General features: G+C 39.0%; 7 protein-coding genes across 10 annotated transcripts; 6 read left to right on the forward strand and 1 right to left on the reverse strand.

Annotated features, from left to right (window-relative positions):
* Nucleotides 1-887: 887 nt before the first annotated feature.
* rnf130 (ring finger protein 130) lies at nucleotides 888-51,653 on the reverse strand. 3 transcript variants are annotated; one of them, XM_073854333.1, is made up of 10 exons: nucleotides 51,494-51,653; nucleotides 50,699-51,119; nucleotides 35,545-35,736; nucleotides 26,614-26,864; nucleotides 23,139-23,210; nucleotides 19,083-19,165; nucleotides 11,465-11,561; nucleotides 10,568-10,772; nucleotides 6,199-6,292; nucleotides 5,440-5,807 (listed from the first exon to the last, which is right to left on the reverse strand). In XM_073854333.1, exons 2-10 carry the CDS (start codon nucleotides 50,970-50,972, stop codon nucleotides 5,792-5,794), a joined length of 1,284 nt encoding a protein of 427 aa, XP_073710434.1. In that variant the 5' UTR covers nucleotides 50,973-51,119; nucleotides 51,494-51,653; the 3' UTR covers nucleotides 5,440-5,791. The 3 variants fall into 3 exon arrangements, with proteins under 3 accessions (XP_073710433.1, XP_073710435.1, XP_073710434.1); XM_073854332.1 differs by lacking the exons at nucleotides 5,440-5,807; nucleotides 6,199-6,292 and adding an exon at nucleotides 888-2,088; XM_073854334.1 differs by lacking the exons at nucleotides 5,440-5,807; nucleotides 6,199-6,292 and adding an exon at nucleotides 888-2,088 and having other exon boundaries at nucleotides 51,498-51,638.
* Nucleotides 51,654-60,408: 8,755 nt separating this feature from the next.
* On the forward strand, nucleotides 60,409-62,000 carry LOC141350096 (proteinase-activated receptor 4-like). The gene has a single exon (XM_073854584.1). The coding sequence runs from the start codon at nucleotides 60,409-60,411 to the stop codon at nucleotides 61,339-61,341; it is 933 nt and encodes a 310-aa protein (XP_073710685.1). The 3' UTR covers nucleotides 61,342-62,000.
* Nucleotides 62,001-64,966: 2,966 nt separating this feature from the next.
* LOC129422515 (proteinase-activated receptor 4-like) lies at nucleotides 64,967-69,077 on the forward strand. Its single transcript, XM_055178494.2, has 3 exons — nucleotides 64,967-65,033; nucleotides 65,227-65,336; nucleotides 67,499-69,077. Exons 2-3 carry the CDS (start codon nucleotides 65,237-65,239, stop codon nucleotides 68,407-68,409), a joined length of 1,011 nt encoding a protein of 336 aa, XP_055034469.2. The 5' UTR covers nucleotides 64,967-65,033; nucleotides 65,227-65,236; the 3' UTR covers nucleotides 68,410-69,077.
* A 10,720-nt stretch (nucleotides 69,078-79,797) lies between these two features.
* LOC129422564 (proteinase-activated receptor 4-like) lies at nucleotides 79,798-81,003 on the forward strand. Its single transcript, XM_055178559.2, has one exon. It carries the CDS (start codon nucleotides 79,891-79,893, stop codon nucleotides 80,785-80,787), a length of 897 nt encoding a protein of 298 aa, XP_055034534.2. The 5' UTR covers nucleotides 79,798-79,890; the 3' UTR covers nucleotides 80,788-81,003.
* A 12,196-nt stretch (nucleotides 81,004-93,199) lies between these two features.
* On the forward strand, nucleotides 93,200-96,783 carry LOC129422668 (proteinase-activated receptor 4). Its single transcript, XM_073854335.1, has 2 exons — nucleotides 93,200-93,596; nucleotides 95,284-96,783. The coding sequence occupies exons 1-2, from the start codon at nucleotides 93,485-93,487 to the stop codon at nucleotides 96,288-96,290; spliced, it is 1,119 nt and encodes a 372-aa protein (XP_073710436.1). The 5' UTR covers nucleotides 93,200-93,484; the 3' UTR covers nucleotides 96,291-96,783.
* Nucleotides 96,784-101,044: 4,261 nt separating this feature from the next.
* On the forward strand, nucleotides 101,045-103,898 carry LOC129422669 (leukocyte cell-derived chemotaxin-2). The gene is made up of 5 exons (XM_055178712.2): nucleotides 101,045-101,192; nucleotides 102,022-102,057; nucleotides 102,937-103,033; nucleotides 103,231-103,382; nucleotides 103,529-103,898. Exons 1-5 carry the CDS (start codon nucleotides 101,153-101,155, stop codon nucleotides 103,696-103,698), a joined length of 495 nt encoding a protein of 164 aa, XP_055034687.1. The 5' UTR covers nucleotides 101,045-101,152; the 3' UTR covers nucleotides 103,699-103,898.
* Nucleotides 103,899-106,645: 2,747 nt separating this feature from the next.
* LOC129422397 (leukocyte cell-derived chemotaxin-2) lies at nucleotides 106,646-108,284 on the forward strand. 2 transcript variants are annotated; one of them, XM_073854336.1, is made up of 5 exons: nucleotides 106,646-106,797; nucleotides 107,305-107,340; nucleotides 107,417-107,519; nucleotides 107,637-107,788; nucleotides 107,910-108,284. In XM_073854336.1, the coding sequence occupies exons 1-5, from the start codon at nucleotides 106,758-106,760 to the stop codon at nucleotides 108,077-108,079; spliced, it is 501 nt and encodes a 166-aa protein (XP_073710437.1). In that variant the 5' UTR covers nucleotides 106,646-106,757; the 3' UTR covers nucleotides 108,080-108,284. The 2 variants fall into 2 exon arrangements, with proteins under 2 accessions (XP_073710437.1, XP_055034278.1); XM_055178303.2 differs by having other exon boundaries at nucleotides 106,648-106,797; nucleotides 107,423-107,519.
* The last annotated feature ends 35,895 nt before the right edge of the window (nucleotides 108,285-144,179 follow it).

Below are 144,179 nucleotides of genomic sequence, written 5' to 3' on the forward strand. Positions count from 1 at the left end.
TCTTGCATCAAAATTGTATTGTATTTAACATAATTGTATGCATTTAATTAATTAGAGATGGGTTCTGTTTTAATGTACCAAAGTGTACCTAAAATAAAAAAGTGTAATGTACAGGTTGGTGGCTCTTAAGTTCTTGTAAACTTATGTTCACTGTTTTTTATATATATATATATATATATATATATATATATATATATATATATATATATATATATATATATATATATATATATATTTAATTGTTCAGAAATCTCGTTTTTTGTTCGTGCATTCCAATTAATTTCAATTCAACTGCAGTTGGTTTGTTTTGATTTAAACCATCATAACTTAAAAAATACAGCTAAGTAGCACCATAAAACAAAATAATAAACATGTTTTGACAAAAATGTTAAAAAATGGATTTATCTCGTTTTGCAACGAAACTCTTCATATAAAGTATTTGTATTAAGTCTATATTCATTGAGTTGAATCGAGCATCGAGTATAAAAATCGGTCCGAGAATAGAAATCGAATCAATCCGACAACTTATGAATCGAAACCGAATCGATCCGGAACATCTGAATCAATACCCAGCCCTATAAATAATTCATATTTAATTAATAATAAGCTACATATCATTTTTGTTATGTTTTTAGGAAGCTGCTTGTATTGACACATGATCATTGTTACTACTACAGAAACCATTTAATTTACTTAATTGTTACCAACCCTAAACTATGGTGGCCCAACATCCAGAAACAAACCACTTAAAACATGAGCCATAAATAGTGGCCTTTTCTGGACCTCACATGATCATAATCCATCCTTAAACCCAAATCCATCATCTGGCCATCCATTCATCCATCTTAGTTTGGTTTACACTTCACACAAAGAAAAAAAGCAGTATAGGCAATTATGACAAGTTTAATGCTGAGGCAGTATGTAACATATGTAATTCACTACCATGACCCACATAAAGCATACCCCTTTACTCACTGTGACTCAAAGTATGGGTTCTTACCCAGGATCAGGTTATCCTGCCCTGTCCTGTTTGTAACAATGGCAAAACAACATAACTGGTACAGAATCAGCACTCCAGCTCTGAGATTCTGTGTGAGTGCAGTCCAGTATGGTCTCAATGCCATACAAAAAAAAAAAAAAAACATCTGATAGGAAAACTAGAACAAACAGACAGACACTCTTGTGCACGGACAAGATCCAGGAAAGACAAATTGTGCTAAGAGGCCACTTGAGAGGGATATATGAATTGTTATATGCAAATACTGTATATATTCATATATATATTAGGTCCCCTTGCATGGAACTGATTAGTGTTCGCTGTAGGTATTCCATAGGATTTTCTTTAAATACATGTTTAAAACATTTGAATCTATGTACAGAGAAATACTGTATATTTCTATGAGGAAGTAACGCTGAACTGTAGAGGATTTTGATTGCTAACTGGCCAGCACTAAATGTGAAGCTGTAGCATTTAAGCGTATGAAGGACGAGTTCATTGTGTAGCTACAAAAGCAGGAGATACAAAGCAGACAGCTGTCTTATAAAGGCTCAGTTTGGATCCTTTAACCACTGTCTAAGAGAGTTTTCCCACCTAGCACAATAAGAAGCATTGGAACGTAAAAACAAATCAAACCGGCAAATTACATAAATGAGACGACTTCAGTCCACAGACGACATTTGTAGTTAACCGAGAATAACAGAGAAACAAACCGAGAGGTACTTTCCACAGCCATCTGTGTACGATGTCTTTTGAAATAGTCTTCCACAAATAGTTTTATAAAGAAAGATAGAGACATTAAGTTTAAAAGTGTAAGGAGGCAGATGATGGCGCTGGCGTATATAACAGCAGTCCAGTCACTTCTGCTTGATGTGGTTGATCTCTATGAAGATCCTTCTACAGTGGTAGAGTTCATCGCCATAGTCGTCAATACTCCATTTCACACTCATAACGGGATTAAGGTAGAGCGGGTGCGTGTCCTCAAGACTTGTTGTCGTCGTACATGTCCAGCGATGCCTGGATGTCTGGAAGCTCCATCTCACAGACCACACTGCGTGGAGACACAGAATTCCGGTTGAAGAAATGACCACCTGAAAGAATAAAGATCGGGTTAAAAAACTATTTGTGTATTTGTGATTGCACAAGTTGAAATGCACAACATGGGGATAGAAATGAAAGAAGAAATTAGTCTGCTAAAGGTCAATAAAATATCAAAGATAAGCTTAACTTTCAAAAGGTTTCTGCTCCTGTAGACTTAAAAGACTTGTTTATCTCCTCCTTACAGGTTTCACTCATATGATAGTTTAGTATAAATCATGTAATCAAGTCTTCTTACGGTATTGCCATCAGACCAAGTAATAACATCACTACAATAAAACATTTTGAGCACATATATTTTATAGATGTCCAAATTTTTTTCACAGTGCGTGTATGTGGCAATCTGAGTTCATCTGCAGAGTATTTAGGGTAACCAAAAACAAAAAGTGTCAAAAAACCCATCACAACCCAAACTGATTTACTTGTAATGTTCAATATAATGTATATTACCCTATACCAGTGGTTCCCAAACAGAGTGCGGCCCCCCTTGTGTACGGTGCACTCCTTCGTGGCCCCCCAAAGAAAATTTGTGACAAAAAACCGTTATTAAACTCAACATTTTAATAATAATAAAAAAAAACCATTAAATTATACAAAAAAGTAGTGCTTTTGGTAAGTAGCCTTCATGATAAATTATTAATGTATTTCATAAAATGTCGTAAAACTTGGGCCCCCCTGCCACCATCTCGCGGCCCCCAGTTTGAAAACCACTGCCCTATACTGCGATTCAGCAAGTCGACATTGGAAGTGGATCAATAAAGTTTATAAAAGTTGTCCTAAGACAAGAATGGGTATTGTTCAAAATTTTAAGACAACTTTTATGAAAGGTTTTGATCCACTTCAAATGTTGACTAGTGTATATGAACAAATATTACAGTGGCTATATCCTTGACTTTCTATGATAGTGACATAATCCCTTGCTCCTTATAGTCGTGTGCTATTTTGAGGACTCCTGACTTGACATAAATACTGTTAACTCATTCCCCGCCAGCCTTTTTTTTAAAAAGTTGCCCGCCAGGTTTTTTTTGTTTTTAACAAAAGTTTCACAAAATGCCTTCCAGGAACATTTTCTTCTATAAATGTAAACATACAAATATATCAAATGAAAGAACAGACCCTCTGTTTTCAAACAAACAAAATGGGGAAAAAAAGTTTCATCCTATCTTCATTTATAACCTCTTAAATATGAGTAGGTTTCTAAAAAAAGAAAACATTTTGAGCAAAAAGCTTAAATAATTGCATTTTTGTAAAGAAATTTTGTTACAGATCAGATTGTTTAAAATTGGAGTTTAAAATTAACAAAATTTGTTTTTGTTTTTTATAAAAGGGGTAAAGCGCCATCCGGTGGATAATAGCGGAATTACAGATTACCATAAAACCGGCAGGAAATGTTTTCTCTTAATTGACGAGATAACTCATCAATGGCGAGGAAAGAGTTAAATACCGATCACTGTTAATTGCTCCTTAACCCCTTCAAACCTAATATTTCAGCTGTTTAATCAGTGTGCCTTATTTTTATTGGTTGATCAGCATTTTTATTGGTTTGAACCACAAAACATGTGATGTCCATTCCAGTGGACACAGAGTCTGAAGGGGTTAAGCAGGAATATAGACCATTTCTACATGACATTAAACAAGTTGCATGAATGTTTGTCATGCACAACACTGTACAGATCTTCAGGGTAACTACAGGATGTGCCCAACTATTGTCTGAATTCCTCCAAAAACAAGCAAAATAAGAGTGCAGGGGCAAGAAAAAAAACATCTGTTATCTTCTCTCTGATAACCCTGATAACATTTGCATCCCAAACTATGGCAGCATCTTAGACACACAACCCTTGACAGAGCTGACAAATATCGCGTTATTTACTCACCTTTTTTTGTAGATCCAGACAGGTGTTTTCAACCATAATAAGTAAATTCCTAAAGCGGTAATTTTTCTTATAACACGTTGTGTTTTAGGTTTAATTACATTACTGATCAATCTACAGGTTATTTAGTGCTGTAACACATCTTGAAGTTTGACTTCTCAGAGTTTTTCAAAATAAAAGTAAATCGGGTTTAAATGTGAAGAGTCGGGACAAAAGTAACACTTGTTGCTGCTAATACTGTTGTATATGTTGAAATTGATATTATTCTTATTTGATTTAATTTCATTTTCATAGTGTTCAAACTGAATTTTTTTTAATTCTCAACAATTTAAGTTTGTACTGTCTGTTGCTTTTGAAACATTTGATAAAACTGAAATTTAAAATGAAAACGTAATTTCATTATTTTTAACAAAGAAAAATTACAAAATATGTTTGCAGTTACATATAAACAAGCTCATAGTCAGGTATATTTACTAAAAATAAGTGTAACACAAAAAACTATCTTGTTTTGTTGTGTTACTTTTGACCTACCTGCACTCTAAGAAAGGATGTGTTAATTTTAACACACTGTTTTGTGTTAAACTATTTAACACATTATGTGTCATTTCGTGTTGATTTTGAGTTCAAATAAATGAAATGGACAACCAAAGATGTGTTAAAACAACACAAAGTGTGTTATTCCAAAAATAACACAGAGATGTGTTAAGGACAACACATCTAATGTGTTGTCCTTAACTAGACACAAGATGTGTTAATTTAACACATTCATTTTAAGTGTGTGTGTGTTACTTTCGTCCCTGCTGACATGGTCAAAAGTAACAATGCGCTACCTATGTTCAAAGTGAAATTATACTGAAGTCGTTTTACATTTGTTCAAAATTTCAAATGGTATTGAAAGACCTCACCTGTGAGTTATTGACCACAGCAAAAAATATCTCTGTCTATAACATTATCTTTTACAATTAAGTTTTTCTGAAAAATGGTACTTTCGCCCCTGCTCTCCCCTACTTCCAGCTAATATGGCTGTGACCAAAATAGCTCCGTATACCCTTAAATAGTGCACTATTTGAGGGGACAGCCATTTGTAGTGGTGTCTGAAATTATAGTGAACATTATCGAGTGCACTTATTCAATCCCATAATGCACTGCAATAATGAGTGTACAACCAATGTTTACACCTTCACTGTGAGAACCGTGTCAAATTAACTCCTGCGTCTCTCGACACAAAATGGCACCCACTGTGCTTCTGCTGCTTAGTGTCTGAATTCACCAACTAGTTTTCATTCACTCATTCATGTGGACAATATTTGGAAACTAATGTAGGGAATAAGAATATACAGGTTATTTCGGATACAGTCTATGTTAATTAATTCTGCAGAATTCCTACATAAGAGAGACAAAAAAATAAAAAAAGTTGTCCGTCTGCTGCTCATAAGTCACGCATCAAACAAACTTACCATTTACCACAAGAAAGACTTTTTCATAAACCATTTTTAATACGCACACAATCCAATGTGTTTCAAAATGTTATTCACAGCATGGTTAAAAAAACATGTTAATAAATTTGTAATTCACAATACAGCTATTTAAGTAAAATACGTTATGCATCTAAACAAACAAGTTGCTATATTTAATAAACACATTTTAAACTGTTTCTCAGTAAAACAGCAAGATCATTCAGTGTAAAGCTGTGAGTTGCCTAAAAAAACAGTCTAAAAACAGAAATCTCTACTAATAATACAAATAAATGTTCAAGAAGTGAGCCTGCACAAGTGAGATTTAAGGATGTGTTTTCATTTAGGCACTTAGGACTCCAGGAAACCTCTTATTCTGACATCAGGCTGTAAAAGATAAGATATACAATTGGTTAAGCAAGTAAAGCACATTGTAATTACAAAATAAAATCATTACACTATATAAAAGTCACTTAGATGAGCCTGTAAATTCCTGTTTATAAGAAACATGAAACTGTAGCTACATAAGTATTCATAAATTCTGATTATAAAACAGCAAGATGACCTACAGTATGTGAGCCTTATTTCAATGCTACATAGTACTATTAGACATATATTTACTTGCGGTAGCTTTAAACACACTTTTGAGACAAATCTTGCTGTGCAGCAGTCAGTGGCTCACTGTTAATGCATTTAGCAACGCTATATTAGTCTGTAGTACTGAGGTAACTGGTTGTATTACATATCAATTTTAGACAGCTAGCTAACCCATACTCACTCGTAGGTGGTGGCGCTGGCGGTGGCTCTGATGATCATGTAACAAAGTGTGAGAGCAGAGAGCACGGCAAAGCTGGCAACAATAAACCACTCTTCTGTTAACAGAGTAAAAGGGGAGGGTCATTTTCGATTGTAGGCGGGCCAGGTATCATCATGACACAGAAAGCCGAAGAGAAGTGGAAGCTGGGACAGGTGAAGTTGCGAAGAAACAGCGACCCGTCTCTTATCCACATAACAGGAGAGGAAACCGCCGGAGAGCAATGATCCAGATAGCACAAACAAGATGGGTAAAAATAAGAAAGCCAGACTGAATGTAACAGTCAGAGAACATGACACTTAGTGCTGGTTTAGCAAGCTGTTTTTAACAAAGCAACATCTCGCGTCTGACGGACATCAACTCGACAGGAAGCAGAAGCAGCAGAGTACCTGACATTTCTTAGAAGTGATGTTGGAATACATAACGAAATAGATGTTTAAGTGAAATATTTGATGATAATCTGCAAAAGAGACCTCAAGGGATTCAGAAACAACTACAAGCCTTTTGAAAAACATATATTGCAGAGGTAGTAAAGCACATACACCCGCATAATCACTGTAATGAACTCAGGTCCAGAAGAGGGCTTACAACTGCCAAACAGAATAGTTTAAGCACACGGTATCAGAACAAATATTCTGTAAATAATAAAAGACATTTAATAAATGCATCTGTTTCTACAATAAAAGTCTTAATAAACTCAAAAAATGTGAGTGTGTTTACAGTCAAACAAAATGTATTCAGATCTTCAACATTTCTCACATTATGTTTTGCTATAGTTTGGAAAATGGTAATAAAATATGACAAGAATTCAAAAGTAAAAGTATTGACAAAAAGTTAAAGTATTTGATTTTTCAATGGTTTTGACCATCCTTCTGTTAGATTGTCTCACAAATGAATTACAGTGGGTTGAATAGCTGTCAGCTGTTAAATGGAAGTACACAATTAGATTATACCAGTTTAAGTCAACCAATTACCAAGCAATGCTTACTTTTGTTTTGTCTGTGGTTTAAAAGGGCCACATTAGCAATTAACCTGGTCAGGTTAAAGTGCCTGAATAATTTTGGGTCCCACATTTTTATTAATTATACTGGTAGTCCACTGTATGAATTTTTAGTTATAATATGTCACAGTTTACTTAATTTTGCTATTCTTAATTGATTTTAGTGCCCTGCACCCACTATTAAAAATATACAAAATTATATCTGGTGTCTGAATATTTTTTTGTTTGACTGTATATACGGTAAATCAGGGCTGTCAATGGATTAAAATATTTATTCTAGATTAATCGCATGATTTCATGAGTTAACTCGCGATTAATCGCAAATTAATCGCACATTTTTATCTGTTCTAAATTTACCTTTATTTAACACTTTTTAAGTTTATAATACTCTAATCAACATGGGTTTGGACAAATATAGATGCTTTATGCAAATGTATGTTTACACCAGCCTGTTAAAGGTGACATAGAATGATTGAACGGAGTATTTATCCTTGTTCTGTGATGTGACATGTAGACAAAAATCTTTTTGTTTGGGTCTGTAATCCCTTAGAAGCTTCCTAAAAACCTCTCTTAGATAGCTCTATTAGGGAGGGGGATTTTAAACAAGCGGTTTTGCACCTATTTGGCTCCTCCTACTGGCTTAACTTGCAATCTCATTACTGATTGGCTGACTTTGCTGCCACTCAAAAAATGTAGCCTATTATTTTAAAGTGGAGGGGCAGTTAGATGCCTGTGATGTCATAAGCATCAGTTTCTCAGATTGGACTGTTTTCTGGCTGACATTTCTAAAAGAGGAATTTCTATGAGACTGAGATGTTTAGCATGTGTAACACTTTTTGTATGTTTGTGAATGCGGGTAGACTACCATTATTCAACAAAGACAAGGTAAAAATGTTTTTTCATTCTCTGTCCCCTTTAACATGTTCAACAGAAAATTAGTCATTGTTTTGTATAGTAATTTTCCTTTCAGAAGACCCTTTTCTTTCACCATTTCTGTTTACTGCTGCATTTGTGATCCTTGCTGGCAAATTGAGTTGGAATGAGCAAATATTCAAAATGTGTTATTTATATTTTGACATTCTCTATTAAAACTTCAAAACAATGCATGATTTGTTGGAATCTGACAGAACTACATCTGTTTGAAGTTGACAAAGTCAGCAAAGTTAATTTTGAGAAAAATCCAAGATTTTTTAAGGGTCAAAAGCAAAATTACAAATTATGTGTGCTAAATCTATTCGTTTTACCAAAGTCAAAACAATATCAATATGTTGAACCTGTTTTTTCTTTTATTGTTTGATCAACATTAAGACATACAGATTACAAGTCAGATATTTTAACAGTTGTTCAAACATTCACTTAAGACATAACAGATTATATCTGCGTGAATTCTTGTCAAAACAGATATTTTTAAAATTTTAATTCTGTGTAGATGTCAGAGTTGTGTGCACGCGCTTCAGATGTGTCAGTCAGCGCGAGGAAGATAATTTTTTGCTCTTAATAACTCTTTTAACATTAACCAGGTCACGAAACTTTATCTCTCTTAATAAGTATTTATCAAGCAAGTCCTGCACTTTATATTCTTATTTCTGCATGTTTTAAAACTGAAACCAAAATCTCAGACGCGCAAGTGGATGGAAAACCATCCTTCGTGTATTAGTTAAGCATTTAGGATGGTACACCTCTTAGAAATCATACGAAAAAGAAAATTTTAGATCCAACAGCCATTTAGACAAGGGCTTAATGTTTTTTAATCAAAACTTCTGACCCCCGTTTCATATATATATGTATATATATATATATATATATATATATATATATATATATATATATATATATATATATATATATATATATATATATATGTATATGCTGGTATTTAAAAACTATATCACATCTAACCCAAAGTGAGAGAGAACATCAAATTACTAAAATACAGCAATGCACTGAGCAAATAATTTCAGAAATAAATATATATATATCAGCACCAGTGATTATCAGTATCATCTAATTCCAATGTACATTATTGTATGAAACAATGTTTATGATGGTTTAATAAATTATTTTAATGTAAAAGGAATTAATTATTTTCAGTAGTTTATTAACCCCAACATGCACATAGGGTTGCAAAGCTTGGGAATTTTGTAAATATTCCAAGTTGGAGACTTAAGCAATTAAAGGATATTTTTTGTACATTTTGGGTTATTAATACAAACTGTATCACATACCAACATTAGCTTCCTTGACATCCAACCGACCTTTATTTGTGTGCCATAATTCCATAAATTTCCAATGTAATTTCGAACACAGAAATGTTTTTACGCTCATATGAGGTGGTTTTATTATAAATAAATATAAAAAAAATATATATATATATATATACACACACACACACACACACACACACACACACACACACACACACACACACACACACACACACACACACACACTCCCAGAAACACCACATATGTACATATGTGACCGCTCCCAATTATTAACACACCTGAGTCTCATTTGATAAAAAATAATAGCTAAGGGAGGTGAGGTGACTGAGATATACACTACCATGAGAGGAAATTTAGTTTTAGTCACATAACATCTATTAATGAAAACTCCATTTCACAAAAGTTTTTGTGCAAATCTGTAATGCAAAACAAGCTAGTGACTTGAGAAAACTATATATAGCAGTGAAAGGGCAGAAGAAAGTGCTTTCAGTACTGTGTCTTAGCAGCGCATGAGTCACAGCACACAGATGTCCCTGAACAACAGGTGGAGTGAAGCTGTCATTGCACACAGGTAAAGTACATTTACCCCCCCACACACCCACACGCCGCTAAGGAAGAAATGAGGGACAAAAAGAACTGTAAAGTAGGTGATAAACTTAAAGGTGAAGTGTGTCATTTCTTTTCCTATATTACAATACTGTCTCCAATGCCAACTTAAATTGGCAGTTCAACCACAAATCCTAACATTGATACCCTGACGTATTTATTTTTGGGTGAACCATCATTTTAATAAGCAGGCATGCCTTCACTGGATCACACGTGATGCACAGCATTTATTAATCCATTTTATTTTTATACTTAAATTTAAAAATTTACAAGCTATTAAAATTTTAAATTATGAAATTAACAGAATTTTAACGACCCTGTACATCAATGAAAAAGTCTAACGCAACTTCTGGAGAAAACTGTAAATGAATGTTTGGGGGAGAGCATTAAAGAAGCATGCCTGAAAACAGTGTTTATGTTTCTGTTTGGTGATATTAGTAGTGCAGAAATTACACACTTCAGCTTTATAAAAATAAATAAATAAATAAAGCTCTGTCCTTACTAGTAACAGAAATGTTGATCTCTCCTGTACGAGGGATGAGCTCTTCATCGGAGGGGAGCTGGGAGGAACTGGAGTGCCGTAGGGGCTCCAGACTGATGCTGGTCTCAGAGGACAGATCCATCAGCGCCATCCTCTGACTGGACGTTTGACTACGGGACATCCTCTCCATGTCAAAAGCCATGTTGTCCACACAGGGCAGGTTAGGCTGCAAATACATACATTTCTCAGTGCAACTTAACACAAATATCTAATTAAAATATACATGTTTTATCACACCCCAAGATCTCATGACATCAGAAACTATATTGAATGTGTAATATCTTGGTAAGATGGAATAAATAATTTTATCTATGATGTCAGAAACTAGTGTGAAATAATAAATATAATCAGCAGAGGGCAGTATTAGATAACAAATCACAACCCCTGACGCACACAAAACTGCAAGCCAAATGACACGACATAAAAATTGCTGTGCTCTGTTGCATCCAGCAAAACATCTATTTTATTTTCTATGGTAATATCTATACATAGATCTCAGTCATTCAATCATAGCATGCTGCTATTTTAAAGATCATATAAACAAAATCTTGTTAACCTCCTGCTGCCCACTGACTTTCATGTTCTTGTTGTTTTTGTGCTACATTTAAATGTGTTTGGTATTACTCAGCTGTACTTTGGGTACAAAACTGTTCCCAGAAGTCAGTTAAATATGACAACACCTCCCTATGGGGGCATTCCCAAAGGTAAACATGATTCAAACTAACCATAAGAATAGTTGATTTTTTTCTCCTGGAAATTTTACAAAATTTTTGAGATTCTGGTTATAATTTGGGTCTTTGAAAAGTATGCATTTTTGCAAAAAACAATGTAAATGTGTATGTCTGTGTGTGATCTCACCATAACCCCCAGGGCTTTTAGGATGTTGAGTTTACACATAGGACAGGTGCAGTGCTCATTTAGCCATGGATCCACACACATTTTATGAAAGACATGCCTGAAAAGAGACATAATGACATTTAATCATAAAACGAGGAACTTATTTGTTAACATGAATCCCGATTAAAACAACATCTTATACAGCAAATTTGGTTAAAACAAGATTAAATTTCTGTGAATATTCTGAAAGACAATGCCAAATTAAGAAATGCAGAATAACTCCTTTCATTTCACTATACTTCTCCTCAGCAACAATGAAGATTTGAAACCACTCTTAAAACATTGCTTTACGATGGACATTACACATCAAAATGCATTACACATGTACATTACGACTAGAGTAGGTGAGCAAGGCAAATTAAAAGCATGAAGCCGATGGACTTCAAATGGAGCAACGTGAGCTTTCACAGAAAGCTTTTGAGTCTCGTCTCCATCTCCTCATATCCGGCTGCCACACAATCTGAGCTGTGTTCACTTCAGGAAAGACCCTGGATTCGCAACAGCGGAAACCCTCTTTATAACAGAGCTCCTCTGCACAAGACATCCACTGTGGCTCATGCTAAAGACAAGACGGCCATTGAAGCACTGAAGATTGGGTAGAATTATTTATCACTACTTTAGGTCAGTGTTGGGCTTTTATTAATCTGAGCACCATCAAACACGCCAAAAGGTTTCATGCCAACAGCGCAAGAGCAATGCTGCGTCTAAAATAGCCTCATATACACTCAATCACCATTCCTTACATTAGTTAACTTATATAGTTCTTGAGTGAATGTAAATGTGTGAGTGAATTTGAAAACTAAGCGTTGCGGGCGCCATCTTGTGTCGAGATTCAGGAGCGCCTCACAGTGAATGAGTCCCGGCTAGCCATTGAGTGTTCATCAGTTGTAAACACGTTATTCCACAGCATAATGGGGTTGAATGCACTTGATAATGTCCACTATAATTACGGACACCACTACAAGATGGCTGTCCCCTGAAATAGTGCACTACTTAAGGGCATAGGGGCTATTTCGGACACAGCCCAACAGTAATTCCTTAACTATTAGGTGTTTCAGGAATGTTTTAAAGGGATAGTTCACCCAAAAATGAAAACAATGCCATCAATGACTCACCCCCATGTCGTTCCAAACTCGTAAGACCTCCGTTCATCTTCGGACCACAGTTTAAGAAGTTTTATATTTAGTCCGAGAGCTTGTTGACCCTTCATTGAAAATCTATGTACGGTATACTAACCATGTTCAGAAAGGTGATAAAACATCATCAAAGTAGTCCATGTGACATCAGTGGGTCAGTTAGAATGTGTTGAAGCATCAAAAATACATTTTGGTCCAAAAATAACAGAAATTACAACTTTATTTAGGATTGTCTTCTCTTCCGTTTCTGTTGGGAAGCGCATGCACAAGACTAAAGTCACGTGACTGCAGTGACGCGGCTGACATGTTATCTGGTGCGCCCCAGCTGTTTTTTTTGCACCCCGGCTTCGTTTACAGTCTGAGGGAGATGCACGCTGTAAGTTTGAAAAAAAAAAACATTCGCAACATGTCTGAGGATAACACATCATCCGCGTCACTGCATCTCACGCTGCACAACAGCCGCGGAAGAGAAGACAATGCTGAATAAAGTCGTCATTTTTGTTATTTTTGGACCAAAATGTATTTTCGATGCATCAACACATTTTAACTGACCCATTGATGTCACATGGACTACTTTGATTATGTTTTTATTATCTTTCTGGACATGGACAGTATACCATACGTAGATTTTCAATGAAGGGTCAACAAGCTCTCGGACTAAATCTAAAACATCTTAAACTGTGTTCTGAAGATGAACAGAGGCCTTACGAGTTTTGAACGACATGAAGGTGAGTCATTAATGTCATTATTTTCATTTTTGGGTGAACTATCCCTTTAATAGGGGAGAGAAGGGATCATTTTAATACCCACATGTAACATTGTTAATAAAGTAATGCACAATGCCAGGTAGATGCACACATCTCAAAAATCCAACATGTCTTAAAGACAGACAGTTTGAGTAACAACAAAACAGTGATGTTTAAACAGCAACCTACAGTATCCCCAGAAAGTATGCTTGCTTTTTGTTTGTTTTAGACCTCATAGGCCAAAAAGTATACATTGTTCATGTAACAGCTTCCTTAAACACAGATAGATGAAGGACAGTTCACTTATGTTTTGATAAGAGCATATTTAAGGTTTATTAATAATATAATACGCCTGTTTAACCAATTCGCTTATCTCACCAACAATACAAACACATCCACTAGACAGGAGAGTTGCACAGCAGCAACAATGCATTTAAGAGAGGTTATCTAAGGATGTCATATAATGCTAAGTGCCTCTGGCACACTGTGATTTGTGGGTAGTGAGTGGTGGATAGTATGAAATGATCATATAGCAGGCAAGCGTGCAGACAAACTCCAACAAAGCTTGATTTGTTTTGATGGAGAACACGCAAACAAGGGTCAAATGAATTAATGATGAGGGTACTTGCAACACAATGGGTACTAAAGAGATGCGTGCCATCAAAGCTCTGCATGTGGGCCTAATATCTGTATTATTTTGCAGTTACTATGTGGTTAAGATCCGTGTCGCCTGTATGAAGACATTTCAGTACACACTGACATACAACGGTTAGATAGAGCCATAAAGTGAGGGTCACACCCCATAGAAAAGACATGGGAGAAACAGGGAAGATAATATGCTGGGACGTAAATTGAATGGTAAAGGCTAGGTCAAGTGTGCTACCATTACTTATGCTATGAGTTATTGATTGTGGCCGAGGAGCCTCTCATGCTTAGAGAGCATAGATACTTACATAGGTAAAGAGCAATGAGATAAAGAGAGATGCTGGTTCGGATGTACAGTATATATATCACATTAACATACTTTCCATTCATAAAGAGCATGAGACCAGAACTTCATATAAAGGCACAATATGTAAGATTGCAGCAGTAAAATACCCTAAAGTCACTAGCACAGTGTTATAAATGTGTTTATTGGTGAACTTACATTTCGCAATTTTAACTAGTACAGCATCCTTCCTTCTTCCCTGTCAATGGTGTGTCAACATCGATTTCTGCTTTTACTACTGTAGAAATTACAGGTGTGTTTCATGCAGCACAGTGCAGACTGATCTGCGTTTCAGAGCAAAGTATAACAATAGCAAATATGATACTTCAATGCCATTTGTTTATCAATCTGTTCTTACGTTATAACATACTGGTTTTAAAACTACATGATCTGTGATTCCCTTTGGATTGATTTACATTAGGAGTGGAAGAAACGACTACAACTCTCATCATTACATGCTCCTTCAAACCATCAATCATGTTTTTCCACCTCTAGCAGCGAAAATTACATATTGTGCATTTAATAAGAAAACATGTTTGCATGTCTTTAGCATCATCAAAACAGATCCACAAATAAGTTTCCTGAACACTTCCCCATCTCCTATTGGTCAGTCTAAAAATACTGGTCACGTCATTGAGCCAACATACCCGGGTGATTCTCACGAAACCATTGAAACACCGCGGCACTAATGATTTTAGCTTTAAAATGTGTAATATAGTAACATTAAAAAGCATCAGAATTAACACAATACTGTGTTCTACCTTGCACAATGTGTGATTTCAACATAAGAATTTATAATTGGAAATTTTATCTCATTTTCTGCTGAAATTCTCATTACCGCAATGTGTCCGGCTGTGTTTGAACATGCGTTATGTTGTAATTTAATCAAATTAACACAAAAATATTAAGAAAAAAATGGATGTTTTGCTAGACTACTTTAGATGACAGAAAAAATATTTACTAAATATTCATGTATAATAATAATGAAGAAAAATTAGGAAAATGATGTGTCCATGCCTGATGTTCTCATCCTCCGCAACACTTTTTGAGAACAGTTTAAGCACACATACAGAATTTTAATAAAGTTTGATTTTGAGTGACCAAGCACATGGACCAGTTACTTCAAGATGGCTACCAGGTAAGATCATTTTTTTACAGTTAATTTGAAATATTGTCTTGTCAGAATGCTTACACGACATTTTGATTATCATTACCGCAACAGATGCTTATTAAATGTTAATTTAATTAATAGAAGCATAATACTTTGATTTTAAATGCATGTGCAGAATCTCCAAATTATGTTCTTTCAGGTTTGTCATGTCATTTTGAAAATATGTCAGTGTTGATGTTTTCTGACTGTTGCGGTAATGAGATTTTTTAGGACTAATTTTTTAAATTATGTTACAAAAAGTGTTAAATGATAAGTACAATTTTTTAAATAAATGTTCCCATTTACTCAAGACTTTGTTTTTCAATGTCTGGTGGGAAAAAAGTAAATTTAAGCAATTTTTAAATTTTCATGCTTGACATTTTTAAAACCAAGTTTTCGTGAGAATCACCCACCCCACAATGCACAGTACATCTTCTTTAATGACCAGTACTGCACATGAATCAGTATGCATGCACTAAACAAGCTGTGAATATTCAATGCAAAATATTCACTCATATTGCATGACTACCGTATACTGCACACAGGGTTGCGCTGGTATCCAAACAACCCCATGAATCATCAGATGAGTACCCGCATTCTTTCTCGTGTGATGTATTTCCTATTGATACAGTACTTGAAGTTAGGGCATAACTTTTTTGTTGTGATTTATGTCAGCCTTGAACTATTTTTTGCTATGGTTATAGGTAGAGATGATTTTCACACTGGAGATAGGACAGACCCATGACTCATAATTCATCAGTATAATAGTTTTTGTCTGATTCCCCACAAGAGAAAGGCTGTATTCTAAATGCAAAAACATTGATACACTAGAATACAGAAGTAAACAGAAAGGACACTACATAAACACTAAAAGCTGCGCTTCTTTAAAGCTTTGTAGGATTACGCACGTCACCCAAGCCCTTATCATCACGGCTAAGAGCTTGAGAGTGGCGAGATGCTGAATGCCAGCAGTTGTCTGAGGCAATGCAGGCAGGAACTGGATCATGAGTGTGTTATTTGATCCGACTCAAGTGAGGCAGCGATTCAGCCGTACAAAGAGAACCGCAGAGAGAACAATGCAATTAACCAGCCTCGGGATTACCGTTTTACTGCTACTTTAGAGAGATGTAGAGATGAGAGAGAGAGAGAGAGAGAGAGAGCAAGAGCATGAGAGAGAGAGAGAGGATATCAATATAGAGTGGAGGCAGGATGAATAAAGAATATTGTTGCTGTGGCAGATTTTAAGAAGATTTTATAAAAAAATAACAGATAAAACTACTCGATAATACAGAAAAACCCTGCTGTGTGACGTTGCAGATCTCTATGTATCTATGTTTCCAGTAACACTACTGGAGAAAGCAAAAAATTATGCTTTACATAATTGTGAATTGAAGAATAATGTATGACTTCATACAAAAGGACTACCGTTTATTTAAAGGCAGGATAGGCAGGAATTATCTAAAAAACTTTTTTACAAATTTGCTTAAACTGTCTTTATATACCAATACATAATTAAAATGTAAGTACTCTGAAAAAAAAAGTATAAAACTTGAGTGTCTGTAGACCTCTCACCACTGTTTTAAACACAGTTACTTATTTCCATTCGGGACGAAACAAATGATTGGCTTGCGCGACTATCACTCTCTCTCTCGCGACCATGGCACCACCCCTGTTGCTATGGGATCTGCCCACACGTGCGCACACCCGATTGATTTGAACGTGCACGAGGCACTCTAGGAAGAGCAAAAGTATGGCAGAGAAAGAGCATTCAGAACTCACAGTACCTGCATATGCAGTCAGCGAAGGCAAACAAGGCAAAAAAATAATAAACGAAGAAATCAAACGAGAGTAAATATCGCGTGGCTTTTCCTCAAGTCGACGATGCAGTAGCGGTATTGTCTCCCGAGTGTAGTCCTCATCAGAGTCAACAATGCTTTCATCACGGAAACTCTTCCATGCAAAACACTGCCTTAATAGTGAGTACTTAAAGCTATTGTATTTGTTTATATTCATAGTGATAAAGTTAATTGTATTATTACATGTTATTGCGACATGATGTTACTACATGCACCGCGCTCCTTCCTCTCCGCTCGTCTGGTAAATGCTTCTCCTAGCAGAGCCGGTCAGCGTCGTGCGTTCATGTGTTTTGGGGGCGTGGCTTTAGAAGAGACCCAGAAGGGAGGGGATGGAGTGAATGGAAAAATGAGCTGTGTCCAAAACAGTCGCGAGAGGTCTACAGACACTCGACTTTTCAGAGTACTTACATTTTACTTATGTATTGGAATATAGAGACAGTTTAAACAAATTTGTAAAAAGTTATTTTAGATAATTCCTGCCTATCCTGCCTTTAAAGGTGCACTGTGTAACTTTAAGAAGGATCTCTTTACAGAAATGCAATATAATATACATAACTATATAATCAGTGGTGTATAAAGACCTTACATAATAAACCGTATTGTTTTTATTACCTTAGAATGCGCCGTTTTTATCTATTTTTATCTTTTATCATTGGTAGTCGCTGTCATGTTTCTATTGTAGCCTTAAACAGACAAACTACTCTACAAAGCACGTTTTGTCCCTACGTTGTCTCAGGCTATGTCCTGTTTGTCCTGTGGCGGCAACCATACGCGTTGAAATTGAGGGGTGAACTGTTGGTTGCAATTCGACATCTCACCACTACATGTCGCTAAAATTGATACAAACTATGTTTATTTTAATTATAAATAAAATAATAATAATAATATTTTGTTGAGAATTTAATTAAGACAAACTTATAGGGGGCTACATAAGCACAAATCCATAGGAAGCACTAATGTACAGCATATGTGTTTTAAATTGTGTGTTTAAGATGATCAAGAGATTTAGCAGGCAGACTTCCAGCTGTGTGACCGGGACAGAGCCAGCAGATGGTGTCTGAAGCTGTCGGAAAGGGCATGTTTGTGTATATGTCTGTGTACATATGTCTTATCCCTTCAATACGTTGTGTATGTCTGTGTTTGCAAGTATGATTGTGTATATGTGTCCGCTGCCTAGAGGTCACTGGAAGATGAAGCTGCTAAAAATAAGTCTTGCAGGACCTGTGATTCACAGTCACAGCAGTACCATATTTCCTCAACAAAGTCATATCTCTCAACAGCACAAACCTCAGATATCTCTCTCTCTCTCTCTAGCTCTCCACAAATGCCATTTGACCATTTATTTAAAATTTGTGGGTAGAGAACCAAATCATAGTGGGCAATGGATATGGATAGATAGTTGGCCTATCTTCTCTGTTGCTGGAAATCAAGCTACATTAGGACAGAAATATATTCAGCATTATTTAGCCTTAAAAAGATCATTAATAAACATAAGAATCGTATTCTAAAAATAAAAACAATGGGTTTCTGCCTATTAATTTTAAATGAGGTTTGATATTTTTGGCAACCCTGTTACCAAAAAAATCTCTCTAGCAATAAACAAAAAAGTTTAAAATTTAAGTTGACCATATTTGAAACAATGACATATTGGTTTGCAAACACATACAAACATATAAACATTTTACAATTTACACACAACTTACTTGCAAGGTAGGATGCGAACTACATCATTTAGTTGATAACCTTCGATGCACACTGCACAATGATTAAAATCCGGCTCTGTTTCCTGCAAAAATAAGAACACAAACATACAAATGACCCTTCTAAAAATAACTAAAACTGAATGATGGTGGGCAGCTTTAGGATACAGTATCTGCTGGAACTCTCTCTAAAGACCACAGATGCCAAAGCAAAAGCAATCCAACTCCCTTTAGGACCGTGGGTCCTGGATACTCTTCCTACGTAAGCATCACTGACCCATTTTTATTAAATATGAATGCTGGCCTTATGACACATATCTGTGAGAAAAGGTTATAAAGCAGGTGTGACTTTCTCTTTAAATGCACCTATATGCTTTGAGTACCTGCATTTCACTCCATATTGATCTGATCTCTTGACCTCGCCCTTTTATTCATCTCGTCCAGCAATTCTCAAGTGTACCATTTACGTTTCAGTTAAGAAGGTTGTGCGCTTGCTTTGAAACTACACAGTCGACTAAATTCTGCAAACAAGAATGTTAAAGTGATCTAACCGATAATCGGTGAACTAATCAAACAGGCATAATAGAGGCTTCAGTAAAACATGCTAACCTTATTGGGTTTTACTGTAAACAGACTAAGGCTTACTATAGAATTGTATCTGTGCTGTATCTGCAGTATGTATATTGCACTCCCAGGATCTTTGCTTATTTGCATTTGATGGACCAATCAAATACACCACAAATGATGTTAGAATCACCGTTGGTATCGCTTAACTTCTGGTTCAAGAGCTTATACAGTGTACTCTGGCTGTATGCTCCATGCATACAAACACTGTCATACTCTTGAGTGTGCATACTGCATACTTTTGGTATAAGTAGTATGGCATGCCATTCCATACATACCGACTGTATTTTGTATCAAATGATTTCCTAACATGGATTCCAAATATACTCTTGAGTATTAATAGAGGGTAAAGTTCTATAAACTCACATGAACTCTCCAAACTATGTGAAGTTGCTCTGATAACAGTGTCATCTGTGTAGTTACTGCATAGTGCTTTGCAGTTGAGAGCAATCCTTCAGCAGATTTAGTAGATGTGTGTCAAAGATGTTGAGACTGCTTTCAGCTCATCTGTCACTCGAGTGACCTGTGAGGTCAGTCGGAATCAAATCTCGGCACCGCAGAGGAAACGCTGCCTACTGGTAGAAGTGATTAGTGACCATCATCTGTATTTCTACCCATTTTATGACAACACATCAAACTTGATTAAAAATAAAACGCTGAAAATGAGGTGTCAAGCGGTAAAGTTTTATTTATTTGTGTTAATATCTGGTTTGTTGTTTGTATAGTGCAAAGTCCTTTTGTATGGTATCTGTATGATATTCTAGTGTTATGCATGTTACTAAAAATAAAGAATGTGAATAAATAAGATTTTATATAAAAAAAATATAATACAATATCAAATACTATTTATATGTTAACATAAATTATTACACAGCTATTTGAAATATTTCTGATTTCTTTATGGCCTAATAGCATTTTTAACTGAATATTTTTGTATTAATAATGTCACTAAAAATAAAGAATGTAAATAAATACAATTTTATTAAACAAAAGCTATAATACAATATCAAATACTATTTATATGTTAACATAAATTATTACACAGCTATTTGAAATATTTCTGATTTCTTTATGGCCTGAATGGCAGTTTTAAATGGACAAATATTTTTGTATTAATAATGTCACTAAAAATAAAGAATGTAAATAAATACAATTTTATTAAACAAAAGCTATAATACAATATCAAATACTATTTATATGTTAACATAAATTATTACACAGCTATTTGAAATATTTCTGATTTCTTTATGGCCTGAATGGCAGTTTTATATTCATATTTTTGTATTAATAATGTCACTAAAAATAAAGAATGCAAATAAATACGATTTTATTAAACAAAAGCTATAATACAATATCAAATACTATTTATATGTTAACATAAATTATTACACAGCTATTTAAAATATTTCTGATTTCTTTATGGCCTAATAGCAGTTTAAAATGAATATTTTTGTATTAATAATGTCACTAAAAATAAAGAATGTAAATAAATACAATTTTATTAAACAAAAGCTATAATACCATATCAAATACTATTTATATGTTAACGTAAATTATTACACAGCTATTTGAAATATTTCTGATTTCTTTATGGCCTGAATGGCAGTTTTAAATGAATATTTTTGAATTAATAATGTCACTAAAAATAAAGAATGCAAATAAATACGATTTTATTAAACAAGAGCTATAATACAATATCAAATACTATTTATATGTTAACATAAATTATTACACAGCTATTTTTAAATGAACAAATATTTTTGTATAAATATTTTCAAATTATGACCACAAAACTGTATATGTTAGTAGTCTTGAAGGACTTCAGTGTTAATTTTAATACAACCAATTTAATATGGTCAGCATAAAACGTAATATATTTGGTTAAAGCTTAGAAAAAAGAAATTGATGTCTATTTTCATATTACAGTAATTTCTATGACTTGTATCACGATTTTATTATAGTATTGTATTGAATATTTACTGTTAATCTAAATTAATACGTTTTAATTACGTTTTAAAATATATATCATATTTTTAAAAAATTAAATAAAATTTTAAATAAATCTACAAATGAATTATGATCTATACTTGAATCATTTAAATAATTTATAAGGTTTTGCATTTCATGACATGACATTTACTGATACAATATAAGTTATGAATGGAATGGGTGAATGATAGTCATCTTTAAATTAAGCTTGATAATTAAATTACCCCCTATATGGCATTTATTGTATGCTTCTTTAAAATAAACTATAAAATAGGCTATATTTGTAACAATTTATGATATTCTAAAAGTGATACTTCATTAATTGGTCAAGATAATGTATAGTCAGTTATGATTTATAACATGCTGCTGTACACTGATACCGTACATTATCCATTACATAAATATCTTCCGGTGGCAGGCAGCACATCATTCAGTCACCTAAGCAGACCCTTCCACCTCGCTGGGCCATTTAGTATGTGACAAATCCCCTCCTAGGTTTTATATCACACTCGGTGCTGTTCTTCCTGGAAGTACCTTCACTACTCTATGCTATTTCCGGCACCTGGCAGTGTCCTGTCTCTGCATGCAAGGTCATGTTGTGGTGAGTGGTGTACGGTTTCTAATGGGCCCCTTTCAGCGCAAGAGTCATCGACTGTGGTCCAGCCAGTCCCTGCAGAGGGACAACGGCCAATATTCTAGAGGCTGAAAGGTATCGGCAGTGAAAATTAGAGGTGTATGAAGGATGCTTCACTGTCTGTGAACACACACCTGACCAAACCCAATAACATTATTCAACTAAATAATTATGAGAGACAGATAGAGGCAGATGGACAGAGGATGCTTTCACTTAATCTCCGCTCTATGTGACCTCTCTCAAATGAAAGGTTTCAATTTCTTGCAGCACTTCTGTAAGGCCAGTGATGTTTTATTCATGGATGATGGCGGGCTGACCTTGAGTGGGCTATGATATGGACTGACTGGCATGACTCCACCCCTTCTCCAAATCCAACAGCTGTGAAGACTCACGATCCTCTTTACCTTATCACTTACCTGTCAGTCATCCATCCTTAAAGAGGTCAGAGCTTTCTCTTGAACTGTTTTTGGTTTGGTACTAAAAGCTAATGCATCAGCCACTGCTATGTGTGTTTGTTTTTTTAAAACATCTGAATCTAAATCCTCCTTTGTCTTTCAAATTGGTGCACCTATATTTATTTTATGACACAAAGCAGATTTCTTTATTTCTTTTCATAGCTGCAAACTGCTTTTTATAACAGAAACGGTACGCTGTTATACAAGCATGATGCAAAAGTGAGTATACATGCATTATGAATGGAGAAAAACAAACCGTTCCATAAGAGGAAACTGTCCTGCTTACTATACCCTAATGATCATGACATACATAGACTCTAAGAAAAGTAAACAAGACGTGACGTCAAAAGACCTTACCTTGTCCCCTCTTTTTACTGTCCTGGTTGTCAGCTTGCTAATGGCCTTTTTGGCAGCATCTCCCAGCCGTCGCTATAGTAACAAAAGAGGAGAGAGGAGAAAGCAATTTATATCGTTTTAGATCTGCGACTTGAATTAATGAAACAGGAAATTAAATTCACTAAACAAAGTTGGGAAATAAAAGAATAAGTAATACATAATTTGAAATTTGATTTTGAGGAACAAGGTGGAGGGGAAACATTATTGATATGACTGTGCTTCAGATATAGGACCATATCAGGATGTCTATCAGGAGTGTACAGTATAAAGAAAATGAGACAGAGGCAGTAGAAAGGGCCATAAATAAAAGACTCTGAGTGCAGTCAGTGATGAGCAGTTCATTGTCTCTGTGTGTGTGTATGTGTGTGTGTGTGTGCATGTTCTAAGATGTCCCCTGTCTTCATGATGCCTGTTTATTGCTTAATAAACAGCAAAGTGATTTACTGCCAGCAGTTCGTAGAGAAAACCAAATGGCCAACAGGGGCCAAAGGATTTGCATTAGCTGAAGGGTGTGTAAAGCTGTGCACTTGTTCCACTGTATTTGTAAGGGCTTTAAAATGTCCCCCTTGTAAACTGACAAATAAATGACAAATAAAGTTTTTATTAAAACCTTGACATGCCAACATGACTTTGTGCAAGAGTCTAGGTAGGGTTAGCCTTTAGTAATTAAAGTAAGCCTAAAGACTGTTTCAGTAGCATCCAAAAGCCAGGTAGTACAGTAGTTTAAAGTGAGACTCCACTTTTTTTGAAAATATGCTCATTCTCCAGCTCATCTAGAGTTAAACATTTCATTTTTACCTTTTTGGAATCCATTCAGCTGATGTCCGGGTCTGGCGATACCACTTTTCCAAGGACTTTGCTGCAGTAACATAGCTGCACAGAGGCGCAATAATATTACGCAGTAGGGCTGTCACTTTTGAGAAAAATCAAATTCGAACGGATATCGAATATCATGCAATGTATCTGAATATATTCGAATATCTAGGTGCCCCCAGCGCGCATAATTACTTTTTTCCGGGGATTTAATCCTTGTCATTGACAAGCACACATACCCTGCGATTGAGCGTGTTTGTGAGAAGTAATCTCATTGACAACAAGCACACATACATAGCCTATCCCGAGCGTTTGTGAGCCGTCATTGACAAGTACATTATCTTTGCGTGTGTTGTTTGCTTGACCGTTTTTAAGGATAGAGAGCACAAACCATTCGATATTTGAGATGAAATTAAACTTATCGCTAAGTTAAGCAGATCTCACTTGACTCTGTCGTCTATGTGACGCGCAACAGTCAGCACATGATCATTTCAAATCCATTTACAAGACAAATGCTGTTGTTGTTTAATATAAAGTTTACATTGCGTTGTAAAAATGATGAAATTATCTTCATACATGCTAATTTCATAATGCGAACGTATTAATACAAGCTTTTTTATTCTGCTATAATATTTAACACTATAAACAATATGTCATTTTATATACAAACTATAATTCTATCTTGACATGCACATTAAGTACATGTTGGTCCAATTTGATTCTCTCTCTTGCACACAGTTGCCGTCGTCGGTCTCACTCTCAGCCTCCTTCCTATTACGAGGTGTTACTGTAAAAAATGCGCTACCCATGGCATTTTAAAAACCGGATGGTTTATTTATAGTTCGAATACGGATATTTCACGTCATGTTCGAATGCATATTCGAATATCGAAATAAAAAGTCACAGCCCTATTACGCAGCAGCCGAAAATAGTTCCTTTAGTAACTTTCAATGGCAGGGGACTATTTTCGGAACTGCTTAATATCATTGCGCCTCTTGCAGCAATGTTACAGCAGCAAAGTCCTTGATTATTACGCTGGAATGAGAGTATAGTTCCTAGCCATATCTGACTAGACAATCGCAACTTTTAATTTTCTGTCGGTATTAGTACACAATTTAACTACAGAAGAGTCAAGTTTTAATTAGGAAAAATATCAAAACTCTTTGCTTATTTTTGAGTGGATGCTAATGGTCTAATCAGATTCAATGGATTGTGCTAAGCTATGCTAAAAGTGGTAGCGCCAGACCCGGAGATCGAGTAAACGTATTCCAAAACGGTAAAAATCAAATGTTTAACTCTATGGGAGCTGGAAAATTAGTTTTTCTTAATGGAGTGTCCCTTTAATATGACTTTCTATAGTGTATTTGACATGTCCCCCTTTTGTTTTAAAGTCTGATATTAAATGCGCTCTCAGTTTGTCACAGAAAAATGTGTTAATAATAACCCAGACAAATTTAAATGATAAAAACAGCCAAGTAAATATAATTAGTTGCAGGAAACAAACACTGGGGGCAAACACCGCTACAACCTGTATGGATGCTTGTGGTTGTATTAGGGGCGGGGCCATGCTCTGTGGCGTCAGTGCATCAGTGCACCCCGCCCAAATAATCCTGAACATAGAAATGTGGAGAAACTTTTTAACAGTGTTACTCTATTAAACAGTTCCCAGTCTTTGTAATGTGTTTCAGCAATACATTTGACTTTAATGACAACCTTGAGCTGGCATGGACTGTACCGATTTGTGCTGAACCTGATGATCCATGTTATCTCAGCCCGATTTGAGAATGTTCCCAAAAACATCTTGTGTACTTTAGTGACAGCAAAGAAATCTGACCTTTTGTACACAAGAGTTAACATCATGGCTGATGGCACAAATTTGCTTGCATTTGCTTAGTGACCTAGATATGGTGTATCATATTATAGTGTATCTTATAATTGTTTCTTTTTTGTGTCTGCTCAATTTTAATCAATCTTAACACTGTGTACTTTCAGATATAAATATTATTTTAAATCACAGATATTCTATGTGGTCTCAGAACCAAATGTATGTGTGAGTACATGCTTGCCTTTTTTCAGCTTTATAATCGTTGAATTAAATGTAAAATTGTGTTACTCTACATATTGAGAAGATTTCAGATTTTAGGGGTAAATTCGGGTACCTTGCACAAATACAAGATTCAGATGTTTATATAAAGCACGTACTGTACCAGTAGCTGTGAATAGCATCATGATTATAGCCCCTTTGTGTCAATATTTAATTATATATTTAAGTCTGAAAAATACAAAAGCTAATTAACATCAATACCACAGTGGGGGGAATGATGTCTATGTGTGGGCATAAGTGTGTGTAACCAGATGCTGAAGAAGGCAGAGCTCCACCACACATACACACACCCTCTCCTGCATTAAGATTTTATGAGCTGGGAGGGCTGGGCCATTTACTACCTCACATCTTTGAGCGCACAGGAAGTTCCTGAAGGTCAGATTAGCAAACCAAATGCCACGGAGGTCTTCGAAAGAAAAACCTAGCAATCTTCTGATGCAAGCTGGGAGTTTGTGTTTGTGTGTGTTCTGCTATGTATGGAGAAAATCAGAGAGCTTGAGTAAATGAGTTGTGCCACACCTGACTACGTCCCCGAGCGCTGTTGATTCTGATCTTTTGGATGAAATAAAAGATGAGCCAGGCGGAGGAGATAATCATCAGCACAATGAAGGAGATGGAGACGAACACCAAAGAGCCACGACTGATGTTCTTGGGCGGCCCTCGTGACCCCACCGCTACAGATACATGGACAGTCTGGTTCTTCTCCAGGAAGCCCAGAATCTCCTTTCCAAAGGACTCGGTTATCATCACCGCTACAATGTCCCCAGTGCCTGACGAGAGAAAAGGGGTGGTCACATAACATTAATGGGACTAAAAGTGTGATTTCTTAATTAATTTTACGAGAATGAACATGCAGGACAAATCATCTGAACTGTCAAATTGGATCCGTAGGCTTTGCAGTGTAAAGCCTAATATATCACTATGTACTGTCGATAGACAGCGAGAGTTTGTACTGTACATACATAATTTACACAAAGTAAGTAAATAATATCTACCAAAAATCAGCTTATTACTTCTGTTTGTGACGTTTATCAATTGCACATAAAGGCCTTCACACTTAAACAAAACTGTGAGAATGCCGGTAAAGCAGTTGAAATACAACATTAACATAACAGCTACCGCAATCGCAAATCATTATTTGTAGGACTTTCCCTTTGAATGCAAAACTTATGGGAGGAGAATATTTAAATAATTCACGCAACTCATTTTACTCATGTTTGTGTGTGTGATATAACTGATATGTGCGCCATTATTTAACACCGGAAAAAAAGCATGTCACATAACTCGTCTGGGTAATATACTAATGCCGCAATAGCTAGCCTGTCTGGAACCGAGCAGATATTAAACAACAACACTGTGTGACACTTGCATTACATGCAAATGGCCTCTACGCTAATAGGATTTTGGCTTAAGTTAGCACCCTCTTCTATATGTTACATTATTTATACACTCGCTTGTAAAGTTTATTCATAGCCGCTGTATTTTGCTACTTCTGTTGTCTGTCGATTTTTCTGTGTAAAGTAAAGCTGCTTTGAAACAATTACCAATTGTGAAAAGCGCTATATAAAATAAAATAAATTGAATTGAATCTTAAATCATTTTGCCATCATTTGTAATGCAATAGGAAAGTATTATTTAAAAATATTGTTTGTCAAGCCATGTTATTTTTTATTTGCTGGAGGAAATTAAATTAGCTTAGAGTCACTAGGAGAAATTACACAATTCCAGGTGTTTCAAAACTTCTTGTAAATCTTCATTTTTTGTCCCCCAGTTCTTTTTAGAGTCCTATGGCTCTGCCAGCTGGTATTTCACACCCCGAAATTACAGCTGGGATGTCCGCGGTGCTGAACTCAAGCGCATCAGGTGTTAGTAGATCAGCCGCACATGAGGCTCATCAGCTCTGCTTATTTGTTATTTTGCGCTGCTCTTAGTAAACTGTATTAATCATTATGGAAATCAGCTGTTATTTAATTTGAATCTTTTTAGTAAATAAAGATATTACCACTCCCCATCGTCAGAATTTCGCTCTCATGCTAATTTGCCCCGTATAGTAAATCTGGCCCTCCCAGAAATCTATCTGATTTATCTTAAACTGTCTATGATCTTTCCCTTACAAAATTAAACTGTTTTAGGTGTTTACATGACCTTAAGTATTACAAGGTTATTAAGTATAATTAGAGTAAAGCTGCGTTCAGACCAGCCACGGTAGAGGCATCAAGTGCGAGTGATTTCAATGTTAAGTCAATGTGAAGACATGTTGATGCGCGTCTGGAGGTCTCTCGGCAGGAATGAGGTGTTTAACACGGTGCAGAATATGCAATTCCGCCTCATTTGCGCGTCTAGTTCGCGCGAATGGCGCAAATTGAGCGCTGTCGTGAGAAAAGAGTTGAGTTGAAAAATTTAAACTTTGACAGAAAAACGTGCTGCGTTAACCAATCAGGAGCTTGCTCTTGTAGTGACGTGATTACAGAAAGCGAGCGGAGTCGCAGAAGCCCCTCCCATGAAGTGAATTTCCGGGTGAAAGTCTCGATAACTAGAATTTCAGGCGCACGTGAATGAAGCGAGTAAACTCAAAATGTTGATGCGGCAAACTAGACGCGGTAGACGCGAATTTGACGCGGCTGGTGTGAACCCACTGTAAGACTGTGCATCTATTAATTTAAATATGAATAAATATTATTAAATATTAATATAACAAAATTAAGAGATATAAAGAGTATTTAGACTAAAAATAACTAGGTTTGTTTTTAAAATGCAGCTCAAAGTGCTTTACAGGACAGTTTAAAACTCTGCCATAGTAAACAGAGGCCATATAAACATAGCACTTTCCTAGAAAGAGATGTTGGATTTTAAATTAACTTCAGATATTTCATTTTTTCAAAACAACACATACAGAAGCACTTGTCTTGAGTTGAATCCCCCTGCTCTGACCTATTAAACATCCACACAAATGCCACAGAAAGCATGGCGATACAAAATGAGAACTAACAAATTCTTCCATCCCACCAACACACACACTTGCTCATGCACAATGCCCTGACACACAAATCTGAGGTGGTGCCACTAATATGATACAGGCCCAAGGCTTTGTAATAATGTCAGAACTGTATGGATGGAAACCTATTGCAGATCTGGCATAGCCACTGAGTGAACATATTTGGCAATAGACACTATGAACAAATGCATAAAACAAATGCAGCTATTTTTCTGCTCAAAATAACACTTGGGAAAGGTGAGTTAACCCCAACGCCAAAGCATACCACTAAAATGCATTGATTTGAAAGCTTATGGCAGACTGCCTTTGGTATTACAACTGCAAATCATTCTGCTATCGGTGGCTTTATACTGCAGGACATTCGACAGACCGACGTAATGTCTCCTCTGTAAGGTAAAGTTTCTTTGATGAAACACTAAGATGGCATAATGAAACATTACATTGGCAGCTCAATGCCGGTGGAGTCTGCTAGGTTGCAGATCTACTTTCACAGCTTTGAAACAGCTAACAGCGCAGCAAGGCTGTTAAAGAATTACAAGAGATGGGTTATACAAAACCCCATGAAGGGTGCCACATACAGTAAAGCTGCTGTTACTTAAAGCATTATGATGACTACATCGAAAAATGAGAAGCAATTCTTATAATTCCAGAAAGCTTGGCCCACTTTGACTATAATAACACTACATTTATGCATTTTGTCAATATGTGTTCCAAAACCTCTTTGCTGCAAATGCAACTGTGCAACAGGAAGAATTACTGCTGATGGCATGTGGGTTTGAGATTTGCACATCTTGGTTTTGGTGCTTACATATAAGGTTTAAATCTGGCTAATGATGCATTTCAATCACATTCATTAATACTAGTGATACACTGATATAATGGTTGGCCAGCTTGCTCTCTACATATAAGTTTTGGCATCAGGTATTAAAAAACACATCATACTTTTAACCACTGTAATAAATTTTCCAATCGATCAACACTCAATGTCAAGTAGTTACAGTTAATGCAATGGAATAATACTTCATATCTATACAAGTGTTTATCTTTACGCAGCATAAAGCAAATGGGCAGCCAGGAAACGCACTGTATTTGTTTCTAGATAATCAAGGATGCATCGTCCCCTGTGCCTAAAAAACTGCTGGATCTCGTAGCCAAATCCTGAATGCCGCATGGGTGTGAGAAAATGTCAGAGAATGTCACTACTGGTCTCTTGTGTGTCTAACATCATGTTTATTCATGCATTTACACAGGTTTGCTTATGCAGTCGACATGGCTCTGTGATTTCATATGGATTTTAATAAGCGCCGGCGTATGAGAGATGTGTGCGTATGCGCAGGTGTAAACGAGAAGCGAGCGTTCCTGGCACAGAAGCCAGTTTATCAGCAGTAAAGATGATGGCTAGAGCCCGACAGGACAATTTGCACCGAGAGTGACTGATGATCAGGCAACACTCATAACCTCCAAGGCCAACCAGCCAGAAAACTAACAGACATGTATCATACATTGTTACATAACTCACTTCCACAGACAGCCATGATTTCATAAGCCATCACATGACAACACAAAGCAGTCTGAAGAAGATGATCTGATCTTTAATTTCATCTATGCTTAGGAGACCAAATAACGATGTTGACAAAAATCAAATTTTATGTTGTGTGACTATATCTCAATTTTAAAACTTAGTGAGTTGCCCACATAGAATGGTGCCCGCTTAGGCAACATCCTAACCATTATGAAATAAGTGCCTTATGAATCAACCCATGTACTCGAGTCGGCAACTATGCTTGTTGTACAAACAGAGCACTGCACTGAGGATATGGCCTACCAAAATGTTTTTGCAAACACAGATGTACGTATGTAGAGCGACATTAATTCAAACGTAAACAACTTTTATCGGTACGTGTGCACACAGCTGAAAGCTACGCAACTAAACCGGAAGTTGTTTATTGATATTGAAAAGCAACGCAATTTAGTGGCACAGTGACAACCACAGTACAGGCATAATGACAATATAATATTAATAAATACCACTTAACATTTTATAAGTTAATTGTACTTCGTCGACGACGATGCCTAGCAGGTTGGTCCTATAAAACTCCGTGGCTAATGTCTTGCCATATCCAAACATCCTTCTTGCATATGAAATTGTTTAATGCCAAAAGTTGCTCTTTTTTTTTTAAAGAAACTTGCATTCAAAACTACTTCGAACACTATCTAAAGCTGCCTTGAAAAGTAACTGCGCGTCTGCTCCCGTGTTGGATAAACAAAACTGCTTCGGTGTGTCGCATAGACGTCGTCATTGTCTTGCTTCCCCGTTCCCGTTCTGTGATTGGTTCCCCTTTTCATGGGCAAAATCGGTCCATAGTTTCCATGCTAGACTTGCAGCGTGAATACATTTGCGAGCAAGGCAGCATGGGGAAACCCAGACAAAAACATCACAAAAAAGTCGTTTGGAAAACTAATCCTGTCCGGATTAGGGCTGTCACTTTTGATAAAAAAATCAAATTCGAACGGATATCGAATATCATGCAATGTATTCAAATATATTCGAATATCTACATGGCCACGCGGGCATAAAAATAAATAAATAAATACCTTAATGGAGATTTAATTACAAATTTATTAACAGTGACAGTAATAAACAGGACTGTCTGAATTATTCTTTTTTTACTTAATGTTTGAAACAGCAGGTTATCAACTTGATTTTTCTGTGTTTCCCCTGCTTCTTTTAATGTAAAGCTGCTTTGAAACAATTACCAATTGTGAAAAGCGCTATATAAATAAAATTGAATTGAATTAAATTATCTAATATAATGTTTAAAACATTTAAAATCATTTCGCAGAATTCCACAGAAAAAGCAAAAAATGGCTGCAGAAGCCGGAGCCACGTCTTCCCTCTCTTGCGCACAGTTGCCGTCGGTCTCACTCTCAGCTTCCTTCCTATTACGAGGTGCTAGACTGTAAAAAAATGTGCTATACATGACATTTTAAAAAACTGATAGTTTATTTATAGTTGGAATACGGATATTTCACGTCCTTCAGTCATGTTCGAATGCATATTCGAATATCGAATAAAAAGTGACAGCCCTAGTCCAGATAGGGGGTCTTAAGTCCAGCACATGCTTACATTGACAACAAACGTGAGTCGACCCTACAGAATGTGTGTGTGTGTGTGTGTGTGTGTGTGTGTGTGTGTGTGTGTGTGTGTGATGGCATTATGAATTTTAGATGAACTTTAAAATACGACTTTTGCAACTTATTTTAAAACATCTACTTCAGATAATGCCACATTAAATTATCACTCAAGAACCCAAATATTTTGTATGTTGATGCTACTTCAAAAACAATGGTTGGAGGAGGAGTTCTTCGAGTCATCGTCAAAATACCCAGCTACGACAAATCAGCAGAGAGCATGCCTGACCCACATTTACAGTTTGCTAGCAGGCAAAAGTAGCATGCAAAGCTTGTCTGAGACATTGCATGCAGCAGGTAATATTAAATTAAGTCAAAAATAAATAAACTAGGCAAAAACTTTCGTGAAATTAAAGTGAAAATGTACAAATGTTTCAGCATGTGATAACTGCATCTATCTTAAAAGTGAAGTGTGCGAAATTTCTGTGCCCCAAATGAAATGTCAAAAATAATAAAAATTTTCTTACTTCTTTTTGCTATTGTTCAAGTAAACAGATGCCACATTCATGCTACTGATCAACTCAATGTTGTGTAAGGCTGGTCAGGATGCACAAAAAAACAGCAAATTCTGATAGCATCACAAAACCAGTGTCTGCCCTTTCTGGGTCAACCAAAGGTTCCCATGGCTTACAGTTGTTGCTGCATAAGAAACAACGGAAAAAATGACACATTGCTGATAGAAACCTTCAGTTTTGCTTGTATCTTTCGGGGTTAAAATAAAAACGCACTCCTTCACCCACTCACACATGCACATACACAAAAAACCCTCAACTTCCTGTGTGTGCATAATACACATGTACTGTATCTAATGCTGTGATCTAAATATGTTACTTCCTGGCTGCACGTACCCACATGAAATCTCTCACACAGTAAATTTAAACATACAATAAAACCGTTGCATAGCTGCATGCTGCATAGTTTGTTCATGTGTTGAAGGATCAATGACCTCGCTGTCATAAGGTTTAAATCCCATAGGTGGCAGGGGAAAAGGACCCTTTGAATAAGTCATGCACTCCTGCTATATTTAAGCATCTCATCGATCCCATTCTGATAGCACTGCCGTGACTCACCATCTCCCCCTTGACCCCCCCGGCTCTCCCCTTTGACCATCCTATCACACTTCTGAGAATTTTGCTAGCGTTAGGTTGCATGTGACCTATGCATCCTAAGCTGCTGGCTATGCACCGAGCCTAAAAAATGTGTGTGTGTGTGTGTGGACAGTACACCTGCAGAGCAACAGTGAATGCTCTGGTAGATGACTTCCAGCATGCGCAGTCCTTCACCACATCCGAATGTCCTCAAACCAAACCAGCTTTCCTGCCACACTCCATTGGAAGGTATATTATCCTTATTGCAAATTATGATATACCACACACCTCTTTCCAAGATCCAATCTATAAATGGATGATTGTACCATGCAGACATTAATAGGCCTTTTAAATACCAATAAATATATCAATAAGCTGCTGTGCTAATGATGCAGGGTCACCATCTAACAAGTCCTCTAATTATAAAACACCACCCGCACAAGTTTACACCATACAGATTTTATAAACACTTGCATAATTCATTATAAACGATCAATAACGCTTTTCTCAAGCTTGATGTATCGTGGTGCGGTTTTTCATCTATTGTTAACTGTACTGTACTGTACCGTAATGGGCATTTAAGCTACTGCGTCAGCTATTGCTTTTACCAAAATCTTTTTTTCCTGCTATATTTTTTGCTAAGCACAGCAATATTTTCACCCAGACAGTCTTGTGTCCATCGCACTTCGCATCACTCCCTTTTAGTCTGTCAACATTTTCCTGATAATGTCTCTTACTGTATTAAAATCTGCTGAATACAGTAAACAGCATTACAATGATCTGATCAGAGGTTATCATAAAACCTGATATTTCCTGTTTATTTGTGTGCCTTATAAGAATTAAAGACCTGAATAAATTAAAACATCCTGCAGTTTAAGAAAAAATACTTTTTGTATGTGCACTAATCTATGCAATCTAAACAAATGTATACACTTGCATGTGCGCGCTACATGCTGTTTTAAGCATTTCCCCTTAATACTTCTGCATAAGAAAGTATTTAGCAGTAATTCAGCAAAGACTCACATTGCATTACACTGTCCATTAAGACCATAGTATGGTTCATTTTATACACGTAGGTGAGGGTCCGTGTAAAGTGTGTGTGATGCAATTTCGTGATCAGAAGTGCGCGCGTAGTGTTCGCACACATGCGGATTTTTGAAACACTACATTGTACAAGTACACTTACATACAAGTACAAGTAAAACTTAATATCTATACTCCAGTCTTAATATCATTTTAAGGCTGCCTCACCTCTTCCTTCGGATAAAAACTTAATTTCAATACAGTTCAGCTGGATATATATTTTTAAAGCTTTTCATTATGATTAACCCATCAGTGGGAGTATTAATATGATGATTAAAATGATTAGAAATCTGCATGTAAACACATATGAGTAACGGTACATTCACACCAGACTTGGAAGAGTCGGCAAGCGTGAGTGATTTACATGTTAAGTCAATGCAAAGATGTGAATAGGCATCATGCAGCGTGATCTGCGCGAATTGAAAAATCTGAACTTTGGCGGATTTTCGCGTCGCATAAACCAATCAGGAGCTTGCTCTAGCAGTGTAACAGCAGTGTAGCAGGGTTAAACATATTTTAGTTTAAACATGCAGCATCTTTGCAGATTCTTAAAGGGGACATATCATGAAAATCTGTTTTTTTCCATGTTTAAGTGCTATAATTGGGTCCCCAGTGCTTGTATCAACCTAGAAAGATTTGGCTCCCCTTGTGATGTCAGAAGGGGATAATACCGCCCCTTAATCTGCACTATCCAACCACAGCACTGCCATTTTGTGCAGAGATCAGCTCATTTGCATTTTAAAAGGACACACCCAAAAACGACACATTTTTTCTCACACCTACACTGTGCCACAGACATCTTTGTACTTTTACAGGAATTTAAAAGATCTTGTTTGGAAGAGGGAAGAGGTCGAAGATTCAATTTGAGCTATATAAGCCCCGCCCATTACGCAAATATATGTGTGATGTCTCGAATTACTCGAATTTCACGCATGAATGAAGCGCATAAACTCAAAATGTTAAAGCATCCACCTACGCGCATATAGCGTGTTTTTGCCGCCTCTTTCGCATCTGGTGTGAACGCACACTTCCTGAAGTAACTAAGTAACATGCGACAATCTAATTTGTAAGAACAGAGATTGTAGAGCTCACCTTCATGAGCCATTGTGACTGTTTCCTCTTTGGAGCCGTTATTGTAGATAATGACGGCTGAGGCGTTGAATGCGATTGCCTTTAGGATCTTCTCTTTAAAGGTGCATTTTCCCCTCTGCATTATGGCCACCCAGTGTGTGTTCTTTGGAGGTACTATGAACCGGGTGTATGGACAGCAGCCTTGAAGATCCACAGCTAAAAAGAACAGAGAAAAAATTAAAGACTTGTTTCTTCTCTTCAATACAACCTTGATTAGCTCAAGCTGTGGCCTAGTGGCTGATACACATGCACTGATAGACTGTGACTCCCATGCAGGCAACATAAGTTTGAGTCTAGATTGGGTTATTTGCCAATCTTGTTTTATCCCCACTTTTCCTTAGAATTGAATTATTTATTTACTAATATTTGGAAGTAATCCTAAGAGATCAATTAAGCATATTTCGAATACACATTAGGAATCGTATGGGTTGAAAATATTTCAGTTTAAACATGCAGCATCTTTGCAGATTCTTAAAGGGGACATATCATGAAAATCTGACTTTTTCCATGTTTACGTGCTATAATTGGGTCCCCAGTGCTTCTATCAACCTAGAAAGATTTAGCTCCCCTTGTGATATCAGAAGGGGTAATACCACCCCTTAATCTGCACTATCCAACCACAGCACTGCCATTTAGTGCAGAGATCAGCTCATTTGCATTTTAAAAGGACACACCCAAAAAACGACACATTTTTGCTCACATCTCTACAATAGCAATTTTAACATGTTATAATAAATTATCTATATGGTATTTTGAGCTAAAACTTCACATATGCAAACACCAAAGATTTATTTGACATGTTAAAAAAGTCTTGTAAAATGTCCCCTTTAATATATGATCCAAATTATGATTCATCAGCATACCTTTCCATATTCTTGGCTTTAACACCTAGCCAAAACTGTGCTAAAACAATGAAATGTTTTCATTGACAAAGGTCATGCTGATGCGCAGCCTCCCTTTAGTTTGTACTGTTGACTTGCCTTTCTGAAGAAATCCAAATGTACCACTAAACAACTGTGGACTGAAAGTATGCCGCCACCGAACACATTAGCAACGTAATAAAGTATGTGGGGGCTGTCTGCCTCCTTGTTTCTCAGTGATTGCTCTATCAACATAGGAGATTATAGTGGCATTCTGATGAGGCGGGCTATGCAAACTAATGCCCTGCCACTTCCAAACACTGACTCATACGTCGGAGCAGCCGGTCTCGTTCGTGGGAAGAGGTGGAACCCCCGCAGGGAGGCATAGCGGGTCACAGTAATTGATTATATTTAAAAGGTAAAAGGAAGGCTTTTGCTTATTTCAGCACCAAGCCCATCACCCAGCCAAGACCCCACCAGACTCCTGCAAGGCATTCTGTGATGCTGTGCATTAAACGACAAAACGCAATAGACTACAAAAAGACTATTTAGCACTACGTAGGCACACAAGAGCAAGAAAAAAGGTAAATATGTATTAAACATTAACCAGTTTGCAGTACCAACACTGGGAAAGTGCTTGCTGCTGGTGTTTGTGTGTGTACTAGGGTATAGTAGCAAAAAAACAAAGATGACCAAAAGGCAAAAGCTAATATTGTAGAGCCTCTGAGCACCATAATATTAGTATCAGCATGAATGATTCATGTAGCTGACCAGCACTGACTGATGAGCAGAACTGTGTGGTCGTAATACGAATCCAAAACCACTTGATACTAAATCATATAAAAAAAGTCTGATAAAGCATCACAGATATACTGAGATCTTTCAAACACAAATATTAATTTTATAACAACTACAAATCATCTAATTTCTTGACACTCCTAAACACTTTTTGTCAGTATACACACATTGATCTTATGCATAGATTCATGACACCAATCATCGATACATAATGAACATTAATGAAAGGGGCAGTTCACATAAAAACGAATTTTTTTCATCAATAAAAATATTCATTGTAAGATTTTTTCTTCTGAGGAGAAGAATAGGATTGGCATCTGTGTTTAAATGTCTTGCTGGTTTAAAGGGACACTTCACCGATTTGCATTAAGCTTTGTATCGTTAGAACCCCAGTCATGTTTCTGAATGGTCGTGCATCATTCCCTCAGTTTCCTCTGAGGCAGGAGAAACAAAGATTTCAGTGTTGCACTTCCTTCTTTTAATGATGTAAAAATCGTAATTTTGCGTCATTGAAAGAAGGAACTGCTGTACTTTGTCGAGGGTGTAAGACTACAAACACTTATTCCTAATTTTTCCAAGGTGGGAGCTATGGGTGGGATAACTCACCCTTACTCACGCTACAGACCTATTACAGATCAGTGGGTGGGACTTACGAAAATATACGAACACAGACGAAAAAAAAGATCAGCCGCCATCTTTATGCTTAGATTAGCTAACAGACGCCGCGGAAGGTAATCGATATGATATGGAAGAGGGTGATTTCGCAAGCGTGATGCTCTAATCCGCTGTTCGTGGCACCTTCATGAGCCACAATACAGCAAAACGTTGAGGCAGATGGAGGAACAGAAGCCCGAGGAGTAGGCCAGAGCCTGGGCTTCGGCTGTGTAGAAAAGCCCGGAGAAGATGCCGCAACCCTCTGCCTCTACTGCGTACAGCAGCCCGGACTGGCTCGAGCTTGGGCTGACTAGTAGTGCCTGTACTCTCGCTGTGTGCTTTCTGTATAACATTTCTGCATTAGAGCAGAATATGGATGTTTGTTTGGTGAATGGTCCCGGGCAAGAGAGGTACTTTGCGCGTGTTTGGGTGTTTTATTTCACAGGCATGTTTTGGCTTACGAGCACAAGCGCTGAGCCAGCACGTCTGTAGAGTATACATATTGTGCGGTGGACGCGTTTGTGTGCAAAATGCGGCATTTTGTTTTTTGGGAATATACATGTTTGGCCAAGCACTCTCAAAAATATATCAGAAACTGAATGAAGCTTGCTCCTACCCAAGCTTCGTACCGTATATGGACAGCGGCGTCCTGAATAAATATTTTAGAATCCTAAACTGGAAGCAACAGTCAAAGCCTGCAGGGATGAGACGTTTGACTATAAAGTGAGTGTTTCTAATTTCTTTGTTATACTAACGTGGCATTTATGTACACAATAGCATATCTGAGCGGTGTTCCGATTAATGGGAGTGACTTGCAGAGCTGTGCATTGTGGGAGTTGTAGCTTTCCATACGAATGCGCCCTAAAGTCACGTTCTGTCTTTTCTCGTACTAATAGGCACAAAATTCTAAATTTATGTTACATTTCGACTACAAATATAATATAATATAATTCAATAAAGAATAATGTTTTTTACCAGTGGAATGGCCCTTTAAAAGGACATGGGCGTAAATAAATGATAACAGAATTTTGGTTTGGGGTGAATTACCAATACTACCATTTAACCCAACATTATTAATTAATGTACTGTAGTTGCAGCTAATTCTGAATGTCCTCTATAGACGTTTTCAGCAGCAACAACATTAACAAAGTGCTTTTGTGGGCAAAACGCAATATCCGGTAGTCTTTCACATAAAATCAATAACCACAGAGTCATTTTACAGTAGTTTTTTTTTCGGAGTAAATTGCCTTAATTCATGTATCATATTTTTATTAACTATTACACTAAGCCCAAATTACTGTGTAAAATGAAGCTGTACATTGTTAGCTACAGCTCTTTGAATTCTTGCCCGGCTGCCAAACCTCTCCGTACAGTTGTGATTAGGGATGCACCGATACCGATACTGGTATCGGCCTCGATACCACATTTTCTAAAGTACGTGTACTCGTTAAAAGTCCCCCGGTACCGGGGATCGATACCACGGTCTGAGAAATGTTTGAGCGGCGTGTAAGGGGTTAATGCCTCTTCTGTTGTCCAAAGAGGCAGAGTTTACAACAAACTGGAAAACTAGTCCCTTGTTTTTTTGTTAAGTTATATGACTCAAGCTGTTACCTGTAAATTATAAATCATGTTTTGTTTTTTTTATTACTCGGTATCGGCAAGTACTGAAATGCAAGTACTCGTACTCGTATTCCAAAAAAGTGGTATCGGTGCATCCCTAGTTGTGATCCATGCTCGTCACCTTCCCAAAACATTTACTTTGACACATGGTATTTGTTTCAGAGTTTAGTTAAGCCACTAGTCAGACTGACAAATAAATACCGACCAGAAGTTCACTTCGGTTCATGCATGTAACTACGACGTGTGTGCGTGTCAATGAAACCATCTATAGTCAATGTTGTTGTTGCATCTCTGACAGTTGCCGAGGGGGCATATTTGTGTCCGTAAGGAAAGCTGTTGAAATCTGGTCTTGTATTTGATTTTCTCCAAGTGACATGAGATTGCAAAACGAACAACTCAATGACATCCAAAAATTTTGAAGTGAATGTGTGTACACTCAGCAGGGCTATGAAAGCACATTTTCATATGGAAAAAATTTAAATCATTTCTAACAACACATCATCAGCAACGCCACTGGCTTGCACTGCCCCTCTTCTGGGCTTTATAAACTAGAAAAAAACAGATGTCAACCATACCAGGGAAAATAAATTTCAATTGTTAAATTATGTCTATATTGCAGTATTAATGTCTGAATTAAAGTGCTATGATCTCATTTTTAAGTTAACATATAAGCATTCTCCAGAGACAATATTTGAAATGATAGAATATTTACTTTCTAGAAGAATCACAAACCTAAAACAGCTATTTGTTAGCCATAAATTTTGAGTCAAAATTGAATTATGAAGAAAGATTGGTGTTTATGTTAACATCTTTTTTGGCAGACAAAATGCAACGCTGTCAGCAATACTGGTAAAATTTTTACACTTTTTGGATTTTTTTATTTTAACAAAAACAAAGATGTGTTCATGTAACATTATTCTAGCTCTGTATTTTTGTCATGTCTGTAATGCAAGTTATCTAAACCGATGAATATCTTGATAAATATTTCCTGATGTCCAGATCTACAGAAGTTTAGGATAAACAAACTAATAAAATTTCGATATACAAGAGGTTTTTTTTTTTGCACTGAATGCAACCATCACGACCATAAAGCCAAAATTGCCCAATGAAAAACCCAAGACATCAAGTTGTCCAGAAACCAGACTCATGCAAAATCCAATAATGCTCTTTTATCAAGATAATTCTATATTAAAAGAAAATCTGAGGTCACACCATTTTATAATATCTTAAATCTAATAAGAAGCTAATTCATAATCTACTTTGGCCAAAAGTGCAGTAATGTGCACACAAATCTAAATGTAACCTTAAAGAAAGGTTACATGCTTTGGTGGAAATTTTTTATGGATTATGTAAACCACTGAAAGTACCCTAAAGTTCATAGTTCTTGTTAAAGTTCCTTTCCAGTCTAAGTCTACTTAACACGCAACTGGAAGTTATTTGAACATGATGAATCGACTGTTGTTAGTTCCTCAAAAATATTCAGATGACAAATGCCAGATGACAAAAAAGTAGTTTCATTTCATGGCTTCCCTGCCATTTAAATTGACAAAATAAAAATGCAAAACAGCATATTAAATGCAAAACAATGAACAATTCAAATATGTGAAGTCAGAGGTCCACCATGTGCTCTTTGCCTCACAAAACTGACGAGTAAGCTAGTAAAACAGAAACAACATTTACTAAATGCAGAACATGAGGGACGTTAAATGTTCCAATGGGATCATTTAATGAGGGATAAATAGCTTAATAAGCTTTATAGCCTCATCGAGACTTTATGAATACACACAGTGCCATCCAAATACACTTGTTTGAATGGGAACATTATTAGCCATCTTAAACATATAACAGATGGCACATTTTGCCAATGACATCAGATCAGAGGCTGGTTAAGTAATCTGGCACTAGGTCATTTCTACCTATATCATTAGCTGAGGACAACTGAATCAAATCGTGATTTTAATCTTGTACACTAGATAGTGAGAGCATAATGGCCTTCACAAATTAAATGCAGTGCTGGAGGACACGCGCTTGCTAGAAATCCCTGTCATCATTAATTCTAATCAGATGATTTGGAGCAGGAGAGCTGATCAAAGGGAGAGTTTTAAACAAATTCATCCTATGTATCTGGGGCATGTCTGCATGTCTTCACAGGATGAGAATAAAGAGGCCAGATCAACATGAATTATTATGGGGTCGTAATCCGACATTACATAGCCTACAACTGATAAATTAGTGAAAGATATAGGCCATAAACACCAAAATACACAAAATACTTGATTAAAATGGGCACATACTTCTATGATTTTAAGGATAAAATTTAAATTATATAACTCAAAAAGTCATTTGACAGACATACTATAAAAAAATGATAACATACAAGTCTAATCATGCAAGACAGACAAGGTCAAAAAACAAAAACAAAACTAAATCAAAGTATGTGCAGAATGCAGTAATATGCTGTTTTTTTTTTTTACATTTTTATCATGTTGTTCCCACACGTGACCTTGTGTGCAAAAATTGTAGAGTTGGTAACAGGCATGTGCAAGTTTAGGAATGTTAGATACTATCAGTAGAAGAAGTAACAGAATCCTTCCATCACACCACCTGCACTACAACCAGACAAACGTCACAAATATGCCAGATCTGTATGATGTATCTCATATCTCTCCCTGCGGGAAGACAACAGATGAAGCTGAACAGCCTGCAAGCTGCTACTGTGCTGTATCTGAAACTAAATGTGATATCAAACACCAAGACACATTTTCAGGTGATCTGAACAAAGTAGTTTTAATCATTTCAACGTTGAAGAGTGCACGGTTTAAATTGCTGTATAAAATTGCTGTATAGACAGACACAGTGATTCCTCTTACAAAGCAGATCTCTACAACAGCATAAGCCTGTATGATTGATATGTAGGTCAATCCTGAGGGGACTGTGCATATGAGAAATGTATTGCAGTTTAAGTTTTACAGCAAAACTAGTGGAGTGATCTTAAAGGGACACTCCACTTTTTTGAAGTATGCTCATTTTTCAGCTCCCCTAGAGTTAAACAATTGACTTTTTTACTGTTATGGAATCCATTCAGCAGATCTCCGGGTCTGGCGGTACCACTTTTAGCATAGCTTAGCATAATCCATTGAATCTGATTAGACCATTAGCATGACGCTAAAAAACAATTAAAGGGCGCAATGATATTACGCACTGCCCGAAAATAGTCCCCTGCTATTGAAAGTTATCAATGGGACTATTTTCGGGCAGTGCATAATATCATTGCGCCTGCTGCAGCCATGGTACGACAGCAAAGTCCTTGATTATTACGCTAGAATGAGAGTATAGTTCCTAGCCATATCTGCCTAGAAAATCACAACTTTTAATTTTCCATCGGTCTTAGTACACGATGTAACTACAGAAGAGTCAAGTTTTAAATAGGAAAAATATTAAAACTTTTGGTTATTTTTAGCACGATGATAATGGTCTAATCAGATTCAATAGATTACGCTAAGCTATGCTAAAAGTGGTACCACCAGACCCGGAGATCAGCTGAATGGATTCCAAAATGGTAAAAATCAAATGTTTAACTCTAGGAGAGATGTAAAATAAGCATTGTTTTTTTTTTAAAGTGTAGTGTCCCTTTAAGATACTTTGAGCATTTGCTATGAAAAGTCAATGGTTGATATCAAAGCTCTGTTGTTTTTGTTGGAATGAAAGCTGTTTTACTGCTTGTAATTTTTAATTAGCGATCACCGATCAAGTTTTAACTTATTTGTGCATGTAAAGTTTTGGTGGTAATAAACTAAGGAACAAAAGCAAGAAAGTCAAACAGATGATCAGATTGCACCTGCTCTTCCGAGGTCTTTACCTCACTGCAGAAGTATACAGCTGCCATACATGCGGTGGTACCTGCGCTGATGACGCAAAATGCTGTGGTTTTGTTGCAGAGGGTTTAAAGGGTTTTGAAAAAATCTACACTCACAATGGTGCCACAGACACATTCAGCAGGCACAAAGCCCCATTACAGTATCATTGCGAACAAGCGTAAATCAAGTTTACAGTAAATCTTTACAGAATCACTACTAACTGCGTTCAGACGCAACACTAATCAGATTCTCTGCAGCTCATCTCCTAACATCGTGTTCATCTCAAATAAGAATACATTACGACCTCACATGCACCCACGTACAGGAAAATCACTGGTATTAGAACAAACACAGGCAGCCAATTAGCTTCCTCGTCTGTTCCTTACTCCAACCTCACTTCAATATGACAACAGCACCACGGCAATCAATGTCCCAACATCACTCCAGCTCACATTTCCTGCCTGGATCAATTAGGAGCATATGGTATGTCACATGGTTCCTGTCTGTTCTTTCATCTGTTACTTTTAACAAATGGATTTTTTCTGGACTTTCTTTTGTTGTGTAAACAATCCATTGATTTGCTGCTACCCGAAAAGATATTTGAAGCAGACCTAAATGATAAAAAATATATGTTTTTGTAAACAACATTTTTTGACCATCTGGTGAAATACTCAATTCCAGTGAGATCTTTTAACATTGTGCTATATTTAGTATTTCTGACTTGGGATAACGTCACCGGATGGCTTGCCTTCTACAGTTCATAAATCACCATTTTCAGCATTTCATAAAAAACTGACATGTTTAAGTGCTATAATTGGGTCCCCAGTGCTTCTATCAATCTAGAAAATGTGAAAAAGAACAACCGAACCCAGTAACTTAGTTTTGGTAAACCATTCTCTGCAAGCATGTGAAAAAATAGGTCATTGAAATTTGTCTCCACTTGTGATGTCAAAAGGGGAGTATTTATAATAATACCGCCCCTTAATCTGCAACTATCCAACCACAGCACTGCCATTAAGTGCAGAGAGAGAAAAAATAATTGACAGCACAATTGAGTTTCAATTTCAACAAACCACCATTATGACAAACAGCGTTTGCATTTCATCAGCTCATTTGCATTTACAAGGACACACCCAAAAACTGCACTTTTTGCTCACACCTAATTTAATAAGCATGTTAAAATTTAGTAATTTTAACATGCTATAATAAATTATCTATGGTATTTTAAGCTAAAACTTACTTACTCTGGGGACACCAAAGATTTATTTTATATGTTAAAAAGTCTTGTGAAATGTCTCCTTAAACTAACCCTGCATTCAGACTAGCAGTGACTAGCAGTAGCAGAGCAACGCGATCTCATTCATTTTAATGGAATCTTGGTGACACGAGCGACAGTGACCATTGGCGACCGGTTGGAGTGTGTCCAGTCGCATGAAAAAGTTGAGAAAAGTTGAACTTTATGTAAATGATGAGCGACTTTTGGGAGCAACTACAAATGAGAACAAAGCAGTGAAGTCATTCGTCACTCGTCAGTAGTGGACAGTTTGTGACAACCAGATTTATGCCTTCTAATGACCTCATTGAAAAGACAAGTGACACACAACGACAAAGTCATTTATAATGTGTACATAACTGTAACAACTATGCCACCAGACTTTAAAGGTGCCATAGAATGTAGTATTTTCTTAGGCATAGTTGAATAATACATGGCAATGATGTATCGTAAGCCTCAAACACTACTGTTCCCTCCTTCTTATGTAAACCAGATGCATGCAAAAGACCACTGAAAAACAGGCCAGACAGGATATACTGTACAACCCAACATTAAATTACACATTAAAGTAATTACAATGTTGTTACAATGCTAAAAACAAAGTTGTAACTGCTGAGTTAGCAACGCTAATTAACGTTTAGGCTGAAGTTCTACTATTGACGTTACAGCTACGTTTTGCAGGTCCATGCTGAAAAACACAACTTATCACTCAGAAACATCCAACTCCAATCTCCGAACAATTGGTCTGATACAGGCTCAAACATGTTTACTTGATGTGAGCTACTGACATGAGCCTCATGAGCCTTGCTGTGAAACAGCCAATCAGAGCAGAGCTTAAAAGGGACATTTCACAAGACTTTTTTTAAGATGTCAAATAAATCTTTGGTTTCTCCAAAGTATGTATGTGAAGTTTTAGCTCAAAATACCACACAGATAATTTATTATAGCATGTTAAAATTGCCACTTTGTAGATGTGAGGAAAAATGTGCCGTTTCGGGTGTGTTCTTTTAAATGCAAATGAGCTGTTCTCTGCAGCACTAAACGGCAGTGTCGTGGTTGGATAGTGCAGATTAAGTTTGATCTTTTTTACATTTTATAGGTTGATAGAAGCACTGGGGACCCAATTATAGCAATTAAACATGATATGTCCCCTTTAACATTACTATTCATGACCCTTCCAAATAAGGTAATACAGACGATTTCATTTTAGGGAAAAATCTTAGGGTTGCAATAGACATGTAAAACCATTACTAGATAATTTTGCACTTAATAAAGTCACATACCTTCTTTGTAGATATCAGAGAACAACTTACTAACATATCGTATTAATGCACACTTTGGCATCTTTGATAAAGATTCAGTTTGAAACTATCGTAGGTACTTCAATAAATTTTCTCTCCCATAACCACTGCATGAAACTCATTGCATCCTTACAAATGACACACCATTTCATACGACTAGTCAACTTATTGCAATAAAAATATTTTCTGTACTCGTACACCTTTGCCCCTTATGCTGTACTGCTTGAGCGTAGCAATGCTGTATAGTTGTTAATTGTTTTATGTTCTTGGATTAATTGCTTTTGCTTGTATTTTCACTCCAATGTCGCATTGGATAAAAGCATCTGCTAAATAAATAAACCCTCATTATCGTCAAATTACCTTTAACTTTAAGTGCGCTTACCAAATACAAAAATGGACCCTTCTATCACTTGCTCATTGGTCAACATGTTACGTCCTGTGCCTGGAGTGATCTATTATCCCTTATGTCAGGGTCATTTACTGCCATTTGGGCTGAGTCAAGCATCATAAATCACTACACGCTGGTAAACATGCAATAGGATGCTTATCATAACTAATAATCATCACCTACAACCGGCAACATTTCTGGGTCAGGCCGCTATTTGTTTGGCGTGATGTTTCATGTTCGATGCAATCCGGGCGCTTTGCTACTCTGACTTTTAACTGGCCGCTATATTACCTTTTTGCATTTCTATTGGCAGGTGGTTTTCTGTCTCACTGCCCATTAGCTAAGTGTGTTTTTTTATGTTGTCAGACCCCTATAATGACAGCAGCAGCTGCTGGGGAAAACAGAGAATTAAGCAGAGAAGGAAAACGGTGAGTCACAAAGCCCTGCACTCTCTTATTCTCACTCTCTCTTTCTTTCTCTCTATCTCTTTGTATGTGGTTAACAGAGAACGAGAGAATTTTTGTGCTTGCCTCAATGTTTAGACTGATGAGCCACTAGTAAGGCATCTGTGAGGCAGGAGGAGAGATAAACACAGAGGTACAGACGAAAACAGTGACGTCTCCAGAGGAAACAATCTTGAAAAATTCCAACAGGAAGTAATGAGCTGCTTGTTTATTTTTTCTGTAAGACAGACCCACAAAGCCTTACAATGACTTAATGTTATGTTTCATGATAAACCCCATGAGTTGATAGTGATTTGACAAGTATTGCAGTTGCTTTCTACAAAGCCTTATGTTAAAAAAAATGATTAAAATGTATTGCTTAAACACATTACAAAGAAACACATTACAAAGACTTTGAACTATGTAGTACTGAATGGTGAAGTTAAACAGTTTCCATTTCAGGATTCTTTCTATGACGCACTGGAGCCACGGAGCGTCGTAAGCATCCATTTAGGTTGTAGCAGTACTTTCTAATAGTAATTACTCTCTAAATTAGGAGAGATGTCAGCTTTCCTACAAAGTGGGCGTGGTTTCAGTGCAGACAGTGGGCACGCCCCCAGCGTTTGATAGCAGGAACTTTTTTATTTACTTGCTGTATTTTTTCTTTTAAATTTGGCTGGGTGGTTAATAGTAGCACATTACTCTATGGTGTTACAACCTGAGAAAACACATTTAATATCGGACTTTACACAGACTTTTCAAATTATGTATAAAAATATATAACCTATACATACTGCAAACTGTATCTATATATGTGCGATGCAAAATCACACATATCAATTAAAGATAGACAGTTTGAAAGTGCTATAACTACAAGGGTGATTCAAAACTGGGACTTGTCTCTAATACTCAGAACCAAAAGTCCCGATTTGACATTTCAACGACCCTTGTGGAAATGTTACCCAACTTTAAATCAGAGACACTGTTGAAACATTTTAATGCTCTCGTAATCACACACAAGTGCGACAGGTAAACACTTACAACAAGTGTGTATTTAAATTTAAATAAGCTTGTTACTGCCCCTATACATTAATTGCTACTACACTGAAAATACCACAGAGTCTTACTTTCAATAGTCTGGTCTTGCTACAATTGTAAAATTACATATACACCCACTTTAGTGTTATTTCCTTCAAGTGCAGAGACAACACCATGATATTTTAGTGATTAGAGAAAAAGAGGAAATGGTAATGCTTGGGTCTCTTTTTAAACAACATTGGGGAAAATAATTCCCCTGCCTCAGAAAATGTCCAGTGCAACTGAGGTGGTGATAAAATAACTCAAAACAATCCATTTTGGATTTGAATCTACTGGAGACTCACATACTTCTAAATCACAGAATGTCTCCTTCGGCTTCTTGGTGGTAGTATTTTCTCACACTGGATATGTGGGGAAAGGATTTACTAATGTCCTTGAGAACGAATTTCAAATGAAATACATGGCGCAGTGTCCCTGTTCCAGCACTTGACTGGATTAGGATTGATGGCCTTCACCGGGTTCACTGGCATTAATGACCAGTAGGTCAGACAGCTGCCTCAGGTCACTTCAGCATACTAGGTTAACTGGAACAGCATGTTAACTAAAAAGTAGGACAATGAGAGACACAAACTCCCTGCAAGAGACACAAACTCCCTGCAAAACTTAACAAAAATGGGACATGAACACAAACAGACAAATCTTTACAATCAACAAGAACCCTTTAGTAAAGAGGTAAGTTTGACATTCTAATGGGGCTACACTGGGGCTGGGTTATTTTTTTGACCCATAATGGGTAAATATTGGACAGAACCCATGCTGGGTTAAAAATGACCCAATGTTGGGTTGTTGTTACACAACCATGGGGTATAATAACCCAGCTGTTGGGTTAAAACAACCCAGCATTGGGTCAATTTTAACCCAGCCATTTTATGTATGTGAATAAATATATATTATAGCATAATTGATATACAGTGAATCTTAGTCTTATAGATTTCTGCCAATTTTCGAGCATCCGGTAACCTGAACCAGAATATAAAAAGCATAATATATAAAAATACACACTCAAAAGCTGGAAGCCAACCCGCAAATGATTACGGATACTGTACTTCCCTCAAGCCATTTAATACATGCAGATATGGCAAAAACCAAATGATTCAGCAAAATCACAAATACTAAGCATGGATCAACTACGGTTAATATAACTCATGTGTGATCAAAGTAAATATAAACAAAGATTTAAACAAGAATCATATACAATTATCCCAACACTCTAAAAATGGCTGGATTATTTTTGGCCCATAATGGGTAAATATTGGACAGAACAAGTGCTGGGTTAAAATTGACCAAATGCTGGGTTATTTTAACACAACTGCTGAATTATTAAACCCCATGGTTGCATAACAACAACCCAACATTAGGTAATTTTAAACCAGCATTTAGTAATTTTAACCCAGCATGTCCAATATTCACCCATTATGGGTCAAAAACATCCCAGCCATTTTTAGAGTGAAGCAACTGAGCAACACACACTAAAAAATGCTGGATTATTGTTAACCCAATGTTGGGTCAAAAAATGGCAACCCAATTGTTGGGTTATAAATTAATCATAATTAATATTGATGGATTTTTTTGGCCTAAAATGCTAGGTTTGCTATGTTTCAATTTGGACATTTTCTTGGTTAATTTTAACCCATGATTGGGTCAAAAAAGGACAAACCCAACAGTTCGGTTAAAAAAACACTGCAAGCTGATGAAATGCAGACTACCTCACACATACTCTAGGACACAAGGGATATCAAATACTTTAGTGCAGAGGAGGGTAAGGGACGATGTTACTGTTATTGCAAACAAAGCAATGCAGACCTATGTAACTTATCCACCGCGTCACTGACTTATCAGAACAGAACACACAGCGGTGAAGGGTCCTTTCAGGGGAGGTTATGCAAGTACATGTTTAGGGGAACGGCTTTGTTTACTGAGTCAATGTGAGAGAATGAACCACAGCGAATCTAATTGGTCCCGAAAGGGAATCTGATTATTCGTAAGGCCTTTCACACACAAAGTGTTACATGGGTAGCTAAAATGATAGAATAATAACAATGTCTGTATCCAATCTAAGAATTTGGATTTTTTTTTAAATCTTTGCATACTGTGCTCTCATTTCAACAACTGTTTGGTTCTCTGCGTGTCTACAATATGCAGAGCAGAGGAAATGACTGAACAGATATGTGAAACAAATATCACAGGAAGTTTCAGATCACATATCTCGGACTGCATATTATACAAGTTATTTGTCAAAATGGCTCTCTGTTGGGTCAAAAAGTGGCAACCCCAATTGTTGGGTTATAAATTAATCATAATTAATATTGATGGATTTTTTCGGCCTAAAATGATAGGTTTGCTATGTTTCAATCCTGTGCCATATTTAAAACTTAGCAATGCATGACATTGCTACTAGCAATACATATGAGCCTTTTCTCCAAAAAAAACTATTTAAGTTCAAAACAATTAGGAAATATTTTCACATTGACAGCATAATCTATTGGTAGATCTAAGGTCCTCAAAAATCTGTATAGCCATTACCACATTTGAAGCCACCTACAGTACACTAATTTCTAAATCAACACAACATAGTTGGCTGTTTTTAACAGGTGGGGGAAATATTTGTGTCATTTTGGAATAGATGATCATGTCTAGCACCATCACAACAAACAAACAACATGCGCCAACATTCCAACATTAACATTGCTAAATGTAGCATACAGTATACTTAAAATCCCTCACAAAACAGCATAGACAAAGTAAAAACCTGCAATACACCAACAACGCTTAAGGCAATTCTATCAAATGTATACACAATAGCCCAATAAACACAGTCAGACTCAGCCCCATTCACAGCCGCAGGTGCGATTACAATCCCCTTCGCCTCTGTTTTGGGTGAGTTCTGTCCGTACCGCCCGTCATTCTTGGTGACCATCTGTTGAGGATTGCCTCTATTGTCCAAAACGGTGGCGTTCACCGTGGCGCTAAAATAATCATCCTTGTTGACCGTATTTTTGTCGGCACCGATGGACAGCGTATACCTGGGCGAGAGGAAGGCGAGAAGGAAGAGGAGACAGCTGCTGCATGACGCCGGTGCGCCCAGTCTCTTCAGCATCTTCGGCAATGTCTTTCCTATTAAACCCTGCGCTTCTTTTAACGATCTGTCTCGACACGACCCCTCATGTAAACATACCGTCTTCTCCTGAAGCCTCAATGTTCACGAGGAGAGCCATGCGTCGCGCCCGTGCATTGCTGAAGAAGCCTAAAAGAACAGATAATCAGAAGCGTAACTTAGACCCCCACACCCTTTTCAATGCTGTCAAATAACATTTGGGGGGTGCATTGGGAGATAACCGCCGCAAATGTGTGTGTATGCCAAAATTAAATTTTGACTTGTGGCAGAGTGCACGCATTCATGCATGCAATTGCAGGCTTTTGAGCACGCAACACGATTTTGTTTAATGCAATGCGATATAGTCTACAGGTCTACCAACAAGTACAATGGCTTTTCAATGCTGTGAAATGGCAATACATATCGCGTCTGCTGTCAGGACCGCTTTGTTCGCGCAAAAAAAACCATTTACAAATGTAAGCATGCAACAACAGTACATGGAACGATTGCTTAAGATATCGTACCTACTCTGTCGCTTCCCAATGTATTGTTTAAGATCAATCTTGCTCTTTGTTTTGATGTTTCACCGCGATGTGGTTGCCATAAGCAAACCGATGTGTTGCTGTCTGGTCGCTTTCCGAGCTTCAACACTGAACCGTTAGCTTGTGCGCATGCGCGAAACAGCGCGTCTCTCGCACAGTGTCGGTTTCTCAATCGGAAGACTGCAGCCTCCGGAGTTCACATTTGCAGGCTGCATACGTCATAAAGATTGTCTTATTTCAGAATATTAAAAATGATAAAGTTTACTAATATTTTTAGTTAATATTAATTTATTGTAATATGCTCGTGACTTTCGAATGTACTGTTCAGTTAACTTAAATAAAGCAGGCTTGATGACGTATGCAGCCTGCATCTGCGACCTCTGCAGGCCGCAGCCTTCCGAATAAAAAACGGCCAGTGAGATCAGATCAGTGGGAGGGAAGAGGGCCACATCACCATCATATCGAAATGCGTCTCGACTCTCTCTCGCCATCTCTGGGTCGTGATTTGACACAGTTTTCTTAAACCATAAATGCCCCATAAAACATGCATCTGGCTGCATCTGTACACACATATGTTTATAAAGTTGTGCGATTGGCTCTGTAATGAGATCACAAACTTCGCCTATAACGCTGGCGTATTAATTCAATTCAAGTTTATTTCTATGACGCATCACAATTTTCTTTTACTGCTAAGCAGCTTTACAGTGATGCATATTAAATATAGACTGTACCGCCATAAAACAATATAAAAATATCTGACACTGTCGGTAAAATCTAGGCTAAGTCTCATTTAAGTCTCACGATTAAATTCAGTCTATAATAAATTACTGTTATATTTTTACAGAGTGTTCTTTACATTATGTAGAATGATTTTATGTAGAAATACAGTAAATTTTCACAAAAGACTTACATTAGTTTTGTGAAATTATTATTTTTATTATTATTAATTAAATCAGACCATTATATTTATAACTCCACAAGCATGTGTATCAAATGTTTCATAATATGCATGTTAGCAATAATAACCGTACAAAGTAAATTCTTACTAACTACATGTGGAAAAAATTATGTAGGCTACAATAATTTTAAACATCGATCAGGCTTTTAAAATAAACGTTATAGTTGTAGTAACACATTTAACTATAATTGTATAATGAAAATAAGAAAACATTTTTTTTTAAGACACGTGCATCATTACTCAGTGTGCTTTGGCGCCATCACGTGGTTTCAATATGCATAAACACTACAATAAACATCTCATCAGTTGCGTGGCCACATGTTAAATCACATACAATAAAAGTAAATGGTAATTATCTCTCCTTCTATGTTTTTCATAATAAAATTACCACGAGATATGGTAACACATATATCCATTTTTATATGTAAGTATTACATTATGTGCATTTGTTTGCAGGTTTAATGTGCATCTCATTAAACTTCATATACATTTATAATCATTTTAGAGACAATGTAGGGTAAGTCAATATAGGTTTGCATTGCCAGACCTTTTGTTAACGGCATAAGTTAAGACCCTCATTGCAGGTCATTGAAGTTTTTTTGCCAAGAAGCACCCACTTAAAGGGATAGTTCACCCAAATATGAAAATTCTGTCATCAATTACTCACCCTCATTTTGTTACAACCTTGTATACATTTCTTGTTCTGATAAACACAAAGGAAGATATTTTGAGAAATTTAGAAAAAAGAAAAAGGAATGCTTCCCTGGGTCAAAAAATATAAATAATGTATAAAAAATCCAGGTGCTCTTCAAAAACGGGCCTATAATAACATTAAGAAAATAGGAAAATGAGGCACTCGTGATAAGGAGATTAAACGGGTTCCGTCGGTGGTTGTTGGTCAGGCATCGGCCCGGCATCACGTTGAAGGATGGCCAGTAGATCAGTGGTGTGTTGACCTCCACGGCAGCCGGAACTGGGTCTGTTTGTCTCAATGTCCTCGGGTTTGAGGACGAGACAGGGCTGGAGAAACAAAATCCTATTAGCGTAGGGGCCGTTCGCATGCAATGCAAGTGTCACACAGTGTTGTGTTTTAATATATGCTCGGTTCCAGACAGGCTAGCTATTGCGGCATTAGTATATTACCCAGACGAGTTATCTGAATGCTTTGTTCCGTACAGGCTCACTATTGCGAGATAAGTACATTTACTAAAAAAATTATGTGAATGCTTTGTTAAAGAAAAAAGTCTTAAGTTTAGATTTAAAGTGATCGACTGTGTCTGATTCTCGGATATCAGTTGGCAAATCATTCCAGAGCCTAGGGGCTAAGTAGGAAAAGCATCTACCACCTTTAGACACTTTGATATTCTAGGGATAGTTAAAAGACCAGAATTTTGCGACTGCAGTGTACACAATGGATTGTATTCTGATATTAATTCTCTAAGATAACTGGGGTTCTAGGCCATTTAAGGCTTTGTAGGTGATTAATAGTATTTTAAATTGTATGCGATATTTGACTGGTAGTCAGTGTAAAGATGCCAGAATTGGGCTTATGTTGTCATACTTCTTAGATCGAGCAGCGGCGTTTTGAACTAGCTGAAGCCTGTTTACCTGATTTGCATGACATCCCCCGAGTAACAAGTTACAAGTCTATTCTAGAGGATCTGCATCTGATGTAGACAGCATATGGTGTATTTTTGAAATATTTCTAGGATGGAAAAATGCTGTGTGGCGGACATTGGAGATATGACTATCGTAGGATATATTGCGGTCAAACATCACGCCTAAGTTCTTGAAGATGGCACCACCGTGCAGCTATGGGCAACTTGTAATCTGATATATTTTGTTTTGAGCGATTCGGTTCAATAAGTATCTCTGTCTTGTTAAAGTTTAGCATAAGGAAGTTATGTGCCATCCAGTCACTTATATCGCTAAAACAGTCTGTTAGTTTACAGAACTGGTGTGTTTGGCTAGGATGAGAGGAGAAGTGAAAACTTATGTTATCTTTCCTGATGATGTCTGCTAGAGGTAACATAATCATTCAATTATATGAGGCTTGCTGAGTCAAAGAATACCATTTATTTCTTGTTTGGCTGTTTTGGTTTTCAACTATTTTGAATTTTGTCATAAAATGCAGAGGTTTGAAAAAAAACACATTCTCGTATGGTTTATCAGCACCATTCTCTAAGAGGACCATCCAAGTTTTAGGCCAGTAATGAAAGTGAATGTTGCTTGGCAAAATGATTTCCATATTTTATTCAGTTGCTGTATTATCAGAAGTCTTTGGCTCATGCTGATCTATAATGGCACAACCACCATTTTAAATTATATATTTTTGAACTCCTCCTAGAGCATTTTTTCAATTTGTTTGACCAATTTGCCCTTGTTGAATCAGCTACTCACTTCCTCAAAGATGCAAAGAGAGGAACATAACGAAGAGCCTTGATCACTGATCTGAGCTCACAAGATCAGGGCAAAAACATCACACCAGGTAAAAGAATAAACCACTTTCTCTTTAAATCTGTTGTATGTTATTTTAGACAGGGACTTTGTATTATGTATGGTGAACTACAAACTATCACTACAAAACTGAACAGTATACAGGCTGCAAAACAAATTTAGAGCTAGTTCTAAAACAAAAATGTTTTTTAACTGTTATTGACTGCTATTATTTATTGTTTTCAGCACCATTGCAATGTTTGTCGTTTCTCGAGTGATCTTTCTTCATCTCCTCATTGGCCTCCTGCACATTTCTTCAGCTTCAGAGAAGACAGGCTCCAACAACACTGGCAGTATGTACTTTAGTTTTTGGCATTAATATTAGCTTTAATTTTAACAACTACATTCTGACTTGAGTGTAAAAAATATTGAGAATGAACTACAAATCTCTCTCTCTCTCTCTCTCTCTCTCTCTCTCTCCATCCATCCATCCATCCATCCATCCATCCATATATTTGTAGTTTATGCTCATTTGTAGTGTTTGCATATACACAAACACACACTTAGATCATTGGCTATTTTAGGATGCTCACAATACTTAAATGGGCCAGTGATGTATGTGTATATATATATAAAAAGTTTGTGAAAAAATATTAAATATTAGTAAATAGTATATGCATGTTGTATAATACAATAAAGTGTTCAGCCAATCATTTTGAAGTGTGTGAGACAGACTAGACACACAATTATATTTCATAAATGTAAGACCAACAAGCACTTAACACGCAGATGCAGAGATAAGACCTAAGAGAGTTTCTGTAATACACCCCATGCCTCTTGACCATAGCAACCCAGAGTATCAAAAAAGATTTCTAATCATATAATCTTCACACATGCATTGTATTTTGGTTACTCATACGATGTTCATATTACAGTTTTCCCGTCGCTTTGGTGCATTTCTCACATCACTATTTACATTTGTGCACATCATAGTAGCAGTTTCTCATTCCTTCGAACAAATTGCAAATGCTTTTGGACATGCATCAATTGCTTTCATACAATTCTCTGCATTTTCAGGTAATTCATTTTTTGCATTGGAAAACATTATAGAGTAAACTGTCATAATGAAAACATGACTAAGCCATTTGACTATCTTGTTCATAAACAAATGTCTCAGGACTTTACATTTTGATGACACTGACACTTTCATTGAGATGAATACTTGCTTTTGAGGACTGACCTATCAATTTTGAGCAAGTGACATGCTTTTGCAGGTTATCAACTAGGTTTTGCAGTTTGTACTGATTGTTTTGAGAGCTGCATTAACTGTTGTGCAAATGTAAATAGTGATGTGAGAAATGCACCAAAGCGACTGAGAAAAACTGTAGTATTACTTAACTCCAGCTTGTCTCTTAACATCTAATCCACTTTCATATGCAAAACTGCATGTTGGAAGTAAATCTAACTCGAGCCCAGTTTTATTAGATATCTCTCCCTGTCAGCAAATTATAGGAAAATTACTAAATCTGTAGTCAAATATCAACTCTGTTTTGAGTTAATACTCAAAACAACCACAAGGCAGATACAGAGATAAAGGAAAAAGCAGCAAGCAGGAGACGAAGTGATAAATATAATAAAGATTTATTGAACAATCTTAAATGCATTCTCAATCTTTGTCGATGGTAGGACTAACTTTGTCTGATTAGAAGCAAATTTAGCAGGTGTTATTATACCAAACACAGACAATGGAAATTTACGGTTTCACAACATTCTTGTGACATTAATTAAAAACCTTGAGATTGAGTCCATTGGAGACTTATATCAGCATTAAAAGACCCCTTAACTGTCACCCCCCTTTTGGGAGTGTGCGGTAAAAAGTTGAGGTGCATCTTCAAAAGAATATAACTCTGGCATTTTTTGGTGTAGAAAAAGGCGCTGCGTAATATCATTCACCTGCTGCAGCCATGTTAAAGCAGCAAAGTCATTGATTATTACACCAGAATGAGAGCACAGTTCCCAACCACATCCGCCTAAAAAATCGCAACCCTCAATCCTCCGTCAGTCCCAGCACACGATGCAACCACAGAAGAGTCAAGTTCCAAACAGGAAAAATATCAAAACTCGTTGGTTATTTTTAGCGCGATGCTAATGGTCTAATCAGATTCAATGAATTATGCTAAGCTATGCTAAAAGTACTAGCGCCAGACCCGGAGATCAGCCGAATGGATTTCAAAACGGCAAAAATCAAATGTTTAATTGGAGCTGGAAAATTAGCTTATTTTCAAAAAAGTGGAGTGTCCCTTTAAACTTCAATAACTTTTAGAAAAAGGTATATTTGTATTATTCCAACTGAGCAATAATCTGCTGTCTTCTTCTGTAAGTGACTTCTTTCACATAAGACCAACTTTCCAAAGTGTTCATAAATTACAGCTGTTTAAGTTTGTATAGTGCATTTTTATGAAAAATTAGGGTTTAAGATTTGTGGGAGACATGCGTCTTAAGGCGGTTTCACATGGTACACGGCTTCAGCTTTTGTCTTGTACTGGAACAGTGCCGGCGCCAGCCGAGCGCTGATGAGGGGGCGTCTTAAATACCAGAGGGGGCGATCACACAAAATGCATTTAATTCCCCAAGCTAGAAAATACATATAGCTTTGGTACGTCCCTTAAGCTTTAACGTGTTATAAACAAACATCTCTGGAATACAACCACAAAAACTACAGCTATAGTGAGCAACGTACATGATCTGAACACTTTTACTATATACAACAACAAAAAAGCATAGCATACCTAACGTTACTTAAAGGAACACGCCCACATTTTGGCAATTTAGCTTATTCACCGTATCCCCCAGAGTTAGATAAGTCCATACATACCTCTCTCATCTCCGTGCGTGCTGTAACTCTGTCTGACGCAGCCCCCGCTAGCTTAGCTTAGCACAAAGACTGGAAATGCATGGCTCCAGCTAGTATACTGCTCCCAATAAGTGACAAAATAACGCGATCATTTTCCTATTTATGTGTTGTGATTTGTATAGTCAAACCGTGTACAAATAACAAGGTGATATGAGACACAGCGATCTTATAACAGTATACATACTGAGAACTATATTCTCTGAAGACGAAGCACTGCCGCATGGGCGGAGTGATTTGCACAACTCTGACCGAACTCTCTGCTCCTCACCAGGGGCTTCTCGTGTGCTGCGAGCAGATCACTCCGCCCATGCGGCAGTGCTTCGTCTTCAGAGAATATAGTTCTCAGTATGTATACTGTTATAAGATCGCTGTGTCTCATATCACCTTGTTATTTGTACACGGTTTGACTATACAAATCACAACACATAAATAGGAAAATGATCGCGTTATTTTGTCACTTATTGGGAGCAGTATACTAGCTGGAGCCATGCATTTCCAGTCTTTGTGCTAAGCTAAGCTAGCGGGGGCTGCGTCAGACAGAGTTACAGCACGCACGGAGATGAGAGAGGTATGTATGGACTTATCTAACTCTGGGGGATACGGTGAATAAGCTAAATTCCCAAAATGTGGGCGTGTTCCTTTAACAGCACAACACTGCTCATTTGAAGTTCAGACCCAGAGGTAGTTTCTTTTTATTCCATTTCGAATGTCCATGGTGAAATTAGTTAATGCAATAATACTTTGTGTTTGCTTTCCGTAGTGCAAATAATTTTCACGTAATGGTGGGGGACAGTGTTTGCAAATGGTTTCTAGCGCAACAACGGTCCAAACGCAACATTTTATCTAAATTTTGGTTCAATTTGATCATTTAACGTAGTTATTTTAACTGCCACAAGTAATGACACCATAAGCTAGCGAAACACCAGCAGATAGAGAACCACAATAGCAAAATGACAACAACTCGTTTACACATTTAGCTATGCTTTAGGATAGGCTAATTCAAATACCTATTCGTTAATTATAAATTCGATGTCTGTTTTTTATCTATTATTATTAATACATGTATTTACTTCTGATAAACAGGTGTGTGAGAGAGAGATGCTTACCTTTAACGTTAAATGCAGAACAATAATAGGTTGGTTGTACTTTAACTTGCAAGGATGCTGAAGAACATAAACATCTGAACTTTTTAAAACTATGTACAGTCTGCTGAAGTTCATGCCAGAATTGACATGACAGCCGAACATTTGGTTCTGTGCATCTGAATGCTCCGGTAATAATCCACGCCACGGCATTAATTGATGTGTGATAATCCGGAGTCCGGTTTGCAGAATTTGCAGTGCTATTTTCCATATATCCATTGCTACAGGGCAGGACCGGGTCACTCTCCCACTCCTTTCTGTAACTTTTGATATACTTTCGCACTTCAACATCTTGATTTCCCGCTGAGACTGAGAACGCGGGGTCATTGTCGACGTGCGTCAACCCGTCAACACAAAAGGCTTGTTCAACTCCATGCGGCGCTGCAAGAACCGACAGCCGGATGACGTCAAAGTACCGCGAGAACGATTCGAGAAATCATGCAAAGTGTAAATTCGTCTCGCTCTCGCGGCGCTTTTACGTCATCGCCTCACAGTTCTAGTGGCGCCGCTTGAAGTGTAACAAGCCATGGAGTGGGCGTGTATTTATTAATGTAACGGTAGACAACAGAATACATGCACACTTGATTTTTTTGTTTTGTTAAATAATTAGACTATTAAATTCACTTTAGGAAGACAATACACAAGGCAAATGTGATTTTTAAATAAAATTGTATCATTAAAATCCCATTCAACATTAATGGTGATCTAAGGGGGCGGGAAAGTGCCGGTGAGGGGGCGACGCCCCCTCACGCCCCCTCGTGGCGCCGGCCCTGTACTGGAAGCGTTTTGTGCAGCATTTAGTGCAAATGTGTGTATCTTCAATGGCCCCTGCCATGAAGTGCCGTGTCCATAAAAGGAATGGGATTTTGGGTGCACAAGGCTTGAAGCAACGCTTCACTTCTGTAACCGCCCCCGTTTTGCCACTTTTTGCACTTCTCCTAAAGAACTAAACACTTGCGGTTGCTGCGTACCTTGTGAAATGGCCTGGAATCAACACAAAGCCATCTGTTTGATGAAGAGAACTGTTGTGTTTATTTCTGTGACAATGAGAATTTTTCAAGACTAAATTCTAGATTCTTAAAAAGCCACTACTATGTTGCTAAAATTATCTTTTTGGTGTAATGCAATGTGTACATTTGGTTTATGGTTAACACAAATACATTATTTTACACATACTGCACATACCATATACGGCTCCTCTATGCCGTGAAAGCTGTGAAGGATAGATGCAGATTTTTGGGTTCAAAGTCAGACATTCCCTGGTCCCTGTTTACTAATGTTAAAGCTTGGATGAGCAAGGATTTTTTATAAAATAACGTTGATTGCGTTCGCCTGATAAAAGATAATCATATACATTGAGAACAGTTTTATGGTGAGTAAATCATGGGGTAATTTTCAATTTTCACTGGAGTATGCCTTTAATAAATTAAAATTATCATGAAATGAAATGTACAATTCTCTGTTTGCAGAGGGCCGAAGCCTTGTAGTGGTTAATAATATATTTCCGGATGAGCAAAAGGAGCAGATACAAAGTAATGTCATTGTATTGCTGGTTCCTCTTCTCTGCCTCCTGGCCTTCATCATTGGGTTTCCTGCCAACTCGCTTGCCTTCTGGGTGCTGCTCTTCAGAACCAAGAAGCTCCCTTCAACCATCCTGCTGATCAACCTCACCATCTGTGATCTCATGTTTCTGCTTGTGTTCCCCTTCCGCATTGTTTATCACTTCCGGGGCAATGACTGGACTTTTGGTGAATCATTCTGTCGTATTGTGATTGCACTATTCTATGGAAACATGTATGGTTCAATGGTGTGTTTGGCACTTATTGCAGTGGATCGCTATGTAGCTGTAGTTCATCCTCTTGGTGCCAAGTCGTTCCGCAATAACAGGAATTTGGGCTGTATGAGCGTATTGGTTTGGATGGTGGTTGCAACAGCAGCTGTGCCCTTATTAGTCTCCAAACAATCTTATAAAATAAAGGAACCTCCTATAACAACCTGCCATGATGCTTTTCCACCAGATGAACAGGAAAACTTTTTTCTGCCTTATTTTATTGCCCTCTTCTCAATCTTTTTCATGCTTCCATTGCTGGTAGTGGTGTTTAGTTATGTTTCTGTCCTACGTACCCTTATAGGTAAAGGGCAACATTATGCCTACGCTGTGAGAGTGATTGTGTTGATGTTGATAGTGTTTGTGGTTTGTTTTTTGCCAAGCAACATCCTTCTGCTGTTGCATTACTTAAAATCAGACTTTATTAATAATGATCTTTACGTTCCATACCTGATCAGTTTGTCTCTCAGTACCTTTAACAGCTGCATTGATCCCTTCATTTTGTACTATTCGTCTAAAAACTTCAGGAAGAGATGTAATTTAAAAAAGTGAAACAGAATGATTTTATTCTTAAAAGTACATTTGAAGCAGCAGTGCTGCGATCGATTATTTCAAATCATTGTTCTTTGTATTTAACATTTAACATTTATAGAGCTCCCTGATAATAATGATTAAATCATTGTGTTTAGAAATTATTTTAACATTACATTGTTTTATGCGTTTGTTTTCATTTCTGTTTTGTCATGGTGGTTTCCTGGACAGGGTTTAGGTTAATCCAGGAGGTCTCTGTTATATTGGAACATTTCAGAAGTTTTTACAAACAAATATTACAAAAACAATACTGCTGTGCATCTTGAGACAAAACAATGACACTGATATATGTTAAGATATGTCAGTGTGTTTTTAAACTAAGGCAGCTCAAACATGCATTTTAGTCTGGGAATATGTCAGCGCAAAATCTCCCACATATCGTGGTTTTGTTAATCACCTTGAATTTTTACTATGTATGAAATGTGCTCTATAAATAAATTTGCTTTGACAAATGAAAGGAGACATTGAACAGAAGTATAGGACTTAACCAACATGTTTAAATTAATTGCAATGTTTAAAAAATGTGATTAAAATATTTTTTGCAATGAATATTTTTTGCTTTGAACTTTACTCAGTCTATGTACAAGTACAGGTAACCGTAACTATAGAAAATCTATATTGGAAATGATCTGATTGTCATTGTTGTATGATAAATAAAATACACAATAAAAAGTCCTTGATTAAGAGCACAAGACTGTTAATGCTCTGCCTAAACTTCCATTTAGTAACCAATACTGATCTCTAGTGGAACCTTCAAACCACACACCTTAATATAACAGAATTGAAGAGAAAGAGCATGGATAATATTCAAAACGCTAACTAATAAATAAACAAAACACATTACAGATGCTTCCATAAGTATATATAAACCAGTTTGAAATAACCATTACAGATTATATTTTATCATAAACATATTTAGTTATGGCCACTAAAACCAATGATGTCCAACACAGACACATCCTATGGTTCAGCTGCGTCTTATTATTATAGTAGCATTATACAGAAAACCACTGGGCATATCATGTTCACATATACACGTTTCACAATAAATTGTCCCGATTCCAACAATTGCGCATTCCAGTAGCGGTTCCTACACCTGCTTCATTAAAATGCACCATTAAAATGATATCAAATTAACAAATATTATTATGTTACTTTAAGTTGTCAAATAAGGTTAAACTATTTCAACTTTTTATACTGTACTTTATGTTAACTTATCACAAGTCAAAACTTAAAGTATGATGAATTGACTTGCATTAACCAATTTGTTTTATCTTCATGGTGCATTTTACAATGTGACAACACTCAGATCAATCAACACTTATTGTAGTAGAAAAGGCACATATTGTGTATGTGTTTAAAAAACACAATCAAATCAGCCTTTGCAGGTCTAATAACCGGCCTTCTTTTCGACTATTTAACCGCTGGTACTGTTATCCCAGCCCATTTTACTACAGTTAATGACTGAATTAACCATTTGAGTCACAAATTGTTATTATTATGAAATAATCTTATGGGGACCATCATTAAAAGCAATAAGATGTGTGTTTTGGCAGTTGTTATTATTACAGCTTTACAGTATTTTTACTATGGGCATAGGGTGTTCTTATTTAGGGTAATCCTACATATGAAACAATTAAGTTATATAATTCACGGTTTAGCCCTAGAATGCATGAACCAAACACCCTATGCATAAAGGGGGGAAGATAGAAACAAAATTGGGTCTCTATCTTAAACCCTGTAACAGCACCACAAGTTCAAATTGACCCTTGCTAAGCCCCACCCTCCTTAGTTACTGTTGCTACGCCTGTCAAGCTTTTGGACCTGGCAAGTCTATTACAGTATGTATGCACAGTTGTCAGACATTCCCATGGAGATAATAAGTCATTTTTGGCAAACATCCAGGTGAAATATCTGAGACACAAGGGACTGCAGTATGCATTAGATGGATATATCCACCACATAATATGCAACCAATTAGAGAATCATTTAAACAAAATTGAAGCTTAAGCCTATAACGTATAGGTCTCAGCGCAAGCAGCAGCCGCCTCATACGCTGACCATTCAAATGGACAAATTGAGGAACAGCTTTGTTCATGCACAGCAGGGTAAGTGAAATTTGTTAAAATAATCTGATAATTATAAATCAAACAGTATAATAAACACAAGACATCAGCTTTGCAATGATAATATTCTCCCATAGAACTAACCCCGTGAGAGCCGCCATCAGATTGGGGTACTCAGGGGTAGGCTATGTATTAACAAAATGCTAAAAAAAATTTGTAAAGGGGACATATCATGAAAATCTGACTTTTCCATGTTTAAGTGCTATAATTGGGTCTCCAGTGCTTCTATCAAATTTATTATAGCATGTTAAAATTGGCACTTTGGAGGTGTGAACAAAAAGACACAAAAATGTGTTCACACCTCCAAAGTGCCAATTTTAACATGCTATAATAAATTATCTATATGGTATTTTAAACAAGAACTTTACATACGTACTCTGAGGACACCAAAGATTTATGTGACATCTTAAAAAAATCTTGTGAAATGTCCCCTTTAAAGTATGTCAGTCAGCCTCCGTCTTGCCATAATCTTATTTTATGTTTAAATATATGCATTAACAAAGAACTGCCTGATGTAGGCTAGTTAGCTAGCCAGCTAACATTAGCGTGTCTTACATTGGTGCAGACGTATGTTTTTTGTTAATCCTGTCACTATTTAGTTGTGAATTCCACACTGCTTGATCCACGTCTGACCTTTCTCCACTTGGGTTTCAAGTTTTGGGAAGAGAAAAAAATCACCCCCCAAACTCTTAGGATACCGGGTGTCAGATTTTCACAATCCATATTCCCAACACTTCGGTATGTTTCTCTTGCTCGAAAGCTTGTCAGATCCCCGCACCTAGTTATGGTTGCTAAACCACGATTGGCCCGTGGCAGTTTTCGGGCGTGGCTCAGCGAATGGTCAATTTCACTTATTATTATGCTCATAACTTTTCACTCATACGTTTGAAAAGCATTTTTTTCCTTTAATAATTGGTCGATTCAAATGCACATTATGACTCCATGTTCCAACATGCATGTTACACCTAGAGACACTCAAAAGTTCAACAAATCGTTTTTGTACGACTCTTTTTCTCTTTTGGACGACAAAATGAATGACGCTGTTTTTTTGCAAAAACCTTTGTGTATTGGCACTAAATTTGGGAGGCTACGTCACAGCTTCACATACTGGTCCAGAGATATAAAAGTAGATATTTTTTATATCATTTTTAATATTCAAAATTAATAATAAGCATTCAATTATCTGAGGCTTGAGTCAAACAATTCCATTTTCAACTTTTAAATTTTGTCATAAAATGCAGTGGTTTACAAACACATTCTAGCATGTTTAATCAGCACCATTCTCTGAGAGGAACAGTTTTTGGCCAGAAATGTATGAAAAATAATTCCTTCATGAAAATGATTTTTGCATTTAATTCAGTTGCTGTATTGTCAGAATATTATAAAGGATATATTTTTTTAACCCCTCCTATAGCATTTGTTCAATTTGTGTTGAAGCAGCTGCCCACTTCCTCACAGATGAACAGAACGAAGAGTCTTATTCAATGGTCTAAGTTCATGAGATCAGGGCAACAAACATCACACCAGGTAGAAGAATAAACCACTTACTCTTTTAATCTGTTGTATGTTATTTTAGGCAGGGACTTTGTATTATATATGGTGAACTTTAAACTATCACTAGAAAACTAAACAGTATACAGGCTGCAAAACAAATTTAGAGCTAGTTTTAAAACAAACATGTTTTTTACTGTTATTGACTGCTATTATTTATTGTTTTCAGCACCATTGCAATGTTTGTCATTTCTCGAGTGATCTTTCTTCATCTCCTCCTCATTGTCCTCCTGCACATTTCTTCAGCTTCAGAGAAGACAGGCTCCAACAACACTGGCAGTATGTACTTTAGTTTTTGGCATTACTGTTAGCTTTAAGTTTAACATCTACATGAAAATTCATGTCATCATTTTCTCACTCTCATGTTTTTACAAACCTGTATAAATTTCTTTGTTCTGATGAACACGAAGGGAGATATTTTGAGGAATGTTTGTAACCAATAGTATGAAAAAGAATGTAAGTCAATGGGGTCTACAAACGGTTTGGTTACAAACATTTCTCAAAATATGTTCCTTTGTGTTCATCACAACAAAGAAATATATACAGTGTTTTTAACAACATGAGATAATTACTATGATGACAGAATTACTTTCCCTTTAAGGGTAAAAACACTGTGCATGATCTACAAACGTTTTTGCAAAAAAGAAAATTTACGCTAAAAAGTGTACATGCTGAGAACAATCAGTGGGCAGTGGTTGAGGATATAAAGAGACTTTATGACAAAAAATGTTTCTGAAAAAAATATTGCATGCTTTTAATCATATATTTATAAGATTTTTATATTTTATGGTATATGTAATACATTAAAGTGTTCAACCAATCATTGTGAAGTGCCTGAGACAGATCAGACACAATTATATTTCATGAATGTAAAATCAACAAGCACAACATGCAAATGCAGAACCAGGCCTCTAGTGACCTGCAACCATAACAGAGCATCAAGATAAGATTTCTATTTATATATAGGCCTAACCTTCACATATATATAGACCATGTTAGTTTCCTGAATGCTAACATGCATTGCATTTTGGTTACTCATAACTAGGGGTGTGATAGCAGTTTTCATATAACCGTGAGACCGACGATAGTCAGGGCTCTCAAGTCTCACGTGAGACACACGCTTTTCAGTCAGTTCACACGCCACACCTTGCACAGTACTTCTACATACAATTAATGGACGAGGCGCAGGCATACGCAGGGCAGTTCTGCTTTGAGTTTTTTAAGTGTGCTCAACTTTACGCAGTGCCGCAAGAACTGACAAGCAATTGACATCAGAGTACTACATGTTACTCTGATGTCATCCACTTGTCGTTACTTGCAGCGCCTCTCCTCGTACACACATATTAATGCATCCTACCAGGCAATCAGAAAGAAGTTGTTTCTGGTTAAATGATTTTATCCCACTGCAAGCATGTTTGTTACGAACATGGATTTAACGGAATGGAAGTTGGATAAGCAAGATCCGATAAATGCGGTAGATATAACCAATTTTTAAGCATTTTGATTTTACGATTACTGGACGAAATCTTTGCCTTTGATCAAAGACACTGAGAGCTAATATTGGGGAATAAAGCCAAATTCGTTCTAAATTATTATTGATTCAGTCAAAAACTCCAACAGATTTGCAACCAGAAGCTTATACCTGAAACTAGGAAAAGTACTCGAGGCTTCCTGAAATTAATTTAATAGAGATGCATTTCATTATTATTGCCCTTCTGCAATACTGTATGTGTACAGTAAGCTCAAGTACAATTCCATAATCTACTTAAAGTGCTCTATTTTCATGTACTAATTCTGTACTTAATATAGCCTACATTTTTTTGTTCTTTATTACATTAATATGAAATATGCTAAAATGTAATTTAAAAATGTGTTTAGGTACCATTTGTAATACATTTGAACCCATCTTTGTATGAAATATAAGTACAAGTTAACTTCAAGTGTATACATTTTTGTAATGCGAGAAAGTATGTCAAATGCATTTCAGTTTATTTTCATAACATCTCAAAATGTTTTTAAGATATATCTTAATTCCTAAAAAATAAGTTTTGGTATGTTTTGTAGTGGGTGAAAATAGGGCAATTTAAAGGGATAGTTCACCCAAAAATAAAAATTGTCATAATTTTCTCACTAAATTTCTTTGTTCTGAAGAACACGAAGGAAGATATTTTGAGGAATGTTTGTAACCAAACCTTTAATGAGCCCCATTCACTTCCACAGTAGAAAAAAGAATACTATGGAAGTCAATGGGGATCATTAATGATTTGTTTACAAAACATTAGGTAAAATTAAACTGTTAGCAAAAACGTCTGATAAAAGATAATCATATACATTGAGGATGGTTTGAGGTTCAGTAAATAATGGGGTAATTTTCTTTATTTGCTGAAGTATCCTTTTAATAAAAGTAAATTATCATGACATTTACAAATCTTTGTTCGCAGGGGGGCGAAGCCTTGCACTGGTTAATCATACATCACTGGATAAGCAAAAGAAGCAGATAAAAAGTAATGTCATAGTATTGCTGGTTCCTCTCCTCTGCCTCCTGGCCTTCATCATTGGGTTTCCTGCCAACTCGCTTGCCCTCTGCGTGCTGCTCTTCAGAACCAAGAAGCTCCCTTCCACCATCCTGCTGATCAACCTCACCATCTGTGATCTTCTGTTTCTGCTTGTGTTCCCCTTCCGCATTGTTTATCACTTCCGGGGCAATGACTGGACTTTTGGTGAACCATTCTGTCGTATTGTGATTGCACTATTCTATGGAAACATGTATGGTTCAATGGTTTGTCTGGCACTTATTGCAGTGGATCGCTATGTAGCTGTAGTTCATCCTCTTAGTGCCAAGTCGTTCCGCAGTAACAGGAATTCTGCATGTATGAGCGTATTGGTTTGGGTAGTAGTTGCAGCATCAGCTGTGCCCTTATTAGTCTCCAAACAATCTTATAAAATAAAGGACCTTTCTATAACAACCTGCCATGATGCTCTTCCACCAGATGAACAGGAAAACTTCTTTCTGCCTTATTTTATTGCCCTCTTCTCAATCTTTTTCCTGCTTCCATTGCTTGTAGTGGTGTTTAGTTATGTTTCCATCCTACGTACTCTTATAGGTAAAGGGCAACATTATGCCTACGCTGTAAGAGTGTCTGTGTTGATGTTGATAGTGTTTGTGGTTTGTTTTTTGCCAAGCAACATTCTTCTACTGTTGCATTACTCAAAATCAGACTTTATTAATAATGATCTTTACACTCCATACCTGATCAGTTTGTCTCTCAGTACCTTTAACAGCTGCATTGATCCCTTCATTTTGTACTATTCATCTAAAGACTTCAGGAAGAGATGTAATTTAAAAAAATGAATCGGTATGATTTCGATGATTTTATAAAACCGATTATGAGCCCCATTTCCGAAAAAAGAATACTGTGGAAGTGGATGGGGCTCACAAACAGTATAGTTATAAACATTCCTCAAAATATCTTCCTTCATGTTCATCAGAACAAAAAAAATTGTACAGGTTTGTATCAACATCAAAGTGAGTAAATAATGACAGAATTTTCATTTCATTCCCTTTAAGGTACATCTGAAGCAGCAGTGCTGTGATCGATTATTTCAAATCAATGTTCTTTGTATTTAACATTTAATGTTTATAGAGCTCCCTGATAATGATGATTAAATCAGGTGTTAGACAAATTTGCAGTGATGTGTTTAGAAATTATTTTAACAGTAAGTTGTTTGTTGCGTTTATTTTCATTTCCCTTTTGTCCATGGCGGTTTCCCAGACAGGGTTTAAATTAATTCAGAAGGCCTCAGTTATATTAGAACATTTAAGAAGTTTTTTACAAACAAATATTACAAAAAACAATTCTGGTGTACATCTTGAGACAAAACAATGCCACTGATATATGTCAAGATATGTCAGTGCAATGTTTTTTTTTTTTTTTTTAATTAAGGCAGCTCAAACATGCACTTTAGTCTGGGACTATAAGCCCTGTCTGAAAATCATGGTTTTGTTAATCACCAATTTTTACTGTGTAGGAAATGTGCTCTATAAATAAATTTGCTTTGACAAATGAAGGAAAACATTAAATAGAAGTGTATGACTTAACCAACATGTATACATTTTTCGCAATGATTAAATAAATGTAATTAAAATATTTCTTTTGCTATGAACTTTACTCAGTCTATGTACATACAGGAATCCGGAACTATAGAAAATCTATATTGGAAAGGATTGATTGTTATTGTAGTATGATAAATAAAATACACAATAAAAAAGTCCTTGATTAAGAGTACAAGACTGTTAATGCTCTGCCTAAACTTCCATTTAGTAACCAATACTGACCTCTAGTGGAGCCTTCATACCTACACACCTTAATATAACAGAATTGAGGAAAGAGCATGGATAATATTCAAAACGGTAATTAATGAATAATAATTAAAAAAATAAAACACATTACATAAACCACATATTTAGTTTGGCCCACTAAAACCAATGATGTCCATGACAGACACATCCTATGGTTCAGCCCTGTCTTATTATTAGCATTATACAGAAAACCAGTGAGCATAAAATCATGTTCACTTACTTATCACAAGTCAAAACTTAAAATAGGTTGAATTAATTAACCAATTTGTTCAGATCAATCAACACTTAGATTTTTTTTGTTTAAACAACTTCCAAACATTGTTACAACACTATTTCATTTCCTCTCAATATTAACATATCACTTTCTGTTTTTGTTTTTGTGCAGTATGGCTGTGACATTTTGGACAATTCTCTTACTGTTATAATAACACTGTTTTTAAAATCCTTAAATTACTAAGGTGTATATTCTTTCAAAATTTAAAAAGTGGACATAAAAATGGTTAGGCTAGTCTTGTTTATAAGCATGTAAACAAATGAAAACAAGCAAACAGTGAAGCAGCTGCTTACTTCCTCAATGATGCTTTTCATATACATGCGTGCAAATGTAGGCATGCACAGACTAGCACAGATGTAAGATAAGACATAAGATTTAACTTATTTAGAACCGCAAAACTTTGTACCATTGTAGGTACTGGAGAGTTAGCACGACTTTTCTAAGAAATACACCACTATAAAACATTTAATGAAAACATAAATGAGGGGAAACATTAAATATTGTATTTAAATATAATACTAATTCTGTCTTTCTGGGCAGTAGCAGAATGAATCCATGATACTAAAAATTTGTCTGTGAAATACAGGCTGAAGTTTTATAATCTAATTATTATCCAATTAATTACAATCATTGATTTCACATAAATTTTAATCTTTGACATGACCTTAGTCAATTTGAAAGATATCAAAATTATTTTTCACAGAAGGTTCTTTATATTATGTAGGATGATTTTATTTAGAAAACTGTCAATCCCAAAAAAATGACTTAAATTGGGTTTTGACAGGCAACATTACATTTGTTCAGTTGGTTTTCCACATTAAAGACACATGCATCAATCTTTCCTCGGTGGGCTTTCGCTCTGAAATCACCCACAATCCTATGTGCGCAGTGCCGAAAGCACACCTTTTCACTGATAGTCTAGTAGCCAACTAGGTGAACCCGGAAATGTTGAGTACACCAAAGTTTTATTGCAGAAATGTGAAGTATGGGTCCCCAGCATACAGAAACTACCGGATGCTAATTTGCATATGTTGAGCAATTTGCATAATTTGCATAATTAGCAATATTAGCTTAATCGTCCATTTTGACCACATATTTTGCACTAAATGGCCAATTTCTACAATATGTGAGTGGTTTTAGAGGTTTTAGATGATGCTGATTTCATTTCTATGGTAAATAAAATAATCTAACATTTCAGAATCATGAGTGCTGCACTTATAAATGTTGATTCATTGTTTACAGGGTATAATGAGGCTGAATCCCCTCCTGACACTTTTGAAGATTCAAAATAGCTTTTTGGATAAACAATGAATCTTTGTTAGGCTGAATGTTATGCATTTCTGGATGAAAAAGTAATGCGGGTATTTGACATAACTTGGATCCTGGAACTGTATGATACATAGTAATCGGGTAAACTAAAACTTCGCCAGACGCAAGAGTTAAAACTGAGTCTGGGCAACCCGGGTCAGCTCGCCAAACGCAAGGCTAACCAAGAGGGCTTCACCTCTGCACCAAGGCAAACATGTAAATATACAACATATACATGCCATACAAGACAGACCCCGCAAGTCACTAGGGCCATGCCAGAATGGCAGATGTGCTTTCCAGGTTGGTCCGCAAGTCGCAAAATCAAATGAGGACCCAGTTAAAACTCCGCCAAACGGAAGAGTTAAAACTGAGTCTGGGCAACCCGGGTCAGCCCGCCAGACGGGAGGCTAACCAAGAGGGCCTTACCTCCGCACCACACAAAGCACACACTGGCTACCACCTTCAGGCAAACTGCTATGCCTCATAATTAATTAAAAGGCAGCCTCATCATCTTCACTATTCTCATTTGTTGTGTCATAATCTTCTCCAGATCCTTCATCCCTTTCTTTGTGTGCTTGGTGTTTTGTAAGTATTTTGCAGTATATACCATCATTGCCTTTGCAGGAACAATAACTGGTACAGCCCAGACCTGCAGCTACACAGCTGCACTCTGCTGATGTACAAGGTTTCAACACAGCTTTGAAACCACAGCTGACAACATCTAACAAAGCAGGAGGAGCAACTGGACTTGAATCCTGTGTGGGCATAAGCAGTTCTTCTCCTTCCTTTAGACCCATCTTCTTGTCCCATCCAAACAAGGTGATATCCACAACCGGTGGATCAGGCTGGTCAGCTGATTTTCATAGTAGCACCCGTAGGTGGGCACGTCTTCCATAAAGGCGCATATTACGTTCTGTAGGAGGTAGTGCTTTCACTGCTGGGTGCCTTTTGCGCTTTCGGTAAATTTCATACGGGCTCCATCCAAGGTTACAGACTTCCTATGATTGTAAAGATATTTTAAAGTCGCTATTTTTGCCACTGCATGGTGCAAACAGACACTTCTTTCCTGACATTTCGACTTGATCAAAACGTTTCTCTTTGTTTTGAAAGTACTTAAAGGACAAGTTTGGTATTTTACACTTAAAGCCCTGTTTTCAGATTGTTTATGATGAAATAGTGAAATAGCATCTTTTGCAGCGATTTTTGTGTGAGCATATCAGTGAACACCCCTGACCACTCGCTGAGTTTCACGTCTTTGTAAACGAAAGTTTAATGCATTTTAGAAAGGATTGTTCCAGGGCACCATTAAACCCATTGTAGAGGTGTGAGGTGAAACCCAAACACCCAAAAATTCTCAGGGCAGCCGCATATGTCGAAATTTCAGCCAAAACCACTCCATCCCATCATAAACAATCCGAAAACAGGACTTCAAGTGCAAAATACCGAACTTGTCCTTTAAACCTAGATCCGAATGGTTAAATTAATACTACACGACAACTTGAGAAAGCAGCAAGAACACTGAATATCAAATGTTTTTAATCCATTCCTGATCAAATCACAAGAAGTCTGAATTAAAAAAAAGAAGAATAATACAAATTTTTTTAATAATGGTAACTCATTTTTGAACACCAGATTCACTCACAAAATGGATCTGAATAGAAATTCACAATGTACTGAACAAAACTGTCATTATAACTCATTATAACCTTTTATCTTAATGTGAAAACATAAATATGATATAAGAATATAAAAATATCGGCAAGGATAATTTCGACTTTAAAAATAGACTATGCTCCTTTGCTTCACAACATACTTATTGTATATACAACAGCTCACTGCAACAGCTTATTTGCATAAAAACATGACCAGATCTCAAGAAATGTAAACAAATTGAGGTTATCAACATTCACATCAAAGAGCATGAGTTCTTGTGATTCTGAAATGTGAGAATATAGTGTTTACCATAAAAATAACCTAAAATTTTGTTCGGAATTAATAAAAAAGTGTCTAAATTAATCCAAATCTGTTATAGAATTACCATTTTGAAGTCTGAAAGTGGCAGAAATGAAATCAGAATCCTCTAAAACCTCTAAAACAACTTACATATTGTAGACATTGGCCATACAGTGCAAAATATGTGACCAAAATGGACAATTAAGCTTATATTGCTAATTATGCTAATTATGCAAATTGCTCAACATATGCAAATTAGCATCCGGCAGTTTCTGTATGTTGGGGACCTATACTTCCCATTCATGCAATAAAACTTTGGTGTACTCAACATTTCCGGGTTCACAATGGGGCTCTATGGGCTGGCTACTAGACTATGACGTAATGATGCAAGGAAGTATCCTTGACATTGAGAAACCGCTAGATGCATCCTTTCCTTCGACGGATGTCGGTGACACAGCATCCTCGAAATTATATCTTCCGAGGATTCTTCCTTGACATTAAGAAACACATTGAGACATTGAGAAACACTGAAAACTCAAAAATGCTGCCTTCTGTGGCAGCTTTCCAAGGCAGGAAGGCATCAAGGCATGTCCGAGTCCAATGTTAGGTTTACTCCCTGACTCCTGAGATCTTGTCCCACAATTCTATGCGTGTGCGCGCATGGGGAATGAGATTGGTCGAGCCTGGTAGAGTTCGAAAAAATAAAATGGCGGCCAAGAAATGGGTGTAGCACAAATTTAGTGTAATAAATGTATATTTTCACTTTTTACACCTTTTAATTGCTAGCCTGACGTTGCCATACTCAATTTTAGTCAGAATTTGAGTCTGATACCGCTCCATTGAGCTATAATTATGAGGCGTGTCTCAACCGAAAAATGCCTCTGCACTCAATTGGATAGACCTACGACCAATCAGAGCAACCGAGTGTGTAACGTATGTTGAAATTACGTCTTTGCAGCCTGACCGAACTGGTAGTTATTCGCTACAATGACACTAACATTGTGATTATACCGAGTTAGCGAATGTACATCAACACCTATTATGTTTACAACATTTCGTTTATATCACAACATGAAGTATTTACTAAGTCATAGAGTAAGACTATCTTTTACCATTTGTACGTTAGGTGAACTTCATCCACGGCGATAGCCATTACGTTTGCTTGAAAATATTGGAGCCTAGCATGTCCCTCCACTTATTTAGCAACCACGATTCCGGGCTTCCGAAAAGAAGCTGGCAACGACCGCTAATTATATCCATCTCGTCGTGCACGCTGAGTTGCATCGCCGTGATAACGTTAGCCATTTCAGTTGCGACCAACTTTTGCCGAATAGGACATCAACAAATGCCCTGCTCGCGTTTCTCTGTTCCTCTTTTAAAATCAATGCTCTGTCGATATCTTTTAGTACAGACTCAATGTCAGAATCCACACATCTGAACTCTACAGCGGCAGCCATTCAACACACGCGCTCTTTGGTGACGTGGTTCATTACGTTACTGTTGATTATCTGTCCATCATCGTATAAAGCCCGCCCTGACAATTTGATTGGTTCGACCAGCATTTGTCCTAAAATAGTAGCTCCTCAACGCAGAAACCCCAGACCCATCTTCCCGTTTACAAAATCTTGTGGGCGGGGCTAAGATGGGCTGGCACCCAGGCTATTTAATTGCATTTCTAGAGAGAAATTAATATTGTAGTTTTCAAATATGTGATTAATTATCACAAAAGCCCTCTCTGTTTATATTTCAAACACGCTGCCTTTGAAGTGTGTCCGAAAGTATTTCTCTTAACTGCCTTCATGCCTCCAAAGTCATTGCCTCATGAGGCAGCAAGGCGACAAGTCAGCTGCGTAAGTTTTCGGACGTAGCCTTTCTGTATTGCTACTAAATTTGGTATGTCATGGCAATCCTTATCTGAGACTACGTCACAGCTCCACCTACTGGTCCAGAGATATAAAATAGCTATTTTTTATTTAATTTTTAATATTACTAAATTAATAATAATCATTCAATTATCTGAGGCTTGCTGAGTCAAACAATTCCATTTATTTTGCTCTGGTTTTTAACTATTTTAAATACTGTCATAAAATGCAGTGGTTTACAAACACATTCTCGCATGGTTTATCAGCACCATTCTCTGAGAGGACCAGTTTTAGGCTAGAAATTTATAAAAAATTATTTCTTTATGAAAATGATTTTAGCATTTACTTCAGTTGCTGTATTCTCAGAAGTTCTTCTTATATGTATGTTTTTGCTCATGCTGATCCACAATGGTACCACCGGCATTTTTAACCCCTCCTATAGCATTTGCTCAATTTGTGTTGATGCAGCTGCTCACTTCCTCACAGATGCATAGAGAAGAACAGAACGAAGAACCGTATTCAATGGTCTGAGCTCATGAGATCAGGGCAACAAACATCACACCAGGTAGAAGAATAAACCACTTACTCTTTTAACTTGTTGTACCTTATCTTAGGCAGGGATTTTGTATTATGTATGGTAAACTACAAACTAACACTAGAAAACTGAACAGTATACAGACTGCAAAACAAATTTAGAGCAAGTTCTGAAGCCACAAAGTTTTTTTTTATTATTTATTTATTTTTTATTATTATTTAGCTGTTAATTATTGTTTTTTAGCACCATTGCAATGTTTGCCATTTCTCGAGTGATGTTTCTTCATCTCCTCCTAATTGTCATCCTGCACATTTCTTCAGCTTCAGGGAAGACAGGCTTCAACAACACTGGCAGTATGTATTTTAGTTTTTGGCATTAATATTAGCTTTAATTTTAACATCTACATTCTTACTTAAAGGGATAGTTCACCCAAAAATAAAAATTCGGTCACCGTTCGTAAACCCTATTGACTTAGGAATAAAGATTATTATGGAAGTGGATGGGGTTCACAAATGGTTTGGTTACAAATATTCCTCAAAATATCTTCCTTTGTGTTCATTAGAAGAAACAACATGAGAGTGATTAAATGATGACAGAATTACTCTTTTTAATCTAAGTGTAAAAAAACACTAAGCATGATCTACAAACTTTTTTGCAAAAACATTTTTTGTTATGTTAAGCAAAATTATGCTAAGCAAAAGTGTACATGCTGAGAACATTCAGTGGTAGACCACTAGGTGGTTGATAACAGGATATAAAAAGACAAACAATATTTCTGAAAAAAAAAATGCATGCCTTTAATTATATATTTACAAGATTTTTTTTGATATTTTATGGTATATGTAATACAATGAAGTGTTCAACCAATTATTGTGGAGTGCCTGAGACAGATCAGACACACAATTATATTTCATAAATGTAAAATCAACAAGCACTTGACACGCAGATGCAGAATCAGGCCTCTAGTGACCACACAGCAACCCATAACAGAACACCAGATAAGATTTCTATTTATGTATAGGCCTAACCTTCATACATAGATCCATGTTAGTTTCCTGAATGCTGATATATTGGCATTTTGATAATAATTTATATAGTAGTAAATAATGTTCATATTAGTATCTCATTAGTTCCCATTATTATCCCACTTAGCAAATTAGGGAAATTCCTAAATCTGTACTCAAATATCAACTCTGTTTTGAGTTAATTCTTCAAAACAACCACGAGGCAGATACAAAGATGAATGATTTGACAATGAGAATTCTTAAAGACTAAATTCAGAGCCACTATAACGTTGCTAAAAATATCTCTTTTTGTGTGTATTTGATGTAATGCAATGTGTACATGTGGTTTATGGTGTAGCAATTTTAAAGGAGGGGCTTATGATAATTAATAATATTAATTATTAATATTTTAAAAACATTCTCCACCATCCTAATTAAGGGAAACAAACATAATCTCAAATGTAAAGTACTTACAATGGATTGCAATCAATTATAAGTATGTGGATAAAGGTCTTGGGTGTCTGGCCAAAACTCATCAAGCAAATGTTTAGTAGGACACCAAAGACTATATTAGGATATAGCTCTCTTGGCTAAGCAGATGAATATCCTAAAATTGATCCAACAGCTTTAAAAGCAGGTAGCGATACCTTTAATGATTAGTGACTCCAGATAATGAGCATGAACTACAAACAACATCATGTGTGATACAAATCAGACTTTATTGACTAACTAAACACATACTACTCTAAACATACAAACACGCAAATATACATACAGTTCAGCATTAGAAGAAGGTAAAGGTTTAAGTAGAGAAAAGAATAAAGCATGAAGTTATGGCAGTATTTGTAATTCAGCAGATCAAATTCTAAAACAAACCATCAGTTACTTAATGCGAATGCACCTTAGTTAAAAGAGGATAATGATGCGTGATGCATCAGTGAATAAGACTAAGTATGATACTTGCATGTCTTGCACATTAAAAGAAAGTACCCCGATGTAGTTTGGTGAGGCTTCAGTTGATCTTGGCTGAAAGATTGATGAGCAAAAAACCAGCTTGATGCAGAGGATCTTTGGTAAATGGAAAGGCAAGGCGTAGGCCTGGCACAAACTTAGAGGTACGCTGGAAACGTTTAGTTTCGCATCCTCATTCTGATGAGAGTCCTGAAAGGACTCAAATGTATCCAGAAAGAAAAACTTAAGAGATTTGTGTGATCCACACACACAACTCAGATAAGAACTCAGAACATCTCCCAACTCCTCAGAACTCTGGGGTGTGTTCTTAGGCAGGGGTCTTTAGCTGTGAAGAGGTCACACCTTGAAGAGGTGTCTGCCCCGATCAGAGTTCATACTTTTAGAGGGAAAGTTAACTGTCTTTTGTCTTCCAACATGCTATTTTGCATATGGAATTTAATTGGATGTTGAGGTGGAAATGTTAAAGTGTTTCATAATATTATTATGAAGAAGAGTTTCATAACACAATGCATATTATCATTCAGGAAATCAAAAATGGAATGCATAGATTCAAAACAAGGTCTAGATATGATTTGGATTAAGTAAGTAATACTAAACATTCATTTAAACTAGTTTGGGTTAATATACTCATATAACATAAACACCAAGAACATAATCCTTGATGAGATTAGAAATAGTTGATTAAGACTTCTATTTCACTCATGGAAAAACATGCATGACTAAATAGAAAGTTTCTTTATCTGTCTCAAAATCTCCCATGTTCTTGTGTGGTCATAAAGTCTAATCTTGATTTGTTGCAATAGTCACAAGATATCTGTTCTGCTTTGAAGTGTTAAAAGCCATTTGGGGGGTAGTGTTACAGATCCCGGTGCCTAGCCTGCTTGTTGGGTGAGGGTCTGCAGTGAAATATTAGAAGTTATTGTGTGTCTGATCTGGCTCAGTCGTTACAATGGTTAACAAAAAACATTTTTTCCACATACTGCACATTATTGATGCCCCTTTATGCCATGGATTACCTCTGTGCACTTTTTTGGATTTCAAAGTCAGAGGTTGATCCCTGGTCTCTGTTTACTATTGTTACAAAGCTTGGATGAGCAAGGACATTTTATAAAATAATTTTGCGTTTGTCTGATAAAAGATAATCATATAAACTCAGGATGGTTTGAGGTTGAGTAGGGGAGAGCGGGGTATGTTGTCACACTTTTCACACTGTCTAACATTTACTGAGCACCATACATCAAAATGGTATAAATCTCATACCAAATGAAAGAAGGAAGTCTTGGGCACATATGTTGTATTCATAACATCTTTATATCTTATCTCATTACAGAGTTGTAGACTGTTGAATAGTGACTGTGCACTTGTGACAATTTGCCCCATCGGAGGGTAAGTTGTCACACTAGGGCGGGTAAGTTGTCACACTAGATTATCTAAAAATAAGAACACAACTACTTAATTGTGAATATTGATTTTAATTTTTAAACTCAAACCAAACTGGAAATATAAACATCCGTGCCTGGAGAATCTGGAAAAACAATTATTTCAATCCAAATAATGCACATTTCAATTAAGTGGCAAGACCACTTTACTTTGAACTTTGGTTCAAATGTTCTATGGCTTTCACATAAAACCAGATAACTGAATGGAACGCTGCAGATAACTTGCTTAACTTAACATGTTTAACCTCTGAACAAAACAGATGCCCTGTATGACTAATAGGACTCATCTCCAGAATCACAATTCTGACACACATAAATTGCCTGGCCTGAGGTGCAAGCATCATGGGCCCAATTGTTGCATTTTACACATTTTACCCAGGTCTCCTTTGGACGACTCTTTGAAAATGGCTCTACACAGACGAGGCAGAAGCACTCTTCATCATCTGATGATGACTCTTGCATGATTTTTCTTCTTTTAGCTGCCTTGTTTTTCATAGGTCCAGATTTCTGCTTCCCTTTCTTTTGAAACAGCTTTTTGCTAGATTGAGGCTTATTCTTTTCTATATCATGTTTTCTGAGCATGTTCGATGTGTTTGTTTGTACAGGGGCAAGTTGTCAGATGTGACGACTTGCCCCAAAGTCATTGAGACAACTTGCCCCATACTTACTTGTGTGCTAATGTTGTCTAAATCTCAAGTTTAGCTCATCATATCACTTTAGCTAAAGTATCAAAAGACACTTTACGGTCTCCTCTATTTTGTGCAAAATAATCATTTTAAACATTCACACCTAACAAAGTTGTATTGCATAAAATGTAAAGTGATTTTTTTTTACTTTTTAAGCAGAAAAATAAGAAAATTGTGCTAACCTCAGATTACAGTGATCTTGACCACATGTGAACAGGAAGTTCACTATAGAAGAAGAAGTCACATAAAGTGGCTATTTGATTTTTGAGATAGAGCCTCTACTGTTGGAGTTATTAACAGTGTGACAACTTACCCGTGTGACAACTTACCCCGCTCTCCCCTAAATCATGGGGTAATTTTCATTATTCGCTGGAATAATAATAGTGAATTATCATGAAATTTACAAATCTCTGTTTGCAGGGGGCCGGAGCCTTGCACGAATGTATAATACATTACCGGATGAGCAAAAGGAGCAGATACAAAGCAATGTCATTGTACTGATGGTTCCTCTCCTCTGCCTCCTGGCCTTCATCATTGGGTTTCCTGCCAACTCGCTTGCCCTCTGGGTGCTGCTCTTCAGAACCAAGAAGCTCCCGTCCACCATCCTGCTGATCAACCTCACCATCTGTGATCTCATGTTTCTGCTGGTGTTGCCTTTTCGTATTGTTTATCACTTCCGGGGCAATGACTGGACTTTTGGTGAATCATTCTGTCGTATTGTGATTGCACTATTCTATGGAAACATGTATGGTTCAATGGTGTGTCTGGCACTTATTGCAGTGGATCGCTATGTAGCTGTAGTTCGTCCTCTTAGTGCCAAGTCGTTCCGCAGTAACAGGAATATTGGGTGTATGAGCGTATTGGTTTGGATGGTGGTTGCAACAGCAGCTGTGCCCTTATTAGTCTCCAAACAATCTTATAAAATAAAGGACCCTCCTATAACAACCTGCCATGATGCTCTTCCACCAGATCAGCAGGAAAACTTCTTTCTGCCTTATTTTATTGCCCTCTTCTCAATCTTTTTCCTGCTTCCATTGCTTGTAGTGGTGTTTAGTTATGTTTCCGTCCTACGTACCCTTATGGGTAAAAGGCAACATTATGCCTACGCTGTGAGAGTAATTGTGTTGATGTTGATAGTGTTTGTGGTTTGTTTTTTGCCAAGCAACATTCTTCTACTGTTGCATTACTCAAAATCAGACTTCATTAATAATGATCTTTACGTTCCATACCTGATCAGTTTGTCTCTCAGTACCTTTAACAGCTGCATTGATCCCTTCATTTTGTACTATTCGTCTAAAAACTTCAGGAAGAGATGTAATTTTAAAAAGTGCATTTAAAGTACATCTAATGCAGGAGTGCTGTTTTTTGCGTTTATTTTCATTTCTGTTTTGTCCATGGCGGTTTCCAGACAGGGTTTAGATTAGTCCAGGACTAGGCCTTGGTTATATTAGGATATTTAAGAAGTGTTTACACACAAACCTTACAAAAAACAATACTGCTGAACATCTTGAGACAAAACAATGGCACTGATATATGTTAAGACATGTCAGTGCAAGGGGTTTTTAATCAAGGCAGCTGAAATACGCATTTTACTCTGGGACTATAAGCCCTGTACAGAAAATTTCCCACTTATCTCTGTGTATGAAATGTGGTCTTTAAATCTGCTTTGACAAATGAAAGGAGACATTGAATAGAAGTATACACTGTAAAAAAAAAATCCGTAGAAATTACAATGTTATTGCAGCTGGGGCGCCGGAAATTTGCCGTGGATTTGCGTTTGTGTTGTTTGCTGGCAAGAGTTTGTTCGAAGTTAAATCAATTTTGAATATTAACAAGTCTTTATCTTTACAGAATAAAACTATACAATAACAGCCTCATGCAAATAAGCATTCTGGGAACCAGAAATCATCATCAACCTTTTTCTGTTTTAGCTTCAGATTTTGTTTTCCAGAATATTTTGCCTGATGCTGTTTTTTTTTAGTTTTACTCTGAAAAGACAAAGACTTGTAAATGTTTAATGTTCATTTGTCTTTGAGCAGGCTCTTGCCGGTGAATAGCATGGATGTAAATCTACGGTGGATTACCGTCAACCCAGCTGCAATTTCTGCGGATTTTTTTTACAGTGTAGGACTTAAAGAGTAACTAAACCCTTAACCAACTTTTTTTAGTTAATGATCTGTAAGAATGATGCTTTATTAGTGCTGTTCATTGATTTTAGTAAGTTTTTTGACATTTGGATATAAAGTGTTTCAATACTACAATATATGGTGAAAAAACGTCTGAGTGCTGCCCTCTTCAGGTTGAACGGTGGCTACTGCAGTTGAATTTTCCTATTGGATGTTGGGTCCAAAAAGTAACTCGTGACATAAGCAGGTTCAAGCTCACCACGCCCTTGTTACGATCTCACCACATGCTTGGTACCAGCTTAGTTCGTCCCCTCTATCTCCGTTGGGATCTGCCCACTTTTCTTGCATTTTTCAAATATTGCCAGTGGGTGGAGTCAGGCTCTGACCAGGGCCAGCATGTATAAATTAATTGCAATGATTAAATAAATGTAATTAAAATATTTATTTTGCTATGAACTTTACTCAGTCTATGAACATATACAGGAAACCGGAACTATAGAAAATCTTTATTGGAAAGGATCTGATTGTCATTGTAGTATGATAAATAAAATACACAATACAATGCAATTAAATAGACCTTGATTAGACTGTTAATGCTCTGCCTAAACTTCCACGTAGATACCAATACTGACCTCTAGTGAAGCCTTAATACCTACAAACCTTGACATAACAGAATTGATGCATGATAGAGCATGGATAATATTCAAAACGGTAATAAATAAATAATTATAATAAAAAAACACATTATATATATTTCCCTGAGTATACCTAAACCACATATTTAGTTTGGGCCAGTTAAACTAATGATGTCTATCACAGACACATCCTATGGTACACATATACATGCCACAATAAATTTTCAAGATTGCAACAATTGCGCCCTCTAGTGACCAGTACATACACCTGCTTTATTAAAATGCACTATTAAAATATGCTGCATAATGCATTGTTTTACAATTTGACAACACTCAGATCCATCAACACTTATTGTAGTAGAAAAGGCACATATTGTGTGTTAAAAACAGTCAAATCAGCCTTTGTAGTTCTAATGCCTTCTTTTGGAATATTTAACTGCTGGTATGTAATCCCAGCCCATTTTACTACAGTTAATGACTGAATTAACCATTTGAGTCACAAATATTATTCTGAAATATACCTTATGGGGACCATCATTAAAAGCAATAAGATCCATGTGTTTTGGCAGTTATTGTTACAGCTTTACACTGCTTTTACTATAATTTTTAAAAATGTTTTAATTCCCATAAACTTGTATAAAATAGTATCTATTATATAGTATATCCTCTATAGACTCAGCTAGTCTGGCTCTCTATCAAGGCTTTTTATCTTCCTAGGCTTTTTTCTCTCCTATAAGATTTTTTCAACCACCAAGGAGTCAGCTGACATAAACTTAAATTAGAACTGTCTTCTATACGGTACATTATTATGACGTTCGCTAGTACGGTTAAATCTTAGCCACCGTACTCGGCTTCTAATGTTGTCTACTGATTTTTCTTTGTTTACTCCTGCTTTTATTAATGTAAAGGTGTTTGAAACAACTAAACAATTGTAAAAAGTGCTATATAAATAAAATTGAATTGAGTTTAAAAGTATAATCTTACACTTCATCCAAATTAACTTATGCTTTTGTCACCACTAGGGGCTGGCTGTGTTTGGCTAAAGCCACGCCCCTTCTCAACTCCCACCTCGAGGAGGTCCCCAAAGCCGACCCAATGACCAGACAAACACGGAAACAGGTAAGTAAAATTTAAAACAAGCTTTATTGAAATCTTAAATACTTAAAAGGATGGGGGGGGAAATTTCGGGGAAGGGGAATTTTAAAACTAATGGCTTCTTCTACTCCCTCCAGGGAGACTACAGCCACGGGTGACAGGGATGGGAAAACGGGGGTGCCAACCACCATCAACGGGGGAAAAAGGAAACGTCAGGCTCCCGCCTGGACCCTGCTGGCCGTGGCGCCCTCCTTCTTCTCTTCCTGGAGGCAGACAACTTCTGGTGTGGCTGTTAGGGGTTTCTCCACTGTCCGTGCCCAATGGCTTACTCTCGCCTTCTTCTCTTTCCACAGGCGGCCACTAGGACAACAAAGACACTGTTACGGACTTTGAAAGGGGTCTCACCGGCTCCCTGCTTACAGCTTCCTGGGTAAGTATCACGTTCACCGTCGATTCCTCAATGGCTCACTCTTGTCTTCTTCTCTTTCTCCACAGGTGATCGCAGCTCCGCTGCTTACAGCTCTCGGGGTAAGTTTCACGTTCACAGTCGGCTCTTTACTGACTCTCTCTCGTCTTCCTTTCTCTCTCCACAGGTGGTCGCTAGGACACAGAAACACTGTTATTGGTCTTTGAATGGTTCTCACCAGCTCCGCTGCTTACAGCTCTCGGGGTAAGTATCACGTTCACAGTCGGCTCTTTACTGACTCTCTCTCGTTTTCCTTTCTCTCTCCACAGGTGATCGCTAGGACGCAGAAACACTGTTATTGGTCTTTGAATGGTTCTCACCAGCTCCGCTGCTTACAGCTCTCGGGGTAAGTATCACGTTCACAGTCGGCTCTTTACTGTTGGTCAGCAGGGGGGGCGAAGGCCACACACCACCTCGCCGGGTCGAGCGCCGCCCTATCCCCACGGTCCGTGGGTCGATCGAATTCCGGATAGGGGCGCCCTTTCGTAGAGACCACGGGGGTAGCGGACCCGTTCGCCTCCGACTCTGCGATGATACAAACACAGGTAAGCTTATACCACAATTGCTTTTACTATGTTACTCACGGTCGTTCCTTCTGTAGGTCAGCAGGGGGGCGAAGGCCACACACCACCTCGCCGGGTCGAGCGCTGCCTTATCGCCACTGTCCGTAGGCTGATCAAATCCCAGATAAGGGCGCCCTTTCGTAGGGACCCGGGGGCAGCGGACCCGTTCGCCTCCGACTCTGCGATGACACACACACAGGTAAGTTTACACCACAATTGCTTTCACTATAATACTCACAGTCCTCCACAGTACTTGGCCTGCGTCTCTTCACTCTCTTGAACAGCACACCGCGTATGATGGCAATAAGGTCTACGGTCGTTGGCCCCGGCGTCCTCCTTCCAAGGGAGAGAATGGATGGCGCGGGGTTCCTCTGACAAGACACACGGCAACCCACGGCAAATACACAGCACCACTCTATCGTGAAAAAGCTTATAATATGTAAAATCTCACTCACCACACTGCAAGTGCAACACCACGAGGGGAAACGCCCGATCTCTTCCACTGTGCTTGGGGCTAACGTAGAGGCGGTGGCAGAAACGACCAGACCAGAGTCGCGTTGCGGTGGCTGTATGAAATATATATGCTGCTGGCGGCTCGCCCACCACGCTACTGATAGGGGTAGGGCCGCCTTCCTACTCCTGGAGGACTCCAACGAATCACAACATGCAAGTTTCCGCTAGTTACACTACACCATGGGCATACTCACAGCGGATAGCCTTTGTGTACGTTGTGCAGTGCGATCAAATCGCTTCTCGTTTTTCTCCGTTCAAATTACTAGTTGGACTGTAGCTCCTTTTTCACCCATAGGGTTGTTCCTTAAATCCAGCCGGTCCACCGTAACTGCAACGAGAGAAGAGGGAAAGAGAGAGAAATATATCCAGCCACCACGTCTAGCAATGAGCACAGCTCCGTTCCTCAGCACACACTTCCAACCAACTGTCATCTAACTGTGCTTTTTGTACTTCTCCTTACGCTCCCATTATCCAATTACCCGGCGATCTCGTTAACTAGCCACAGCTGTGCTCAATCCGCTGATTACAGCCTTCGCAACGCTGCCGGATGTCCGGTGTTTCCATTTTTCCGGTCGGGGCGGAAACATCCGGGCGGAACCAACTTCCTCAATTTTTGGTTCCGCCCTGACAAGTCGTCACCCTGTGACATCCTCCCCCGCCAATACATTCCAGTCCCTGGAATGCCTTTGAGTAGTCCACTCACCATAGCGGGAAGGGGGCCGGCCGCGGTTCTCCCGTTGGGAGCGTCTTACAGGGGAGTCAGGTGCAGCGGGCTCGGGCACAACCTCAGGTTGTCCTTGTGCGGCCAGGGGTTCGGCTGGCTCTGGTGCTGGTCCTGGCTGCCTCTGGGCGGCCGGGGGGTCAATTGGCTCAGGTGCAAGATCGGGCTCTCCAGGGGCGACTGGGGGTGGCGCCACCACAGGTAAACCTGGTATTACAGCCCATCCTTCCATCCAGGGGGCTGTCGGTGCCGGCTCCGCGACTACCTCCTCCGTGACCTCGGGGAAATTTGGACAAGGGCGAATCATATTTCGGTGTACCACCCGCTCCGGGCCGGCCTCTCCTTCCGGCCGGATGGTATACACCGGCTGACCCGGTCTCTGCTGCCTACAGACTACGTACGGGATGGCCTCCCAACGGTCGCTCAGCTTTCCTTTGCCTTGCCGCCGGTTATCTCGCACCAGGACTCTCTCTCCTGGCAGCAAGGGGGCTTCCCGGGCTGTTCGGTCGTATAACCGCTTGTTCTTTTCTCCGGTGGCCCGTATTTTCTGGGATACCTGCTCATAGGCAAAGTGCAGCCGTTGGTGGTGGCGCCCTACCCACTCAGTCACACTTCCTTCCTCCTGGCTCGCGGCCGCTCCCAGGACCAGGTCCGTCGGCATCCGCACATGCCTACCGAACATCAGATAAGTGGGGGCATACCCCGTCGTGCTATGAATGCTGTTGTTATAAGCTTGTAAGAGGTTCGGTAGAGCACTCACCCAATCACTCTGCTTGCGTTGATCCAAGGTCCCTAAGAGCCCCAGCAGGGTTTGATTAAACCTCTCGCAGCAGCCGTTTCCTTGAGGGTGGTAGGACGTCGTATGGGTCTTCGTGCACCCATACAGCTGGCATAATTCCCGGATCACCTTTGATTCGAAGTTTGCCCCTTGGTCTGAGTGTAAGAACTCTGGACATCCAAATGTTTGGAAGACGTGCCGCCATAAAGCCGTTGCGGTGGTACTTGCCGTCTGATCGAGAGTGGGGATTGCCCATGCATATTTCGTAAACAGGTCGGTGATTACTAAGATGTTCGGATAACGGTCCTGTGGCCGGCCCAGGGTCAGGAAATCCATCGCCATGATGTGAAGGGGGGCTTTGGCACATATGGGTATCATCGGTGCTCGGGCCTCTCGTCGAGACTTGAATAACGTGCACCTGGGGCAAGCTTGGACCAAGCTACGCACTGATGCTTCCAGTCCCGGCCAATAGAAGAACCTGCGTAGCAGTGATACGGTCCGTTCTTGTCCCTGGTGTCCCAATTGGTCATGGTAGGCAGACACCAGGGCTGCTGTTTGATCGGCGGGCACCACGATCTGGCGTACCTCCTCGCCCAGCTTCGGATCACTTACTTTTCGGCAAAGTACCCCCTCCTGTATCTCCAGCTTGTCCCACTGTCCCAGCAGTCTCTTCCCCGTCTCTGTCTGGGTCAGCCTCTCGGACGACGTTGGTCGCCGGCCTCGCTCTACCCACATCCTCACCTGCCATAAATCTTGATCCTGGGCCTGTCTTTCCTTCCACCGGCAGGGGTCCCAACCCCAGCTCCCGGGTACCGCCTCCTGCTGGCCTCCTGGTGCTTCCACAACCCCTATCAGGTAGCCTTCCTCCTGGCTTTCCTCTTCGTGGCCATCACAGCCACCGGGGCCGTCCACCTCTGGCAATCGGGACAGGACATCCGCGTTCGTGTGTTCCCGACCGGGCCGATACTGTAGTTGGTAATTGAAGTTGGCAAGTTGTGCCACCCAGCGCTGCTCCACCGCCCCCAACTTCGCCGTCTGTAAATGAACCAGAGGGTTATTGTCTGTAATCACCGTCACCTTAGCACCCCAGAGGTAGTCCTTGAACTTCTCGGTCAGGGCCCATTTCAGGGCCAACAGCTCCAACTTGAATGAGCTGTAGTTCGCGTCGTTCCTCTCCGCTGGGTGAAGGCTTCGGCTTGCGTAGGCGATCACCCGTTCCGTACCCGCTTGTCGTTGGGCCAAGACTGCTCCCAGCCCCAGGTTGCTAGCGTCTGTATACAAAAGAAATGGCTGGGTAAAGTCTGCATAGGCCAAGATAGGAGCCTGTAACAACTCCTGTTTTAACCTCTGAAATGCCCCTTCACAGGACTCGTCCCAATCAATAGAGGGTGACCCCCGCCCCCGGTTTCGCCCTGTGCCGACCAGTAGCTGGTTAAGGGGTTTGGCAATCTTTGAGAAATCTTTTATAAACCGTCTGTAGTATCCCACAAATCCCAGAAATGACCGCACTTGCCTCACAGTCTTTGGTGCACTCCAGTCTCTCACCGCGGAGACCTTCCCAGGGTCTACGGCCACCCCAGCAGCGCTGACCACATGGCCCAGGAACTGGACTTTCCGCCGCAACAGATGGCACTTGTCGGGTTGTAACTTCAGCCCATATTTCTCCATCGCCCGGAAAACCTCTTCGAGGTGTCGGAGGTGTGAATCGAAATCTGGGGAATACACAATTACATCATCCAAATATACCAAGACTGACTCCATTAACTGACCTCCAAGACAGCGCTGCATGAGGCGTTGGAACGTGGCCGGAGCGTTACAGAGCCCGAAGGGCATCCGTTCCCACTGGAATAGTCCGAACGGGGTCGTAAAGGCGGTCTTCTCTCTATCGGCCTCGGCCACTGGCACCTGCCAATATCCACTGGCCAGATCCAAGGTGGAGTACCAAGCGGATCGTGTGAGACCGGCAAGGGAGTCTTCAATCCGGGGCAAGGGAAACGCGTCTTTCTTGGTCACCAGGTTAAGCTTCCGATAGTCCACGCAAAACCTCCAAGCTCCTGACTTTTTCTGCACAAGTACGATGGGGGCTGCCCAGGGGCTACTGCTTTCCCGGACGACTCCTCGCTCCAGCATGCCCTGCAGTAGCGAGCGTACCTCTGCATACAAGGTGGGTGGGATCGGCCGGTACCTCTCTCTACTGGGCCCTGCATCTCCAGTCGGTATATGGTGTTCTACCACTTTCGTACACCCATAATCTTCCTCGTGTTTTGCGAATACATGTTGCCATTTCTGAAGGAGGGCTTGGAGTCTTTGTGTCTGCGCCTGTTCCAACTCTTCCCCTTGCAGGGACTCGCCTGCCAAGTGCTTCGGCACGTCCCTCCTTCTGTTGTTCGGAGGGGCTTCCATCTGGGTCAGGGCCACCTCGATGACATTGGGGCACACCTGACGGAACCTAACGTCCCTCTCCTCTCTCACCTGGTGGGGCGCGACCCCCGTTAATCGGGCCAGCCGCTGGTGTCGGTGTAAGTATACTGGGTAGGGGTGGTCGTTTCGGACCTTCACCGGGACCCTCCCCCGACGGACCGCCGCTAGGCCTCGGGCTACTTCCACTTGGGGGCAATCGGCGTGAGGTTCAACCAACACCCATTCTTCGGGGCCAACTCCTCGGGGGGCTACTCTCACCCACACCATGGCCTCACTCCTAGGAGGAATCGACAGAGCGAATCGACACATCACCCTTCCTACCTCTTCCCGGCCTCTGCGGACCTGGGTCATCTGGACCCGACGACAGTCGGCTACTACTTGCTCCCATAGGGGCCTCTCGACAGGGGGGATCCTAGGGCCGGGCTTAGCCCGAAATAATTCTTCCCAGCATTCGGAGAGGACGTTCATCCCTAACAGGGCTCGATGGGCACCCAGACATCTGTCCTCCACGATAATCACTCCTTTTTGGGGAACTATCACCCCATGAACTTCTAAGTCCGTCAACCGATAGCCAATATAAGGGATCTCTAGGCCGTTGGCGCCCCGCAACGTCAGCCAGGGGGCCTCCCCTCCTTGGGCACTCTGCTTCCCAAATACTTCCTGCGAGAGACTTTCCGCAAACAATGTCACTTGCGAGCCCGTATCTACTAGGCACTGTATTGTCTTGCCACATACCTTCACCTCCGCCACAGGGCTGTGTCCAACCATCTGGTCTCTAGCATCCTCGCGTCTTCCAGGGTCTTCTCTGGGGGTCCCGGCCACACGACCCACTGTGGCCGGTCGCCTTAAAAACCCCCTTCTGATGCCCTGCGAGGCCCACACTGGCGACTGTAATGCCCCGGTTCTCCACACCGATTACAGATTGGCCGCCCTTGGTCATCCCACTCGAAGCGGGGCCGGTTCAAACGATTCGGGCGTCCCGGTGGCTCTCGGCCCCTCTCAGAGTAGACTCGCTCTCGGGGTGCCGGCCTCGGTTCCTCCCGCGCCCTACTTTGGCGAAGTTCCCCCAAGAGGGTCTTAGATAGCTCCGACATCTGCTCTCGGACATCTTTCAACAATTCCACCCGCAGGGCTTGTTTCCAGTCTGCGTGTTCAGGTGGCGCCGCTGTGTTTCCACTTACGGCTGCACATACGGGGGCTTCGGTTACTTCGGCCTCGTCCCCCTCCAGGGCTAGCGCCTCCTTCTTTAGATCTTCGAAGGTCAGCCCGGGGTCCCTCCGGAACTGGACCCTCAGACTTTGTCTCACGGGGCCTTCTTTCATCCCCAGGAGGAACTGGTCGCGTAACAAGGCTTCTCCATCTCCTAGCCCATGGTCTCGTCGGGCTTGCAGGCGAGTGAACTGCTCCCGCAGCCTGAGGGCAAAAGCTCGAATAGGTTGTCGAGGGCCTTGTTTGCAATTGAAAAATTGTGAGCGGAGGACAGCTACGGGGGTATGGTCACCATATTGTTCAGTGAGGAACTGGAACACAGTCTGGGCGGTGGCTCTAGTCGCTTCGGGGGCGGCTTGTACTTCTCGCCGCGCTTCTCCTTCTAAGGAGTTTAACACAAATTGAAGCCGCTGGGCGGCGCTAAGGCCCTGCAGGTCGGCCAAGTACTCCAGCTGGGCCTTCCATTCAGTCAGGCGTACCTCCGACTCGGCTCCTCCGTATCTCTGGACCCATGGACTGCCCATGATAACGGATGTGGCACGGGGTGGGGCCGCTGGCCCCGCGTTGTCAGTCATTGGGTGACCTTGGTTACTCAACTCGAGGTGGGATCCTGCCGACTACGCCAAAATCTGTCACCACTAGGGGCTGGCTGTGTTTGGCTAAAGCCACGCCCCTTCTCAACTCCCACCTCGAGGAGGTCCCCAAAGCCGACCCAATGACCAGACAAACACGGAAACAGGTAAGTAAAATTTAAAACAAGCTTTATTGAAATCTTAAATACTTAAAAGGATGGGGGGGGAAATTTCGGGGAAAGGGGAATTTTAAAACTAATGGCTTCTTCTACTCCCTCCAGGGAGACTACAGCCACGGGTGACAGGGATGGGAAAACGGGGGTGCCAACCACCATCAACGGGGGAAAAAGGAAACGTCAGGCTCCCGCCTGGACCCTGCTGGCCGTGGCGCCCTCCTTCTTCTCTTCCTGGAGGCAGACAACTTCTGGTGTGGCTGTTAGGGGTTTCTCCACTGTCCGTGCCCAATGGCTTACTCTCGCCTTCTTCTCTTTCCACAGGCGGCCACTAGGACAACAAAGACACTGTTACGGACTTTGAAAGGGGTCTCACCGGCTCCCTGCTTACAGCTTCCTGGGTAAGTATCACGTTCACCGTCGATTCCTCAATGGCTCACTCTTGTCTTCTTCTCTTTCTCCACAGGTGATCGCAGCTCCGCTGCTTACAGCTCTCGGGGTAAGTTTCACGTTCACAGTCGGCTCTTTACTGACTCTCTCTCGTCTTCCTTTCTCTCTCCACAGGTGGTCGCTAGGACACAGAAACACTGTTATTGGTCTTTGAATGGTTCTCACCAGCTCCGCTGCTTACAGCTCTCGGGGTAAGTATCACGTTCACAGTCGGCTCTTTACTGACTCTCTCTCGTTTTCCTTTCTCTCTCCACAGGTGATCGCTAGGACGCAGAAACACTGTTATTGGTCTTTGAATGGTTCTCACCAGCTCCGCTGCTTACAGCTCTCGGGGTAAGTATCACGTTCACAGTCGGCTCTTTACTGTTGGTCAGCAGGGGGGGCGAAGGCCACACACCACCTCGCCGGGTCGAGCGCCGCCCTATCCCCACGGTCCGTGGGTCGATCGAATTCCGGATAGGGGCGCCCTTTCGTAGAGACCACGGGGGTAGCGGACCCGTTCGCCTCCGACTCTGCGATGATACAAACACAGGTAAGCTTATACCACAATTGCTTTTACTATGTTACTCACGGTCGTTCCTTCTGTAGGTCAGCAGGGGGGCGAAGGTCACACACCACCTCGCCGGGTCGAGCGCTGCCTTATCGCCACTGTCCGTAGGCTGATCAAATCCCAGATAAGGGCGCCCTTTCGTAGGGACCCGGGGGCAGCGGACCCGTTCGCCTCCGACTCTGCGATGACACACACACAGGTAAGTTTACACCACAATTGCTTTCACTATAATACTCACAGTCCTCCACAGTACTTGGCCTGCGTCTCTTCACTCTCTTGAACAGCACACCGCGTATGATGGCAATAAGGTCTACGGTCGTTGGCCCCGGCGTCCTCCTTCCAAGGGAGAGAATGGATGGCGCGGGGTTCCTCTGACAAGACACACGGCAACCCACGGCAAATACACAGCACCACTCTATCGTGAAAAAGCTTATAATATGTAAAATCTCACTCACCACACTGCAAGTGCAACACCACGAGGGGAAACGCCCGATCTCTTCCACTGTGCTTGGGGCTAACGTAGAGGCGGTGGCAGAAACGACCAGACCAGAGTCGCGTTGCGGTGGCTGTATGAAATATATATGCTGCTGGCGGCTCGCCCACCACGCTACTAATAGGGGTAGGGCCGCCTTCCTACTCCTGGAGGACTCCAACGAATCACAACATGCAAGTTTCCGCTAGTTACACTACACCATGGGCATACTCACAGCGGATAGCCTTTGTGTACGTTGTGCAGTGCGATCAAATCGCTTCTCGTTTTTCTCCGTTCAAATTACTAGTTGGACTGTAGCTCCTTTTTCACCCATAGGGTTGTTCCTTAAATCCAGCCGGTCCACCGTAACTGCAACGAGAGAAGAGGGAAAGAGAGAGAAATATATCCAGCCACCACGTCTAGCAATGAGCACAGCTCCGTTCCTCAGCACACACTTCCAACCAACTGTCATCTAACTGTGCTTTTTGTACTTCTCCTTACGCTCCCATTATCCAATTACCCGGCGATCTCGTTAACTAGCCACAGCTGTGCTCAATCCGCTGATTACAGCCTTCGCAACGCTGCCGGATGTCCGGTGTTTCCATTTTTCCGGTCGGGGCGGAAACATCCGGGCGGAACCAACTTCCTCAATTTTTGGTTCCGCCCTGACAAGTCGTCACCCTGTGACACTTTGATGTATTAAGCTCTCTTTTGTGATAAGCATTAAAGTAAATAATTTTTTTGTTTGTTTAAACAACTTCCAAACATTGTTACAACATTATTTCATTTCCTCTAAATATAAACATATCTCTTCCTGTTTTTGTGCGGTATGGCTGTGACATTTTTGACAATTCTATTACTGTTATACTAACACTGTTTTCAAAATAGTTTGAAATTACTAAAGGTGCATATTCTTTTCATATTCAAACAGTGAACATATTCATTTGTTAGGCTAGTCTTGTTTACGAGCACGTAAACAAATGAAAAAATGCAAACAGTGAAGCAGCTGCTTACTTCCTCAATGACGCTGAAAGAGAAACAAAACGGAGAGCCTCATTCATTGGCCTGAGCTCATGAGATCAGGACAACAAACAATACCGACCAGACAGAAGAATTAAACTAACCTTATTTTTTACCTCTCATTTTAGACAGGGACTTGTATAGTAAACTTCAAACTATTGCTAGAAAACCAAACAGTATTACAACAAGGCAAAACAATTTTACAACAATTTATTTTTGAAGGGAATTTTTTTTCTTTTTTATGGTTATTACTTATTGTTTTTTAGCAGCATGACAATGTTTGTCATTTTTCGAGTGGTCTTTCTTCATCTCCTCCTCATTGTTTTTGCATACATCTCTTCAGCTTCAGAACAGACAGGCTCCAACAACACTAGCAGAATCCGTAAGTTACCACCTACAATCCATCTTGAGTGTAAGATGAACATGAGAACCGCAAGACTTTGTACCATTGTAGGTACAGGAGGGTTAGCACAACTTTTCTAAGAAGTACACCACTATAAAACATTACATAAAAACATAAATGAAGGGAACATTGTATTTAATTGTATATTGTATTTAAATATATTACTAATTATTTGACCCTAAAAATTTGATCCTGTCTGTGAAATCCAGACTGAAGTTTTTGTAACCCTAACCCTAACTTATCTAATTATTATTATTATATAATTCATTTCAATCATTGATTTCACATAAATTTCAATGTTTGACATGACCTTACCAAGTCAATTTGAAAGATATCAAGGTTATTTTATCATGGAAGGTTCTTTAAAGTATGTAGGAAGACTTTATTTAGAAAACTGTCAATCAGTGGTGGCTGGTGCTAATTTTATTTATTTTTTTGGCGGCTGGTACTAATTTTTTTTGGGAGGGGGTCTCAAACAAACTTAAAATCAAACTTTTACTAGTTATGCAGGATTGTAAATAGTCATTTATCAGGTGATGAATATCATTACTGCTTAGCTAATATGATATTCTGAAAATGTTCAAATGTTAAAGCATGAAAAGTCAACTGTTAAAGCATATAATACATGTAACAGCATGAACGATCCAATCACATGAGGTCAAAGACATAAAAAACAATATTGATTTGCTTACAACATAAGTGGGAGGGTTTGGGGCGCACAGTACTGCGCCCCAGGGCCGTTCCAAAACCAGCCAATTAGAGCTCAGCCTCAGATCACATGTTTTTACAATTTTACTCACCTACAAAGACACTCGTTTGGGGTGGGGTGCCCCCCAGACACACAAACATGACACACACACAACGAACTCCGTTTTTATTTATTTTTAATAAATGATAACATGACTAACAGTGAAATAGTACAACTAAATGTCTTTATTTTGTATTAATTTGCACTATATATTTAATTTTTTGGTAACATGTTAAAGTACAGTAGCTCTCTCTGGCCAACCCGGGTGGGGGGGGCATGCCCCAGCGCTCCCTACTGACCAGCCGCCACTGCTGTCAATCTCAAAAGTTGGGTTTTCACAGGCGTCAGATTAGTTTAGTAGTTTTTCTTCGATAACAACCGACTATCTATCTCAACCCTGTATCACAAAATTACGTGACTATATCACGCTGGTCCATGCGTGATATAGTCACATAATTTCGTGATATTGGATTGGATATTCTGCTTATTATACTGCTATTTACCTTATAAGTAAGGTAAGGAACATTAAATATTAATTTGAAAATTTTATTTGCTCATTTTTAACAAATGCAGACCTTCAGGGAGGAAAACCCGTTTACTTTCGGTTTGCAAGATAAAACAAGACGTTCAAATGTCATGAACATGCTTTTTGGTTTAATCATTTGTAAATATAATGTCATATGTTATTAAAAGACATATTTATATTTAACTTTAGTGTAATATTAAACTGCACTTGTCAAAATGATTTGCAGCATCCATGTTCCCGTGTGTTATTAGATTTGAGCGGTTGTTATCTAGGAATAACACACCTGCAAATGTCGCCACTGGCCAATCAGAATCAATCATTTCAACGAGTCGCGTTTTGTAAAGCTATTGGTAAAAGTAAACAATTATCATAAATCTTTGTTTATCTTTCAGAGGGACGGGTCTTTACATTTGTTAATGATACAATACCAAAAGGGCAAAAGGAGCAGATACAAAGTAATGTAATTGTACTGCTGGTTCCTCTCCTCTGCCTCCTGGCCTTCATCATTGGGTTTCCTGCCAACTTGCTTGCCCTCTGGGTGCTGCTCTTCCGAACCAAGAAGCTCCCTTCCAACATCCTGCTGATCAACCTCACCATCTGTGATCTCATGTTTCTGTTGGTGTTGCCTTTTCGTATTGTTTATCACTTTCGGGGCAATGACTGGACTTTTGGTGAATCATTCTGTCGTATCGTGATTGCACTATTCTATGGAAACATGTATGGTTCAGTGGTGTGCTTGGCACTTGTTGCTGTGGATCGCTATGTTGCTCTTGTTCACCCTTTTGGGGCCAAGACATTGCGTAGTAACAGGAATTCTGTGTGTATGAGCGTAGTGGTTTGGATAGTGATTGCAACAGCAGCTGTGCCCTTATTAGTCTCCAAACAATCTTATCAAATAAAGGACCTTTCTATAACAACCTGCCATGATGCTCTTCCACCAGATGAACAGGAAAAGTTCTTTCTGCCTTATTTTATCGCCCTCTTTTCCATCTTTTTCCTGCTTCCATTGCTTGTAGTGGTGTTTAGTTATGTTTCCATCCTACGTACCCTTATGGCTGAAGGGCAACGTTATGCCCATGCTGTGAGAGTGACTGTGCTGATGTTGATAGTGTTTGTGGTTTGTTTTTTGCCAAGCAACATTCTTCTACTGTTGCATTACTCAAAATCAGACTTTATTAATAATCATCTTTACGTTCCATACCTGATCAGTTTGTCTCTCAGTACCTTTAACAGCTGCATTGATCCCTTTATCTTTTACTATGTGTCTAAAGACTTCAGGAACAAGCTATGTGAAGCTCTGAGTTGTCATAGATCTGATTCAAAGTCCTCCTCAGAAACATTTAGGTCAAACATAACACTGATGTCAAAGCTGAGTAGAAGCAAAGAACTTCTTAATTGAGGATCAGTTTGATCAATGACATGAAATTTAGGCCATAAAAAAATCTAGGGCTCACTGAAGCATTAATACTATGTCTGTCTCACGGCAAGTCGTGTTGTAGTGATGAAGATTTTGATTAATTTATTTGTGTTTGCTTATTTTCGTGTCTCTGGAGACGAATGTCGTTTTCGTCCTTCCCAGCACGGGTTTCTATCGATGGCTGTTTGTGTCTGTGACACGACTTTTTTTTATCGTGTCATTTTGTATTTGGTTTTCTCATCGTTGTTTTCTATTGTTTGACCATTGTCGCTTGGGGTTTAGATTAGAATCACTTTCTCCGACTTCTTAACCCAAACCCCAACTCTAACCCCAACTCCATGTAAGAATAGTTTTAAAAGCGGACGAAAAACATATATAAAACCAATGCATAAAATTACATCCTAACGCAAACCCCAAATCTAACCCTAACCCCAAGCGACAATGATTTAGAAATGGGAAAGAACGATGAGAAGAAGATGTAGAATGACACGATGGGGAAGGTCGTGGCACAGACGCGGACAGCCATCGATGGGGGTTCGTGCTGGGGGGAACGAGGGGGACATTCGTCTGCAGAGACAAGAAAAACAGGGGAAATTTGTGTCAGCAAACATGAATAAATTAATCAAAATTTTGTTACTATAACACGACTTGCCGTGAGACTGTGTTGCAATATCTAAAGAAAAGGTAAATAATTTAGCATACTGATAATAGAGAATTACAGAGGAAACAACTGTGGTCACAGTAATTTTTCAAAAAGTCAGACAAGCTATTTTTGCATGGGTACGTGGGTAGAGTGCTACATGGCTTTTATTAGCTTTCAGACATGCAAACTGCTTTTTGTAAAAATATCATCAACAACTCTGCAAACTTTTTTATGTTCAAATTGTTTATATTACAAATTTGGTGATTTAGCGTGTCCTTTAAATTTTAGTATGTGTCTCGGAAGGATTTGTCTTATTTTAATAAACTATGTAATATCAAACTTGAAGTTAAAGAGTTCACCCAAAATTCTGCCATCATTTTTTCATCCTCATGTTGTTCTAAACCTGTATGAATTTCTTTTTTTCTGATGAACACAAAAGAAGATATTTTGAGAAATGATGGTAAACACACAGCTGATTGTAACTATTGACTTCCATAGTAGGAAAACAAATATTATGGAAGTATTGTGAAAAATGATAAAGAAGATATTTTGATAAATGACTGTAAGTACACAGTTGACGATTCCCATTGAATTCCATCGTATTCGTTTTTCCTACTATGTAAGTCAATGGTTACAATCATCTGTGTGCTTACCATCATTTATCAAAAAAATTCATACAGGTTTAAAACAACACAAGGATGAGAAATGTTTCATTTTAGGGTGAACTATTCCTTTAATGGTAAACTGACAACTGTATACATATGATGAAATCAAACAATGGAATGTAATTGTGGATTGTAAAAACTAACAGTGTATATGTGCCTATACAGTTTTGCTTTGCTTTATAATCGATTAATATCTGAGGAAACATTTCATTTTACAGACTTTTATTTTATTATTTAAGTTGCATGGAAATTGTGAATGTATTTTGTGTTTAAAAGTTTAAGTAACAAGTAACATGTCAAGTCATATCTGTAACCATGTCAGGTTCTCATGGCAAAACCCATGACTTCTCATTTCCGGTCTCACAGCATTGCACATTTTGTTTCACTTATCTTGTATGACCAGTTTAGTTATAGCTGTTTGCAAATGATGATGACTCACATGCGAGACTAAAGGTTGTGGGTCCCCACGTCCGGAAATAATAACAAATAGACCTCTGTGGTAGACAAAAGCACTCTCTTAGCCTGGAGATCTACGTTACTGCCCTGTATTACTTTATTGTTTATATTTTATTAACCCTTTTTTTATTTTGAAGTGTTTTTAAATGTTTAACATCAAGTTGTTTGTTGCTTTCATTATAAATTTCTAATCTGTACAAAACTCTTTATGGTTTTGTTAAGCACCTTGAATGTTTACTGTGTATGAAATGTGCTCTATAAATAAAACTTTGCTTTGACAAATAAAATAACTGAATTAAAAGTATATGGACTTATGCCACATTTAAATATATAAATGTCACTTCATTAATTAAAATATGAGTTAATTTATGAACTTTATGACCTAATCTTAGAAAACCCCATGCATTTTTTTTCTGATTTACTCTACTGTTTTAGACATAGAGTCAATACATGATTTGAAAATATAACCTTAATATCATTAACATTGGCTGAGTATGGCCATGTAAAAAACTGAAGTGAAAATAATGATAAACTCATCCTAATTCCATATTTAGATTATGAGACAGACACAGACAGGGTCACATTTTTGTATATTGGAAAGGATCTGGTTGACATTGTAGGATAGTGAAAGAATTGTCAGAGTAAAAAAAACTAAATATCACTGCTTACCTTGATTAACAGCACATGTCTTATGCTTTGCCTGAACATTTAGAGATCAGTACTGACCTCTAGTGAAGCTTTAAACTACCCACCCTGATATAACAGAATCAAGACTAAGTGCTTGGGTGATATTCAAAACATATTAGTAACTATTTTAATAAACTATTTTAATTAATTATACAAATATTTTGTCTACACACGTTATCAGGACCAGTTATGCCTAATCATAGACACATATGATGTGCTAATAGCGGGTTGGTTCAGTTCTGTCTATGGTAAATCTAAACAATTTTGTAGTAACATTATACAGTAAACTAGTGAGAGCATTTTTACACTCACATGTACACAAACATCCACAAATTACATTTTTACAAGCTACCTCTAAACCAAACTCACACACAAACCTTTTAACATGTTGTAACACACAGTTTGCCATAACAAAGTTTGACCATTTTATGACCCCATTTCCTTTAAATTTTGACATGTTTTTTTGTATCTACTGTATTACAAAACCATTAAAAACAAAAATGCGTACGTTTCTAGGAGCACATTCACCATAGTTAACTTGGTCTAAAATGACAAACAACAACAGTCCTTTGTTTTAAATCTTACTTCTGCCCTCGACTTATGACATGTTCTCTATTCGTTATGGAAAATGCAGGATAAACAGACAATGTGAAACAAGAAGTTGACCAATACTGGCAGTTTAAAAGATTTGCGGTTTATCTGCAATCATTGTGCAATAATTCAACTGCTTTTTCCCGTGTTTCTCATTTAGCACTGCAAGGTAATTTTTTATTTGGTTTCTCAGATTTACTGCCACAATGGTGATTTAGTTAATGTAGGAGAAAACAAATGCAGCCCTTATTTACTATTTTTATAAAGTTATTTTGGTATTGCCAACCCCTCCATTAACCAAATGAAGACTGTGATCAGTCAACTGACTAATGTTTCTTGAATGTGTGAGAGATTTCTGGGATTTTTGTGAGCTTCACGTATTAAAGTGACTGGTAGGGAATATTCATAGATGAGTATTAAGGGAAGTGATTAAAGGGTTAACAAAAATTCATCAGATAATTTTAGTCATGCACACGCTTGCTATTAGAAGAGGGGCGCCTCTCAAGTGAAATAACCACAGATCTTAAATCATTTCCTGAGATGCTAGAGCTCTTAAACCTTTCTCAAACAGAATGCTGCATCGTCTGGAGGTCGCATATGCAGGCTACATACGTCATCAAGCCTGGTTTATAAGCGTTATATTTGCAAGTCATAAGCATATACTGTTAAAAAAATCGATACTACATTTTTTACAGTGGTTTATTATTATTTAAAATTATACAAACAATGTTTATATACAAGCAAACATTATTTTTCAATTAACAGCTCGACTGTTATTTTAAAGGAACAGTATGTAAGAAATGTATATCAATTAATCATAAAATGGCCCTGATATGTCACTAGACATTTAGAAATAATTTTTATTTCAAATACTTATATCACTGACAACAGTGGTCTGGCCAGGATATTGTCATTTAAAAAGTGGAGTTGCAGCCCCCAACTGATGTTTATGTTGTCATTTTGTGTAATGGCCACCAGTTGTATGATTGCAGTACCAGTTTTGGCCAAAATTCTACATACTGTTCCTTTAATTATTGTGTCATTAATTGCAAAATACAGAAAATATTTTATACAGGAAACACTGTGATATTTTTACAGTTTTTTTTCTGTTTTCTTAAATTACATTTAAATTCATGTAAATTTACAATAAACATCTGTAATTAAATGTGTAGTTCGTTATATTAACGTGCTTCTATTTTATTGCTAAAAAAGTTATTTTTATATTTTGTATAATACAATGCATTCGCATGGTTTATGGTTAAAAACCTTCTTTTTCACATACTGTACATGTTTGTAGCTCCAGATTTACTGCTTTCCTCAAACACATTGATGTTAAGCTCATGGTATAAGTGCACAATAAGTGTCCCTTATATACCATATAAAATGTCAAGACATGGCATCAAGAATCCTATAAATAAAGGTTCTAGTAAGCTCACACAGACTAGATGTAAATGTGACCAGGATTCACAGATTTGTCCAAGCATTGTGGCCTATAGTGGTTGAAGAGTCAGACTTGTTTGCAGCCGCTGCTGCCAAAAAATGTAACTTTATAATAGTTAAGATTCTGAGTCTTTATGACGTATGCTACAAATGCAACCTCTGAAGGATGCAGCCTTCCTTTAAAAAATGGCAACAATCATCAACCCCACCCTGGCAGGCTGGTCATGTGTTTTTAAAATGCATTTGTGTTGAAACCAGAATTACCCCAGATCCCAGTGAACATATAATATAAAAACACTCAATTCAGTGACCAAAAACGTAAAGACACAGAAGACAGAGACATTTTTTGAAAGCACAGAACAATGAAACTCTACATTTTTTACGGTGTTCTGGTTTTAGCTGGTAAGAATTATTTTATTGCAAAAAAAAAATGCTGTAAAAAAATTTACTGTAAATCTAAACAAATTTTGTATATTGTTGTAAAGGTGTTAAACCTATTTGATACTGCATAGGTTATACATAAACAAATGTTGACAATGTTTGTTTGTAGTATTTTGTTTATATTACGTGCAATATTTTATTACATATTGAATATAATATACATTTAATATTTAATTAAACTTTAACTTAAATATTTTATAGCTTACTGGTTAAAATAAAAGTCTTTTATATAAAACAAGTTAAGTCAATCCGAAAATCGTTATACTGCTTAAAGTCTGTGTAAAATTATATATGTGTTCTGAATTTGTTACATCACAGAAAAATGTGTTATTACCACCCAACCAAATCTGAATGATAAAAAAACCAAGTAAGAAAACACCAAGTTATCAAAATCTGTGAAAAATTGGCAGAATTCTCTGCTTTCAAACGCTGGGGGCGTGTTCGCTGTGGGCATTGAAACCATGTCCACTTGTGGGAAAGCTGGTTCTGAGCCCTTTAGTAGGACAGCCGGTCAACTCCGTTGAGTCCAATAGAACATGTTTTTACAGCAATGACGTTTTTAGCCCCACCCAAATAATCATGAACACAGAGATGTGCAAGAATTCATTACACATAGTTCACAGTGTAACAAGTTTCAGAAATACATTTCTAACATTTATTTTGTGTTTAGAAACAATTCTCTGAAATTACTTTACACAGACCTTTGGTAAAAAAAGGAATAAAAAAGATTTAGTAAATATGAATTTAGTTGTGTGACATTTTAAAACAAATCCTTGTGTCTGTTTTTCAGTGCTTCAGTACAGCCGAAGTGTTGGTGCCACGAAAGGTATATGCAAATCAAGACACAGAAAGGCAAACAAATGAAACATAAATTGTGGGTTGTAATTTATTTAACCTATGCTGGGTTGCTTTAACCCATTGTTGGGTCAAATAGAGTATAAACATTTTCTGGGTTAATTTAAAGGAAAACACCACTGATTTTCAAAATTTTACTATGTTCTTCCCTCAACTTAGACAAATTAATACATACCTCTCTTACCTCAATGCGTGCATTTAATCATTGTACAACGCGTCGAAAATATGTTAGCATTTAGCCTAGCCCCATTCATTCATTAGGATCCAAACAGGGATGAATTTAGAAAACACTTCCATGTTTTCCCTATTTAAAGACATGAGTAATAACACGAGTAAGTATGGGGGCAAAAAATAAAATGTGGCGATTTTCATTATAACTATATTGTATGGCAGAAGAGCACTTAGTGCTGCAAGTGCTCTTCTGCCATACAATAGTTATAATTTTTATCTGCTTAGAAAATCACCACATTTTATTTTGTGCCACTATACTTACTCGTGTAACTACCCATGTAACAGTCTTTAAATAGGGAAAACATGGAAGTGTTTGGTGGCTTCTAAATTTATCACCTAATCAATGAACGGCTAGGTTAAATGCTAACACATTCACAATGGGCTGTACAAAGATTAAGTGCACGCATTGAAAAAAAGTGAGGTATATATTAATTCATCTAAGTTAAGGTAAGAACATATAGAAAATATAGGAAAAACGGTGGTGTTTTCTTTGAATCACAATGGCTGTTGTCCCTTTTTGACCCAGGGCTTTTTTAAGTGTACAGTATGTAGCCTATGTATGTGTATGTACGTACGTGTGTATACGCATTATATTTATGTACGTAAATATTTGTTACAGTGAAATTTGGCTCCATCTGTAGTGGCAACCCAAATAACCAAAGAAGAGGATGTGATGATTATGGCTGTGGAGGCTTCGGAGCCAGCAAGTTGAAATTGTGTGGACTTGTTTTCTTATTTTTTTCATTTGACTGCCTTTATATCTTATTTCATACTACATTTTTTGTTGTTAACCTCTTCTTACCTCCTCTAAAATACCCAAACAAAATGAAAACCTTTAATTATAAAAGAAGTTGTAAAGACAGACTCTGCTGACAATGTAGTAATATCTTATGTGTGTTTGTGCATCTTGCAGGAATGGTGTCAAAATAATACACAAAGGTCTTGACATTGTGTGTCAGGATGGATCTACAATTTATGCACCAATTGATGTGACGCTGAATGGCAAAGCTGTTCCGGACAAGACAAACAATGCTATTAATGATGGCATAACTCTGGAAGGACAAGGTCTGTATTTGTGAAATTTCCAACAGCATGAAGTAATGCATCAGCAATTCTTTCAGAAACATGATGGCTCATGTTCACTTTGTAAAAAGCTTTTAAAATCATAACCTCACAGTTACATCTCATCTGATATCTCATCTTACTGACAGGTCTTTGCTTCAAGCTCTTCTACGTTAAACCAGACCGTTACTCGGGGGCTACTCTGAAGAAGGGCCAAAAGATTGGAATCATGCTCCCAATGCAAAAGATTCATCCTGGAATCAAATCTCATGTTCATGTGCAGATGTGTGACAAATCAGATCCGTCCAAATACTTCTAATATCCTACTGGAGATGATGACCACCTGCAGTTACTCAAAGTTTCTCTGAGGCCTTAAATCAACCTAAAAGAAATACATCCACATTAAATATTACTTCTGCCAACAAGCCACTATATTTAATTGCAACTGTGTGGTTAAATACTTTGCCCAATGCTTTTTAATTTTATCATTAAAGTACTGGATTCATTGTACTACTTACAGCGTCTGGATTGTTTGACTTATTAAAGGATGGGGGAATTCATTCTCTACAAACAAAGAACTGCAAAAGTTACAGTGTACATACTGCACTGAGGTTAAAAAAAGTGTCAGCAGTTTTAGGGGATGTGAAAATAAGTTGTTCAGTTTCAGATACAGAACTGAGAGAGAGAGAGAGAGAGAGAGAGAGAGAGAGAGAGAGAGAGAGAGAGAGAGAGAGACAGAGAGACAGAAACCCCATTCACAAAGACCTTTGGTCCCAGAAAATACCCATAAAATTGCCAGACAAGCGTCTGTGTGAACACAAACTTGTCCCGTTAATCTTCTGGGATCGTTCCCGGAAAGAGGACCTAGTCAGATACACAGAACCCTCTGTGGGAAAAAGAAGCCAAAAGAATGCCGTAATGGGCGTGTCATAGTGAGGACGCGCACATCATCACAACAAAAGTTATGGTTTAGCTCTTTAAAACGAGAGATAACATGCATATAAACATTCACCATGAGAAATGTTGCAAACTATATTGATGCAGTTATCAGGAAATGATAAATGAGACGCATAAACAATGATGCACGTGCCGTAGTGTGGACGCGCGTGTCATGGCAACATGAAGTTGGTTCAACTCTTTAAAATAAGGGATTTACAACATTCATGATGAGAAATGTCAGCAAACTGGACTGAATCAGATATCTGGTAAGTTAGCTCATACTTACTGCGTTGAAACGGAGATCATTCAGCAGCATAAAAGAATATTGCGTCACATGCTCATTTGAGCTATAATAAAGGAAAATACCCCCGCGTCATCCCAACAAGATATATCGTTCAGCTCCTCAAAATGCGGGTTTTAAATGCATATAAACAATCACGATGAGAAATGTCTGAAAACTGTATTAAAGCAGAGATCAGGGAGCTCGTCAAATATCTACTCTGAAGCTGAAATCATTCACCAGCATTAGAACAGAGCGTCACGCGCTCCTTTATAATCTTATCATAAACAAAAATGCACGCGAGTGGTTCTTGGAGAGAGAAATAATATATAATATGCAAACTTCAATGAATAAAAAATCTAAGGATCCTAACAGCAAGAAAGCAAAAAAATTGTATGTCTTTTACCACCCGTAGCATATTATTACATCTACATTTTACATTTATGCTTTTGGTCTATTTTGGTATATGTGCATAAATAATAAAAAAATACTGATTTACATTAATGCTAATAAACACATCCACATATACAAACATGCACAAATTACATTTTTTCACCTATAACTACCTGTAACCAAACCCCCACAAAACGTTTTGACAATTTATGCACCCATTTTTATTTAGACACGTTTCATTGTATTTGTTGTATTACAAAAGCAACAAAAACAAAGTTAACGAGTTAATAGGAGCTAACAGCAAGCTAACCTCAGTTAACTTGGCCTAGAATGACACAACAACAACAACGGTTTGGTTTGATTTTAATCTTCCTTCTGCCCTCGAGCTGAACTTCTTTTATTACATGTCCCTTACGAAAATGAACCATGGTTTTATTGTGGTAAAAGTGTAGTAACCATGTTTTTTGGTGTATTGATTACTATCAGCAAAACCATGGTTTTACAAAACTAACCATGGTTTTACTACAGTATCCATGTTTTTTGTTTTTAACTCTAGTTAAACCATGGTTCATTTTCGTAAGGGCTACTTTTTCCTGTATATGGTGAAAGCAGAAGAAAACGACAATGTAAGAAACTGACAATGTGAATCAAGAATTTGACCATAATAGTACTGACGGTTAAATGGAATTAGTGGTTTATCTGCAATCAGTGTGCAATAATTTAACAGCAATCCCCCATCTGGCACTGCAAGGTAATTTTTTCACTTGGTTTCTCACATTCAGTGATTTCAAAACTGCCAAAATTGTGATTTCATTGCTGAAGGAGAAAACAAATGCAGCCCTTATTTGCTATTTGTAAAACGATATTTGGTATTGCCAACAACTCAATTAACCAAATGAAGACTGTGATCTGTCAACTGGATAATGTTTCTTGAATATGTGACAGATTTCTGCGATTTTTGTGAGCTTCTAGCACATATTAAAGTGCAATAATCACAAATGAAGGTAGCACTTTATTTTACAGTACGGGTACTTACCTTGGCTTGTACATACACTATATGGTAAATATGTTGTTCTTACAGAAAAAAAGTGTGTTACTTACGTTTGTGTATCTATTTACATTGGCCTGTAAGTACTACACATTAACCATGTTTATACAATTTGTAAGTACAGTAGTGTTTTTTCGTTAATTACAGTATACATACACTATAAGTACCTGTCATTAACCCACACTTGCCTGTAAGTACTAAATACTTAATTTTTACATTAATTTGTAATGACAATATGTTTCTTTTTAGTTACTTTATACTTACACTAAAATTTAATTACCATGTAGATACTCAAAAGTAAGTACAGCACATTTGTCTGTAAGTACAACATTTTTACCGTACATTTACAAGGTAAGTACACGTACTGTAAAATAAAGTGCTACCCAAATGGGTATAAAGGGAAGTGATTAAGGGGTTGGACTTTACAGATAATTTTATACATGCACACTTGCTATAAGAAGAGGGGCGCCTCTCAAGTAAAATAACCACAGATCTTATATCAGTTCCTGACTTGAGCTCTTAAAAGGTGACACCAGTCAACAGCTTGTATCAGCCCCACCCTGGCAGGCTGGTCATGTGTTTTAAAAATGCCTTTGTGTTGAAACCAGAATTTCACCAGATCCCGGTGAACATACAGTATAAAAACACTCAATTCAGTGACCAAAAACACACAGAAGAAAGACACAGAAGACAGAGACATTTTTTGAAATACATAACCATGAGACTCTACATTTTTTATGCTGTTCTGGTTTTAGCTGGTAAGAATTATTTGATTGCGAAATAAAAAGGGTTGCAAAATGTATTTGCAGTATGTATTTATTTATCTGTAGTATATTAATGTTTCAGAACCAGAAAATGAACATAATTATGCCAAATCTGGAAGACATTTGCTTGATATGAGACAAATAAGGCACCATTTGCAGCATATTCAAATTTTGCACATTGATGTAAAGGTGTATAGATTATACATACCGGTAAACAAATGTTAAGAATGTTTGTTTGTAGTATTTTGTTGATATTACATGCACTTTTTATTATATATTTGAATTTACTATACGTTTAACATTTCTTTGAACTTTAACTTAAAGATTTTATTGCTTACTGGTTAAAAGAAAAGTTGTGTTCTTTTATTTGCACATTCTCACTAAGTCAAACAGAAGATAGTTATAATAATGCTTAAAGATCTTGTAACTAAATGAATTTAGTTGTGTGACATTATAAACTAGGAATCCTTTTTTTAATTGACAATAATGTTTCTGTTTCAGTGCTTCAGTACAGCCGAAGTGCTGGTGCCACTGAAGGTACTGTATATGTAAATCGAGATGTATGATTGTATTTAGTGTTAATACATGTTATATTCATGTGAATGTATATTAGTTTCAGTGAAATTTGGCACCATCTGCAGTGGCAACCCAAGTAACCAAAGAAGAGGATGTGACAGTTATGGCTGTGGTGCCTTTGGGGCCAGTCGGAAGGGAAAGTGTGGACTTGTTTTTTGACTGCCCTTGTATCTCATTTTCATATTTTCATATTTTGTCTCTAACTTCTGCTGTCAATGCACATTAAATGCATCTTAATGTGCCTGTGTATCTTGCAGAGATGGTGTCAAACGAACGCACGCGGGTCTTGACATTGTGTGTAAAGATGGATCAACGATTTTTGCACCATTTGATGTGAAGCTGAGTGGCAAAGCTGTTCCGTACAGAATAAACAATGCTATCAATGATGGCATAACCCTGAAAGGAGAAGGTGTGTATTTGTGAAATGCAACAGCAATTCTTTGAGAAACTACAGAATAAGGAATATTGCTCATGCTCACTTTGTAAAAAGCTTTTAAAATCCTTATCGCAGTCCTTGTTTTCTTTGCCAGGTCTTTGCTTCAAGCTCTTCTACGTTAAACCAGACCGTTACTCTGGTGCTACTCTGAAGAAGGGACAGAAGATTGGAATTCTGCTCCCAATGCAAAAGGTTTACCCTAAAATCACATCCCATGTTCATGTGCAGATGTGTGACAAATCAGATCCCACCAAATACTTCTAATATCCTGGAGCTGATGACCACCTGCAGTTACTCAAAGTTTCTCTGAGGCCTTTAATCAAATTACATGAATAAATAAATAAATAAATAAACATTAAGCATTACTTTTGCTAACAATTCAGTATATCTAATTGCATGGCTACAACTGATTGGATAAATACTTTGCCCAATGGTTTTTAATTTCAGCAATAAAGTATTGGATCAAAAACTTTGTATTTTTGTAGTTTTTACCACCCATAGCATCAATTTATAATTTTAGCAGTCTTGTTCAGTGTTACACATGTAAATGAAATTACAATGTGAATACAGGTAATTTCAATTTTGATCTGAATTACGTTAATGCTAAACTAGTGTAGAATGCAACACAATACAAATCTCAGAGTACCTACAATTCAACCGCCTTTCAACTGCGATGATTTAATGTTTTGAAACCTACAGCTACTCAAGTTTCATAATCTACTGCTCAATCTGTATTGTGTAACACCAGAAAAGTAGGCTGTAGAAAAACTTCCTCATGTTTCAAATACAGTTTAATGGTTTACCATTAGCCAGATATGGATAAATGCTCATCATAAAAAATATCATGTTACCATTTTCAGCCAAAATAAGATTGCGGTTTAGTGGTGCTGGAGTTATCCACAAGAGGACAGCAAAGTACAATGAGGAACTTTGTGTCTGTGTGTGTTCACTGACTGTAAAGATAAAATTAAAATGCGGAAAATAGCAATTTTAGGTTGAAAGAATGAAATAATGTAAAGCACCATGTTGAAATCAAGGCACAGACGGAACTGAGAGATGTGGCAAAGACAAGGATAGTTTACCACAAACACTGAATATTTTCAAACCAGATTGACATCTACAGTAAAGATCACAAGCATCCAAACATCTGCTGTGTGAAAGGAGTTGTAGGCTATATGCTTGTGGTTCGTAATAATAATGTGCGTCTGGCAAAGCGGTCAGTTTTGTTATGCATTAATGTGTCACAGATTAATCTTTTAATCACAGTACCCAGTCTGCCATAGTTGTGTGCACCCGAACCAAGTCAAAGTGAGTCCCATAGTGTGTTTTGTTTACACCAAAATCAGATTATTGTTTACAAGACTGAAAAAGTCTGTACAAGATGCAATAGATGTTAGCTTTGGGTGTGCTGGCTAAAGCTAACATGATAGGACAAGATTAAAAACCCAACAGGGCCTGCTACTTTATTGAGTGCAAGAAAGGTTGTTAAAATCCTTGCCTCTGTCGAAAGGGAAGATGAATGGTAATTTTTTTTTAAACTATTTTTGAGAAGCTCACCAACAAGAAAAGAAAGAAAAAAATCGAATGGATTTTTAGTACTTCTGAACACAGCTTTGGTCTGGTGAGACCATAAACCTTATTGACAGTGGAGAACATCTAGTCGAACGGGCCAACTGTGCAATTTACTTCTGCACATTTACTTCTTCAAACATTGCAAGCAAGGTTGTTAAAATCCTTGGCTCTATCCAGAGGGGAGATTGATGGTAATTCTTTAAGGGTTTCTCCTCTTTTCTCTTCCTCTCTTCTTTTTTCAGTCTCATTCTCTCACTTTTGCTTTTTTGTTAGGCAGAAAATAATGTAGGCCTACTGTTGACCATGGTATGTATCCTCCTCAAACATTAAATATAATGTTTGACATTTGTATTTTGAAATTAGATCTATTTTTGAGGTGAAAAGTTAGCACACATTTTGGCACACTTCAGGTTCATTTCTTTTAATAGGACTTTTGTTCATAAAAAGGAAACACGAAAACCCAATAGTTTTACTTCACTGTATGGCTTTAGTGGGAAACCGATTATTGCAATAAACTTGACTATCTGTCCTGTATTAAATATAAGCCTGTTTGAAATGAGGTCCACTACTGGATTTTATACTGTAGGACAGTTTTGATCAATTCTAACAGCTATGAACGAAGAGCTAAACTTTTCATTTCTTTAAAATGGAACAACCGTTCAACCGCTTAAGCTTTGATGAAAATTACAGAGGACATTACAACAGAATTGGAAAATAAAAATGTTACTATTGGTGTCTTTATTGACATTAAAAGGCCTTTGACACCATTGACCATGATATTTGAATATCTAAGCTACATGTGTCACGGTTGGTATAAACCGGATAATGGAAAATAATAGAAGAACCCAAATGAAAAAAGATGTATGAAAATATAACTATGATTTATTTACAAAACAGAAAAACCCACGAGGGGGTAAAAACAGAAGAGAACAAAAACACTGTGCTGGAACACAAAATAAACAGAACACGAGAAAACTCGGATTGTAACTGGTGAACATAAACACAGTATCTACAACAACGCACGCACACCACACAGAGAACACAAGGGCATTATATAGACAGCACATCAATGGGGAACAGGTGAACATAATTAATCACTTAAGACATGATTACACAAGGGAGTAGGGTAAAAGTGACAAGACACTGGGAATACGTGTTACACATACATGATGTGAAAACACATGTATTCCCACATAAAACAATGCTGCCCTGGTCCTGCCCTCTGGATAATAACCAAGGTCAGGCAAGACCATGACAGCCACAAAACACTGGGAACACGTGTCACACAGATATGATGTGAACACACGTGTTCCCACGTACACACACTGCTGCCCTGACCTTGCCCACAGAACATAGACCTGAACCTATACTAAGGTCTGGCAAGATCACGACAGCAACAAGACACCGGGAACATGTGAAAGCCACACACAGAATGTGATCCCACATGTCCCCACACCGAACATGATACTGCCACGGTCCTGTCAGATGCACTCAGACCTACATCTAGCACGGATGTCCGACAGGACCGTGACAGTACCCCCCACTTAAAAGACGGATACAAGACGTCACAAACAAAAACCAACAAAAACATTAAACACGAGGAACGATAGACTTCACAACAGAAGACAACCACGACAACAATACCACAAACAACAAGGGTAAACAAACATAGGTAACAAACGGATTGGGGTGATGTAACAAAAACAATACATGATGAAGGGGAGGTGGGGAAAAAACAGGGGGAACAAAATGTCCATGGGGAACATGATTATTAAAGTCCCGTGGCTGAAAAGCCGACTGATGACGTGTCCCCGGCTGCGCCGGCGGATGACGTGTCCCCGGCTGCGCCGGCGGGTGACGTGTCTCCGGCTGCGCCGGCGGGTGACGTGTCTCCGGCTGCGCCGGCGGGTGACGTGTCTCCGGCTGCGCCGGCTGGTGACGTGTCTCCGGCTGCGCCGGCTGGTGACGTGTCTCCGGCTGCGCCGGCTGGTGACGTGTCTCCGGCTGCGCCGGCTGGTGACGTGTCTCCGGCTGCGCCGGCTGGTGACGTGTCTCCGGCTGCGCCGGCTGGTGACGTGTCTCCGGATGCGCCGGCTGGTGACGTGTCTCCGGATGCGCCGGCTGGTGACGTGCAGAGGACATTACAACAGAATTGGAAAATAAAAATGTTACTATTGGTGTCTTTATTGACATTAAAAGGCCTTTGACACCATTGACCATGATATTTGAATATCATCCGCCGGCTGGTGACGTGTCTCCGGATGCGCCGGCTGGTGACGTGTCCCCGGCTGCGCCGGCGGGTGACGAGTCCCCGGCTGCGCCGGCGGGTGACGTGTCCCCGGCTGCGCCGGCGGGTGACGTGTCCCCGGCTGCGCCGGCGGGTGACGTGTCCCCGGCTGCGCCGGCGGGTGACGTGTCCCCGGCTGCGCCGGCGGGTGACGTGTCCCCGGCTGCGCCGGCGGGTGACGTGTCCCCGGCTGCGCCGGCGGGTGACGTGTCCCCGGCTGCGCCGGCGGGTGACGTGTCCCCGGCTGCGCCGGCGGGTGACGTGTCCCCGGCTGCGCCGGCGGGTGACGTGTCCCCGGCTGCGCCGGCGGGTGACGTGTCCCCGGCTGCGCCGGCGGGTGACGTGTCTCCGGCTGCGCCGGCGGGTGACGTGTCTCCGGCTGCGCCGGCGGGTGACGTGTCTCCGGCTGCGCCGGCGGGTGACGTGTCTCCGGCTGCGCCGGCGGGTGACGTGTCTCCGGCTGCGCCGGCGGGTGACGTGTCTCCGGCTGCACCGGCGGGTGACGTGTCTCCGGCTGCACCGGCGGGTGACGTGTCTCCGGGTGTGTCGGCGGGTGACGAGTCTCCGGTTGCGCCGGTTCCGAGGCCCTCTTCGACCTTCTCCTCCTCCCTTTCGACACAGGGAGTGCCGGTCCGAGACTGGCCCCGGGAGTAGTATCCAGCACCGGGGAGATTGGAGTCGATCTCCCCATCCTGACAGCCCCGGTCATCATGTCCATCATCTTGGGCTGAGTCTGGCGGGATCCAACCGATTCGATCGGTTGCCGCCTGGCATTACCTTCGGGCCCGCATACGAGCGGGTCATAAAACTCGTAACCCGACTCGTATGCGGGGCGGGATCTCCTTCCCCGTATCGCCAGGCGGCTGCCAGCAAACATCCCTGCTGGGTTCAGTTCGGTGCGTGCGTTATGTCACGGTTGGTATAAACCGGATAATGGAAAATAATAGAAGAACCCAAATGAAAAAAGATGTATGAAAATATAACTATGATTTATTTACAAAAAACTGAAACACCCACGAGGGGGTAAAAACAGAAGAGAACAAAAACACTGTGCTGGAACACAAAATAAACAGAACACGAGAAAACTCGGATTGTAACTGGTGAACATAAACACAGTATCTACAACAAACAACGCACGCACACCACACAGAGAACACAAGGGCATTAAATAGACAGCACATCAATGGGGAACAGGTGAACATAATTAATCACTTAAGACATGATTACATAAGGGAGTAGGGTAAAAGTGACAAGACACTGGGAATACGTGTTACACATACATGATGTGAAAACACACGTATTCCCACATAAAACAATGCTGCCCTGGTCCTGCCCGCTGGATAATAACCAAGGTCGGGCAAGACCATGACAGCCACAAAACACTAGGAACACGTGTCACACAGATATGATGTGAACACACGTGTTCCCACGTACACACACTGCTGCCCTGACCTTGCCCACAGAACATAGACCTGAACCTATACTAAGGTCTGGCAAGATCACGACAGCAACAAGACACCGGGAACATGTGAAAGCCACACACAGAATGTGATCCCACATGTCCCCACACCGAACATGATACTGCCACGGTCCTGTCAGATGCACTCAGACCTACATCTAGCACGGATGTCCGACAGGACCGTGACAACATGCACATGGAATTAGGGGTATTGTATTAGAATGGTTGGCTAGTTATTTAGAAAACAGGCAACAGTATGTTTATTATGCATGACATGTGTCCAAACGTAAAAAAATTCTATGCGGAGTCCCACAAGGTTCTGTATTAGGGCCAAGACTTTTTATTTTATATATCAATGATCTATGTGAAGTGTCAAAAATATTGTGTTTTGTTCTTTTTGCAGATGACACAAATTTTTTTAGTTCTGGAAAAAATATAACAATACTCCAGACAAAAATTCAAAGTGAAATGGTATTAATTCAGAAATGGTTCAAGAATAATAAACTTACATTAAATCTAAGTAAAACAAAGTTTATGCTATTTACAAATAAAAATTGTTCTGAAAAAAATCAATTTGTGTTTAAACAGAACTAATATTGATAGAATTTATGAATTTAGGTTTTTGGGTGTTCTCATAGATGAGAAATTAAAATGGAAGCCACACATTTCTTATGTAAAAAAGAAAGTATGTAAAGTCCTTTTTGTTAAATTACGCTGCAATGCGAACTTTGTACTGTTCATTAATTTTACCATATTTTATGTATTGCTTGGAAGTGTGGGGTATGACACAAATTTAATGCCTTTAATTACTTTACAAAAAGAGCTATAAGAATGATACATAGAGTTCCTTCAAAAGAACATACCACTGAACTGTTTATGAAGTCAGGACTACTAAAATTGAAAGATTTGGTGGTTCTGCAAATATTATTAATAATGCAAAAAGCAAGATATAGTTTGTTACCATGTGGTCTGCAAAGTCTTTTTGTTAAAAGCGAAAGCCGTAGGAGAAAACATGATTTTAAACAACCTTTAGTTAGAACTACTTTAAAACAAATGTGTATTTCTGTTGCAGGAGTTAAATATTGGAACTTCTTGGAAGGAGATTAGAAACATTGTTCAAACATTCTACAATTTAAGTATAAATGCAAACAAGAAATGATGAAATCTTATGAAATTATTAGATAAAAATTGGGTGTATGATTGTGTATATTAGGCCATTGTAATTTGAAATTGATTATTGCCATCTGTGTATTTTTTTGTTATTTTTCTTTGAAATAAGTTTGGGGTAGGTTAAATAAGAATGAAATTGTGTAAGCGCAAATAAAGAATGATGATGAATGATGAAAATGAAATTCTTAATATCCAGATTATGTTACATGCAGTCTGGTATTAAGATCATTACCGCTTTCATCTCTCTGTTGGATCTCGCCTGCTGTCTTTACCCTAATGTTACTCTTTAATTGCAAAGACCAAACTTTCCTCTGATCCATTACAGATGATCAAACCAGGGGCACAAAGAGTTCCTCTGGGCAGTGTGAATTCATTTAAATCAACCCGTTCTTATTCATTGGAAATCATGGCCTACTGTGCAAAGCCGAATCTGCGGTTTTGATTTCACCCTCTATTCATTCTGCAAGCAAATCACAAATGTCCATCTCCAGTGATTATATGCTTATATTCCAGTGCACAAGGGAAATGATGACTGAGCTAGACCATTTACCCCTACTCCAGCTAAACTGAATAAGATAATAATAATCTATTTTCTGACTCAGGAATATCTTAAAATCCATTTAGAGAGAATGGTTTGGTTTGCCTAAAGTGTCTGCAGAACTTCTCACTTTAATTTTCTCTTTCCCATCGGTACGAACTTCTGGCTTGCACTTAGATTTAAAGGTGTGAAGGTTTTCTATAAAAATAAATAAAAGTTAACCTGAAGGGTTGCTTGCAGTTAATGCATCAGTATACAGAGTGCTCATTTATTCACATTAATCATTTCTATGTTAATATAAGAAAAGATTATTTCAGTTACAGCCATCAAAATGAACTGTGCTAATGTAGACTGTTGCATACCGGCCTGTTTTGGCAAAGGAGCGAGGCATTGTAGTATGTTGGCATTTAATGCAGTAAGACTGGGTCCGTTTTAGGGTCCGCCCACCCATCAGAATGCTTCAGTTCTCATTGCCTGCATCTCAATTCGCTTACTATGTCCTAAAGAGACAGAGAACAACGCGTCATAACCTTAAAACCACGCCGCCCACCAGGGGGAAACAATTCATTCGTCTCCATTGACTTTGTATTGCGAGAGGCCACCTCCTTGTCATTTCTGGCTTATAACAAAAAACAGAATAATGCCTAAAAGCTGCTGTGTGACAGGCTGCCGACCCCCCCCCCCCAAAAAAAAAACGAGCGTTTAGACACAAAAGTGGATACAGGCAACTTTTCTTGGTACTACTATTATTAGAACTACACTTACAAAAACGTATTTCTGGGGTTTTAAGCTTGTTAGCCGCACACAGCAGCTTTAAGGCATTATACAGCTTTTTGTTATAAGCCAGAAATGACAAGGTAGCCTCACGTAATACAAAGTGAATGACGTTGGATTGTTTTCCATCCAGTGTGCGTGGTTTTCAAATTAGAATAACTGCGCTATGTCTCTATGCCCTAAAAGTATGTACTGAATATGTTGTGGAAAAGTATACACATTTGAGTGCTTTGAAAGAGATGGTACATACTAAATTTTGATTACTGTACACTGTAAAAAATAAAAAGTTGGATCAACTTAAAAAATACTTCAATTGGTAAAACCTAAAAATTAAGTTGTGTCAACTTTAGGTAAAAAAAATAGTAAAAAAAAGTATAAAGTATAAAGAAAAAGTATTTTTCATGTTTAATTAAACAATAAACAACTTTTTTAGGTGCTACCAATTGAAGTATTTTTTTTAAGTTGATCCAACTTTTCACTTTTTACAGCGCACTACTAAGTACTGATAGCATGCGAATTGGGACGCAGGGATGGTTTGCAACTACAATAATGTAGAGCAGAGGGCTTAAAAGCTCCTGTGCTAAATCAACGCTGGAGCACTTCAAGGTAGCCAAAATAAACCAGTCATCGGATGTTTTAATAGAGATGCTTTCCTTTCTTGTTAATCTTTATCGGAATTTTCTCTCTGAAAATATATAAATATAAGGCTGCTTTCCACTTGTTTGGGATTTTGAGTGGCCTGATATATCAACATTAGCTTGTTCATCGGGTGGGATGATCTGTTTTTTCAGACCATGGGTAGACAAGTTCAGTATATTTTAAATGGGACATATCCCATAAATCTGACTTTTTTCATGTTTAAGTGCTATAATTGGGTCCCCAGTGCTTCTATCAACCTAGTAAATGTGAAAAAGAATAACCAGTCACTTATTTTTGGTAAATCATTCTCTGCAAGCATGTGAAAAATAGGCCATTGAAATGTGTCTCCCCTTGTGATGTCAGAAGGGGATAATACCGCCCCTTAATCTGCACTATCCAACCACAGTAATTTAGTGCAGAGATAATCTTATTTGCATTTAAAAGGAAACACCCCAAAACAGCACATTTTCGGTCACACCTAAGTGGGAGTTTTAACTATAATACATTATCTATATGGTAGTTTGAGGTAAACCTTCCCATACGAGAGTTATTTGACATCCTAAAAGTCTTGTGAAGTGTTCCCTTTAAGAAATCCTGTTGGGACATAGCATTGAAGGCTTATGACAATGGACATTTGACATTTGAGTTTTGATCAGTTTGAATCATTATCACCATGATCAGAACATAAGCATTGGTTATGTTTGGTTACAGTGGCACCTAGTGGTCAAATTACAGTGTGTTCATGCAATGATAGAATTTGCATGGCACGAAGATTTGTACTGTGTCATGAAACGTCTCGGTTACATATGTAACCCTCGTTCCCTGAAGGAAGGGAACGGAGACGTCACGTCGTGACCGACGAATTGGGAACCGCTTCGCGGGTGACCTATCTGCTTCGAGAAACCTTTAAAACGCCAATGAACTTGGCATGCAGATAATTGCATCTGCCGGCGCCGCCCCGCCGCACAGCTATTTAATGAGCGGCAGGTGCAGTTATCAAATCAGCTATTTTTTGCTGAGAAAGCTGGACAGAAGGAAAGGGTCCGGCCGATATCAGCAGTGGAACAGCAAACTGTGGCGACGGGACGTGACGTCTCCGTTCCCTTCCTTCAGGGAACGAGGGTTACATATGTAACCGAGACGTTCCCTTTCAGTCGGTCACTACGACGTCACGTCGTGACCGACGAATTGGGAATCCCTACCAAAGCGCCACTGAAGCTGACCCTTCCAGTGCCTGCGTAAACCCTCCGACTCTCCCCTTTAAGGGACCGGAAATGGGGTTGAAGCAGAGGCCGGTCACTACTTGTTCCTTAACCCACGATAGTGACTAGGCGAACTGGGAAGCGAACTCGTCAGGCGGGACTAAGATCGCTGCGGAAGAAAAAACCCTCTAGGGGTCTACCACTAAGGTGATAGGGAAAAAGACACGAAGTCTCTAAAAAATACACTCTCTTAGCAACACTAGAGGAACTCCGCTAAGGGAAACGTGGTAAATCATAAACTTTCCACGGAAATACTCACAAACAAACCCCGAGGGGGGGCAATGTGGGCGCTAGCCTCACCCAGATAGTCAAGAATACATCTAGTGAGAGGCTGGCAGCCGATGCTCCGCAACATCGGTCACCAAGCGGTGGAAAAAGACAAAAAACATTTTTCGTAACGTTTTTGCCTTAATGGCCTTCCATAATGGTGCGGTTTCTGCGCAGTCAAAAAGAAAGGCTCCAAGCCGACACAGGAGCCGTTCCTCGATGTTCTCACTGATCTGACGAGAGAACTCGAGAGGATACCGGCTCAACACAAACACTGTAGAATCTAGTGAACGTATTAGGTGTCGCCCAGCCAGCAGCTCTACAAATATCTGAAAGCGAGGAACCACGAGCCAAAGCCCAAGATGAAGCCACGCTTCTGGTTGAATGGGCTCTCAAACCAAAAGGGCAAGGAATGCCCTGTTTCTCATAAGCCAGGGCGATTGTGTCTACAATCCAGTGAGACATCCTCTGTTTAGTGACAGCTCTCCCTTTCTGCTGGCCACCGTAACAGACAAAGAGCTGCTCTGAGGTCCGAAAGCTTTGAGTGCGATCCACATACACACGTAGTGCACGTACAGGACATAACAAAGCCATAGCTGGGTCTGCCTCTTCCAAAGGCAGAGCTTGTAAGTTCACCACTTGATCCCTAAAGGGAGTGGTGGGAACTTTAGGCACGTAGCCCGGCCGGGGTCTCAGTGTAACGCTGGATTCAGCCGGCCCGAACTGAAGGCACGAATCGTTGACCGAAAATGCATGAAGATCCCCTATCCTCTTAATAGAAGCCAGTGCGAGGAGCATCAAAGTTTTCATAGTGAGAAACTTGACACTCACCGTCTGCAGAGGCTCGAACGGGCAGTCCCTGAGAGCGTTCAGCACCATGGACAGGTCCCAAGGAGGAATAGAGGGAGGACGCGAAGGATTGAGCCTCCGTGCACCTCTTAAAAACCTAATGACCAGATCGTGCTGACCCACAGATCTACCGTCTATGGGTGCGTGATGCGCGGATATTGCCGCGATATCTACTTTAATAGTAGATGGTGACAGCCTCTTCTCCAAGCGGTGCTGGAGATATGAAAGCACAATACTGATCGGGCATTCTCGGGGGTCCTCTCGTTGAGAAGTACACCAAACAACAAACAGGTTCCATTTCAGCGTATATGCCTGTCTCGTAGACGGCGCTCGCGCTGCAGCGATGGTGTTAGATACCGCCTGGGGTAAATCACCTACAACCTCCGCGCCCCGTCCAGAGACCACACATGGAGGTTCCACAGATCGGGACGGGGGTGCCATAATGTGCCCCCTTCTTGAGACAGAAGGTCCCTCCTCAGGGGAATCCTCCAGGGAGGGGCTGTCGCGAGGAGAGTGAGCTCTGGAAACCAACTCCTGGTGGCCCAATATGGAGCAACTAAAAGAATTTTCTCCTCGTCCTCCCTGACTTTGCACAATGTCTGTGCAATGAGGCGCACTGGGGGAAATGCGTATTTGCGAAGACCTCTCGGCCAGCTGTGCGCCAATGCATCCACGCCGAGTGATCCCTCGTTCAGTGAATAAAATAGGTGACAGTGGGTTGTTTCTGGAGATGCAAACAGATCTATCTGCGCTCTGCCGAAACGTCTCCAAATCAGCTGGACCGATTGAGGGTGGAGTCGCCATTCGCCGGGGCGCGCTGCTCGGGAAAGCGCGTCTGCCGCTACGTTGAGCGACCCCGGGATGTGAATGGCACGAAGAGACCTCAGATTCTTCTGACTCCAAAAGAGGAGATGGCGGGCGAGATGCGACATGTGACGAGAGCGCACTCCGCCTTGGCGATTGATATACGCAACAGTCGCAATGTTGTCTGTGCGAACTAATACATCTTTGCCTCTCAACTCGCTGCTGAAGCGGACGAGCGCAAGATATACAGCCCACAGTTCTCGGCAATTTATGTGCCAATGCAGCTGGGGTGATGTCCATACTCCTGAAGCTGCAAGCTCGCCATACGTGGCTCCCCACCCCGTGTTGGAGGCATCTGTGCATACTATTGCATGTCTGGAGACCTGTCTCAGTGGCACCCCCGCCCTGAGAAACGCTGGGTCTGACCACGGGGTGAAAGTGAGACGGCATTTCGGTGTGATCGTGACACGGTGAAAGCCGGTTAGCCACGCTCTCCTCGGGACTCGGTCGTGAAGCCAATGCTGAAGCGGTCTCATATGCAGCAAACCGAGCGGTGTTACAGCCGCGGCTGCAGCCATATGCCCCAGTAATTTCTGAAATTGTTTCAGAGGGACCGCAGTCTTGCCCGAAAACGTATTCAAGCAAGCCAGAATCGACTGAACGCGCGCCTCCGTGAGGCGTGCTGTAAGATTGACCGAATCCAATTCCATGCCGAGAAAAGAGATCTTCTGTGTCGGGCACAGTTTGCTCTTCTCTCGGTTGACCTGAAGACCGAGACGGGCGAGGTGTTTGAGCACCCGATCTAAATGATTGCAAAGCATTTGACGCGACTGTGCTATAATGAGCCAATCGTCGAGATATGCCAAGATGCGAACACCGCTCTCTCTGAGAGGTTTTAAAGCGCCCTCTGCCACTTTTGTGAAGACGCGGGGAGAGAGAGAGAGCCCGAACGGTAAGACTTTGTACTGATATGCTTTTCCCTCGAACGCAAAGCGGAGAAACGGCCTGTGCCGGGGAAGGATTGAGACATGAAAGTACGCGTCCTTCAGGTCGATGGCTGCAAACCAATCCTGTGGGCGAATGCATTGAAATATGGTTTTCTGCGTAAGCATTTTGAACGGCATCTTGTGAAGTGCTCGATTCAGAACGCGCAGATCCAGGATCGGTCGCAACCCGCCGCTTTTCTTGGGTACAATAAAGTAAGGGCTGTAAAACCCTGACCTCATCTCGGCTGGAGGAACCGGCTGAATCGCGTCTTTCGCCAATAAGACAGCAATCTCTGCACGTAGTACGTGCGCATCGGCGGGTTTCACTGTAGTGAAACGGATGCCTGTAAATTTGGGAGGTCGCCGGGCGAATTGTATCGCATAGCCAAGACGGATCGTGCGTAAAAGCCAGCGCGACGGACTGGGAAGTTGCTGCCAAGCTTCCAGATACCGGGCGAGGGGAATTAACGGCACAATCGTAGTACCCGCGGCGAGCGGAACGGCGGTGCTCGATGACGCGCTCTCTTGGGCTGCGTTGACATGTGTATTGTGAGAATGAGCACTCACCTGACTCCGCTGATGGATGGCTGCGCAGGGAAGACTCTGATGAAGATATCTCGGTGCGCTTACGACATCCGTTGGCGAGAGAGGAGGGGGAGAACGTAGGGTTATGAGCCCATCCGTCACACCCGACTGCCTCTGATGACCTGGAGGAGGAAGAGGAATTCGCTCTTTTTGTGGTTTTGTGGGTGCCGGCTGAAAAGCCGGCGGAACGGAAATTAAAGAAAACCAAAGATTCCCCACCCGGTCCTCCTCCGGGGGGGGGAGTGGTGCGTTCACCATCTCCCGAAGAGCGATCCCCTCCACCTCCAGGTCGCCCATCTCAGGGCCGCTTAGATTTTCTCTTTCCACCAGGCTTAGCGGGCTGAGCGGGCGGGGCGGGCTGCTGACGGCCGGTTCCTCGCTTCCTTGGACGGCCCCGATGAGGAACGGAGGCGGCCGCCGCTGCAGGACGCCCTCGGCGAGGGGCAGACTGAGGTGCCGACGTCGACGGGGCAGGTGCTGGTCTCTTCCGACGCGGCATGATGTTAGCCAGAGCCTCAGTCTGCTTCTGGGTGGCGGAGACCTGTTGTGCGAAGTCTTCCACCGCCTCGCCGAACAGGCCGGCCTGGGACACCGGGGCGTTTAGAAGCCGGGTTTTGTCGGCATCCCGCATGTCCGCAAGGCACAGCCAGAGGTGGCGCTCCTGGACCACCAGGGTGGACATAGCACGACCGACGGCTTGTGCGGTGGTCTTGGTCGCACGTAGCGCCAGATCCGTCGCCGCACGCAGGTCTTTAAAGACCGCCGAATCGTGACCTCCCTCGTGCAGATCCTTCAGAGCCTTAGCCTGATGGACCTGCAACAAAGCCATGGCATGTATGGCTGAGGCCGCCTCCCCACAGGCCTGGTATGCAGACTCCGTCAGAGCTGACGAATGCCTGCAGGCCCGTGAGGGAAGGGCAGGACGGTCCTTCCAGTAGGAGACGCCGGCAGGACACAACTGCATCGCTACCGAACGCTCCACTGTCGGGATACCGGCATACCCTTTAGCGGCCCCCCCCATCGAGGGAGGTGAGGGGTGATGGCTGATATGGACGGTTCCGGGAGGAAAACGGGGTTTTCCACGTCCGAGTCAGCTCATCATGCACCTCGGGAAAGAAAGGTACCGGTGGGGAAGACTGTGAAGCCCGTGCAGCCCCAAAGTACCAATCGTCTAGGCGGGACGGTACGGGAGGGGGAGGAGCTCTCCACTCCAACCCGACCGTCTCCGCAGCCCGAGCAAGCATAGCCGTCATCTCCGGGTCGAGATCAGGAACCGCAACCCTTCCCGAAGGAGGGAGAGGATCCGGATCAACGTCCGAAAATGACGGCCCCCCCTCCGATGTTACGACAGACAGAGAATCCTCGGGAGGTCCAACGGATGCAGAAAGCGACGCAGAACGCGCGCTCTCCGTCTCCATCGGAACCTCAGATGGTTGCGGATCCGGTGGCTGAGAGCCGCTGGACGAACCAGCTTGCCGGTTCAGCACCGTGAGGCGGAGGTCGTCTCTCCGTAGCTTCACAGCCGCCTTCTTGGCGGTGATCAGCAACGGAGGGCGGCGTTCCCGGAGAAACGCCACACGACCCCGCAGATCCGCAAGAGTCAGGCTCTCGCAAGCGGAGCATGTCCCTCCCACGAAAGCCGCCTCAGCATGCTGGAGACCCAGACATGAGAGACAGCGATCGTGTCCATCGCGAGGACCCATGTACTTGCCGCATCCAGGAGTCGAACACGGACGAAAAGACATCTTTAAAAAGACGCTTAACGCCCGTGAGCAGTGAACAGCTGTCTTTAAAAAGACGCAAGTTCAACTGCAGCTCTTTTAGGGGAAATCACTCTTTTAGCTGTGTAGTTGATGAAGCACACAGGGAGGAGAACGCACACACTCAAATAAAAGAGAGTGAAAAGAAAGAGGTGGAAACACTCGCGAGCCTCGCTGTGGTGCCTTCGCCCAACCAACTGACACGCAGAGATCTATTCACAGGATCAGAGCAGCTTCTCGTGAGCAGTGTTAATCTGCCAGCTTTCGAAGCTAAAAAGCTGATTTGATAACTGCACCTGCCGCTCATTAAATAGCTGTGCGGCGGGGCGGCGCCGGCAGATGCAATTATCTGCATGCCAAGTTCATTGGCGTTTTAAAGGTTTCTCGAAGCAGATAGGTCACCCGCGAAGCGGTTCCCAATTCGTCGGTCACGACGTGACGTCGTAGTGACCGACTGAAAAGGAACTGTTCATTTTGCGACCCGGTATAATCTATGTAAATGTAAATATGAGGAAAACATTTTTTTCTCTTTTATAACCGAACAAATTAGTAAAAGTGGACGAAAAACATGTAGAAACCAATAACATCCTAACGCAAACCCCGGATCTAACCCTAACCCCAAGCGACAATGATTTAAAAATAGGAAACAACGATGAGAAAACAAAATATAAAATGACACGATAAAGAAAGTCGTGCCACAGACACGAACAGCCATTGATAGAAATTCGTGCTGGGAAGGACGAAAAAGACATTCGTCTCCAGAGACACGAAAAACAGCGGAAATTCGTGTCATCAAACACGAATAAATTAATCAAAATGTTTCGTTACTATAACACGACTTCCCGTGAGACTGTGTTCATTTTGAGGTAACCCAGCTAGCAAAAAGTCGTCTATTGGACGTTGAGTAGACGTAAACCTTCAACGTCTAATTTTGGTCCACTGAAGGTTGAAAATGAAAATTGAAAAGACGTCAAATTTGTCCAACTTTTCAACGTTAAAAACAGGTCGATCTTCAACGTCTAATTATGGTCCAGTGAAGGTTGAAAATGAAAATTGAAAAGACGTCAAATTTGTCCAACTTTTCAACGTTAAAAACAGGTCGATCTTCAACGTCTAATTATGGTCCAGTGAAGGTTGAAAATGAAAATTGAAAAGACGTCAAATTTGTCCAACTTTTCAACGTTAAAAACAGGTCGATCTTCAACGTCTAATTATGGTCCAGTGAAGGTTGAAAGTGAAAATTGAAAAGACGTCAAATTTGTCCAACTTTTCAACGTTCAAATCAGGTCGATCTTCAACGTCTAATTTTGGTCCATATTCATCCATCTTTTCAATGTTGAAAACAGGACCACATTAACATACCAAATAACATTTTATAAAATGAAACAAAGCTTTAAAGGGTTATAAGAACTTTAATAAAACAGCACATTTTAAATAGTGCAAACAGTCAAGTAACCAACAGATTTCACAGTCTGCAATAAACAGGTCGGTCCAGTAACCAACACAGAGTGCAATAAACATATACCAACACAGATTTCAGAGCGCAGTAAACATAGGTCAGTCCAATGCAATGAGCCAGAGGTTTTCGAAGCTGTCCTGGAGGACCACCAGCACTGCACAACCTGCACGTCTCCCCCATTAGACACACCTGGTTTAAATTTTCAGCTCATTAGTAGAGACTGCAAGACTTGAACTGGGTGTGTAAGGTAACTGAATGAGGTGTGTCACAAAAGGGAAACATGCAAAATGTGCAGTACTGGTCCTCCAGGACAGCTTTGAAAATCCCTGCTATGAGCAGTCCAGAGCTTTCTGTAATCTGGCGGTTGGTTGGGCTTCTCTCTGTGATGATGGGTGGAAGATTCGCGTCACATTCACCTGCCTCTTCGCTTCTTCTTCTTTAAGTTTTATGGCGGTTGGCAACTACCTTTAATGGTGCATTACCGCCACCTGGTGGTGTGGGGTAATTATATCATGAATCCTCATTGCACCTCAATCGCAGGTTCAAATTTTTTATAACTTTGACGTAATATGTAAAACTCTTTACATTTACTTAAGATAATTGTAGAAATGAGTGAAGAGTCCATGATAAATCCAAACCAGCCGTATTTATTACATAAACATCTGTAGTGTATATTCAATTTACAGCTTACAAAGCCACAGGCAACAAACCGAAACTAAACATTTCAACCCGGCAGGGGAATATAAAACAGCGCCAACAGGACTCATGCGCACTTCCACTAGTACGGTGTCTCTCAGTGTCCATAGAGTACGCAAGCGCAATCATTAACAAGAATGATCTACAATAATAATAAACATGGTTTGGTAATTTGTATTCTCCTTTGTTTTTGCATGTATAACAGATTATCTAGCTGTCTTAGATTATGAGTTGAAAACGTGGTCAGTTGAAAACACGTAGTCAAACAGTCCAGCCAAAACTACTTAGTTGAAATCACGTCGTAAACCAGTCCAAGGCGGACCGACTTATTTTCAACCATATTTCAACGTTGAAAGACCGTAATTGTTTGCTGGTAGATTATGAGTTGAAAACATGGTCAGTTGAAAACATGTAGTCAAACAGTCCAGCCAAAACTACTTAGTTGAAATCACGTCGTAAACCAGTCCAAGGCGGACCGACTTATTTTCAACCATATTTCAACGTTGAAAGACCGTAATTGTTTACTGGGAAACCTTCCCATACGAGAGTTATTTGACATCCTAAAAGTCTTGTGAAGTGTCCCCTTTAAGAAATCCTGTTGGGACATAGCATTGAAGGCTTATGACAATGGACATTTGACGTTTGAGTTTTGATCAGTTTGAATCATTATCACCATGATCAGAACATAAGCATTGGTTATGTTTGGTTACAGTGGCACCTAGTGGTCAAATTACAGTGTGTTCATGCTATGATAGAATTTGCATGGCACGAAGATTTGTACTGGGTATGAAACTGTTCATTTTGCAATCCGGTATAATCTATGTATTTAAACATTTTTTCTCTTTTATAACCGAACAGTTTTTATTTTCCTTGAAATGTATGTTTAATTGCAAAATAACTTATGGTATATAATATCAAATCGTTATAGCCAAGAGACTTTGCACTTATCATGCTGTGTGACCCACAAGTGGATCCCGACCCACAATTTGTCATGACAAAAAGCAAATTCATTTATTTCTTCACAACTTGCAAATAGCATATTTTACAACTTTCGGTGTCTTTAAGTGAATAGATACTCTAGACCAGCATGGTTAAAAGTACAGTGATCGATTTAAAAAGGTGACAAAGTAAAAAAAGACTGGAATGAACTGAAGATCTATAATATTTTGTGTGCTGGATGGGAAAGATATAAGGAGAAGGGTTGGCAGTTAAACAGCCTCAATAAAGGATTTCTGCGCAGCAATAAGAAGCTGTGAACAGCAGTAGGACCCGCGTTTGCTTGCTCTGCAAAATAACCATAATCCATATCGTGCTTTATTACAAGATGGATTTGCAATGCAAGCCCAGTCATTGAATATAATTGCCTGACCAGGTATTGCCCTAACTGCCGCTGCTTCAATTACAGATTACAAAAATAAGAAAAGGGGTAAAATCTTGTTTCAGTTGTATTGAAACAATCACATCTGATTCCTATGAGATGCTGTGCTGTTAATTGCTGCGGCATGATAGATGAGTCTCTTCAGGCTGTTTAAATAGAAGAAAGAAGATATGTTCTGGAATATTGATGGTAAACATGATGCCAGAGGGGGTCCAACTTTGGGAATGGGTTTGGGAATGGCTTTACAGTAAGTAAAATGATTTTGCATACACTGTAAAAAATCCAACTAATGAAATGTTGGACGGGCAAAAATATATAAGTTAAACCAATTTTTTTGTTTGAGCTAGTTGAGAAGACATATGATTTTAAGTCTAGATAAATCTGTGTTTAAAATATTAAATGAATGGTTATTTTCAAATCCAGTCAACATTCAGAATGGCTAGTGTTGACTGAACTAATTAAGACAAATCAGGTAAATATGTGGACTTATGACAGCTATGTTTCCTGACAACAAAATGCTCATAATATTACTGTTATTTGGTCACAAAATGTAATTGTAAGAGTTGTTCATGCGTGAATGTATGTGCTTAAAGTTTAAATATGCGGTCGGTTAATAAAGATAGCGTCTATTTAAAAATGTGCTCGGACACTTTCGGACGTAGATGAGCTCCATATGAGCTCCAGAAAATCACAGACACTTAAAGTGTATGTTGCAGGTTAACCACCACTGTCGATTAATGGGTACATAAATCACTCAAGATATGTGTATAATTTTTAAAATGTCTCAAAAATGGTCTTAAAGACCACTTTTTTTACGTTTTTGGTATTCACGGTTTTTTTAACGCAATTCTGCGATGACGTCACGTTGGGGAGAAGTGGAGAAAGACTCAGCCAGAGCCATAGAGATAGATGAGACATTTATTGCTGTTTATATAATTTGGAAATCATATATACATCGTAGGAAATATATAATGTGTTATACTGCAAAGTTACCATTCTAATTATTATTTATGATATATGTGGAGACAAATAAAACTTCGCAAATCTGCTGATTTGATCCATTCATGTCCTGACCACCAGGCTAGAGATTTTTAAACATCCTTAATCCACACTTACTAGTCTATCAAATAATATCTCAAATATATTGTTTTGTGAAATAAAAGGATGCTTTGTTATATTGTTTATGCGATTATAACGAATCACACGATCATTTTATACGCAGCAGCAGTCAGCAGCTGCAGCACACTTGGATCCGACCGCATACATACTGTAATAAACAGGCGTTCGGCAGCTTTTTACATCACGACAGGCTAAGCCATTTGAGGAGGAACCGCTCATTGATCACCGTATTTTTATAAATCCTGTACATGTTTGGACCTGCCGAACAGGTTGAGCACTTTTATATACTTTATTGAGCAGAGAGGCTGCCTGCACAGTTTGACCAGCGGGCTGCAGGAACCGGCCGCACATCACGCCGCCAGACGGTGTTGCTAATATAACTCGAAATGTATAACTATTATCAGATCGGCCCGGGAAAGTCCCGACTCTCTCGATTGCCATTCCGCTACTGGCTGTAAGAAAGTGAGTGCGTTTGGGTCGCTGGTCCCCGCGAACAGACGTGGCGTGCTTCACTCACCTTCCAGGATTAGAGACATGCTGCCAAAACCGTTTGTGCTGAAGATCGCATAAAGTTACACCCATTTCAGGCAGGATCATGGACCCCCTCAAGTCAGCATGCACGAGTATGTTAATTGTTTGTTTACTTTCTACACGAAGATATGCTAACCTTATGCTATCTGGCTGTCTGCCTATCTCTCTATACTAGCCTATCCATCTGTCTGTCTGTCTATCTATCTGTCTATCTATCTTATCTATCTATGTATCTATCTATGTATGTATGTATGTATGTATGTATGTATTTATCTATTATCTGCGCTATCAGAACTGTATTATACTCGTCTTTCTATAGTCATTCTCAATGCTCTCAAGGCGGCTTTGGTAAATTCTCTCCCCAGCGTGACGTCATACAGTGCGTTGTGAGGGAAAGGAGAATCATTGCAAATTGCTGTACTTTTTCATACTTTTTCGGGTTTTGTGATACCCAACAACATAAAATACAATGAATAACAGTTTCAATGTTTATTATCAACAAGCAAATTGCACAAATTCGTTGAAAAATTTTACCTGCAAAACGCCCTTTAAGCGCTCACACCCCGCCCAGCGCAGTATGTATGTGTGTATGTACAGTATGTGCGTGAGTTTTTAATTTAAAATGTCTTAACTTAACTCGGAAGGATCTGAATCACAGGTCATTTCATCTGAGATCATTCCGCATGTAACAGCTGGAATCACTCACTGTTTCCCACAACGACACGAGTCATCAGCCGTTTCCTCAAGTTCACGTCAGGTAAGTGTTTGTAATTAAATGTTAATTTTAGACTATATTAATTGGCAAAGACGCAAATACTCGACGTTTTTGTAAACATATAAGTTATATAAAGGTGTGTTATGTTATGTATCCGAGTTAAAGTGTGTGTTATGTTATGTGTCCGAGTTAAAGTGGAGCTATTTTAGTTAAGATAATACCGGACAGGGTTTAGGACTCTGTCTTAATTATAATTGGGACATTTTTACAAACAAACCTTATAAAATACAATACTGGCGTGCATTTTGAGACAAAACAATAGCACTCATATGTTAAGAGATGTCAGTATTTTAGTCAGTGATAAGTCCTGTCCGAGAAAACCGCCCAATAGTGTTTAATTCAATTACGTGTGATGTCTGAGGGAAATTTGGCAATTTTAGGGTATAAAATCTTTCACCGTCAAGCTTTATTATATTAAACATGTTATTTATGTATGTGTGTGTGTTTACATTCCTCTGTTTATTAAACCAGAGCGGTGATAATGTGGAGAGGCAGACCAGACGGCTGAAGAAAGTCTCCTAAATGGCCCTGCAGATGTTCTGAATGACTTTGGAGTGCCTATTGGACTGTTTTATGCCCTCAATATAGAGAAGACTTAATTCTGTATGTTCAGTCTGTATGATAAGTGAATAAAGCTTTTGTTTTTATGTGACTGAAGTTAATTATTTGTTAACAACACCATCATAAATTATTTGATAAATAATTTTAAAAAGTTTCTTAAAAATTCCCAAATAATAAATATTAATTGAAGTAACACATACAACATTGAGTAAATAATTACATTTTAATTGACAGAGTCTTTGCTGTAAGTTTTTAAAGATTCAACTGATTAAAACATTTTAGTTGAATGAACTATAAAGCTAGTTGAGCAAACATACTTTTTTATATTTGAGTCAAGTTTGGGCCAACTAAAAAACATCAATCCAGGTAACACTTTGGAGTCAGAAATTGAGTGAACGTAAAATTTCTGTGGAACTAGTTACTAAAAAATAATTCATTGAGCCAACAATTTATTTTTTACAGTGTAGAAAACAGTAAATCACAAAAAAAAATAACAAATATGAATGCTGCCTTCACATGCTATTGTAAACTTATAGACCGAAAAAATACAGTAGGAATGATGGAGGACAGGACAAAATATATTGAAGATGAGGTTTCATTCTCAGAAAAAGGTACATGAAGGTCCAAAAATTGTCACTTGTGCGGTACCTTTTTTAGGTACATATTGGTACCTCTAATGTGCATGCTGGTACTGTACTTTAGAGCAGTAGTTCCCAAACTTTTTCAGCGTGCGGCCCTCCTTGTGTACGGTGCATTCCTTCGCAGCCCCCCAAAGAAAATTTGTGACAAAAAACTGTTCTAAAACTCAACATTTTAATAAAAAAAAAAAAAAAACATTAAATTATAAAAAAATTGTGCTTTTGGTTAGTAGCCTTATTTTTTTTAGGTTTAATTACACAGAATTCATGATAAATTAATGTATTTCATAAAATGTCATAAAACTGGGGCCCCCCTGGCACTATCTCGCGGCCCCCAGTTTGAAAACCACTGCTTTAGAGGAACATACTGGTACTCACAGGTACATATCTGTACCTAAATGATATATATTAGGACCTTTTTAAAAGATACCGGCCCAGTGAAAAAAGGTACAACTTTGTATCTTTTTGAGGTTGTACAGATTGACTAAAATGTAACATCTTGTCAATTGTCAAGATACTTCGGGCTATCAGTACACTATATGCAGTTTATAAAAAATACAGTATGCATCAAGTGGTTCTTTATATGTAAGTATGCTGTACTTTAACAAAAAGAGAGCAGTGTAACTGTTATGGAGAAAAATTAAAGTATCTGTCACTACAGCATTGTACTTCAGTCATCTTGGAAACTCGGGTATCAACGTCTCCTCAGACTTTATAGTTGAAAATAAGACTTAAGAGGCTGTTCATATCAAATTTCTGACTAGGAAACCCGCATTTACGATAATTCTAATAGTATGTTTAGGCAGCAAAAGCATTATGATGAATATAATATACTTATGTTCTGTAGTGCCATCATAACATTTTACATTTACAGCTTAATTGATGTAGGTGTTCCTGATGGAAATACTGTTGCCAATCAATTTTAAGACATACAACTAATACAAGCACTTATATATTTTAAAATGATCAAAGGTTTTTGTTACTCTAAAAAAGGTTAGTGGATAAAAATAGAGACGTTTTACCTCATATAATTAATGTCAAATCAGTTTTATTCTTCACAAAATAAGATTTCAATATGAATACTCCAGAAAATTGTTACAGCTTTCTATTGCATGCTTAAAGCACAGTACCATTGTGAAAGCTAAGCTAAACTATTCACTGATCTTTCACTCTCTCTCTATGTGTGTGTGTGTGTTTCTCTTTGTCTTGCTCTTTTAAGAAACTGCATCTCATATATCTCAGCTGTTTTTCCACTGTCTCTTTGACCTCTCGTTGTGGTTCTTTCCAACAGTCATTAATTACACATTTAGCTGAAGTCCATTAGTGTGTGTCAAAGTTGCCCTCTCGTTTACCAACTCCAAGGAAACAAGAGAGAGAGAGAGAGAGAGAGAGAGAGAGAGAGAGAGAGAGAGAGAGAGACTTTGACTTTTAACTTCGCTTTAATTACAATTCTTTTGCATAAAATACATTATTCCATTAAAACAAACATTAATTCTTAAATACATTAATCATGTAACTAAATATTTTAAATAAATATCCATACAAAACAAAACAACAAAACAAAAACAAAACAAAAAAAAACATAAAAGAAAAAAATCAACTTCTTTTAGAAACATATATCATAACCTCCCTCTTCATTGGGATGACATAAAATATTTCCAACACCCCATAAAAAGAAAAACGATTCAGTATCATTCACCAATTCATAATATTTATACTCCATTACCAACCTACTTTTTACTAGTGCTCTAAACATGTTCAAAGGATCAGTATCACTGTTAAACAATAATTTTCTCTTTCTTGTCAACCAAATTGCCATTTTTGCCATACCAAAAATAACATTTATCAAAACAATTCTGGTTTTGTTTGAGGCACTATATTTTGGTCCAAAAATAAAGAAACTCTTTGTGAAAATAAAACCAAAATTTTCACTCAAATCTCTTAACAGATCAATAATACCCAGTAGCCTTGAACACCCAAGAAACAAATGATCCATAGTTTCTGGGAGACCACAAAACAAACATTCATCTCCTTGCAAAGGATTAAGATGAGCTTTAAAACGGTTTGTTGCTAAAATCCAATGAGAGATGCGCCATTGTAAATCCCCAGTTCTTTTTTCAACTGGCTTCTTATACAGTGACCTCCAACTTCCTTTTGGAGAGGCACCTGATTCAACAAAATTAGTCCACTTGGTTTCTGGAAGCTCTTTCAACGCTTTAAAATTTAAATATTTGACACAAACTAAATACAATGACTTCTTAGATACAGTGTCAAAGAACCCAAGTTCAGGTGTTGAGAAAGAAAGTAATCTTCCATCAGATTCCTGCCACTCTCCTAAATTTACTTCCACCCTAAAACTGGGAAATACATTCTTCACTGTCTCTATTTGCAAAGGTATTGCAGGAAAAGACTTCTGAATCTCTAATAAAAAATTTTCAACAATCCGAACAGAATGGATCCCAATTTTTTTAGCCAGTTGTTCTGCAGAAATCCATTGGTCCATTGTCCTAAGATGACCAATTTGACATATTCCTGCTCTCATCATGCTTGTGCAGATACCTCTAGATTTTAACAAATCACAAGACAAAAGGGGATTAAACAGTAAAGGTTCTTCAAGAACCCACTCATGAGTTATGTCAGACTGCTATCTATTGACAATAAATATTTGCCATGCATTCAATACTGATGCATAAAAAGAAGAAAGTCCATTAAAATCCACTTCCTTCAAATTCATTAAAAAGAGGTGTCTATCCAAATTTAATCTCCCCACTCTATTTAGTAAAGTACAGGCTATTTCTGTCCAATTCTGAGACTGTTCATACAAGAGTCTTTGTGCAGTTTGCAATCTAAAAGCAGCTATTCTGGACTTTATGTCCATTAGGCCTTGGCCTCCTTCACTTAACTGCAAATACAATACTGCTTCTCTTAGCCAATGTTGTCCATCCCAGAAAAAATTTACAAAAACTTTTTGAATTTCTCTAATAAAATCATCAGGAGGATTCAACACTATTAATTTATGCCATAGTACAGAAGCGACAAGATTATTTATGACCAACACTCTTCCTCTATAAGAAAGCTGTGGTAAAATCCAGTTCCATTTCAATAATCTATTACAAATTTTATCTTTGACATTTTCCCAGTTTTTTCTTTGATACACTTTTGATCCTAAATAAATACCTAAAAACTTAAAACCTTCTTTTTCCCACTTAATATTCCCCGGGAGAACAGGCAAAGGCATTTTCCTATTATCATTACACCAAAACGCTTCTGTTTTACTCCAATTGAGTTTTGCAGATGCAGCTCTCTCATACAAAGAAATACTGTAATTAACAATATCAATATCTCTCTGGTCTTTTACAATCACAGTAATATCATCTGCATATGCTGTTAAATTAAAAGCATTGTATTTATCATTAACCTTTACACCAGAAAGATCTTTTCTTAAAAGACACAGGAGAGGCTCCACTGCTAAAGCATATAACTGGCCAGACAGTGGGCATCCTTGTCGTATACCTTTAAGAAGTCTTATTGGTTTGCTTAATCCTCCACCTATTTTTAAAACACAAGAGGCATTCATGTAAAGGAGTTTGACCCAAGAAATAAAACCATCTCCAAACCCGAAAGCACTCATCGTTTCAAACAAGAACTCATGGTCCACTCTATCGAAAGCTTTTTCTTGGTCCAAAAACAGAAACCCAAAATCCACTTCATTTAATTTTGAAAACTCCAACATGTCTCTAATCATAAAAATATTGTCATAAATTGTCCTTTCTGGAATGCAATAAGATTGGTCTTGATGAACTAAATCTCCCAGTACAGTTTTTAACCTATTTGCCAAAGCCTTAGCTATTAGCTTGTATTCGGTCGTTAAAATTGACACAGGTCTCCAATTTTTAAGATCACTCAAGTCGCCTTTTTTGGGTAATAATGTTAGTACGGCCCTTTGGGCGCTTGTGGGAAGGCGCTTTTCTTTAAAACACTCAAGGACCACCTCATAAAAGTCTTTTCCCATGTATTTCCACATCGCTTTGTAAAAGTCCACTGATAGTCCATCTATTCCAGGTGCTTTACCCGCTTTCATCTGTTTGACGGCATCAGTTAACTCCTCCAACGATATTAAACTGTCCAAGCTCTTACTTTGTGTTTTAGTCAGAGTAGGCAGCTGCTTCAATAGCTGTGAAACACATTCCTTATCTGTCATTTCTTTTTTATACAATTCTGAGTAAAAATCCACTGCAATCCTTCTCATTTGCACTACATCAGAAGTTTTATTTCCATCAGTTGCTTTCAAACAATACATTTCATTTTGCTGTTTTGACACTTTTTCTAAATTAAAAAAATATGCAGTGGGAGCATCCATCTCATTTACAGACACAAACCGAGATCTTATCAGGGCACCTTTAGCCCGCACATGCAACAAATGTTCTAGATCTTGTTTCTTTTCACCTAAAATACCATCCGAAGATGTATTCGAATTCTGTATCATATCAGCTGTAATGTTAAAAATTTCTTGTTCTATTTCAGAAATTTTTTGTTTTATTTCCCTTGTTGCAAAACACGTATACTGCTGACAGAAAATTTTAATTTGTGTCTTTCCTATCTCCCACCACTGTACCAAATTATCAAATTCATTTTTTTTAGAAACCCATTCATTCCAAAACAATTCAAATTTTTCATAAAATCCCCTTTCTTTCAACAATGCAACATTAAATTTCCAATAGGGACTTTTAAAATTAGACTGTGTCAAAGCAATATTGACTGTAACAAAATGGTGATCTGATAGACAACATGGAAAGATATTACATCCCATTACTCTGTTATTTCCAGCGCTCTTGACATAAAACCTGTCAAGTCTTGCTACACTTATCCTTCCCTGTGAAACTTTTGTCCATGTAAATTGTTTCATCTCTTTATTTCTATCTCTCCATATATCAACTAGATCATTTTGAATTATAATGCTTTTCAAGAGAGAGGCCGATACAGGATGTGGTTCCTCATTATTTCTATCTAAAAGAAAATTAAGAGTGCAATTCCAATCCCCTCCAATGATTAAAAACCCATCCAAAACATTACTTTTTAAAAATCCTTCCAATTTTCTGAACATACTTATTCTATCTGACCCTTTATTAGGAGCATAAATATTTATGAAAACAAACAACTGATTTTTAACCTCAGCTTTTACCATAAAAATACGCCCTTTCTCAATTTCTATTTGTGATAAAATATTAACATCAAGATGAGCTAAAAATAAAATCGCTACACCTGCGCTAACATTAGTGCCATGGCTAAAACATATTTTTCCTCCCCACCACCTTTTTAAATCAGATTCAATTTTTGTTTCACTATGCGTTTCTTGTAAAAATAATACTTCAGCATCTTTGAGCCTAAGAAATTCATTAAGTAATGCTCTTTTTCCTCCATCTCTCAACCCGTTAATATTTAAAGATCCTAATCTAAGAATCTGCATAGCAGGGAAGAGAGAAAAAGAAAGGAAAACAAGACAAAAAAGCAAAACAAAAATAGAGATAGAACCCATAGCCATGTGCTTTATTTTTTCCCTTTTAAACGTTTCACATTCTCTTTTTGGGCTTTACGTACAGTTGCTAGAAACTTTTTCAGCCGAAATCTTTTTTGTTTTGAAATGATATCATAGCTAACCGTCTTATGCGCTATCAGCCCTGACTTAATAAACTTATTAACATCGGGGGAAATGTTTTAGGACATCAACCTTTTTCCCTTTAGTTGAATCCAGAAATTCATTTAACTCATCGACAGAATATACGTCATCCAAAGACTGACTATAATCTATCTCCGAAACCTCCGAACAATTATCACAATCCTCCATCAGTTCTTCATCACTATTTTCATTCTCCACAAATGTACTAGACTGAGACTCGCTAAAACCCAGTTGTTCCTTATCACCAAAAGCAACCTCATCATCATCCTCCAAAACATTCGGGCCTACAGCATTGTCAACAGCTCGCATAGATGAAATAAACTCACTCACCTCTGACTTTGAACTTGAATCTATAGAACTCCGCTTGGCTGTACGGGTCCGAGGAATCCCGCTGGGCTCACCTGCAAAAACCTCCGAATCCTTATCATTAATCCCATTTGTCTTTTGTTTCTTTTCCGGAATCACTACCTCTTCTACCACTACAGGCCGTTTTTCGTTCTCTGGATTTTCGTTAGTTTTTCCTTGACCGTTTTGCTCTACATCAATTCCATCATTTTTTTCATTTTCCGAACGTTTCCTATGCGGGCACGTAAACTTCTTATGTCCTAAATCACCGCATTCAAAGCAACGCAAACTTTCTGTCGTTGCAAAAATCATATAGGAACTATCACCATGTTGAATGCGAAACGAGATATCCAAAGTCGGCGATTGCGCATTTAAAAACATGAAAACTTGTCTTCGAAAGGACAGCACATGTTTTAACGCTGCATTTTTACACCCGAGCGGGACCATTTTAATCGGTCCAGCAAACTTTCCAAAGCGGCTCAGTTCCTTTGTAATTTGCTCATTAGAAATGAACGGAGGCGCGTTTGAAATGGTGATCTTTGTAGCAGGTGCACGCAAAGGCATTTCTTATACCAGAGTGTCGGAAATAACAATTCCCATTTCAACAAGGCTGTTTATAAGTTTTTCATCTTTAAGAAACACCACTACAGCCTTATTCATTCTTGAAGCTGATGCTATATTTTCGTGCCCTACAATTTCGCCCATTGCAAGAAGCACGTCTTCAACCGTAAACGCTTGATCCGAAACCACTTTGCATCCATTCCTGATAGAGAAACCCGACGTTCCCTCACCTGAGAGAGACGCCATGGTTTCCCTTATCAAAGAAAGAATTACTTTGGTGCTTTCCTTAAACTAATAAACTAAACAAAAACGTGATAAATCATACAAAACATAAAAAAAGAAATATAGAAAGAAAGAAATAACCTTGAAAATCAATTCAAGCGTGCAGCTCTCACACCTCACACCACACTTCCACTCCCCGCATGCAATCCACACACCGAGAGAGAGAGAGAGAGAGAGAGAGAGAGAGAGAGAGCAAGACATACATGGCTGACTGAGAGCGTGTCTATGCGAGGAAAGGAAGAGTTCAGTAAACATTACTCGGATGAAGTAGGAGGCTGTGGGGTCCACTTGCTGGCTGCTAACACTGCTCTCCTAACCGTTGGTTTGTAGGCGCTACATTAGCCGCTACTTTATTAACAGAAATGTAAAAGCTATAGCTCTCTCACCACTGGGAGTGAATCAACCTTGCCTAAAACACACATGCAAAACAAGGTACAGTACAAGCCACGTAAATGCCTGTAGTTCTTGTGGATTTTTATAAAACTTACTTTTTATAGATCTCAGCCTCGATTCTTTCTCAGACATCTCAACGCAGCACCTGTTACGTGACATTCTGTCATGTGTTTCCAAGCCAACATGATTATAAAAAAAGATGACTTTTCAGATGAGAACAAATGAAAAACCTTAGGTTACACGATCAAGCAGGAAATAACTATTAATAACTTAAATATGAAACATTAATAAATACATCACAAGCATGTTAAATTAGTAAATAATTGGAAATCTTGCATTCTTGCCACTTGCAATTTGATGTTGGTTGAAGATTATTCAAAAGAATAAGCCTTGCTGAAGTTTACACACTGTCAGAAAAAATCTGACTGATCACAAAAATGTGATTAATTTATTCGTGTCCATGGTACGCAATTCAGCTTTTTTTCTGTGTCACTTGCACAAATTTCTTTAAAAGTTTTTAGTGTCCGTTGCATGATTTTTTTCGTTTAATTTTATGTATTGTTTTCTCTTTTTTTTCTATTTTCTTACCATTGTCGCTTGGGGTTATGGTTAGAATCACTTTCTAACTCAAACCCCAACTCCAGGCGGGAATAGTTTTAAAAGCGGAAGAAAAACCTATAGAAACCAATACATAAATGTACATCCTAACCCAAACCCAAATCTAACCCCAACCTAAGCGACAATGGTTTAAAAATAGGGGGAAAAATTGAGAAAACAATACATAAAATGACATGAAAAAGAAAGTTCTGCCACGGACACGAAAAAATATTTATAAAAATTTGTGTGAGCGACACGAAAAAGACATTGTGCACAAGGCACAAAAAATATGAATTTTGTGCCATAGACACGAATAAATTAATACAAAATTTTGTGATTATAACCCAATTTTCCGTGAGATCATGTTGGAAAAAATAGTCTCAAGCTGGTATACTGTACATGGTATACATTTGGTACCAATATGTACCTTTAAAGTACTAATACTAATATGAACTCTTCGAATGTCCCAGTGACAGCCAGGGATATTTTTTACCATTTTTTTTCTGACAGTGCACGAGTAGGAAGTAATGTGTAATTATTGGACAATCCTGATGCTTTACCCATTTCAAAAGATAAAACAGGTTGACTAGAGGGGTCTTTATAACCTCTTTATTCTTTTAATCTAACAAGGATTTTGACATTCAGACCCCAGGCGGTTTTCTCTGATATACAAAAGGACCGAGCAGCACAGAGTGGAGTATTCCTCTTCGGGGTGGCAGTGCCTTCTCAGCAGCTTTAATTAAGTTTACAGGACCCCATTAATGAGCATGTTTATTAGCTGCAGGATACAGAGTGATTGCAAAGGGAGGGTTTGTTGTTGTGGACTCCCAATTTGAGTCAAAACTCTCAGCCCAAACTCTCTAAACTCATTTTTGGTGAGTGAAGAGTCTCATAGACCTAGTTGTTTCGTAACCTCACTTGCCCCAAGGTCCTTAAATGGTCTTGATGAACAGATTAAGCAACAAAGGAAAATTTCTACCCAAAACTGTAATGTTATTGCAGCATGTTACTGTGTCAGTATCAGGGAACCGTCATAAAAATACAGATTGTTTTCTAAATGCCAGCCTGCCATTGGTTGGACATTGTCCTGCCCCCAAACACCTCATCCGTTGAGCAAATGTTGCCAGTTCAGTTATCACATTTTAAAAGGATTTGTAATTGTTAATAAATAGTTTAATAAAGAGTTTGTTCTCATTTTGTTTCCACACAGTAACAATCAAAATTCAGTTAGTTTTGTAAATTGCATTCAGCAGACAAATACCCATCGCCACCGGTGTGTCTTTCTGATATGCTGCTTGGTGTTCAGGATGTCTTGATTTTAAATGAAAAAATGAAACTTGTAGTGCTGAATGTTTTTTTGTCTTTCTCGGACACTTTAAAATGCTTTTACCAACATGTTTGCTGCATTTGCGTGTCTCTCACTCTGCGCTGGTTAATTGGATCACGTCAAAGACCTCATTGTCCGGTAAAATGTATTCGGCCTTTTCACTTGTTTGGCCAAAGACTGAAAATGTTGCTATTCGTTGCATCCCTAGTCTAATCGGGACTAACTATTAACGTCGAAACCCAACAAAACACTACATCGGATTGATGTCAAAACCCGACGAAACCCTACACCGGACTAACATCGAAACCCAATAATACCAGATATCAGATAAACGTTAAAACCTGACATCGGATCGACGTCAAAACCCGCCGTCGAAACCCGCTGTCGAAACCCGCCGTCGGATTAAAGTCAAAACTTGCCTAAACCCAACATCGGATTAACGTTGAAACCCGACGAAACCCGACTAAACCTGACGTCGGATTAACTTCGACACCCGGCGTCGGATTGATGTCAAAACTCATCAAAATCTGAAGTCGGATTGACGTCAAAACCCAACGCAACCCAAAGTCGGTTTAACGTCGAAACCCATCGAAATCTGACGTCAAATTGTTGAAAAGCTGCTGTAACCAAATGTTGGATTAACGTTGAAACCCGACGAAATCTGACATCAGATTAATGTCGAAACCTGCCGAAGCCCGCCGTCGGATTAACGTCGAAACACGATGTCAGATTGACGTCGAAAACCGACCAAACCGGCGTTAGATTAATGTCGAAACCCAATGAAATCCGACGTCGGGTTTCGACGTTAATCCGACAAAACCCCACGTCAGAATTTGGTGGGTTTCGACGTTAATCTGACGCCGGTTTGGTTCGACAAAACCCGACATCGGATTGACCACAAAACCGACATCGGATTGACATCGAAACCCGACAAAACCTGGATATAAAATGAAACAATATATCATTAGTAGCAGAAACATCTTACTTTTGTGTGTATGTATATGTGTGCTTGCTCTCATATTTTGATTCCAAGAATGATATTTGCAGTTCGGCTGTATTTGTTTAAGGGCTGTTTTCTCTCTCTGCTTTAAGTGACTTTAGTATGTCTAATGTTTACAGTGCTGGTATTGATTTGATTCTGAGGTCTAGTCTACAGACTCAATAGCAAGGGCCCGTGGCTATTGAACCACACAGTTGGTGTCAGAGCGCCTATGCGGCATGGTAATATTGGCCTTGGGTTACCAACACAAGACTGGAAATGTTAAAGGAAGGTGAGCAAGGTTAAATCTATACTCTTAGTCGGTCTGCACAAACACGACACACGCGGGGGAATGCAAGACCAGCGGCTAAAAAGTGAGGTGCCATCAGGAGAGTAAACTAATTTGCACATGCATGCACATGCACAGAAAAGACAGCTTTGGCCTTTTTTGGAAATGAGTGAGCACATAATACACGCTTGAGTGTTTAAAATGTTAGCTTGGGAAAAATGTCTTATGTAAGCTGTATAAATGCATGTGACCATAGAAAGTGTGTGCTACAGGCCATACATGAGAGAATCTGCACTGCAAAAAATACAGCATTTTTGTCAAATCAACTTAATAAATGAAGTTAAACAATTTTAACTTGTTCTTATAAGTTATATGAAGGGTCAAAACCAAACTGATCTATAAAAAAGCTGGGTTATAGTCACGCAAAATTTTATTAATTTATTTGTAAATACGAAAAACTATTTATAGAAATCCGTGCGGGACACGAATAAATTCACTAGTTCGCCTGCGCATTCAGGTCTTAATGACCAATGGTAAACAAACTTGGCTTGCTGTCCTCGAAGGGAGCTCTGTACCTGAGCTCTGAACCTTCAGAGAGAGCGAACCTGAGGCTGGGGCTCGAGCCACAAGTTCAACCCCCTGCAACGGAACTCCAAAGAGGAAGAAAGAGAGAGTGAAGGAGGAGATCGGGAGGAGGAGGGATGCCGGAAAAGACTGCAGCTGGACAGGGAGGCCTAAAGGCTGCCTTATATACGCCCATGATGATGATGATTGACAGGCCTGAATGTTTAGGCTCCTCCCGAACCTACGTTTAGAACTGCATTTCACTAGTTCGCCTGCGCATTCAGGTCTTAATGACCAATGGTAAACAAACTTGGCTTGCTGTCCTCGAAGGGAGCTCTGTACCTGAGCTCTGAACCTTCAGAGAGAGCGAACCTGAGGCTGGGGCTCGAGCCACAAGTTCAACCCCCAAAAGATTGTTTGAGGGACAGCAAGTTAAGCAGGTGCCTGCACGTAATTAAGCTGTATAAGATTTTAGGATTAATATCCTCTCTCTCTCCCCCCAAAAATAGGTAGAATATCATCAAACCATTGCTTCTTCATCTTATTGAAAACTACTGCGGTAGTAAAAGCAAAGATGCTATCATTGCTGCGGCAATGAAAGAATTGTACAGAAAAAGCTGTGCAAAATTTCAGCTTATGGGAAGCGTGCGGCCTGGGGCTCCTGCGGGAGCGAGTCAAAATTACTACTGCGGGTAGCGCTAGCGTTATGAAATCACTGCTGCGGCAGTGAAAGATTTGTAGGGAAAAAGCAGTGCAAAATTTTAGCTTATGACTCCTTCGGGTGTCAATGGGAAGCATGCGGCCTGGGGCTCTTGCGGGAGCAAGGCTAAATTACTACTGCGGTAGTGCAAGCGTAATAAAATCACTGCTGCGGCAGTGAGCAAAGTTGTATGGAAAAAGCTGTGCGAAATTTTGGCTTAAGACTCCTGCGGGAGTTACTTGAAAGCGAGCGGAACTGGGGCTCCTACGGGAGCGAGGCTGAATCACTACTGCGGTAGTGCAATCGTTATGAAATCACTGCTGCGGCAGTGATCAAAGTTCTACAGAAAAAGTTGTGCGAAATTTTTGCTTACTTTAGTTCTAGCTATAAACTCTATATGCTACGCATCAGTTACAGACTTTGTATTGTAACTATGTTTGCTTATACAGTCCCTGTCAAATAAACAAATAAATGACTCCTGCGGGAGTAGGAATTGCGCTGTCTGGGGCTCTGGAGCGAGCAGGATGAGATCACTACTTAGGCTGTGAGAAAAAAGGTTGCGGCAACTAGGGGTGCTCTGATCGATCGGCCGATAATGCTTGCTATGTTTCTCAATGAATTACGGTGAAATGCCGCTACATCCAAAAGCCAGGGGGCGCTCTCGTGCAGAAACTCAAAATGCGCTGTAGACGAAGAACAATACACACGCGCAGCTGTGATGACACGCAGCTCCACGAAATGGCTGAAGGACATATTTATATTGCTGTTCTTCAAACCTTTTCAGGTATTTTCATGATAATAAAGAATATGTATAATGATTATGTTAAACGAGTGTTGCTTTTTCAAATGCATTTTATAAACGACTCAAACTAACAGTGATTTTAGATCGATAAGGACTTACTGATCAAAAGCCGTAGTACATGAAATACCTGTAATAAGATCGGCTGTCCGATTCAGAAAAGTGATCGGCCACGTATTATTAGTGGAGATTGGCATTGATCGGAGCATCCCTAGCGGCAACTGTTAAATAAGAGAGCGATCGGCTGGGATTAATACTGTGGTAGTATGAGCAAATACATGTGTTTACATTTTGACAAATGACCCGCGCAAAGACACACGAACATTGGAAACAATCGTGAACAAGTTTTTTGGAACGTTTAAAATAGACCTCTAGACACCTAGACAGCACGGGTACGACTGAAAAAGCATTCTAAGTATCTGGAGCTCTGGAAAAAAAAACAACTGTTGAGTAAAAACAACTAATAAAGGTCTTAGAAAGAGCACTTTTTATAAATTCTATATGAAAATCTTGCAGATATACTGCAGATGTGTAAATAATCAAAAATTACCTCTTGCAGATGATAAAGAATAGAATACATCAAATAGACATCCCTGAGATGTATGTGAGCTATCAGTCATGGCGGAGTGGCAATCGGGAATGTTGGGACTCTGCCGGAGGGCCGGTAGTGTTAAACATTGCGAAATATATTAGCTACATCAGTTGGCGGCCTAATGTGTGGCCGCTTCCCGCTGGTCAAAACTGTGCAGCCTCTCTGCTCAATACAGTATATAAAAATGCTCAACTTTCAGCAGGTCCAAACATGTCCAGAATTTTTAAAAATAGATGGGAGTCCGTGAGCGTCCGCTCCCCAAATGGCATAAGCCTGTGGCCTTTGATGTAAAAAACCACCGAACGTCTGTTTCACACATATACCGTAGCCTATGCTGTGCGTTTGCGGTCAGATCCGTCAAGCACCCGTTGTGCTTTCACACATACGCTGTTTGCAGTGTGCTGTTGACCACTGATTCGGTGTATAAAATGAATGTGTAATTGACACTTTCTGTGGAAAAGCGAATAAACAATATAACAAAGCATCAAGATTATTACAATCGCAAAAGCAAATCACGTTTTGACGACTGCATATCGACAGGTACGCGGAACGCACGCACGTACACAAATGGTGCAGATCACCCATTATTGATTGACTGTGCCCTGGTTACGATTTTAACTTGTTTGCCTTAAAGAACCAGTTCGAGAGAATGATTCATTCACAAACTAAACAGACGTCATTAGTCATCACAAATAGTATTTTGGGACGGGAAGCTTTCAACATAGCCGGGTTTAACCATGCTCAAGGACGGGCAATGAATACTGAAGGTAAAGCAAAGCTTTGAATCCAATTGCGTCAACAATGATTCACTGGAAACAATGGTTTCGAAGCACTAAAAAAAATCCTAGATGTGGCACCACCTGCTGGTGAAAATGTAGTACATGCTTTATACAAACTGCAACAATTAGAGACAGGCTCTCGCTTGGGGGGCAAGACAATAGAAGGGAGCTGAGGAAGAATATAGGGCATCCGAGCTTGTGACGGTAGCGGAGGCAGCCTCGCGCTACAGTTTTCAGTCAGGCCACTGACGGAGGAAACGATTAGAATGAAAAGGATCCTGAGTCTGAGCCTCTAGCGGAGCCATGCTCACGCTGCGAGGTCAGAATGTGTTGCTAATGGCTGTTGCTGCGCTCATTCAAAATGTGGATTT

This window comes from Misgurnus anguillicaudatus, chromosome 16 (genome assembly GCF_027580225.2).
Source record: "Misgurnus anguillicaudatus chromosome 16, ASM2758022v2, whole genome shotgun sequence".
NCBI classification, from domain to species: domain Eukaryota; kingdom Metazoa; phylum Chordata; class Actinopteri; order Cypriniformes; family Cobitidae; genus Misgurnus; species Misgurnus anguillicaudatus.

What these genes read in the sequence shown, in the direction of transcription:
- rnf130 (XM_073854332.1), bottom strand. Translation starts at nt 50,972, where the DNA reads ATGCTGAAGAGACTGGGCGCACCGGCGTCATGCAGCAGCTGTCTCCTC. An exon ending in AGTCACAATGGCTCATGAAG is followed by an intron (nt 26,865 to 35,544) that starts GTGAGCTCTACA and finishes TTCTCTCGTCAG; the next exon opens with GCACTGGGGACATTGTAGCG. An exon ending in GCGCTCGGGGACGTAGTCAG is followed by an intron (nt 23,211 to 26,613) that starts GTGTGGCACAAC and finishes TTGTTACTATAG; the next exon opens with CGACGGCTGGGAGATGCTGC.
- LOC141350096 (XM_073854584.1), top strand. Translation starts at nt 60,409, where the DNA reads ATGTACAATTCTCTGTTTGCAGAGGGCCGAAGCCTTGTAGTGGTTAAT.
- LOC129422515 (XM_055178494.2), top strand. Translation starts at nt 65,237, where the DNA reads ATGTTTGTCATTTCTCGAGTGATCTTTCTTCATCTCCTCCTCATTGTC. An exon ending in AGGCTCCAACAACACTGGCA is followed by an intron (nt 65,337 to 67,498) that starts GTATGTACTTTA and finishes CTTTGTTCGCAG; the next exon opens with GGGGGCGAAGCCTTGCACTG.
- LOC129422564 (XM_055178559.2), top strand. Translation starts at nt 79,891, where the DNA reads ATGTATAATACATTACCGGATGAGCAAAAGGAGCAGATACAAAGCAAT.
- LOC129422668 (XM_073854335.1), top strand. Translation starts at nt 93,485, where the DNA reads ATGACAATGTTTGTCATTTTTCGAGTGGTCTTTCTTCATCTCCTCCTC. An exon ending in CAACAACACTAGCAGAATCC is followed by an intron (nt 93,597 to 95,283) that starts GTAAGTTACCAC and finishes TTTATCTTTCAG; the next exon opens with AGGGACGGGTCTTTACATTT.
- LOC129422669 (XM_055178712.2), top strand. Translation starts at nt 101,153, where the DNA reads ATGAAACTCTACATTTTTTACGGTGTTCTGGTTTTAGCTG. An exon ending in CGGTGTTCTGGTTTTAGCTG is followed by an intron (nt 101,193 to 102,021) that starts GTAAGAATTATT and finishes TCTGTTTTTCAG; the next exon opens with TGCTTCAGTACAGCCGAAGT. An exon ending in AAGTGTTGGTGCCACGAAAG is followed by an intron (nt 102,058 to 102,936) that starts GTATATGCAAAT and finishes TATTTGTTACAG; the next exon opens with TGAAATTTGGCTCCATCTGT.
- LOC129422397 (XM_073854336.1), top strand. Translation starts at nt 106,758, where the DNA reads ATGAGACTCTACATTTTTTATGCTGTTCTGGTTTTAGCTG. An exon ending in AAGTGCTGGTGCCACTGAAG is followed by an intron (nt 107,341 to 107,416) that starts GTACTGTATATG and finishes AATGTATATTAG; the next exon opens with TTTCAGTGAAATTTGGCACC. An exon ending in CATAACCCTGAAAGGAGAAG is followed by an intron (nt 107,789 to 107,909) that starts GTGTGTATTTGT and finishes TTTCTTTGCCAG; the next exon opens with GTCTTTGCTTCAAGCTCTTC.